We start from the raw sequence: 144,179 nt of genomic DNA on the forward strand, positions 1-144,179 counted from the left end.
ATGACCCAGTTTTTGCCATGAGAGGTGGTTCCCCTGTCATATCTGAGAGAGGAAACACTTCCTGCACCGGGGTCAGTGACCGAGTTTAACAGAGTGGAAATCTGTGTGCTCTGTGTGTGCGGCCAGATCAAAGGCAGGGCAGTACCAAGTAGCTGAAACATGCATTATCACAAGTTGTTTGACTGGTACTCAGGCGGTCTCTTTGAATTTTTTCGTATTTCATACACGGATTAGACGCTTTGTTATACAAGACGCAGGGGTCGAACTCGAGGAAAAAAGTCGCGCCTTATGACCCGGAAAGTACGGTATCCAAGGTGTTCATCTTAAGGTAGATCTGTCGACATACATTTACAGGCAGAACACCATTTAATATTTGTTTTTGTGGCTGTGCAGGAGATAATGAAGGGTATCGGAGAGCTGATCCATGACGTCCATGGCCGCAAGGTGTTGACGTACCTGCTGGTGCGTCGCGATCAGAGATTCTTCTGTCCGGACATCACGCAGGTGTTGCAGCAAGGAGACGTCAATGTTACCAGGTGGGTGCAACACTGAACGCACACATGCTGCCTCAAGTAAGGTTGATTAGACTTAAAAACAATCGAATGTCCGATAGCTTTGACACCTGCGATGTCTTTTAACACAACACTTTTTTTTGTGGCCAGGACATATTGACCCGTATGTATTTTGAATCCAGGTACAAAGACCTATTGTTCCCTGTGCCTGGGAACAACACTGTACAGTTGAACCCCACTTTTAAGACACACACACCACACACACACACCACACACACACAGACACACCACACACACACACACACACACACCACACACACACACCACACACACACCACACACACACACACACCACACACACACCACACACACACCACACACACACCACACACACACACCACACAGACACACACCACACAGACACACACCACACACACACACCACACACACACACCACACAGACACACCACACACACACACCACACACACACCACACACACACACCACACACACACACCACACACACTCACACAGTCACACAGACACACACCACACAGACACACACCACACATACACACACCACACACACCACACAGACACACACCACACACACACACCACACACACACCACACAGACACACCACACACACACACACACCACACAGACACACACCACACAGACACACACACCACACACACACCACACACACACACCACACAGACACACACCACACAGACACACACACCACACACACACCACACACACACACCACACACACACCACACAGACACACACCACACAGACACACACACCACACACACACCACACACACACCACACAGACACCACACACAGACACACACCACACACACACACCACACAGACACACACCACACAGACACACACACCACACACACACCACACACACACCACACAGACACCACACACACACACACACCACACACACACACACCACACACACACACACCACACACACACACCACACACACACCACACACACACCACACAGACACCACACACACACCACACAGACACCACACACCACACACCACACACACACACCACACACACACACCACACACCACACACCACACACACACACACCACACACACACACACCACACACACCACACACACACACACACCACACACACACACCACACACACACACCACACACACACACACCACACACACACACACCACACACACACACACCACTCACACACACCACACACACACACCACACACACACACACACACACACACACACCACACACACACCACACAGACACACCACACAGACACACCACACACACACACACCACACACACACACCACACAGACACACCACACAGACACACCACACACACACACACCACACACACCACACACACACACCACACACACACACACCACACACACACACACACCACACAGACACACCACACACACACACACACACACACCACACACACACACACCACACACACACACACACACACACCACACACACACACCACACAGACACACCACACAGACACACCACACACACACCACACAGACACACCACACAGACACACCACACACACACACACCACACACACACCCACTCACACACACCACACACACACACCACACACACACACACACACACACACACACCACTCACACACACCACACACACACACCACACACACACACACACACACACACACCACACACACACACCACACACACACACCACACAGACACACCACACACACACACACCACACACACACACACACACCACACACACACACACACACCACACACACACACACACACCACACACACACACACCACACACACACACACACCACACACACACACCACACACACACCACACACACACCACACACACACCGCACACACACACACCACACACACACCCCTTATAATACTTCCTCCCTTGTTTTTTTTACATTTTCTGTTCATAACCCCTGTAAATTGACCTCCATTTTAAGATTCCCTCCTTTTGAAGACCTGATTTTTGGAGGTCTTAAAAGGGGGGTTCCACTGTACACATGTTGAAATGTATGTCTTTGAATGCTTGCAGCAAGAAGGACCCGGCCATGAGAGCGCAGGAGCTGCGTGACTACGTGTCGGACGCCCTGCTGAATTACCTGACGGAGAACGCCATCGAGCTTCTGTCCAACAGCCACACCTCCCTCATCATCCCCCTCATCCTCAGCCACGCCTCAGGTAGCTTGCGTCTTCTTCATCTTCTTGCTCACCTGTATGTGCACACTCTGAGACGGTAGCCATGCCACACACCCGTGTCACCACAGTGGCATGTAAAAGAGGTTATTCTGCCATAAATCTTCTTCTTGCTCACCTGTATGTGCAGACTCAGAGACGGTAGCCATGCCACACACCCGTGTCACCACAGTGGCATGTAAAAGATGTCATTCTGCCATAAATCTTCTTTTTGCTCACCTGTATGTGCAGACTCTGAGACGGTAGCCATGCCCCACACCCGTGTCACCACAGTGGCATGTAAAAGAGGTCATTCTGCCATAAATCTTCTTCTTGCTCAACTGTATGTGCAGACTCTGAGACGGTAGCCATGCCACACACCCGTGTCACCACAGTGGCATGTAAAAGAGGTCATTCTGCCATAAATCTTCTTCTTGCTCACCTGTATGTGCAGACTCTGAGACGGTAGCCATGCCACACACCCGTGTCACCACAGTGGCATGTAAAAGAGGTCATTCTGCCATAAATCTTCTTCTTGCTCACCTGTATGTGCAGACTCTGAGACGGTAGCCATGCCACACTCCCGTGTCACCACAGTGGCATGTAAAAAAGGTCATTCTGCCATAAATCTTCTTCTTGCTCACCTGTATGTGCAGACTCTGAGACGGTAGCCATGCCACACACCCGTGTCACCACAGTGGCATGTAAAAGAGGTCATTCTGCCATAAATCTTCTTGCTCAACTGTATGTGCAGACTCTGAGACGGTAGCCATGCCACACACCCGTGTCACCACAGTGGCATGTAAAAGAGGTCATTCTGCCATAAATCTTCTTCTTGCTCAACTGTATGTGCAGACTCTGAGACGGTAGCCATGCCACACACCCGTGTCACCACAGTGGCATGTAAAAGAGGTCATTCTGCCATAAATCTTCTTCTTGCTCAACTGTATGTGCAGACTCTGAGACGGTAGCCATGCCCCACACCCGTGTCACCACAGTGGCATGTAAAAGAGGTCATTCTGCCATAAATCTTCTTCTTGCTCAACTGTATGTGCAGACTCTGAGACGGTAGCCATGCCACACACCCGTGTCACCACAGTGGCATGTAAAAGAGGTCATTCTGCCATAAATCTTCTTGCTCACCTGTATGTGCAGACTATGAGACGGTAGCCATGCCACACACCCGTGTCACCACAGTGGCATGTGAAAGAGGTCATTCTGCCATAAATCTTCTTCTTGCTCACCTGTATGTGCAGACTCTGAGACGGTAGCCATGCCCCACACCCGTGTCACCACAGTGGCATGTAAAAGAGGTCATTCTGCCATAAATCTTCTTCTTGCTCAACTGTATGTGCAGACTGAGAGACGGTAGCCATGCCCCACACCCGTGTCACCACAGTGGCATGTAAAAGAGGTCATTCTGCCATAAATCTTCTTGCTCACCTGTATGTGCAGACTCAGAGACGGTAGCCATGCCACACACCCGTGTCACCACAGTGGCATGTAAAAGAGGTCATTCTGCCATAAATCTTCTTCTTGCTCACCTGTATGTGCAGACTCTGAGACGGTAGCCATGCCACACACCCGTGTCACCACAGTGGCATGTAAAAGAGGTCATTCTGCCATAAATCTTCTTCTTGCTCACCTGTATGTGCAGACTTGTGATCCTAAGGTCACGGGTTCGAATCCAAGCGGGAATAGACACGGGTCAACTTTCTGTGCAGACTCATAGATGGTATCCATGTCCCACCCCTGTGTCACCACAGTGGCATGTAAAAAAAAAACGTGTCACCCTGCCATACGTCATTGTAGCTGACTACACCTAAACACGCACACACCTGGATAGCACAACTCTTGTTGCTGCTAGCTTTCCACTGGGAGGAAACGATAGAATTTCCCAGCAATGAAGTAATAAAATGAAAGTAAGCAAGTAGCCTCCTCTTACTGTGGCTGTTAGATTCATGGTGGTACAGCGAATGAGTGTTTCGGCAGCTGTGAACGAAGGTACTTAAGACCTGCAGTTGCTTTGAACATAACACATTTGTATGAATTGTATGTCTGTTAACACAAGTTGCCAGTTTGAAATGTTATCACGTCTGATGGGATGCCAGGCATGAAGGTTATTGATATATACATCTGTCAGACACCAAAGTTTTATTTTCTTATTTGTTCTTGTGCTTGTATAACATTATCCATTTGGTTAAGTATGAAGAACCTTTATTAGAGTTATTCTTGATCAATTCTTATGAAACCATGACATTCATTTAAACATCAACACTCTCTTACCCTTGCTTTTTGTCAGAAAACTGCATGACAGGTTGAAGCTTTTTGCTCAGATCACACAATGTTGTCATTCAACCTTTTAATGTATTTGACTTATCTTCGTGGCGACAGGGAACACAGCTGCAGCCTTGGACGCTCTGGCCCAGACGGTGGTGTCATCTTCTGACCCCAGCTACACAGGCACGGGGAAGACGGAGGACAGAAAACTGAGTCTGGTGGAGGATCCTGCCGCGCACATCACGCTCAAGAAAATTCTCGCCTGCGATCGCGAACTCATGCACCAGGGCAAAGAAGGTAAGTTGAGAAAAGAGTCCTTTTTTTGCGGTTTGCTTTTTTGCTTTTTTCAGCATGAGTCTTTTCAAATTATTTTGTACGCTGGTAAACCTGATGTATGCGTGTGAAACAGTAAGAAAGAAGAAACAGTCTGGCCGCAACCCGAATGAAACTTTGAAAGAGCATCGGAGATGGGAGCCTTAAGATCGTGTCTCTAGAACAAGGCGGCAAGTTTGCAGACGACAGAAATTTCTGCATTTGCAGTGTTTATTTGGCTTCGAAAAATTAAACTCAACCGAAAGTTGCTTTGCAATTGACCAGAACTTTCACTGGCCAGCTGGGTGAACTGGGCGAGCTGCTAGACGATTTCTACTAGCCTGGCGGGTGTTTTTTGTACCCACCCCTGGTAACCGGCCGGTTGATTTTGCAATCCCTGAGTGAACAACTTCTTTTTATTGTAAAACTTCAGATAATTTGGTATTGCTGCAAAAAAATGTCTTCTGGCAACTTGTTTCATAAGAAATTTCCTTGCTTTACATGTACTTCTTTTATTTATTTTTTTTATTTTTTTATTTAGTCATTTACTAACATATTACTGTGTTTATTGATTTATTTTTGTAGTTGTTGTGGATTCACATCAAAACTTGCTTTTTTTCATTTCAGCACTGTTCTCAGTGGCACTGTTAAATGCTGCCGACGCAACCACATACAAAGCCTGGGTCGCCAGCAACAGAGGTTGCTTCATTCTCATCACGTAAGTACACATCTCTGGAAGAAAACTGTAAGGCATAGGTTTTATCAAACCTTTGTCAGTGTGGTCTTGTTGGTTTAAACAGTGTTTCATTCAACAATTTATTGATATAATATATAATAAGCATGTTTAGGATCAACAACAAGCTATAATAGCTTAAAGTGTGGTCTTGTTAAGGCGAGTGGTGCAAGGAACACCCATGGTAAGACGTCCCAAAATGTGAGAAAATCAGGTCTTAATAAGAAGGGAGTCTTAAAATGGGAGGAAAATGACACAGGTTATGAAGAGAAAGTCTTAAAAAGCAGGGTCTTAAAAGGGGGGAGTCCCCAATGGGAGGTCTTAATAGGGGCGCAAGGGCCCAGTGGTTAAGACACTGCCCTCCCATGCCATGAGTGTTCGAATCCCGGCCGCACCTGGTGGGTAAGGCTGGAGATTTTTATGTACTCCAAGGTTAACTAATGTGCAGACCGGCTAGTGCCTTATCCCCCTTCCTTTTCTCCAAGCAAGCACAAGACCAAGTGGGCACAGAAAAGATCCTGTGATCAACTTCAGAATTCAGTGGGTAATAGAAACACAAAAATACTAAGCATGCATCCCTTTGAAATCGGCGTATGGCTGCCTAAATGGCGAGGTAAAAATTGTCATACACCTAAAATCCGACTCGTGCAAAAAATACAAGCATACATGAGAGTTTCAGCCCATGAACACAAAAGAAAAAGAACAGCCCAATGAACGTTTTCATTTTGTGTTTGCAGGTTATTTGAAGTGGAGAACGCCCAGGTGAACCAGACTCTGATGTGTCAGCTGAAACCGCTGAAAAAATACTTGAATAAAATGACCTTCAAAGGCGCCGAGATTTTGCTGAGGAAGCTGGACGGGGAGCAGGGGTCAAAAGCCAGCAAGAAACCTCTCGAAATCAGCTTGTGAAAGAAAAACTCTAAAACTTCTGGTGTTTAGATTAAAGTGTTTGTGGAATGACAGAACTTGAGAAAACACTATCTGGTCCCTTCTTCAAATAGAGCACTCTCAGCTCTTGGGCCCAAAAGTTGTAATTTCCAGGCAATTAAAAGAACGCAAAGCAAACATACATTGTGCTGGTGTGTTGTACTAAATGAAAAAGCTTGTGCTCATTCGATGTTGGTCTGAACTATGCATTCTGCCTGATAGTGTTTGACTTCTGGTCTTGACAGTAATACTGAAGAGTTTGTTCTGCTGACAGTACATATCCTGACATTCACAAGTCCATGGCAGTAACCTGGGTAGCATCTTTAATTTTGGAAACTTTTAGACTGAGCGGAAGCGTTCTGCTTGTTGAAAGTTGTTATAATGAAATACTTTAGTTTTTGCTTTTAGGACTTGTGAACGATTAAAAACAGCATGTGCACAACTAAAGAAAGGTCACTGTTCACTGTGCATTTCTTCAATCCGGATTTTAGACTCACAGACTTTTGTGGAATATTCAGTTTCCAGTACAAACTCAATTCTGACGTGCTCTTTTCTGCAGTGGAACTGAGCTATCTTTTTTATTGAGGCAGGAATTCCTGACACAGGACTTGAGAGATGATGAATGCTTGGTATGCAGGAGTGAATGTGTTTTGGCATGGACATGTTTACATGTACAGTATACATAGATGACTTGTACATCCTGTATTTATTTTGATTGAATGTGGTGAAATGAGTCGCTTAAAAATGATGAAATAAGGCGTGTTTGAAAATTGAAGAAGTGTGTGAATAGTGTGCGCTGAAGTGTGTTGTATATATCTCTCTCTCTCTCTCTCTTTTCATTCATTTTCTCACAGTTCTATGATGTGGAGCATGGAATCTGTACAACTAAAAGGGAACTCCGTTCTGTATTCCCGAAAAATAGACTGACAAGAGTCAAGGTTTTATTGCAGGAAGTGTATGGTTTTTCATAACCATTTAAACTCCTTTTTTTTTTTGCAGGAGAATATGCAAAAATGTTGAGCAACACTAATCTTTTCCCAGCAAGATTTGACAAAGTAAAAGAACTCCCCATCTACATGATCTAGACAAGCATGGGTTTTAAGGAAGACAATTTGACTGTAGTAGTATTCAAGTATATGTCAACAAATTTGTATTGTAAAACAAAGTGTAAATAGACGTTTTGCCTAAGGTTGCATGAGTCTCGTTGAGGTCACGGCTGTTTTGAAAACACACGTACTCGGTGATCATTGCAGGCCATTGCCAGTGAATTGTGGCTCAGATGTGCAGATCTTCAAAGGCATTTTGAGCAGACACTGCTAAACACACATCGGAGTCCGTTATTCGCTGCCATTGCTGGTTTTAATTGGTTAACCAGGTGTTATTGTTTGATTTACTTAAGTGGGGTGCAACTCTTCCTCGGCGACAAAAAAAAGTGTTTTGCTGATGCAGATTTTAACATTGAAGCAACTACAATTGTGACCCATGGAAGACAAAAATGTGTGTGAATGGGCTGAACATTCTTTTACCACTTTATCAATACATGTACGTGTTTTATACAATGTCATGATTGTTGTCTGGACGACAATTGCTGTGGAAAATGTGATTAAAATGTTTTTCCAAATAAATTTGCAGTGTAGGCTTTGTCTGGTTTGAGGGAGTGGCGGTATATTTTTGTCGTCCTGGAATTTTGCGGTAACTTGATTCATGGCGATTTTGATGTTTTTGAGCTTTACACTAAGTAAATCATTCTCCATGAGAAATATTCTCTAAAATACAAAGGACAATACAGGATTTAACATTCTTTTATCTTTCTATCCGTACCAGGTACAAATATAAACACGATTTCAGAATAAAAGTAATCAGTTTTGGCCTTCTGGTGAAAAACTTTCCAAAATGGGTTACACCAAAATTCCTTGACGACGTCGATATGTTGGTCTGTGCCTGAAAAGAGCTCTAGAGACATAAGAGATCTCTCATAGGAGATAGACAGGTGCAGTGGAACACCCCTTTTAACACTGTCTACCCCACCTATGTATACCCCACCTATGTCGACCAAGGTTTTTTTTTAGCCGAGACCAGCTGTGCTGCAGCAGATCACTCAGATTGGTAGTAACTGTGTAGAAACTGTGTATCAACACGCTGGAATGCAGGCGTTAGATCGACGTTACAGGAAGCCACTGTAGTGGCTGTGTGTACGGATATATCTGTACCAGGTCAGATAGAGCCATATGAATGAGTACGGATATATCCGTACCTGGGTACGGATATATCCGTACCTGGGAGACAATGAGTTAAAAAGGGGGAGTGTGTGTGAGCATGTATCCAAAATGGCTGGTTAGATGGTGTGCATTTAAAGCTGAAGAATACCAATAAAACCAAGTCATTTTGCCATGTAGAAAAGAGGGGAGACAATACAGCTACGATATATCTATAGCGTGGATAATGTCCCCTGGTTTTTGAGTCCCAAATGTCGGCCTTAGATCTACCACTCGATCTTCGCTCCCAAAGTCCCGACTTGTCACCACGGTGCCCCTCAATTCAATGCGCGACTTCCACGACATCCAGCAGGCAGGCATCCATGGGCGCGATATTCCGCTACCATGACAACACTAAGTGTGACACTTGACCACATACTATCACAATGTGTTTAAGGGGGGGTGTGTGGGTGTATGTGTGTGCGTGCACGTGTGTGTATGTTTGAGTGAGCATGGGTGTGTTTGTGTGTATATGGTGTGTGTGTGTGTGTATGGTGTGTGTGTGTGCGCCAGTGGAAAAATGGTCTGTGCCTTTTCATGTTCTTTAACAAACGATAAGCACATACATTTACAAAGACACACAGTCATATCACTAGTTTTACAATTAACAGCCTCCAAAAAACAATCAGCGTATAGCTGCCTAAATGGTAGGGTAAAAACGGTCATGCTCTTAAAAACTCACTGGTTCAAATACATGAGTGTCCATGGGAATTTCAGCCCACAAAAGTAAAAGAAGAAGTAGAAAAAGAACAAGTAACAGCCTCATCACACAGATCTGCACTCAGAACACATCTACCTAGTTTTTTTTATGACCACTGTGTTGTGACCGGTAGTTTATATACTGTTCCTGTGTCACTTTTCAATATTTGTGATCATCTGATTGTTTATTTGTTTACATATCCACGATAGAATCTTAGAAATGTCAGTTGTATACATGGAAAAGTCTGATACCCTACACTCAAGTTTCAGTCGTTATCATGGAAATTAGCATGTTAAGCCCTATTCTATTTGTTATTTCTGGGCTTATCACTCCTCGAACTTTCACAAAAGTTTACTTTAAAAACAAGTTGATCACTTTTATAAGGGGTAAAACAGGCAATCAAATTGATTAATTAACTGAAATGGCAATTTCATGGGTGGGACTGAAAATTGTCATGAATCCTGAACCTCAACCGAACAAAACAAAAACAAAAACAAAACAAGTCGCGTAAGGCGAAAATACAACATTTAGTCAAGCTCAGTCGAACTCACAGAATGAAACTGAACGCACTGCATTTTTTTCACAATGACCGTAGTCCGCCGCTTGTGCAAAATTGAGTGAAACTGACGAGCATGTTCAGCGCTGTAGTGGTTTTGCTGTGCTGCATAGCACGCTTTTCTGTACCTCTCTTCGTTTTAACTTTCTGAGCGTGTTTTTAATCCAAACATATCATATCTATATGTTTTTGGAATCAGGAACCAACAAGGAATAAGACGAAATTGTGTTTACGATTTCGGAAATTTAATTTTGATCATAATTTTTATATGTTTAATTTTCAGAGCTTGTTTTTAATCCAAATATAACATATTTATATGTTTTTGGAATCAGAAAATGACGAAGAATAAGATAAAATTGTTTTTGGATCGTTTAATAAAAAAATAATTTTAATTACAAGTTTCCGATTTTTAATGACCAAACTCACTGATTAGTTTTTAAGCCACCAAGCTGAAATGCAATACCAAACCCCGGCCTTCATCGAAGATTGCTTTGCCAAAATTTCAATCAATTTGATTGAAAAATGAGGGTGTGACAGTGCCGCCTCAACTTTTACAAAAAGCCGGATATGACGTCATATTTATCGAAAAAAGAAAAAAAACGTCCGGGGATATCATTCCCAGGAACTCTCATGTCAAATTTCATAAAGATCGGTCCAGTAGTTTAGTCTGAATCGCTCTACACACACACACGCACAGACACACACACACACACATACACCACGACCCTCGTCTCGATTCCCCCTCTATGTTAAAACATTTAGTCAAAACTTGACTAAATGTAAAAAGACAGAAAAAAAGAGGTCATAATCGAATCCGGATTTCCGGCATATACCAGAAGAATCCCACCCAATTTGTTTTCAAACTCTGTTTTTGTGGGGTTCATTATACATGTAGCAAATACACTCATTTCTTCTTTGGCCTAATGGTAAGGAAGAGAAAACGATCAGGAGAGGAGTTCAAGACTGGCTGAATTCAAGACTGGCTGAGTTCAGGACTGGCTGAGTTCAGGACTGGCTGAGTTCAAGACTGGCTGAGTTCAAGACTGGGTGAGTTCAGGAATGGCTGAGTTCAAGACTGGCTGAGTTCAGGACTGGCTGAGTTCAAGACTGGCTGAGTTCAGGACTGGCTGAGTTCAGGACTGGCTGAGTTCAGGACTGGCTGAGTTCAGGACTGGCTGAGTTCAGGACTGGCTGAGTTCAAGACTGGCTGAGTTCAGGACGTGTCTACTTTTTGTTATCACACAGATCATCACACAAACACATCTTTTCACGCTGGCAATCAGCACACAAAAGAAGAATCAGCGCAAAAGTAGACACACCAAAATATTTTTTTTCTTCTATAAAAACATAACATCCATAGTATCACAGTTGTAAATGTAACTGAGAATGGCACATCACAAATGCAGAAATTATAAACATTTTGCAGCATATTGAAAGAACATTGCAGCATCAACATTTTTAGCAACCATTTTCACAGCAAGTCGAGTTTAAAATAACTTGAGTCATTCTTAAAGTAAAAGACAGGATTTGTGGTCACAAGAACACACAAACAAATTACTATTGTAGAAACAAAAAGTAAATGAAAAGAAAAGAAAGAGAGACACTGCATATTTCAAAAGTGGAGGTATGTAAGATAATAGACCCTATCGGTATTCTAAGCTCTCGTAATCTCTCGCAAGCTTCAGAGCATAGCAAAGCATGCGGTACAGCGATCTCGTGCGAGCTGCACAAGTGAAGGTTCGAAGTTCTCGCGATGTTCAAAGCATAACAAAGAGCGTGTCTCGCGAGAGCTGCTCAGATACCGAAAAGGTCTATGGGCGGACTAACAATGGGATTGGGGAAAAAAAACCAGGCATGAATAACTAGAGACTCATGACAGTACAGTCGAACCTGCCTAATAGCAGCCACCTCTCGATAAAGACCACCTGCCGAATACGATCACCCCAAAGGATCCTGGACAAGGATTTTGGTCATATTATTTTTGGCGGGGATGTAGCTCAGTCGGTAGCGCGCTGGATTTGTATCCAGTTGGCCGCTGTCAGCGCGAGTTCGTCCCCACGTTCGGCGAGAGATTTATTTCTCAGAGTCAACTTTGTGTGCAGACTCTCCTCGGTGTCCGAACACCCCCGTGTGTACACGCAAGCACAAGACCAAGTGCGCACGAAAAGATCCTGTAATCCATGTCGGAGTTCGGTGGATTATAGAAACACGAAAATACCCAGCATCTTTCTTTCTTTATTTGGTGTTTTACGTCGTTTTCAACCACGAAGGTTATATCGCGACGGGGAAAGGGGGGGGAGATGGGATAGAGCCACTTGTTAATTGTTTCTTGTTCACAAAAGCACTAATCAAAAAATTGCTCCAGGGGCTTGCAACGTAGTACAATATATTACCTTACTGGGAGAATGCAAGTTTCCAATACCCAGCATGCTTCCTCAGAAAACTGTCAGAATAATGTGACTGGGTGAGACATGAAGCCTGTGCTGCGACTTCTGTCTTGTGTGTGGCGCACGTTAAAATGTCAAAGCAGCACCGCCCTGATATGGCCCTTCGTGGTCGGCTGGGCGTTAAGCAAACAAACAAACAAACAAATTCCTCCAAAAACGGCGTATGGCTGCCTGAATGGCGGGGTAAAAACCGGTCATACACGTAAAATTCCACTCGTGCAAAAATCCCACGAGTGTTCATGGGAGTTTCAGCCCACGAACGCAGAAGAAGAAGAAGAAGAAGGTCATATAATTTACCTTTCCATAAGCACCTGTCTATAAGGGCCATTTTGTGTTGGTCCCTTGGGTGGTGGTTTGACTGTATATGAAAGAAACTTGGCTAGATAAGATTGTACCCCCCACACCTCTTCCTCTACCCCTCCCCCACCCCCCCAACTTCCCCCCTCAAATCCCCTCCTTCTCTCTGCTGGAGGTACACATGCAGTTGTGCTATTGTCATCCTTCAATGAGTTTTTCTTTTTCTAAATATTTTCAGTGACTTTGTGTGTGAGGTTAATTGTGGGGCATAATTTGATAGTATCCTCTTATACACTTGCACTTGCACCGACTCTACAAAAGTGATACGAGAAAAAGGAAGAAAATAGAGATGAACACAAATCAAAAAACATTATGCATTGCTTATGTGGTCAAACATGTGAGAAGCCCGAGTCTCATCAAAATACATCTTTCTTTATTTGGTGTTTAACGTCGTTTTCAACCACGAAGGTTATATCGCGACGGGGAAAGGGGGAGATGTGATAGAGCCACTTGTCAATTGTTTCTTGTTCACAAAAGCACTAATCAAAAATTTGCTCCAGGGGCTTGCAACGTAGTACAATATATTACCTTACTGGGAGAATGCAAGTTTCCAGTACAAAGGACTTAACATTTCTTACATACTGCTTGACTAAAATCTTTACAAAAATTGACTATATATTCCATACAAGAAACACTTAACAAGGGTAAAAGGAGAAACAGAATCCGTTAGTCGCCTCTTACGACATGCTGGGGAGCATCGGGTAAATTCTTCCCCCTAACCCGCGGGGGGAATCAAAATACATAGATCGACCATTTGTAATTTGTATTTTTCATTTCAAGCACCCTCCTGAACACACACACACACGCCCTCTTTCTCCTTGACCCTTCAAGACAGGTGTGCACAACTGTACACAAAAGCAAACTTGTCTTTCCTTCTTTTAGCCCAATATCATGTCATTATCATACCGCAAGGGTAGCCCGCAGATTGAAATAGGCTACCCCCTGGCTGGCAACTCAGGGCAACAATGTTCCCACTGTCTATCCTTTCTCCTTGTTTCTCATCTTCCGTCTCTTGTCTTGCTTTTTATCTGCACTGTTTTCTGCCTTCAAGCCCTGTAATCTATCTGTATTCATAAAAAATCTCTTAATCACTCCAAGTCGGAGTATGGCTGCCCATGCGGCAGTGTATAACAAACGGCCATACACGCACAATTCTCATCCCCGAAAAGGGATGACCCTGGGAACTCAAGCCCAGGAACAAGAAGAAGAAGAAGATGTCATTATCAAACACAACACATCATATTCTCTCCCCTCCTCAAAGTTGTGACCATACATATGAACAGTTTACAAATCATTCAACTAGTCAGTCTGTCTGTCTGTCTGTCTGTCTGTCTGTCTCTCTCTCTGTCTGTCTGTCTGTCTGTCTGTCTGTCTGTCTGTCTGTCTGTCTGTCTGTCTGTCTGTCTGTCTGTCTGTCTGTCTGTCTGTCTGTCTGTCTGTCTGTCTGTCTGTCTGTCTGTCTGTCTGTCTGTCTGTCTGTCTGTCTGTCTGTCTTTCTGGCTGTCTGTCTGTCTGTATGCATGTATGTCTGTCTGTCTGCCTGTCCGTCCGTCCGTCCGTCCGTCCGTCCATCCGTCCGTCTGTCTGTCTGTCTGTCTGTCTCTCTCTCTCTCTCAATAAATGAAAGACATGAAGTTTTTGTTCACTTGCAAAATGCACATCTATAAGAGGCACAAAAGTTTTGGGGTCAAGAAAAAAAACCAAGCATTAATTATCTGTCATTAAATAAAATGAAAACGCAGATTGTGAGTATGTACCAAGTTTGCCTTGCTTCGTAACCCACACAAGACGATGGGGGAAAAAAGCATTAAATATCTTGCATTAATTAACATGGAAAAGGGAATCAAGAGTATGTACCAAATTTCTTTTGCTTTCACCCAAAATAGCGGATGATTGACACCCAAAAAGAAAGTGAGTGAGATCAACTCCTTGAATAAATATCTTAAAATGTAAATTTCAAGCAATCAAATTCACTTAATTATGACATTTTGTCCTTTCTCAACATTCAAAGTTCAATCTTTAGTCAAAATTTCTTCAGGTGTCTTAAATATACATGAAGCCTTCCGTTATATTTTTCTTTTCAAAGAATAATGTTTTATATGTTACTTTTTTCATCTTGGTATTAATGGTAAATGCAATAAAAGATTTGTCAATGAGATGAAAAGGTTACTATAGCCGAGACTTTTTTGTTGTTGTAATGAGACGGTAAGTTTGCCTACGTTTGACTGAACAGAGGTGCTAATACCGTATTTTCCGGGTTACAAGGCGCTACAGCGCATAAGGCGCACCCCCTTCTTTTTAAACAAAATTGTAATCCAGTCACCCATTGGGCGCAGGGGGCCGATAGGGCGCACCAAAATTAAAAAAGTATACCGGTTTGTTAACGGTCGAAGAATGAAAATAAGCCGCACATCAAAGGAAGAATACAGAGTGGAAATATGTGTGCTCTGTGTGTGCGACGAGATCAAAGGCAGGTCCATTGTGATAGCTGGGTTGCCTTGTTTAGACACTGACCTTCTTCCCAGGGGTCAATGACCCAGTTTTTGCTATGAGAGGTGGTTCCCCTGTCATAGATTTGAGAGAGGAAACACTTCCTGCACCGGGGTCAGTGACCGAGTTTAACCTATGGGGCGGTCTCTTTGATGTCTTGAGAGGAAACTTGGCCAGGGTAGTACCTAGTAGCTGAAACATGCATTATCACAAGTTGTTTGACTGGTACTCAGGCGGTCTCTTTGATTTTTTTCGTATTTCATACACGGATTAGGCGCTTCGTTATACAAGACGCAGGGGTCAAACTCGAGGAAAAAGAAAAAAGTCGCGCCTTATGACCCGGAAAGTACGGTACATGTATCCTGTATCAAAGCAAGAGATCTGTACAAATTCAGGTGCATTCTGAACGAATGATGTCTTGGTTACCATCACAGTATACCACGTCACACATTTTTTTTGTAAAAGGCAGAAAAAATCAATCAGAAAAGAAAAAGAAAATGTGTGTGTTTGCACACACAGCCACACATGCTATTAGTGGTCATGTTAAGACATTTTCACAAAATGTCACAATCTTACGTAGAATGAGAGGGAAAACATTGCTCGGCACATGTGGATGTTTTAAACATTTACTGACCAAACACATCACTCTACTAGCAGGTGGTTTGTAAAGCATTAAGGGCAGGTGGGCCAGTGCAAAATTGACCAAATCGTTCAAAACACTGTTTTGGGTATTTTAGCAGATTATGTTTCCATAACATACCTATCATCCATGTGTGTCGGTGTTTTTGTCAAAAGTGTCCTATTTATCTGTCAATAAAGACAAAATGTGAACATGTGTGGCATTGATTGTCTTCTGTAGTCGATATTCCCCCGCCAAAAAATGTCTCATTTCAAAGGCTAGTTACGGCTTTGTCCTCAGCAAAACAGTGCATTCACGACATACGAAACTGCGCAGCAGCTCTTGACCTATAACATGACCTCAGTGTTTTGATGAATGTTCCATTCACTCAGCCACTTGTCCGTTGCAAAGGCAGCAATCGTAATCGAACGGAAATGTCCTTATTTGGAAGGTACTCGACATCCATTGGTTCGTTTCATAAACCGAAATCGGGAACCAGTTTACTTTGTGAGTGCGCATGCTCAGCTTACGAATGTTGCATACGGAAACTACCGAAGAGACTCTCGGCCATGACGGGAACACCCGAAGTTCACTCGGTTTTACAACATCCTGGTTACACATCAAACGATCGGTGACAACCGAAAGCGAATTTTTCCTTGAGAAACAACCTTTGATACGATAACAATGGCTCGAAATAAGAAAGAGGACAATGTCTTTATTAGTTCGGTTAGCAACAACAAGTAGTTCCGCTGGTACTAAGCCAAAGTTTGGATTCTGTCGGTGTTTCCGATACAGAGGAAAGCTTTGATCTCCACGCAGATTCACAAGTCGCCATTTCCGAACACGCCATGCAGCACACTTTTTACGTCTCGGCTTTGGCTTGCTTTGCGCTGAATTTGAGTCAGTTTCTGTGCAGTATCTCCTCGACAAGCAAGTTGAGCATTTGCTACGCAAAAAAACAAAAACAGGAGAAAGTATCCAACATCAGTCAGATTATCGGTAATGTTTGCTGGGCCTGCCATTTCCCGAACGAAACTGGATCAGCAACAGTTTGTATCAATCTGCACTTTCGTAAATTCCGTCACTGTCTTGACGAACTGTGTCATTTTCTTCACCGCGATACACAGTTCATTGCGAAGAGCTTCCTCAGTAAATCGTTCAGATTCCACGTACGATTTGTTGTCAAAAAACAACTCAAACGAAAGTTTCAAACTCATCATCCTCCATCTTGCTTGTCGAAGCACCAAAGTACTGTATCGATGTAAAAACAAAAGCAGAAAACTTCGAGGAAACCAACAAATCGACGAGATAACGGAAAGAAATAAGTCTCGTTCTGGCTCAAGTAAGTTACCGTTAAAAATACCGTTATTCTCGCATGCAAATACAAACGAGAATCGGGTCATTGATACACGTTTAGCGCTGGGGCAGTATTCCCATGCTGGTTGACAGAGGGAAAGAAGGGATGGACGCATAAATTCTCTGCTGGCGTGCTAAAGGCTAAGTAGTTTGCAATTCAAATAAACTAAGCTGTTCATTCATAACACAGTTTTGTCCTTGTATGTCTGTTTCAATAGTGTTTCTGTGGTGTTCAATCTTCAATGTCGTTTTTCTCAGTTCAGCCATTTTGCCTACGGTTACGTCTTGGGTTACGCGATTTCTCTGGCTGTAATTTAGCTAGAGCAATATTTTCTTTTGTAGTTTGTGCAGAATATAACATTCTGGGGGATTACGAAGGGATTTTGCTGAAATTTTATTATAGTCATATCCAGATTATTTCAAAAAATAATTTCGCAAGCGTTACCCTAAAGTTTGACAGTTGTAACAAAGAAGTGTTCCTAACTCCAAATATAAATATAATAAACAAGATCTGCTTCGTAATCCCCTAGAGCATACCCAGAAGGATAAAATAAAACAATAATTAGAAGTGTGACAATCACATCTGATGAAAATCCGGGTATCTCCTGTACTCCACTTTTGTCTGTATTTTGACTGTTTTTGTCCCGTAAAACAAAAACCAGCAACCGAAAATACAAAAAGTGACTATTCTTTGTCATCATTTGTTCATTTCTTTCATAAAATAACATTCAGACACAATAAAACATTCAAAATTTAAAAAAAGGTAGTGCACTGGCCCACCTCCCCTTAACAAAGATCTCCACCCTGTAGTAGAGTCTTCAAGACATCTGAAAACTTTGTTCTATGACTCAAAATGACCCTGACATACTGCAAAAACAAATAAAAGCAAAGAAGAAGGTGAAGAAACAAGACAACCCTGAATAAAAACTCAATTACTAGCAGACAACAAAGCCACTGATTAACACACCAAGTCAGGACAGTGTCATGAGCCAGAGACAACAAGTTTGTAATAACATGATAACAAAACTTGTGGAATTCTTTCAGTCGTTTTTATCACAGCTGCATGTCTATCTCTCAGCAAAATCTCTTATCACAAACCTTGAGCGTTCTGTCTCACATACTCTTCACCAAAAAAAGTGTTTACACCACAATATATATTAACACAGAAACACACAAATGACCTCAAAGGCTTTGTTTGACATTAAGTCTAAAACACAAATTCCCTTAATCTATGGCACAAGTTGCACATTCGGTAGAAAATATTGTGCAGCAATTCAGCTAAGGCCAAAAAAAAAATAGGTGTGGTTACGGTAACATAGCCAAAAAAAATAGGGTAGGTAGGTAGGCAATCACTTTTTTTTTTTTTAACTTTTTTTTCTAATGTGTACAAATTAAACCTACTTGACAGGGAAATAAGTGTGCGACTCGAGCGTTTTCGCTTTCATTGCGTTTTCTGCACTTTTTTTTGTGTGTGACAAATGTAATAAAAAGTTATAGGGTCGGCCCCTAAAAATAGGGTAGGTCGGGTTACGGTAACCACACCTATTTTTTTTTTAGGCCTAAGCAAGACTGAATTCATTTCCTTCATTGCCACTATAAGGTAAAGGTAAAGGTATTCCCATAACCATCTGGTCGTAGGGGAGAGAGATGTTAGAGATCTCCACTTTTCTGGGGGCCAGCTTTTTATGAGGGCGGTGCCCATCTCCTCTCCCTCGCTGCCTTTGCCTTCCCCGGCCCTGAATAGGGTCAGGTACCCATTTCCAGCTGGGTGGACTGGAGAGCGCTCGGAAAAATCGGGTATTTGTATTTGTCCCCGAGTGGGGGACGAACCACGACCTCCAGCGTGAGAGGCAAGCGCTCTAACCACTGCGCCACTATATATAAGTTTAATACACAAGTGTTAAAACATTATGCTTCACACTAAATCGGTGGTAAAAGAAAACAAAGAAACAAACAAAGAAACTTGTGCATCAATTTAGCAAAGCATGACTTTCCTTTCCTTCGTAGCCTAGCTGCCACGTACAAGGCCAACATCGTTTGCACATAAAAAAACCTCTGCAACACAGATAACTTTCTATATCTTCCAGTAGAAAAGTTCAACCAACAGAATTCTCTCAGCCTCAACAGCACAGAAATCTTTGTCGCTGTCAATTCTTTTTTTACTTTGAATACACGTTTTGTACACATCTCCTGATATAATTTATTATGCAAAAATGACAAATCTTTCCACCAAAACTGGCATCAAACAATTCCTGCTGTCAGTCACAGTCCTGACATCACACTAACAAAACATGTCCCAAGTTGGCCGCCGAGGATGTTAAATCGAAGTTTAATTCACCGCACTTCAAACATGTCTGCCTAAGTAAGTAAGTAAGCGATGCATAAGCGATTCTATTCTCGTCTCCAACAGATCCACAGTGTGATCTACTCACACCTGCAGCAACGTTCACAGTCTGTTTCCGTTTCACCAGACTCTTATCACTGCACAGAGCAGATTGATCACATCATAAATGTGTTGCCTAGGCGATGGACACATCGGCGATACCCCCTCGGGCATTCTGGGACGTTCTGGAGCCTTTGCGGATCAGTTCAATGTTGCTTCCAAAGGCGCTACTGCTCATGCTGACCGAGTCTGCCTCAGATGGTGGGGGAGGGGGTACGTTGCTGTTGTTGGTGACGTCCAGGACCTGAGCGCCGTGTGGACGCCTGACGCTGGATGGTCGCACCAACGCGGCCGTGCTCCCCGCCATGCTCTCTTCATCGCCGTACTCGGACTCGGCTGCTGTGCCTGTGTGGGCTGGTGCTTCTGAAACAACAACAAAATTAACAAATGAGAAAAGTTTCACAGGCAGTTTTTTTCTCTCATGGCTGGCGCTTCGAAAGAAAACAAAAACCATACAATCAAGAAAGAAAATGAGAAAAGTTTCACAAGCAGTTTCTGTCATAATATATACTGTTGAATGTTAAAAATAACCTCGGACAACAAAAAAAGAGAAAAAAGGTGTATTTTGCCAAAAGGGGGAAAACTGTCTTGTCTGCGTGCTGGTGTGTTTATGAGGTGCTGGTGTTTTGCAAAACATAAAGTCTTTGCTTTGTGTCCAAAGAGCCTTTTACTACTACTATCTACAAAGATTTTTTTGGGACAAGTGGCAAGACCTTTGAATTTTAATTTTTACCGTACGACTTTAAAAACTGTTCAAATGGTGCCATTTACTTATAACCTGCAGACTTATGAGTGTGAGTGAGTGAGTAAGAAAGAGAGAGAAAGAGAGAGAGAACAAGAGAGAAATAGAGAGAGGACAAAAAAGAGAGAGAAAGCGGGAGACAGAGAGAGGGCAAGAAACAGAGAGAAAGAGTGAGTGAGAGAATCAAACTTAATTTTACAACGATTAAGTGTGTGTGTGTGTGTGTGTGTGTGTGTGTGTGTGTGTGTGTGTGTGTGTGTGTGTGTGTATGTGTGTGTGTGTGTGTTGTGTGTATGTGTGTGCATGTGCGTGAGTCTGTGCGTGCATGCATGCATGCATGTTTATGTTTGCATGCAGGGTGCATGCCTGTATCTACAAATTAAAACAAGTCAATAACCATCTGAGTTAAAAAATGATTAACAAAATTAATACAACTCATATATATCTGAAATAGACTATAGATTTGAGAGTGTCACCAACACACATGCTGAACACAAGCGTACTAAAAACTTGATAGTAATTCCAACAAGCAAAACTAAACACAAGATTCACAAACATCAAAACATTGCATCTCAAGCATGTTTTTCACTCATGCTGGACATCTTTCAGAAGAGAATACACTCAAACTCAAAGCAACAGTCGGCATACTCTGAAAACAATGCTCTAAGAAGAAAATATCCACAACACAAAACGTCTTACTGTAACACATCTCCCCCTAGCAAAGCAAACATGTGACTGGAGAAGATTGAAGCTCCAATACATGAAACACATCAAAGCTTAAGTTAGGGGAACCAGTCACATTCAAACTAGGCTTGTATTAAAACAAAATTGGGTGTACAAAAGCTAACGTCATCAGTAAACATTTACATACTAAGCGGGTACACGCAAAGCAGAAAAGACGAATGTAAATAAGAGTCAGGTTTTTATGTCTTGTAGAAGAGTTGCTTTTCCTTGGAAACGCTGAGGCAAATAAACCCACGTGACATTGCAGCCAAGGTATCGACTGACATCCCAGTGATTAGCTCCTCTCCAAGTTTTTTCTACTGTCCATTCAATACTACCCTCTTTTTGTTCAAAAGTACATACATCTTCTTCTTCTTCTTCGTTCATGGGCTTAGACTCCCACGTTCACTCATGTTTTTAGTACGAGTGGATTTTTACGTGTATGATCGTTTTTACCCCGCCATTCAGGCAGCATACGCCGATTTCAGGGGATGTACATACATCAAAGCTGACTATTCCGTGAAAGGTGGATGCAGCGCCTATAGGCTGTTGATCTACTGGCCGATGTGAATGCGTGATATATTGTGTAAAAAATTCCATCTCACACGGCATACGCGCTTTGAACTTCGGAAAAGGCGCTATATAAATATCCGTTATTATTATTATTATTATTCGACACTTTCATGATCGCATTTCTTAATTAGTCAACAGATTGCTAACCATGTCAGTGGTCTGAACACTAGCAAGCGGCGTGTCACATGGCTTTACTTGCCTCAGTATTTTGAAGAAAAAGCAACTCTTCCACAACGCATTAAAACCCAAAAGAGTTATTTCCAAACATCGTCTACTGAGAAGGCAGCCAAGGAAACAAAATATAACATGTACATCCACGATTCTCGACCAGCAAGTGAGAGCTGCACAAGTGACATTTCAACAACTTCAGGTACAAACAACAGACCTACAACTGCAGCTATAGTAACAAAAGAGGACACACACAACACGACCACGACAACTCAGTATCACCATCAGAATCTGCTGGCAGTGTCAAGATGTTCAGCTGTATCCTGACTCCTTCTGAAGACAGCAACCCTGCACTCCACTCTCACTATCTACATGCTCAGTTATTTTATTTTTTTAAATTTGCACATGGATGTCACAAGATTCAGTCAATAAAAGCACTGATTTCTGGTTGAAGGCATTCGCAGAAACCAGATAAAGCCAACTATGTGCTTGGAAGCGAACAAAAAGACGAATGCAGCAGAAAACATGAGGAGAAAGTCAGCAGAATTGTAGGAGCCAGGTTAATTTGCAGAAGCAGGTTGCAGGTCAGGGACTTTGCAGCAAACAGCGCTCGCTCTGTCCGTCATGCGTCCTCAGCAAAGCAGGGATGCGATCTGAAATAGACACTGAACGCAGCACGCTACTTTAAATCATGTCTACTGTAGGATTAAAAGGCACACTCCTTCCCGTGTAAAACAGTTCAGCTCACAGTCTCAAGTCTGGCCAGGCTTTTTCATGAGATAATACCATCCCTCTACTTGGTCACATACTAAAATTGAACAGAATTTTAGGAAATTTATTCATCAAAAATTTCCAACTGGCAACAGTAATTAAAGGGACAGGAGTCCGGGTGTTGGTTTTTGGTATGTGTCCAAGTGGAGGGATGGTCTGAGACGCTGAGCTCAACTGTCAGGAAGGAGAGTGCCTTTAAGTTTAGAAATTGTAAAGAAGTGGAGTTGGAATGGGGAGAAAGAGAGGGGAGGTGGCCGAGGAATGATCTTTCTCTTTAATCGAACGAGCAAAGCATAAGACTAGACTAGCGTAAAGAAAGATGCGCTCTTCAAAGCGAAGAAAGACGTGTCTACCTGCTCTCTGAACTCTGTCCTTGAGATCCTCTGGTACATCGTCGATTTCATCATCCAGCAAGTCCGTCTGGTTCTTGGCAAAGTTGATGAACACCTGCGGGAGGAAATTGTGAACTGTTATACATGACATAGAACAGGCTGAAACATTGTTGTGAGGAGCAAAGTGATGTAAGCACTCTTATTGCAAACAACATGTGCAACAAGAGTAAGCGATAGTTGAGCGGAACAAATCTGCTGGCACCTGAGAGAATAACAAGCATTGAAATGAACAATAATTTTTATCATTATGTTTGACTTGTATTGAAATGCTGATGGTATGTTGCTGTGTACCTGAGCTGTGCTTTGTGCCTCTTGTAACTCTAGTGTATACTGTAACTTGCTTGCTTACATGGTCTATGTGTAATTATGACAGATATAAAATTGCTAATTGCTACAGTTACCCTCAAAGGCAAAATGGTTTCCTTTACTGATTGAACAGGCAAAAAGATACAGAAATAGAAACACACAAGAGCTACTCAAAACATACATACAATGTAAATGAGACAGGGACAGACAGACAGACAGACAGACAGACAGACAGAGACATGCAGGCAGGCACACAGACTGTAACACAGACACACACACACACACACAGAGACACTAACAGACACACACACAGACACAGAGACACTAACAGACACACACACACACACACAGAGACACTAACAGACACACACACAGACAAATACAGGGACACAGACACAAATACGCACACACACACACACACACGTTCTTCACCCCTCTCACCCTTCTTCTCTCACAACCACACCCACACCATTCCTCTCCTCACCTGATCCAGCGTGGTCTGTGAGACGGAGTAATCCTCCACGTGGAGCCTTTTCTTGCCTTCTTCCATGGCGGCAAAGAGCTGAGCCAGAGACAGATTGTCAGACGCCATCTGGTACTGAAGCATGTTGTGGTGCTGTTCGCGCAACACGGAGCTGGGGAAGCGTTTGGAGATGAAGTGCTTCACGGGTTCCATGTCAGGATTCTGGCCGCTCACACGCAGGATGATGGTATAGCCGTCACCAAACCTGGAGTCGTACAGAATGAATGTGAAAGACATCGAAAATATTAGGCAAGAAACTGCCTTGAAACTGCATGAAGATAAATCTGTTACAGCAAATGTTTACATGTGTAAATGACGAAGACATGTTTAGGACAGATCTTTTAAAAAGTTGTCCTTTCCTTGAAATCAACTACGCAACAACAGCAAAAACAAGAGCTCCAACAGCTACAATACTCATCCAGAAAGAAAACTCAGACTTCTCATGAGTGACCCCTTACTGTCGGGGCCATCAACACTGCTCATTCATACATTCCAGATGGCATTCCCTCATGCTCTCATCATTCCTCCCCTTACCACATCACCTCCCCCCCCTTCCCCCCCTCACTTCCAGACCGTTCACACACGACTCTGCTAGTCCACTCCTGCATAACATCTAACCTTCCTTCTCCCCGCCCGCTGCCAATCTGTCTTGTTTGAATAGTGTTTATATTACTCTGACCAGTCTCTCTATACTCACTGTCTGATCAACAAAAATATATCCATGTTACACCGTACCTGTTCTTGAGGTGCTGGATGCTGCCGAGGCATTTGAATGTTCCGTTGACCATGATGGCCAGGCGACCGCACAGAGCTTCACACTCCTCCATGCTACACACAGAACAAACAAGAACTTGACATAAGCATTCACAATAACAAGTAAGAAAAATGCTGTTCCAAGAAGCAATAGGTTTCCACCTTCTAGCGAAACACATACATACTCAAACACACACACACTCGCGCGTACCTTTGGTAGTTTCCTAACACACACACACTCGCGCGTACCTTTGGTAGTTTCCTAACTTTGAACACATGCACACCAGGGTGTTCAGACACCAAGGAGAAACGAAACAGAATTGACTCCAGGAAATAAATCCCTCGCCAAACATGAGGGTACAACCCACACCGATAGCAACAAACTGGTTTCAAAGCCAGCGCCGCTACCGACTGGGCTACAGAAAGACGGTATCATTAGGCTCAACGTAGGTCACATACCTGTGGGAGGTGAGAATGACAGAACGTCCAGCCTTGACAATGCTGTTGATACAGTTCCACAGGAAGCGACGCGCTTTAGGATCCATGCCAGTCGTGGGTTCATCCTGCAAGCAATAACACTCTTAACATTATCTCACCTTAAAAGTACCCTTACACAATACAAATTCATTTTCATTCATAACAAGAAGAGCAAACGCTCGATCGAGTCACTTTCGCAGTTCTGAATATTATATGAGGCATCAGATGGACAGGAAGAAATTGCTATTCACAACACAATGAGTCACGTTCACATAAAATTTGAGCCCGGTCACTTTTATAGTTTCCGAGAAAAGCCCAACGTTAAGTTGTGTGTTGCCGAACAGAAAAGGCTAGTTATCTCCCTTGTTTTTCTGATAACGTTCGTAAAAGGCTACAGATGTAAATACTTTGATGTAAAGAATAATCCTACAAAGTTTCAATCACATCCGATGAACTTTGTCAAAGATATAAAATGTCTAATTTTCCTTTGACGCTGACCTGTGACCTTGAAAAAGGTCAAAGGTCAACGAAACCATCGTTAAAGTGTAGAGGTCATTGGAGGTCACGACTAAACAAAATGTGAGCCCGATCGCTTTGATAGTTTCCGAGAAAAGATATAAAATGTCTAATTTTTCCTTTGACGCTGACCTGTGACCTTGAAAAAGGTCAAAGGTCAACGAAACCATCGTTAAAGTGTAGGGGTCATTGGAGGTCACGACTAAACAAAATATGAGCCCGATCGCTTTGATAGTTTCCGAGAAAAGTCCAACGTTAAGGTGGTGTCTACGGACGGCCGGCCGGCCGGCCGGACGGCCGGCCAGACGGCCGGCCGGACAGACTAACACTGACCGATTACATAGAGTCACTTTTTCTCAAGTGACTCAATAATGGGACTGGCAATTAAATAACAAGAAGGGCAAAGCCCATACGACTCACATGCTTGACCTCAAATAACTAAACCTAGCAATGACATCATACACTAAGAACTGCTTTAAACATTTTTCCTACCCAAGGTCAAGGTCATCCAAGGTCATGCAACACAAAGCTGTTAATTCAAGACATAGGAAGTACAATGGTGCTTATTGGCCCTTTCTACCATGAGATATGGTCACTTTTAGTGGTTCACTACCTTATTTTGGTCACATTTCATAAGGGTCAAAGTGACCTTGACCTTGATCATATGTGACCAAATGTGTCTCATGATGAAAGCATAACATGTGCTCCACATAATGTTTAAGTTTGAAACAGTTATCTTCCATAGTTCAGGGTCAAGGTCACTTCAAAATATGTATACAATCCAACTTTGAAGAGCTCCTGTGACCTTGACCTTGAAGCAAGGTAAACCAAACTGGTATCAAAAGATGGGGCTTACTTTGCCCTATATATCATATATAGGTGAGGTATTCAATCTCAAAAACTTCAGAGAAAATGGGGAAAATGTGAAAAATAGCTGGTTTTTAGACAACATTTATGGCCCCTGCGACCTTGACCTTGAAGCAAGGTCAAGATGCTATGTATGTTTTTTGGGGCCTTGTCATCATACACCATCTTGCCAAATTTGGTACTGATAGACTGAATAGTATCCAAGAAATATCCAACGTTAAAGTTTTCCGGACGGCCGGCCGGCCGGCCGGCCGGCCGGCCGGCCGGACGGACGGACGGACGGACGGACGACTCGGGTGAGTACATAGACTCACTTTTGCTTCGCATGTGAGTCAAAAAGCAGACACGCCAGAAACCAGGTTAGGTACTTTTTTTTTAATCAATATTTCGGCAGAGAAACTGCCTTCATCAGGATGGTAAGAAATAAGAAAGTATGGAATCAAATGATAAGAAAGTATGTGACTGGCAATGTAATGCCCCTCTGCTGAGTGGGCATTTCATTTTAACGACTTTATTGTCCCATCTCCCAAGACTCAGAATAAAGAGGGAACTGTTGCATGTTTGTGATTATTTTGTTTGAGCGCAGCAAGTTTTAGCTTGGCTTAACAGCGTAGCAATTTGTTACAGCGACTCTAGCATGCTACGCAGAAGGCGTAACACTTGGCAGCTCTGTATGAATCATTGATTACTCAAACAAACACTGCTGAATACCAATCATTGACTCGCGGATTACTTTGATGAACACGGCTGAATACTATGACTCGCTGATTACTCAAGTCAAAAGGTGATAAAATCCTACCAGGAAGATGATGGGTGGGTTTCCGATGAGAGCAATGGCGGTGGAGAGTTTGCGCTTGTTGCCCCCGGAGTAGCTGCTGGAGATTTTGTCAGCATACATGGTCAGACCCAGCTTCTGTATCGCCCAGTCAGCAACCTGTACACCATTCAATAGTTCATGTTAGTGTTCTCCTGAAAATTGAGTATGGCTGCCTGCATTGTTGGGGAGGGAGGGGGAAACAGCCATACATGTAAAAGCCCACTTGTGCAAAACACAAGTGTATGTAGGAGTTGCAGTCCATGAACACAGAAGAAGAAAAAGAAGAAGTAGAAAAAGATGTTTGTGTAATTTGACACCAGGGTGGCAAGATCAAAGGAAACTGAATAAGATGCAATAAGAACAGGTAAGGCAGCATGAAAAGAAGAAATTTACGTTGATTACTGACAAACATTAAGTTACTGTGTCTGTGATATACAGAAAGACACCATAAAAACGTATCAACCACCCTGCAAACACCATTAAAAACGCACACACACACTGACGACCCCTAACCTCCTAAACCCCCCCCCATTTAAAAAAAAAAAGTTTCTTACAGATTTGATGTCGTCCCAAGGTATGCCCCTGATGCGAGCGTAAAACTCCAGGTGTTCTCGCCCTGTGAGCAGGGGGTCGAGAGCGTCAAACTGGGGGCAGTATCCCATGTACTGCTGGACCTTCACCATGTCAGATTTGATTCTGCAATACAGAGAAGGCAACACAGCAGCCATGAAAACCACAGTCACAATTCATATAGACAAAGGGGTAAGAGTGTTAAGGTGGAAGGGGGGGGGAGGAGGGGGGGGGGGGGCACAGTTATGCAAAAAGAAACAGACATGCAATAAACTAACCATCACAAAAGTATCAGGAGAATCTGCTCAAGAAAGAAGCTCATTTGTTTGCTTTTCTACAAACTAACAAAATGTCACGTGTAACAGATCTACCATCAGCATCATCATCATCATCATCATCATCATCATGAAGAGACAGAAAAGAAGAAAGAAAGAAAGAGAGAGCTCTCAAATCACACATGAAAACCCACATCAAAGTCAGTGACAGTGAATGAGAGGAAACTGACCCGAAGCCATTGATGTGAGCGTCGCCCTGGCTGACCTCCACGTCACCGGTCAGCATCTTGAAGGTGGTTGTCTTGCCCGCACCGTTGACCCCTAGCAGGCCAAAGCACTGACCCTTGGGGACCCCCACACACAGGTGGTCCACCGCCGCCATGCGACCCTTCTTCCCTGGCGCCCAGTACACCTGTAGGGCACAAATAGACTCAAATAAGGATAAGTATAAGATTTCATATAGTCCTGTGTGGTTACCCTCATGACAATTTGGGCTGCTTTTTCACTGAGGAAAGTGAGCTGCCATACAGTACGGCACTACCCACTATTTCTTTTTTTTTAGCATGCGTGTATTCTTGTTTTCAAGCCCCGATACTTTCGCTGTGAACTTGGGTTCTTAATCGTGCGCATGGGGGTGTTTGGACACCGCATAGAATCTGCACAAAGTTGACTCGGGGAAGTAAACCCCTCACCGATCATGGGGATCGAACCCACACCGATAGCGACAACTGGTTTTGAAGCTAGCGCTGCTACCGACTGAGCTATTTCCCCGCCCCCTGAAGATAAATGACAAACCACAGCGACTGAACAAACCAAGACATCTCTTCTTGACCATGAATTCTAAAGGGACATCTCTGATGTCAAAACCAAAAACAAGTAGGCGAAGACATCATAAGCGAAGCTTGACATCACGTAAAACATGAGGTACTGACAATGAATTTCAAAAAAGAAGTCGATCTCTGCAACTTGGTCATATCAGCAGAAGAAAAAGAATGGCAAGGTCATCGCCAGGCTGTGCATGTATCGGTATCGGATGTCATTAAGAGTCCATTTCTTCAAATGCATATCATAATGGCAAGGTCACCGCCAGGGTGTGCATGTATCGGTATCGGATGTCATTAAGAGTCCATTTCTTCAAATGGATATCAGAATGGCAAGGTCATCGCCAGGCTGTGCATGTATCGGTATCGGATGTCATTAAGAGTCCATTTCTTCAAATGCATATCATAATGGCAAGGTCATCGCCAAGCTGTGCAAGTATCGGTATCGGATGTCATTAAGAGTCCATTTCTTCAAATGCATATCATAATGGCAAGGTCATCGCCAAGCTGTGCAAGTATCGGTATCGGATGTCATAAAGAGTCCATTTCTTCAAATGCATATCATAATGGCAGCAAAATAAAGCAAGGCTAGTGGGCTATCTGTGCAAAAGGACATCCATATAGTCTTTAGTTCTTTTTTTCCCAATGATTGTACAATGGAAAATTTCCTGGATAAATTTTCATTTAATTAATATACTTACCCGAATCACATTAGCATTGAGTCACCTGAGATGCTTATCACTGAAAAACGCTTACCCGGCTAAAAATTTTAAAGGGAAGCAACCCCATCACCAAAACGAAAGTGAAAGTAGCTTTGGTAATGGGCCAGCACACCGGGAGTTACCTCCCATACGGGTGTGTGCCACGTCACTTCCTCTAGGAACACGTGCCTATTCTCATACGGCTTTAAAAATCTTAAAACCATACGCGGGGCAGGTGGGAGGGAATACAGTATGTGATTCGGGTAAGTATATTAATTAAATGAAAATTTATCTAGGAAATTTTCCATTAAATAACATATTCTTACTCCGAATCACATTAGCAGATAACATCAACAAGGCGGTGGGCTAGAAATGAATCAAAACTCACCATCAAGTTCTGGACAGGAACTGGCCTGCTGCTATGAGCGCTGGAAGGCTTCTGAAGCCATCCTGTCGAAGAGCCGAGACGTCCCGAAGATAAAAGTTTAAGAAAACATCTTCAGAACGCCAAAACGCAGTTGTCAGCACCTCCTCTAGACATCTGGAGCGCAGTACTGCCAGAGAGGATGCCCACGCCCTCATTTCATGAGCTCGGGCCGAGTCAAGTGGCAAGGAGGGCATGACCCCCCCCCCCCCTCTTTGTGCGAGTCCACTCATAAGCTTGCTTAATGAGCGAGGACACCCACCAGGCCAACGATACCTTCGACAAATCTTACTCGCGCCTAGAAAAGGGCGAGATAAACAGCAACTTCTGAGAACTAGACCGAAACGGCTGAGTCCGGGCTAAGTACAGACGAAGAGCCCTCACAGGGCAATTGACCGAATCAAGGTCATCCGGGACCAACGCGCTGATCAGAGCCTTGACTCTAACCAGCGGAGAGGCCTGCCCCGGAGACTGATTCTTGGCCAGGAAATCGGGACGGAAACGCAAAGATGCGGAACCGTCCGACTCAAAGGAGATATCTCCAGGCTGACCCGACAGGGCGTGGACCTCGCTACCCCGTCGGGCCGTTGCCAACGAAAGAAGAACCAGCGCTTTGCGAGTGACATTGAACAGAATGGCCTCGCTCAAAGGCTCAAAATCCGCAGAACATAGGAATTCCAGGATTAACAAGAAGAGCAAACGCTCGATCGAGTCACTTTCGCAGTTCTGAATATTATATGAGGCATCAGATGGACAGGAAGAAATTGCTATTCACAACACAATACAGATGTAAATAATTTGATGTAAAGAATAATCCTATAAAGTTTGAATCAAATCCGATGAATAGTTTCAGAGATATGATATTTCAATTTTTTTCCTTCAAGACATACCTGTGACCTTGAAAAAGGTCAAAGGTCACCAAAGCAGACGTCAAAGTGTAGAGGTCACTGGGAGTCACGTTCACATAAAATTTGAGCCCGGTCACTTTTATAGTTTCCGAGAAAAGCCCAACGTTAAGTTGTGTGTTGCCGAACAGAAAAGGCTAGTTATCTCCCTTGTTTTTCTGATAACGTTCGTAAAAGGCTACAGATGTAAATACTTTGATGTAAAGAATAATCCTACAAAGTTTCAATCACATCCGATGAACTTTGTCAAAGATATAAAATGTCTAATTTTTCCTTTGACGCTGACCTGTGACCTTGAAAAAGGTCAAAGGTCAACGAAACCATCGTTAAAGTGTAGAGGTCATTGGAGGTCACGACTAAACAAAATATGAGCCGGATCGCTTTGATAGTTTCCGAGAAAAGTCCAACGTTAAGGTGGTGTCTACGGACGGCCGGCCGGACGGCCGGCCGGCCGGACGGCCGGCCGGCCGGCCGGACAGACTAACACTGACCGATTACATAGAGTCACTTTTTCTCAAGTGACTCAAAAACAAGTCCCACTTGGGAGCGGGCAAACGAGCTTTAGCTTCCTAAAGAGCAGCCCCTTTAATGACCGCAGCTATAACGCCCCCGACTCGAACAGACCGACCGATCTGCTTAAGAGTCGCCGAGATAGCGGAGCGCCGGACCCTCAACGAGGAGCCTGAGGCGCCCTGCGAAGACATGAAAGAGAGGTGGTTGGCGACCTGGATGGAGCGCGGAGCCACCGAACTCACCCCTGTAGCTGAACACCAGGCAGTCCATGCCTTCCAGTGGGAAGCATAAACTGACGAGGTGGACGCTCTAAGCGAGCGAGCCACCAAGTCCAGACGGATGGAAGCCATCAGGAGAGGCAAAGTGGAGCGAATCTGAGCTTGGAGCTTGTCCACCCTTCTCTGAGAAGGCTGGACAGTCCACGCGACCGTGTCGAAAAACATCCCCAGATAAGTGAATGTCTGTGACGGGGTCAGCTCCGACTTTGCCCGGTTGATCGAGAACCCCAACAAGTTGGATTCTCGAAGAACCGTCAGGGTATCTTGCGAACAGCCGCTCTGGGACTAGTTCATGATGAGTCAGTCGTCCAGATAAGCCCGCAGGCGGATACCCTAGGACCTCACCAGTGCACAGACCTGTCTCACCACCATGGTGAAAATCCATGGTGCGAGGGACAGCCCGAAAGGGAGTGCGCGAAACTGGTAGATCTGATCTCCCCACCGGAAACGAAGCCATTTCCGGTCGGCCGGATGCATAAGAATGAAAGTATGCGTCCGTGAGATCGATCGAGGTCACCCAGTCTCCTGGGCGGAGAGAGTCTCGGACAGAGGCTGGCGTCTCCATCTTGAATTTAATCTCACTCAAGAAAGTGTTGAGGAGAGATAAATCCAACACGGGACGCCATCCTCCTGACGCTTTGGGAACGGCGAAAAGACGCCCTTAAATCCCAGGGAGCTATGGACCCGAACTCTCTCCACCGCGCCCTTCTGCTCCAGGGAGGCAATTTCCGACTGCAAGACGGAACGTGCTTCCTGCGAGAAGAGGGGCTAGAACCGCGGCGGCACTCGGGTAAGAGGCGCCTTTTCCTCCCGCCAGAGCAGGCGGAAGCCCGATCTCACCACTCCCACAATCCATTGGCTGTCTACTACCGACATCCAACGAGAAAGCGCACGGGAGGGGCCTCCCGCCATCACCAAGGTGGAAGGCGGGAGGGGGGTGAGATCGGGAGCGCTTCATTGGGGGTGTGGCTTACTCCCAGAGCCGCCACACCCCCTCCCCGATGCCGTCCTCTTCTTCCCGCCACGAGCGACCGGCAGAGCCTGCCGTTTCTGAGCTGGCTTGAGGTTCGACAATGTCTGAGCCTGCTTTTGCTTAGAAGGCTTAGACTGTTTCACCCCCTGCAGAGTGAAGTCGAGGAACTGACTGTCCTTGATCGACTGAATCTCCTTCTGTCTGGCATCCATTGCCAGAGAACAGAAGCGAGATTCCTCTGAGACCGGGGAGACTCTCAAGGTCTCCCTAGTAGCCAGCTCCGTGAACTGGGACTGCGAGAGGAAGAGATCCCTCCTACAGAGGACCGCTTGAGTGTACTGTAGGGAGGAAAGACGCAATTGTTCCTCATTGACCTTGGCCAAGGCGGTAAAAAGCGCAGAGACATCGTCCGCATTTTGTTCTTCACTGAGAGTGAAAGGAACCAGCGAATCGGTCAATGCCCGATACAGAGTCCGAACAAGAGTCTCCGCAACGGAGGACAGTTCGATCTGCCGACGTCCAACCTCCTCAGCAGAGAGGAGGGAAGCCTCAGAAACCGGCAGAACCGGATCATGCTTGATCGGTTTAGCCAGAAGAGGCAGCAATTCCCGGGGAACCGGAAGGGTAGCCCTAGGGAGTGCAAAAGACGCCAGCCAGCTCTGGCTCTGAGTGGGCAAGCTAAGCTTCCTATTGCCCGTAGGCACAAAGGAAGAGGCTTGAGAAGCCGACGCCACCCACTGCTGAGCTGATTCCGGAACTGGACCAAAAGAAAGCAGTAACGGAACAGGCACTGGCCGAATACCACTCCCCGCATGTGCTGGACGAACCAGCGAATGCGAAAGTTGGTAAGCCACTGACGGAGACTCGGCGAACCGGAAGGAAGAAACATCTTCCTGTGCCGGCCGGAAGTCCGCCATGGCCGAAGGAACGAACGGAGCGGAAGAGTCCGCAGCCACTACCCCTTCGGGGAAAAAACGAGACGCTACTTCCGCCGCGATGTCAAGAACAGACTTGAGCTTCGACGGAAACACGCCCCGAGACTCCTCGTTGACCACTGATGGAGCATCAGAATAGTCACACATGGAACCATGACCAAAACCACCAGTTCCGGAAGCAGAAGCATGCCCTGGCAAACCGGAAACCGGAATGCCTGTGCACGAACATCATCCTGCAACCCAGAACCTTGTGAAGGTAAGGGTAGGCAGGACGACCATCCGTAAAAAACCGGAGCTGGATGAGCTGACGTCACTCCCCCATCAGAGTGGAGTGATGCCTGCTCAAGCCTAGGCACTAAATGGCCGGAAGGCGTACGCTGGAATCCACCCTCTGGTATCCGGAAGGAAGCACCAGAAGAGGAAGCAGCGTGTCCGGCCGAAACCGGAAGTGTAGCCGTCGGAACCGCGCAATGCGGAATTGAAGGCTGCACTGGTTGACTTCATGATCCGGAAGGACCGGAAGTCAGTGAATACTCCATACTGCCGCAGCCGCCGTAGCGTGCCTGCGTGGACGGATCATCACTTCCGGCGAGTGCCGGTAGTGTAGCCGACAGAACCGCGCAATGCGGAAGCGAAGGCTGCACTGAAACCAAAAACACCAGTTCCGGAAGCAGAAGCATGCCCTGGCAAACCGGAAAACGGAAATGCCTGTGCACGAACATCATCCTGCAGCCCAGAACCTTGTGAAGGTAAAGGGTAGGCAGGACGACCATCCGCAAAAACCGGAGCTGGATGAGCTGACGTCACTCCCCCATCAGAGTGGAGTGATGTCTGCTCAAGCCTAGGCACTAACTGGCCGGAAGGCGTACGCTGGAATCCACCCACTGGTATCCGGAAGGAAGCACCAGAAGAGGAAGCAGCGTGTCCGGCCGAAACCGGAAGTGTAGCCGTCGGAACCGCGCAATGCGGAAGTGAAGGCTGCACTGGTTGACTTCGTGATCCGGAAGGACCGGAAGTCAGTGAATACTCCATCCTGCCGCAGCCGCCGTAGCGTGCCTGCGTGGACGGATCATCACTTCCGGCGAGTGCCGGTAGTGTAGCCGACGGAACCGCGCAATGCGGAAGCGAAGGCTGCACTGGTTGACTTCGCGATCCGGAAGGACCGGAAGTCAGTGAATACTCCATCCTGCCGCGACCGCCGTAGCGTGCCGGAGCGGACGGATCATCACTTCCGGCAAGTGCCGGAAATGCGGCAGCCGAAACCGACTGCCGCCGCTGTTCGATCAAATCCAGGGCCTCGTAGGTTATCGCCGGAAATGAAAGATCAGCATGGTATCGGTCGTGACCCGATGCGAAAGAGCTGTCTCCCGAGAGAGAACGTCCAGGCGCCTCACGAGGGCTATCGGACCAGCTCTGCTTACCAGCCGCAGCTGAAGAGGGAGGACGCTGCTCCAAACCGGAAATGGAAGGCAAAGACACGGAAGCCAACGCCCGGACGTCACTGCCAGATGCCGGAAACGCCAAACAACTGGCGACGGAACGCTGGAACTCTGCCTGCACCAAGCTGCGGATTTCCGGAACCAGTGACTAAAACAGAAAGGAACCAACGCACCCTGCACAGGTGCTAACAACGAGGACGAAGTCTCCGTAGTAGAGAACCGGAGCAGACGTAACAGTAGCGCTAGGCGCCGCAAAAGATAGCAGAAGTAGTAACAGCGCTAGGCGCCGAAATAGGTACAGACAACAAAGTGCTACGTTCTTGGTCTGTACAAGTAAACCTGCTTAAGAAGAAGCCTTAGGCTTAAATTTCCCCTTGGGGACCGACTTGCCACAGCGCTTGTCTGAATCAGACATGCTGTCAAATCCATGTAAACAACACGAAAACATTTTACTGAACGTAAGTCTAAACGACTGAAAACTCAGTAAAAACACACACTTTCGCGTCAACAAATTACGATAGCTACACTTGCCCGACAAAAACAGAGGCACGTAGAGCTACAAACAAAGTCACACGAGCTAGTAAACTAACTCACACAACAAAATGGCGAAACACGCAAGTAACTGACACACAAGTCAACAACGCGAGGCAACGCGAAAAAATTTACTGACACGTAAGTCTAAACGACTGAAAACACAGTAAACACACACTCTTTCGCGTCAACAAAAAACGATAGCTAAACTTGCCCCACAAAAACAGCGGCACGTAGAGCTACAAACAAAGTCACACGAGCTAGAAAACTAACTCACACAACAAAATGGCGAAACACGCAAGTCACTGACACGCCAGTCAACAACACGTGGCAACGCGAAAAAATTTACTGAAACATAAGTCTAAACGACTGAAAACACAGTAAACACACACACTTTCGCGTCAACAAAATACTATAGCTACACTTGCCCAACACAGAAAGGGGCACGCAGAGCTACGAGCAAAGTCACACGAGCTAGCTAACTAACTCACACAACAAAATGGCGAAACACGCAAGTCACTGACACACAAGTCCGCAAAAAACGGACAACGTACAGTAACGAAAACAGCGCAAACAACCAACAACAAACGGGAACGAGCTCACCAAACTGTAGGCAAGGCGAGCAGAAAAGCTGGGTAACGTGGCCGGCGGGTGTCACACAAACACACAAGGTCAGCCACAGAGCGTCAAAAAGTGAACCGTCCTCTCCGAGGTGAAAAAGACGTATGAGAATAGGCACGTGTTCCTAGAGGAAGTGACGTGGCACACACCCGTATGGGAGGTAACTCCCGGTGTGCTGGCCCATTACCAAAGCTACTTTCACTTTCGTTTTGGTGATGGGGTTGCTTCCCTTTAAAATTTTTAGCCGGGTAAGCGTTTTTCAGTGATAAGCATCTCAGGTGACTCAATGCTAATGTGATTCGGAGTAAGAATATGTTATTTAATGCTCCCTGCAGGGTTTAACCCTGGATATATGCACTTTGTAAATATCATACATTATTATTATTGTATCAGTGTAACATCCTTTCTCCTGAATTTGATTTTTGTGATAATGAGCAAATTGTAGTCTTATAAAAGTTTGACACTAAAGTATGAATAAGACTCCAATGGAAGGGCGAGAGGCCTATATAAAGGTAAAATCTTTTCAAAAGCTCTCTGATCCCAATAATTCATTTACAGAAACACTGACAATCAACCTTTTCTGTGCAAATCTTTCACCCCGGAAACACTGAGTGAACAGTAGTGCTGCACTTTCTCTGGCTTGAGCGTAACAGTATAAAATGTCAGGTGTAAAACTGAGCATTACCTTTGTCAGATTCTCCAGTCTCAGCACATCAGAGTCGGCACTGCCAGACAAGACTCTGCGACGCTCCTTGGCTACGTCAATGTCTTCATCCTCCTGAGACCTGAACTTGATGCCCCTTGATGCACATCTGTCAGAAAACAACAAAGCTCAGTGTATACAGTGGACCCCCATTTTAAGACATAAACAAATCTGAGAAAATCAGGTCTTAACACTTTCGCGACAGGACGCTAATAAATCAGTAACAGCGCTGACACGCCCATGGACGGGACGCGCATTTTTCAGTATCAGTCATACAAGGTACAAGACTCGTGATTGCTTCCCGGTTTTTGAAGATTGCAACAAATTGAGTTGTTTCCCTTGATACACGTGGTTTCCTCTTCCGGCTTGATCAAATTAGTGCAGATTTGCGTGGTGTTTTCGAACAAAAAAAATGAATCGAAGGCGAGCCTTGTCACGGGAGGAGATTCTCCGGATGTTGGATCTTGAGGATCCTGTAGATCATGATACATCGTGTCGTTTTCGCCTCAAGAAAGCGATAATAGCAGTGATATTGAGGAAGAAACAGTCCTGTTGTTGCTAGTACGAGTCGGCAAACTACACGTGGTAGGGGGTGATACTGCTAGACGAACATGTATCTCGGAATCGTGTAGGAGCTAGGGGGCGTGGCAGCACTGATAACAATGGATGGCTGGAGCCTCCTAATCCTTTTGGAAATGTTCATAGGTGTACAGTTGGTACTTTGTTGTAAAAATGTGACTTATATTCAATATGGATTACCTAGACATCATTTGGTGAGTGTCACAGTTTTGTTTCATTTGAGTCAGGATGCTGTGAGTGAATGCGTGATTTGCTTGTTTTTTTCTTTGTACTGTCTCCTTATTTCTGTGTACAATGTTAACAATATTTCAGCTAATTCATAGGTTTTACACCTTGTTTGGTTATAACATTATTTATAATACTTTCTGTTAAAAAATAACTTTTAAAAAAAGCAGTGGAAAATAAAACACACACAAAAAAACGTTAAAAAACACAAATTATCCCCCTTTCACCCCCCCTTTGCTAAAACAAATCGCGTGACAAACTTATAAATAGCACGACTGAACTGGGCATCCATTTTTGAATTAGTACACAAAATTTGGTGGTGATTGGACTTAATTCAAGCTTGCTAGACGGATTTCTTTACAGTTACTGTTTTTTGGGAAGTTTCTTGGTGGCAAGCTTGGGCAATACAATACAATACAATACAATACAATACAATAACTTTATTAATCTCTAAAAGAGAAATTGCATTGCTGAGCGTTTGTGTCCGTAATAATAACATACATAAAACATTCAAAATAAACATTTGTTCTTTGTCCTGAGAAAATACAGCACATTGGTTAGGACGTTAACGCCGTGGCAGTGCTAGTCACAATAGTGTTAAACAGTAAAGTCTCAAAATCGGGGTAAATTTACATAGATTACAGATAAAGGCCCTTGGAACAGTGCAGAGAGACAGAGAGAAAGAGAGGAGGGGGGAGAAAGAAAGAGGGAGAGATTAGACAGAGAGTCAGAGAGAGAGAGAGAGGGAGAGATCAGACAGAGTCGGAGAGAGAGAGAGGGAGAGATTAGACAGAGAGTCAGAGAGAGAGAGAGAGGGAGAGATCAGACAGAGTCGGAGAGAGAGAGAGGGAGAGATTAGACAGAGAGTCGGAGAGAGAGAGAGGGAGAGATTAGACAGAGAGTCGGAGAGAGAGAGAGGGAAAGATTAGACAGAGAGTCGGAGAGAGAGAGAGGGAGAGATTAGACAAAGAGTCGGAGAGAGAGAGAGGGAGAGATTAGACAGAGAGTCGGAGAGAGAGAGGGAGAGAGATTAGACAGAGTCGGAGAGAGAGAGAGGGAGAGATTAGACAGAGTCAGAGAGAGAGAGAGAGGGAGAGATTAGACAGAGAGTCAGAGAGAGAGAGAGAGAGAGAGATTAGACAGAGTCGGAGAGAGAGAGAGGGAGAGATTAGACAGAGTCGGAGAGAGAGAGAGGGAGAGATTAGACAGAGTCAGAGAGAGAGAGAGAGGGAGAGATTAGACAGAGTCAGAGAGAGAGAGAGAGAGAGATTAGACAGAGTTGGAGAGAGAGAGAGGGAGAGATTAGACAGAGAGTTGGAGAGAGAGAGAGGGAGAGATTAGACAGAGAGTCGGAGAGAGAGAGAGGGAGAGATTAGACAGAGAGTTAGAGAGAGAGAGAAACTATGTGTTTTTCTATGTCAATGCCTCACCTCCATTTGATGAAGAACTTGTACTCGATGAGAATGTTGAGGGTGAAGAAGAAGATTCCCAGCATGAACATCGAGAAGAGGTTACGGCCAACGATCTTCCACTCAAAGATGTTGTACTCCAGTGTCTCACCTGCCAAACAGCACATCAAAACAAAAGTTAAACACCTGGAAGATCATGAGTCATTTATTTCAGAAAATCTTTCACGGAATGGTATTTATAGGTGTTCTTGCTCAGTATAATATGACTAATCATAGATCAGTAAAGAATGAAAACCATCATCATACAACCGATGTACAACTGCAAATGTTATTCAAGCTTTACCACGCTGTTCTTTAGCTAAAGGTCTACAACTGACTGTGGAACTAATATGACAGATTTCTAAATGATGCCTTTTCCAGTTAGACACTGTTGCTTAGTCTTGATCCCCAAACTATCATGTATGTTTTGGTGTAAAGGGAATCCACAATTTCAACCTGTCTTCTTCTTTTTCCACTCCCACGTACATTTCGGGTTTTGCGCCAGTTGGTTTTCACGTGCATGACTGTTTTTTCCCCTACCATTCAGGCAGCCGTACGCCGATTTCGGAGAATTTATGCTTAATATTTTTAGGTTTCTATAACCCACTGAACTCAGACATGAATTACAGGATCTTTACCGTCCGTACTTGGTCTTGTGCTTGCGTGTACACACGAAGGGGGATAAGACACCATAAATTGACCTGGGAGATTGGAAAAATCTCCAAACCCTGCTAGGCATATCTGGAATTCGAACCCTGAACCTTCCACGTGGAAGTCCGACATCTTAACCACTAGGCCATTGTGCCTGTCCTAGCTGTGTAAAAAGCAGGTAGAACGTACCGTATCTGCTGATGAGATCAGCCTGCAACTGGTAGGACGCCATGTCGATCAGCCCGCGACCCAGGCAGTAGTGAGGCAGCATAAGAAACACCGACTTCAGGATCTTGTTGATTTCTGCCAGGTCCTGAAATACACACAAATACCGAAGGTTATCTGGATGCTGCATCAATAAAGCCACAGTACACTTGCCTGCATGGACCATAGTTTAGACAGTGATGTAAAAAAAAAAACTTTGAAATTCTACCGGTGTTGTTTCTTTGTTTTGTTTTTAATTTCTGCAAGATATGCCCAATTAAGAAACAAGCAAGAACTAACTACAACCTAAAAGTGATATTCCTTTAGAGATGGTTGCATGATTTTCTGTCTTGACAAACGGAGTGATGACGTAAGCGACACCATGAATACGTTAAACAATCCTCCACACAAGCACACACACACACACACACACACACCCACACACACACACACACAAACACACACACCCACACACACACCCACACACACACACACACACAAACACACAGACACACACACACACACACACACACACACACACACACACACACACACCCACACACACACACACACACACACACCCACACACACACACACACACCACCAGTTTAAACCAAACACGCTGGGGGATTATTCAGCTCTTTTCATTGGCGTTTCCCCAGACCTAGACAGATGACACTGCTTCTAAAAACGAACTGGCAAACAGAAAAGTAAACAAAAAACAAAACTACTTCATGAAAGGTAATTAATTCATGCATCTCGCAAACAAATGAAACCTAGCGATATGTTTTATCTTCTCACAAAGTCATTGAGTGCGTGTATCTCTGTTTCGATTCCAGCACAGACGTTTAGAGAAACACGAACCACAGGCGGAAGGTATCGTTCAATGGACCCACACTATCATCATAAGACTACTACATAGTAGTCTTATTATGACAGTGTTGGTGCAGTGAGCGATACCTTCCGCCTGTGCACGAACGCCAAGATATGCTCCCCCTTGGACCGACAAAAAAGCTGGTCTGTCAACAACCCATCAAACATCTTATAATGTCTTATGTCTTATGGCTCTTATCAATCCAGCAGCATGCAGAGGCGGACTCACCGGATCGTCTCTCTCGAGGAGCTCGAGGATGAAGGTGGCGATGGTGGAGACGGTGCCGAGGAAGGTGTTGACGCATGACAGGGCCACGAAGGCTGAGCTGGGCACCGAGAACAGGCGCGAGAATGGGTACATCATCGGGGTGATCGCCCACCTGACAAACACAACAAAACAAAAATTGAAAATTTTCATCTAAATTTTAATTTGATTATATACTTACCCAACTCACATCAAGCAATTTACTTCAGTTTAGTGCTAGGACGCTGAATAGCATCGCCTTGGTAACAAGGGGAGGTCACCCTAAAAAAGAGCTACCTTGACCCCTTAACATGACAAGTCACGCGTGACTTCCTGACCTTGCCGCCATCTTTGAATCATTCAATCGAAAGCGAACATAGAAAAACTTCCCTCTTTTTTAGGAAAAACCCCCATATAACCCCAAAAGCGGGGCAGGCGGGCGGGTATCAACTATGTGAGTTGGGTAAGTATATAATCAAATTAAAATTTAGATGAAAATTTTCAATTAAATTACATTCTTATCCCAACTCACATCAAGCAGAATGCTAATGAAGGAGGTGGGGAAACAAAATTCCACTTACCTCAGACAGAAGGTAAGACTTGTCCAGCCGCGACAATGGCTGGTAGGGAGCTACTGCCATCATGACGAGTGCTGGCCACATCTCGCAGGTAGAAGTTGATGAACACATCCTGCGACTTCCAGTAGGCAGCGTCTAGGACCTCTGCTAGCCTGCCTGAGCGGAGGACTGCCAGAGAAGTAGCCCAGGCCCTGGCTTCGTGCGTCCTTGACGACGTCATAGGTAGGACAGAATACCCAATGCCAGCTTGACTGTGCCACCACGCATACGCTTGTTTAATCAGCGTAGAGACCCATCTTGCCAAAGTGACCCGCGACACGTCCTTGCTCCGTTCTGCGTTAATTGAGATGAAGAGCAGTTTTTGGTCCCTAGACCTAATAGGAGTGGTACGGGATAAGTAGCTGGTGAGAGTACGAACGGGACAATTTACCAAATCAGGGTCACCAGACGCGAGAATCCTACTTAAAGGAGGGATGCGAATAACAGGAGAAGACCGACCAGGTTTTTGATTTTTGGCAAGGAACTCTGGCCTAAATCTTAAAACGACAGAGCCATCGCTCTCAAAAGAAATATCCTTAGCCAGGCCTGAGAGAGCGTGCACCTCACTGCCTCTACGGGCAGAGGCTAACAAAACGAGGAACAATGCTTTACGAGTCAGGTTAGCTAAGCTCGCTGAAGCTAAAGGTTCAAAGTCCGGTGAGGCTAGAAACTTCAATACCAAAAATAAGTCCCACGCGGGAAGAGGAGACTTAGCCTTCGCAAAACCAATCGCTGCCCCCTTAATAACACTAGCAATGACACCTCCCAGGTTAATGCTATGCCCTAATTGCTTCAGAGTAGAAGAAATGGCTGAGCGCCTGACTCTCAAAGAAGAAGGAGCCAAGCCCTGAGCAGCCAAACACGAGAGATGATTTGCTACATGCATAGAGCGAGGAGAAGTAGCAGAAACACCGTTCTCCGAACACCACTTTGTCCAATTTAACCAGTGAGAAGCATAAACGGTGCTGGTCGATTCCCTGTGGGCCTTTTGGACAAACCCTAAAGTAGCCTCTGAGGCGCCAGAACGGCGCAGCGATACCTGGACAGCTTCCAGGCGTGAAGCCGTAGGAACTGGGGGTTCTCGTGAGGAACCCCCGACCTTGGTTGCACGAGATCTCCCTTTTTCACGCCCAGAAAGAAGGGAGGACCGTCTGCGAGACGAAGGAGGTCGGGGAACCAATGTTGGCTGGGCCACCAAGGGGCCACCAACACCAAGCAAGGCTGTTCCAGCTCCGCCTTCCTGAGAACCTTCCCCAAGAGATGAAACGGGGGGAAAGCATAAGCTATCAGGCGCGACCAGTCTACTTCGAGGGCGTTCGTTTCCCACGCTTCCGGATCTGGAAAGGGGGAGACAAAGACCTGGAGCCTGCGGGAGAATCTTGTCGCAAAAAGATCGACTGTGGGCTTGCCGAAATGCAACCACAGACGCTGTAGGATCTGATGAGTCAGAGTCCACTCCGTGTGCAACGTACGCGACGGACGACTGAGGCAGTCCGCGAGAACGTTGAGTTTGCCTGGAATGAACTTCGCCGACAACAGAATCAGGTGCTGGCTGCACCAGGCCAGAATCTGACATGCCCTGACAGAGAGAGTGAGAGACAAAGTGCCTCCCTGTCTGTTGATATAGGCCGCCACGGTCGTGTTGTCTGTGCGAACCCGAATATGTTTGTTCCTGACCAGGGACAGAAATGATTGGAGTCCCAGGAAAACAGCCTCTAGCTCTAGGGCATTGATGTGCCAACGACTCTGCGTCTCGCTCCACAGGCCTGACGCAGTGTGAACAGAAAGATGGGCACCCCAACCCTCCATAGACGCATCTGTGAACAGAAACTCGTCTGGAGGGGACATCGAGATTGGCACCCCCTGTGAAATCCAGGGAAGTAGCCACTGCCTCGTTGTGTGCCGAAACCAGCTTTCGATAGAGACCACAGTCTCCCAGCCCTGAAGAGAAGGCTTCCACAGCGAACTCAGGGCGGCCTGAAATGGCCGCTTGTGGACTCTGCCTAAGGGCACAAGAGTGGCCATTGACTCCATTTGGCCAAGAAGAGAGGTCAGAACACGTACAGACGCTTTGTCTTTCAAGGACAGAGTTCGAATGAGACTTTGCAACTTGTCCACCCTTCTCTGTGAAGGGCGTACCAGCCAATCGACGGTGTTGAACGTCATGCCCAAGTACGTGAACTCCTGAGACGGCGTGAGTTCTGACTTCAGCTGGTTGATTGAAAAGCCCAGCTCCAGCGCTTGTGCGAGCACCCACTGAGTATGTGTCGCGCACAACTCCGAGCTCTGACTGAGAACAAGCCAGTCGTCGAGATACGCTCGAAAACGCACCCCCTTCTGTCTGACCAGAGCGGCAAGCTGGCGGACAACCATCGTGAATATCCATGGTGCAAGGGATAAGCCGAACGGCAGAGCCCGAAACTGATAAATCTTCTTGCCCCAAAGAAATCTCAGCCACTTCCTGTGCGCAGGATGAATGAGAACGTGGAAGTAGGCGTCGGTTAAATCTATTGACGTCACCCAGTCCCCTGGCCTGAGTGCGTCCCGAACCGACGCCGGAGTCTCCATGCGGAACTTCACCACTCTGAGGTATTTGTTCAAAGGAGACAGATCTAAGACTGGGCGCCAGGCGCCCGAGGCTTTTGGCACCACAAAAATTCTGCCGTAGAATCCCGGTGAATTGCGGTCCAACACCTCCTCTATCGCTTGCTTCTCTAGCAACGAGTAGACTTCCCCCTGAATGGCCTCCTGAGCCTCCCTCCTCTTGGGAAAACGAAAAGAGGGAGGAACCCTGGTCAACGGGGCCTTGCCGTCCAACCAGAGGAGCCGGAACCCCGAACGCACGATGCTCACTATCCACTGGCTGTTTACTAGCAGTAACCAAGCCAGTAGGGCCCTGGTGGGGCCGCCCGCCACCAAAGGGGTGGGGGCCAGGTGAGCAGGTGGATCGGGGGGGCATCATTGGGGGGGGGCTTGCGCCCCGACCCCCGCGATTTGCCAAACGATGGAGCACTCTTCGGGTAAGGGGCACCTCCGCCCCTACCCCGAGAAGAAGAACCTCGGCGCTGAGCCTTGCCTCTGAACGAGCCCGAAGACTGGGGCTTAGAAGAGGTCTGGTTCTTGTTTTGGTGCGTGAAACCATGGTGCGCGATCTGAGCTATAGCCAAGTCTCTAGCATCCTGCGTCTCCTTGCGAAGCGCATCCAAGGATGGCTGACCAAGCAACGCACCCTCCACAAACGGAGAGGACTTAAGAGCCTCAATGGTCACCTTGTCCTGAATCCGAGATCCCGTGAGGAAGGCTGACCTCCGAGCAAGAATAGAATGAGCATAAAGGCGAGCCGACAGATTCATCTGTTCAGCCGACACCTTAGCCAGAGAGGCTAGCAGAACAGTGACATCTAACTCCACAGCATCGTCCCGAAACACGAAGGGATCTAAAGACGACGCTATAGACCTTGACAGAGATCTTTGCAGAGTCTCAGAAAGAGACGACAACTCAAGCAGACGCCTGCCAGTCTCCTCCAGAGACAAAAGAGAGGCCTCCGTGCAAGGGACTGCTCTCTCCCTACTGTAACCGTCTTGCCTAAGTGCTGCGAGTTCCGGAGTGACCGGAAGCGTTGAACGCGGCAAGGCATACGAGTCAATGAGATTGACCGGGTTAAAAGACAGCAACCTCTTAGAAGCGCCGTAAGGCAAAGCTGAGGTCACACTCGGTGTAGCCAGATAAGCCTGTACAGACTCAGGAGCTTGAGCATGAGCTGTTAACAGTGGGACAGCTTGGGAAGCACCACCAGACTGACCAGTGGCCAGAAGCCTAGAAAGCTCAAACGCTACTAAAGGGGATTCCCGAAACCGGAACTGCTGTTTCTCGTCCTTGGTCGACCGGAAATCCCCTAAAGCAGAAGAGGGTTGAACAACTGAACCGGAAGGCGTCGTCACACCCTCCTCAAAATACCGAGAAGCCACTTCCGCCGCTAACGCCAGAGCTTGCGGAAGCTTATTCGGTATGCGGAAGTTGACCTCCTCGTCACCCTGGACGGAAGTGCCAAAATCCGACTGGTAGTCCCTCACTTCCGTGAATCCGGGAACGACACTTCCGCCGTGACTACCATAGTCCGACAAAGCGTCGCCCGGAAGAGACGCCACACGAGGGATTTTATACCCAAGCGGTACGTCTCTATGGACTGCTTCCTGCCTGAAAGGCGGAAGCGGGGAAAGCTGTGATAGCTGTGCTGCCGCACCCACTGTTCCTCTAGGGAGTGTAGGAGGACGCACTTCCCCTGTTCGGTCAGAGACCGAACGCGTGTCTGGGCTTCTCCCTCGATCTAGACGTTCACTCAAACGGAACGACGTAGACCGAGGGCGTAAGCTTTCGCGCACACGAACCGGTGTGGCTACTCTCTCCAAACCACGCACTTCGTTTTGGCCGGAGAACCCGGTTACTGGCGAAGTATAAATACCTTGATCGTCGTCAGTCCACGAAGCCGCTGAACGCAGCAGGGAAACACCACGGCTATCATCAAAAGAGGCGTGTACGTCGGCAGACGTAACAGTGGAGGAGGGCGGAACACGCACCCTGGCCAGGGAACGCACACCCCCCACGCCGGAGGGCAAAGACAACATCTCAGCCTTGGTAGATGATAACTCCGCTGAAAGAGAGGATATCTGAGCACTCAAGGAGTGCAAAATAGCAGAAACATCCTGCTTCTCGCCGACCGGACCTGAACCGGACAAGACCGGTGAAGCAGACAACGGCAAACTAGGCATAGCCGGAGAATCTGGCAAGTCTATGTCAACATCAAACGAGGATTTAGACAAAGGGTCAGTGACTCTAATCGAAGCTTGACTTGACGAGTTCTTAGATTTACGAGAAGACTTCCTCGTGGGAGAAGGCTCGGCCGCCGACTTAGCGTTATTCTTCTTTTCCTTATCCGACATGACGAACAGAAAAAAGTGTAAACAATGCTAAGTACTCGACAAAACCTAAGTCACAAACAACAAAAACGCTCACCCAAACACACAGTAGGAGCAGAGGGACCGTGTGCAAGTACCAAGGCAGGGTCTGACAAAGGCAGAAGTCAGACAAACCGGCTGAAAGCCGGAGCAAAATCAAAACACGTCTGTAGACACAGACCGCTGGAGAGTGAATGATTCAAAGATGGCGGCAAGGTCAGGAAGTCACGCGTGACTTGTCATGTTAAGGGGTCAAGGTAGCTCTTTTTTAGGGTGACCTCCCCTTGTTACCAAGGCGATGCTATTCAGCGTCCTAGCACTAAACTGGAGTAAATTGCTTGATGTGAGTTGGGATAAGAATGTAATTTAATGGTAATTAATAAACAAATTTGGCAGGGTACAAACGGTCATACACGTAAAAACCCACTCGTGCAAAAACAAGCACGAGTGAACGTGGGAGTTTCAGCCCATGAAGGAAGAAGAAGAAGAATAAACAAATATTTAATGCTAACCTTTTATGAACAGTTGGTTAAGCCTGATATTAATCGGGCCAAGCTGACTTCACGAAGTTTGCTGCAAGAAGCCTTCGCATTGAATTTTTGGTAAAAAGACTTTATGAAGTCTACGAGAAGTCAACTAAGGGCTCAATTAAGTACAGCCTTAGGGTTTACTGTAGGTAGATCAGCTACCACTTTGAGCAAACACTGCTTTTATGCTCTTTGAAAACCACCCCCCTTATCAACTCTCACATCAACCGAGAAAACTAGGATGACAATAAACAATTGAATATTAATGCAAACCTTTATTAACTGGTTGTTTGAGTTTTGCACCAGGTGCATGAAAGACATACATGAGACAACACTGCTTGCATGAAGTTTTAATACTGTTCCCTGCACACACTCCCCTGTGGACTTACCATTTCATTGTTTACGATAGTGGTTTTATTTAGCCAACACTTCCTATAGAAAATCCCCAATATGTTCACATACAGGACAACAAACATAGTTTGCCAGCGACTCCTTCTTCTTCTTCTTCTCCTGCGTTCGTGGGCTGAAACTCCCACGTACACTCGTGTTTTTGCACAAGTGGACTTTTACGTGTATGACCGTTTTTACAATGCCATTTAGGCACCTGCGACTATTAAATAAGGCAGTGTTATGCATCCTCAAAGTCATTCAAACATGTAAGCTGTATCCCAAAAACAAACCTACAAGACAGTAACTATAATGCAATGTCTTACCCGTAAAGGAATAGCAGGGCAACCAGACATGGCGCGTTTGTCGTTGACACGTAGGCATCCTTCCCAAACGCCAGGAAAATGAAGATACACAGGGCAGCTGGGATAATGTAGTTGATCTGAAACCATAAGACTCAGCTATAGATATGAAGGTATGTGGCTGCACTGGGGGGGGTTCTGTTTTATATATCAATTTTCAGCTAAAGTGACGGGGAGGGGCACAGTAATGGAGCTCAAAAGAGAGAGAGAGAGAGAGAGAGAGAGAGAGAGAGAGAGAGAGAGAGAGAGAGAGAGAGAGAGAGAGAGAGAGAGAGAGAGAGAGAGAGAGAGAGAGCGAGAGGGGTTGTGAGGATGATGATGATGATGACGATGATGATGATGATGATGATGATGATGATGAGGAGGAGGAGGAGGAGGCGACAAGGTAGAGAGCGGGAATGATATGATACTTGTTGAGAGGGTGCTGATGATGATGATGATGATGATGATGATGAAACCTTTTTCTTGCAAGGATGTAGGTATAAGGCCGTGTATTTCCTTGCAACCTGTCTGTAAGTCAAGTACATGCAGAACTCAACAGACATTCATAAAGTGATTAAAAAAGTGATTCAAACAAACAAGCAAGAGCGAAAAAAAGACAGAAAAAGAGAGAGGGAGAGAAAGAGATATAGAGACCGAGGGCAGAGAAACATGGCTCACAAATCACAAAAACAGATGAAAAGAAATATGACAAAGAACAAGAGAGAGTAACATACTTTGTTTGTTATTGTAAATATAAAGGATATTGAGCAACTTCTTTGAATTTCCCTGGAAATATGGCCCGATGATCGAAATAGGGCTGTGTGAGACTATCCAATCACAACCCCCGAATTCCCCCATGTGTCTATCAAAATAGCAATATTGGAAGGCTAAAAGCAAAACACAAATCAGAGGCCACACATAGACTGCCAAAAAGTCCAGCGTTGTATATACCATGTCCCAGAAGAAGTTTGTGATCCAGTAGATGGCGGGGTTGATGCCGCTGACAAACTGCAGGTGCTTGCTGTTGGACACGCGCTCCTCGATCAGGAACAGCACGAAGCTGGCCGGCACGAAGGACATGGCGAAGATCACGCAGATCGCCACCACCACGTCCACTGCACTGTTGTAACTGCAAACACACAGAAAAACATATGAAGCCCATTATTTACACAGTGGAAACTTCCGTTTAAGATCTCAACAAATCTGCGAAGGAGGTACAGTGGAACCAGCTTTTGAGACCTCCAACAAATCTGCGAAAATTCTTTCTTTATTTGGTGTTTAACGTCGTTTTCAACCACGAAGGTTATATCGCGACGGGGAAAGGGGGGAGATGGAATAGAGCCACTTGTCAATTGTTTCTTGTTCACAAAAGCACTAATCAAAAATTTGCTCCAGGGGCTTGCAACGTAGTACAATGTATGACCTTACTGGGAGAATGCAAGTTTCCAGTACAAAGGACTTAACATTTCTTACATACTGCTTGACTAAAATCTTTACAAAAATTGACTATATTCTAAACAAGAAACACTTAACAAGGGTAAAAGGAGAAACAGAATCCGTTAGTCGCCTCTTACGACATGCTGGGGAGCATCGTTTAAATTCTTCCCCCTAACCCGCGGGGGGTGGGGGAGTATTAAAAGGCGGGTTCCACTGGAGTTATACATACTGCTTCATGCTAATTTCTTTTCATAACAGCATTCATAACAATTCTGAATATTTTCAGTAGAATTATGCCCTCACAGCGATTCCTCGTCCAGCTGTTGTTGTGTGAAGTTCATGGGGTGGTTGACGGTGGCGATGCCGTACCGCGACTGCTGCGCAGCGGGGATGTAGCTACGCAGGATCACGTTGTTCAGCGAGTTCATGTAGGCCACGATGGATATCCAGCCTTTGTTGTTGAACCACACCTTGAAACAGAAATATCATTCAAATCACACAATGCTTGTATATTCGTGCAGGAAAATTGTGACAAAGCTCAGTTTCTTTTCTACACGAGTGCTAGCTAATCTGTTTCAATAGACTCCGAAAATAACTCAGTTTTATTGTGAAAGAGTCAATACCCTTGATTTTTACTCGGACAAAACACTAGCGAGGGGTGTACCGAAAACAAAGTGGACAGGAGCACGTTTGAAGTTATTTGTCAGAGGAAAAGCAAGGGTAGTTATTCACTCTTTCACAACCCATACAAACCCGCCAACTTATTTAAGAATTCGTCAATTGCTCCTTTGCTGCCCACACAGAATCACGCTGTCTTCCATGCAGTTTTTAGTTTACAAAAGATCTAATGAATTAAAGCTCACTCTCATCTGCTCAAGCCATGTCGTTTCTACGCATGAAAGCGATTTAACAGATGATTGATTCCATCGTTACAAGATCTGCATGTGGATAACCTAGCAGGCAATATTGGGTGCTCTGGACTGATTTGCATGAGTAAGTTACCAACCGAGTGTTGAATAGGTTAAAATTGAGATTTGTAGTGGTTTTAACCCTTTCACTGCCACAGTGGTAGTAACTTATCCGAATGGTCTATGGGAAAGAACTGTGTTTAGAACCCCTACAAGTACTTGGACAGTGGTTACCTCCCATTTAGTTTTCAGAAATGTCCTGAAATGTTGTTGACACAAATCCCACGTATGAGATACGGTTATGGGCGTACGATAAACAGAAAATGACCACGTATTACATACGGGGTGGGCAGTGAAGGGGTTAACCAATCCGACTTTGCGGTTTGTTCTCACCCGTTTGGGTTTCACCCACTTTTGTGACTTGCACCCGAGCCCTGGTGTTTGGGGTAAAAACACAGTTTCAATACTACTGTAGAGCAGCAGCTAAGTACTAATTCTACGGGCAAGCCAGGAAACCTACCCTAGCATTGTCCTCGGTGATGGCATACTCCAGGAGTTCCTTGAAGTCATTTGTGAATCGCTCTGGAATGACAGACGTGCCGTTGTTGAAAGCAGACGTCAGGTCATCGATGGCGTCCGCGATCTGTGAGGAGTTTACCACGGACAGAATGTTTTCCTCTCCGAACGAGAAACCGCCAAACCTTTCAAGGACAGACAATGCAGTAACAGGTTAGGTAAGTCAGTTCATATAGAGTTGTTTTGAACGCTGTCAACCTCATTGGATGGACAGAAAATCTGCAGTAAAATTACAGCTCCTGCAAGAAAAAGCTAGGCTAAAAAGAAGTGTGTTACTGTAAAATACTTCACAGAAATACAGTATTTGGAAGGGGAAAAGGGTTTTGGCCAATGGACAAAAATTGAGGTCCATCAGGTTACTGTAAACAGAAATTGGGTCGATTAAGTCTACCATGAACAGAGACGCTGACGTAATTAGTTGCATCAAGTATACATCTTCCACCTTTCAAACACTTGGCTATTTTCCAAAGCAAATATAATTTGATGGAACACTGTGCCTCATTGCCTATGCAGTAATTCCTGTAGCAAAATCTCCCAAACTACAATTTACATGACTAACTACAAAATAATGTTGTCCAATTTAGATGAGCAGTGTTGTTCCCAGTTACAGAAGACAATAGATCAGTTGGACCTGGGTTCAAAATACAGTGGAGTCCAGCTATAACAAACCTGGGTATAACGAAATCCCGCTTTTAACGAACTGCTATTGATTTCCCGGCAGACAGCCTTCTATTTCTTACTTGTTACTTTCCGCCTACAACGAACCTTTTGAACTCATTTGCATAACGAACCCCTCTGATAACAAACACGTTTTCATCGCCCCAGAGCCGTTTTGTCTCTAAAAGTCACAAGGCTACAACGAACTGATGTCAATAATTGTCTCCAAAGACAAAAATACACAAAAATACACAAACACAAGTGCACATCGCGTGATGAGCGAACTCTGAACAAACAGCGGGAGGTGCACGGAACAGCCACTGCCACTGTGTTTTCACTATTCCGATCAGCTGCTAAGCTATGACTGTGCTCTAAAAAGTCACAAGGCTACAACGATCTGCGTGTGAGGCGAGATCAAAGGCAGGTCCATTGTGATAGCTGGGTGGCCTTGTTTATGAGACACTGACCTTTTTCCCAGGGGTCATTGACCCAGTTTTAGCTATGAGGTGGTTCCCCTTTCATATTGAGAGAGGAAATACTTCCTGCACCCGGGTCAGTGACCGAGTTTAACCTATGGGGAGTTTAACCTATGGGGCAATCTCTTTGATGTCTTGAGAGGAAACTTGGCCAGGGTAGTACATGCACCAGAACTGGTGGACACCATGAAATCGGAGATTGATCAGAATGTACATGTACATGCTTTTACACGACTTTTTAAATTTTACTTCTAAAATTGTGACAGTAAAGTGAACATGTGAACTATGCCTCTATGGATTATATTATGAAGCTGTTGAAAACATGCAGAGATTGTACTCTCCAAGGAAAGATCGATGGGACGATCATTTGAAGGTGAGTGGGAAAACTTGTCTTAAGGCCATTTAGGGTTGAAAACTCTACAGCGAATTACTGATATAACGAACTAAAATGTATCTCCCTTGAGATTCGTTGTACCCGGACTCCACTGTATATATATATCGGTTAAAATATCATGGCCGCAAAAAGATTGTTGTGTCAAAAGACATCGCGTGTTTCAAAACTTTGGACATTCAGGCGGCCTGGGGTCCAAACAAATGTGTCAGATAAAAAAAATGATTCCTAAATGACGGAAGACTGAGGCCTGGGAACAAGAGTGGATGAGTGCTATGCCAAACTGACCAGACCTTCTCATCATGTACGTTTCCATGGTTTTGACCAGCCAGTCACTGATGTTGCGTCCAGTCACGTTGTACAAATTGTCGTTGACAGGGATGTAGCGCTGAGCTGGTTCCGGCCCACCCGCGCCTACAGGGACACACAACAAAAGAAATGTACAGAGAACAATGACAATTTAAGTTCAGATGTAGAAAGTTTGCAATTTTTGATCATAAATTCTTCGTCTTCTTTTGCATTAATAGGCTGCAACTCCTACATATGGGTGAAAAACAATGTTGTTTTTTTTTACTTTGAAACAGCACAAATAGAAATCTGGTTCAGCATTCCTTACAACACATCTTTTCAAAACAACAGCTTTTGCCTATCTCGTCTATCACCTGACAGTTGTTTTAAATGTAGCTTGTCATTAAAGTCGCAGTTTTGAAAGAATGTCTGCTATGTGCTACAGCCACTCGTTCCTCCAAGTCTGTTATCATTAGTTATCAACACCCAGCTTCCCTATGCCAACAGGCTAATTTACAGGCCGTCTCCAATTTCACACGAAGACACGAAAGTGAACTTCCCCTTTTTTCTCGGTCCAGTAATCAGAGATACCACCATACTACTGCTTATCTAAACAGTTCCAGACACTTGTTGGATAGAGGGTGTGGGTGTCAGTTGCGCGTCTGGAGGTCATTAATCAAATCTTCGTACTCGCAGAAAAATTCCTCCCGAACTTCGCCTTTAAGTAACACATTCACAGCACAATAACATTCAAAATCGTACCTGCGGGGCATCGCTGGAAGCCTGAATCACAGGAACAGGCAGGAGAGTCGATGGAGGTGTTGCCAGTTGTGTAGGGCTGAGCTGAGAAACCTGGGGCGCCACTTCCTAGACATGGGTGGTCACTGCAACCAACACAGTATTGTATGTTAATCCTGGGTAGTACACAATATGGATTAGTTTTAGGTGGAATATTGTGAAAAGGAACAAGTCAATGCGTGCGTGTGTGTGTGTGTGTGTGTGTGTGTGTGTGTGTGTGTGTGTGTGTGTGTGTGTGTGTGTGTGTGTGTGTGTGTGTGTGTGTGTGTGTGTGTGTGTGTGTGTCATTTAGTTAAAATACCATTGTGTGGGTTTATTATCATCTTAAGATCACTTCTGAGGAAAACCTTATTGAGAAGAAAAAGATATCCAGCTCTCTCTCTCTTTCTCTCTCTCTCCCACAAGTACACTATCACAAAGAAACACACATCGAAATCCACAATTAAATAAGTAAGATAAACCAGACCTTATGTTGTAGACAGATGGGTCCAGACATCTTGCTCCATGGAAAGTTCCGGATTGCAGCAACGTCTGTTCAAGCACAGTGGCACGACCTTTCATGGGATTGTCATTGCTGAAACAAGAATGACGCATTCAATGTTTGTGTTTTCACTACACTTTTCATTGAAAATCAAATTAAAGCAGTTTATACATCTGTGCTTGCTCAAAGCAGGCGAGTCCCATGCAGGATATACTAAAATATCGTTTCGTGGTGGTACACAAATATGGAGGTCACAGGCTTAAGTAGTGAAAGCTGTACTCACTATACTCACTTTACCTGAAACATCCCCTCCTTGTGTTTTATTGCCATAAGGGTATGCGACGGTTTGCAATATCAGCTCGAAAGCGTTCATAGACTTTATAATCCTGATATTCATATCCCTCAACTGTTACTCTACAGTAATTGAGGTATAGCCCTCAACTGTCCTCTGACACGATTAGGTGAACTGGCAGGTGATTGTTATCAAGAGATGGTCGCTGTCATGGTGTTTTTAAAAAAGATGCCAATGTCAGTGTTTGTGTAAACCCCATCAAAGACGTTTATGACATGCGCACTGTACTGTAATGATTACCATGGACCCTGGACCTAATACGTCCGTTAGTTGTTAGCTTGATGTAAATATCAACACATGGTGGAGGTTGAACTGTACCTGTAGAAAGAGTAGAGACTGCTGTCGCCCTTGGAGGGTTCGTAGTGCCAGGGGTGAAGCTCCAGGGGCGGCATGTCCACCAGAGCCGGCTGAATCAGGGCGAACACCATGGCCAGGCACACAAACCCTGCCGGCAGGAGGAACTGCAAAGCGACAAAAACGGCTGTGTTGAATCCATGAGAAAAAATCATGCGTACATTCTGTGTAAAGTATCTGCATCAGGGTAATGAATGCATAGTGACAGTAAAAAGAACTCAAGACTCACAGAAACACACACAGGCATACACATATGCACAGACAGACACAGACACACATAGGCGTACACTTAGACACAGACACACACACACACACAAACACACATATTTCACACTCAAGACAAACAGACACAGGCACACACAGACAAATGTTTCACACACACACACAAATGTTTCACACACACACACACACACACACACACACACACACACACACACACACACACACACAAAAACACAGAAACACACACACACAAACACACGTACACACTCACTCACCTTTCACACTCAGACACATACAGACACACTTCTTCTTCTGAGTTCCCTGCCATGCTAAAATGTCAACGAGGTTTATGGGGATAAGTCCGCGGTCCTCTGCAGATAAACACACACACAGGCCTACACACAGAAACACACCCACACATATTTTCACTCACCTCACTGATGAATCCTTTCTTGCTGCGTCGGACATGGTGCAGTCGCTTCAGAAGAAGGGAGATAATTTGACGAGGAATCAGTTTCTTCCCTTGCAAATGTGCTGTGCCGGCACCGCTGAAGTTCAGATCATCTCTTGATCCTGTCACACTGGATCCCATAGAAACTGGTAAAACAGAAGAAAAAAAACAATTTAATAATAAGATACAACAGTTCAAATTATTTACCTTCCATCTTCCTCAGGTACACTAGATTAAAAACACGCAAAACCCACCAAAGGGAAAAGAAGATGACAAAAGTTCAACATCAGGTACTGCTGCTTGTCCTTTTCAAAAGTATGGTAATCTTATATGAACCAGTAGGACCCAAGAGGACAATAATTCCAATAAATGAACATATCAGTATTGTTGTTAAAACATCTGCCAAAAATGCAGAGAAGCTGACTTCTTTTCCTTTGTCGCTGCCCTACACGCCACCAGGCGTGAAAGGCAGTAAGTAAGTAAGTGACTTCTTTTCTATTACATTCAATGCCGTTACATTTTTTTTTACAATCTTGTCGGTAAACATCAATTTAGAAAATATCAATTGAAGCAGTCTTCAGTATCTACATACAACTGTACAAAATATGTCAACTCTAAAAAAAACGACACCTGGTATGTATCTGTATTTGTTTTTTATCTCAAGTATTCATCAGAGAGACAGTCATTTACACAAACACGCCCATCTACTGCAACAAACAAACAAACAAAAAATGTACACATATATACAAACAACCTAAGAACGCAGGCAAGCAACCCAAAGCAAAGTATAAAACAAGTCGCGTAAGGCGAAAATACAATATTTAGTCAAGTAGCTGTCGAACTCACAGAATGAAACTGAACGCAATGCCATTTTTCAGCAAGACCGTATACTCGTAGCATCGTCAGTCCACCGCTCATGGCAAAGGCAGTGAAATTGACAAGAAGAGCGGGGTAGTACTTGCGCTAAGAAGGATAGCACGCTTTTCTGTACCTCTCTTTGTTTTAACTTTCTGAGCGTGTTTATAATCCAAACATATCATATCTATATGTTTTTGGAATCAGGAACCGACAAGGAATAAGATGAAAGTGTTTTTAAATTGATTTCGACAATTTAATTTTGATAATAATTTTTATATATTTAATTTTCAGAGCTTGTTTTTAATCCAAATATAACATATTTATATGTTTTTGGAATCAGAAAATGATGGAGAATAAGATGAACGTAAATTTGGATCATTTTATAAATTTTTATTTTTTTTTACAATTTTCAGATTTTTAATGACCAAAGTCATTAATTAATTTTTAAGCCACCAAGCTGAAATGCAATACCGAAGTCCGGGCTTCGTCGAAGATTACTTGACCAAAATTTCAACCAATTTGGTTGAAAAATGAGGGCGTGACAGTGCCGCCTCAACTTTCACGAAAAGCCGGATATGACGTCATCAAAGACATTTGTCAAAAAAATGAAAAAAACGTTCGGGGATTTCATACCCAGGAACTCTCATGTCAAATTTCATAAAGATCGGTCCAGTAGTTTAGTCTGAATCGCTCTACACACACACACAGACACACACACACACACACACGCACGCACGCACGCACATACACCACGACCCTCGTTTCGATTCCCCCTCGATGTTAAAATAGTTAGTCAAAACTTGACTAAATATAAAAACAAACACAACTACTAAAAAGACAAAGATGAAACTTAAAAATCAACAATATCAAAACAAACTAACCATAACAAAAAAATACAACCAAATGATCCATTTAATTTGAAGACCAAACATGCAAAATATCAACATCTAAACTTTCCATCTGAAACCAACACGAATAAAAATCAGCCTCTCAAAATCAAACTGTAAAATTGTGAAAACAAAACAAAATGTGAATGTCAAAAGATCGATGAACACCAATATCAGGATCGTCTTACACTTAATACAGCTGCACGGAGACTTGCAAACACAGAGGACCCTATGGAACGTGCAATCTGAGGGGGGGGGGGGGGGGGGGGGGGGAGGGGGGGGGGGTGGTGTGATGAGGAAGAAAGTCAAAGTTTTAAATGTTATGCAGTACCATTTCTGTAAATAGCAGACTCGTACCCCTTCACCTTTAATCTTGATCATCCACACAAATGTGGGAAACTGGGCCTTTAAAATTAGGTTTGTAAGCGTTCCCTTCCCATAACTTTTAAAATGTTAACGAATTTTAGACCCACCTGTTAAAATAACAAACAACATAAAATTGTAAAATACACTGCCTTGTGGGCACTTTAGAATATATATATACATTTGTACACATTGGTCGCAGCTGCCGGACATGCAACTGGCAACAAAAGAAAGGTGTCTTAACTGACAGCAAAAGCTTGATGCAGAGCACATTTTGTGCTTTTATTAATGGGCAACTAGCTTGAAAGGAGAAACAAAGTTTAAGATCTGACCTGGGTTCACTAAAGGCAGAGTATCTGTGAAAATGAAAAGACGTAAAAACACATTTTCTATCTGAGTGCCAATCAAAATGGTGCACACACAACATCAACAGCATAATAGTAATACCGATCACAGGATGGAAAAAAAGATTGAGGGGACCTAGTTGATTGAAACTAGGGATTGTGCCGGAGCAGGGGTGTGAGTGGGAAGTGGGTGTCACAATACCTACCTCTAACTCACAACGAATAAACAAAGGCACTACACAATGACGGATGCACAGATCTGTTCTCGAAGATCCAAGTGACGGGTGGTGCAATCATCAAGACTGACAATTAAGCCACTGACCTTAAGAGGTCGGTCGCACTAAAATTCACAGCTGCTGGAAAAACAGTGCAGGACATAAAACCAATAAGAGCTGGAAGAAGGTTTCTCTGGAACAAGGATTTTCTTGACACTGAGAATGAAACAGCACAGGATTACAACGTCAAGGTTACCTGTCCTAGCGTGAGGTCGGGGGGTCACTGACTTTGCAACACCTGTTTAGATCAGGCAAGAAGCACTCTTAAAGAAGCATGTCCATGCTGCAAAATAATGTTGGTTTACATGGAAATGTGTCCCCAATACCACTGATGCACACATATCCTTTCACCCATAAACCTTTGCTGTTAACTCCAATTCTATGCCAAAGGACAAAGTGTAATCACTACCTTCTAAATTTCAATTTTAAACACAAACAACAACAAAAAACACAATTAAAGCTTACCGCTATCGTCATTATCTGTCAGCAGCTCCTGAGTATCGACACGGGGACGGTTCTTACTGCGGAAGCTCAGGCGAGACACGGGGCGAGGGTAGCGGCCATCTGCAAAGAAATGGATGGGATGGTTTATTCAATCGACAAATCCCTGCACACGCAAAACCTGTAACATGCATTCTACATTTATGTTTATATTTCTTTTCTCCTTCACACTCCTTCACATGGGGCTTTAATAGATGATGTTCTGAAATAACTCTGTTGGGTTTGTAAGGGTTGTGAACGAGTGAACACTCTTGCTTTTGTTGAGGCAAACTTATTCACAGGACATTAAACGCCAGTCATTCGTGAGGGGTGTGTCTCCACACGAGCTCCTTGTCCATGTGGTTCTGACACACCTCTCGCTAATGATTGGCCTATAATGTCACCAGTGAAAGTTTGCCTCAATAAAAGCAAGAGTTTCAAGCCATTACAAAGAAACAATGCCAAAGGTTTCAAAAAGATTGTCGGTTTTTTCACTGTTGAAACAACAAATGTTGAAAATTGCTGTGTCCGTTTGTTAGTGGGTGGGAGGAATGGGTGTACGTACATGGGCCTACATGTGTTTGTGTGTGTTTGGGATGGGTGTGTGGTTTTCTTTTCATTGATGTTTGTGTTTCTTATGAGACCATGTGTACTAGTAAAAATCTACTTTACCACCAAGAAAACTTACTCTCTGAAATTTCTTCCAGTTTGTTTCGCTTTTTCTCTTCGTCTTCAGTTATGTCGTTGTCCTCTGTGACCCTCAGGAACACCTGAAGAGAACAATCAGAATAAACCATGTAAAGTCAAACCTAGACCTAGATAGAACAATCAGAATAATCGATGTAAAGTCAAACCTAGACCTAGAGAGAACAATCAAAATAAACCATGTAAAGTCAAACTTAGAACAAGAGAGAACAATCAAAATAAACCATGTAAAGTCAAACCTAGACCTAGATAGAACAATCAGAATAATCGATGTAAAGTCAAACCTAGACCTGGAGAGAACAATCAAAATAAACCATGTAAAGTCAAACTTAGAACAAGAGAGAACAATCAAAATAAACCATGTAAAGTCAAACTTAGAACAAGAGAGAACAATCATAATAAACCATGTAAAGTCAAACCTAGACCTGGAGAGAACAATCAAAATAAACCATGTAAAGTCAAACCTAGACCAAGAGAGAAGAATCAAAATAAACCATGTAAAGTCAAACCTAGACCTGGAGAGAACAATCAAAATAAACCATGTAAAGTCAAACCTAGACCAAGAGAGAACAATCAAAATAAACCATGTAAAGTCAAACTTAGAACAAGAGAGAACAATCATAATAAACCATGTAAAGTCAAACCTAGACCTGGAGAGAACAATCAAAATAAACCATGTAAAGTCAAACTTAGAACAAGAGAGAACAATCATAATAAACCATGTAAAGTCAAACCTAGACCTGGAGAGAACAATCAAAATAAACCATGTAAAGTCAAACCTAGACCAAGAGAGAACAATCAAAATAAACCATGTTATGTCAAACCTAGACCTGGAGAGAACAATCAAAATAAACCATGTAAAGTCAAACCTAGACCAAGAGAGAACAATCAAAATAAACCATGTAAAGTCAAACCTAGACCAAGAGAGAACAATCAAAATAAACCATGTTATGTCAAACCTAGACCAAGAGAGAACAATCATAATAAACCATGTAAAGTCAAACCTAGACCAATTTTTGTTTGTTTGTTTGTTTGCTTAACGCCCAGCCGACCACAAAGGGCCATATCAGGGCGGTGCTGCTTTGACATATAACGTGCGCCACACACAAGACAGAAGTCGCAGCACAGGCTTCATGTCTCACCCAGTCACATTATTCTGACACCGGACCAACCAGTCCTAGCACTAACCCCATAATGCCAGACGCCAGGCGGAGCAGCCACTAGATTGCCAATTTTAAAGTCTTAGGTATGACCTGGCCGGGGTTCGAACCCACGACCTCCCGATCACGGGGCGGACGCCTTACCACTAGGCCAACCGTGCCGGTCCCTTTTGGGTCGGTCCCTTGGGAGGTCATTATAGACAGGAACAAGAAGAGCAAACGCTCGATCGAGTCACTTTCGCAGTTCTGAATATTATATGAGGCATCAGATGGACAGGAAGAAATTGCTATTCACAACACAATGAGTCACGTTCACATAAAATTTGAGCCCGGTCACTTTTATAGTTTCCGAGAAAAGCCCAACGTTAAGTTGTGTGTTGCCGAACAGAAAAGGCTAGTTATCTCCCTTGTTTTTCTGATAACGTTCGTAAAAGGCTACAGATGTAAATACTTTGATGTAAAGAATAATCCTACAAAGTTTCAATCACATCCGATGAACTTTGTCAAAGATATAAAATGTCTAATTTTTCCTTTGACGCTGACCTGTGACCTTGAAAAAGGTCAAAGGTCAACGAAACCATCGTTAAAGTGTAGAGGTCATTGGAGGTCACGACTAAACAAAATATGAGCCCGATCGCTTTGATAGTTTCCGAGAAAAGTCCAACGTTAAGGTGGTGTCTACGGACGGCCGGCCGGCCGGACAGACTAACACTGACCGATTACATAGAGTCACTTTTTCTCAAGTGACTCAAAAAAGCTCACCTCTTCCAGACTGGTATCAGAAACGCCATAACTGGAGATGCCGAGAATGTCGTGGACTTTTTCTAGCTCGGCAAACATGGCGGTCATCTGTCCCGACTTGGCTGCGGCCTCTGGCATCTGGAAACACACCTCCATACTGTTGTCTTCCACCAGGCGGGCTTCCGGTACGAACTTGTCGATGAATGCCTTCAGGCGGGTTATGGAGAAGCCTGGGCAGAAAGCAGTGAATGATGTGTACATTTTGTGTTGAATAACTAGTGTTGTACAGAGGAACCTCCCCTTTAAGACCACTAACATTCTAAGAAAATCAGGGCTGAGAGAGAGATATTCTTAAAAGCGAGGTAAATGCAGCAAAGTTATGGGCAGAAATATTTGTAACAAGAAGGGCAAAGCCCATACGACTCACATGCTTGACCTTTACATGACCTTGACCTTCAGCTAAACCTAGCAATGACATCATACACTAAGAACTGCTTTACACATTTTTCCTACCAAAATACATGTGACCTTGACCCAAGGTCAAGGTCATCCAAGGTCATGCAACACAAAGCTGTTAATTCAAGACATAGGAAGTACAATGGTGCTTATTGGCTCTTTCTACCATGAGATATGGTCACTTTTAGTGGTTCACTACCTTATTTTGGTCACATTTCATAAGGGTCAAAGTGACCTTGACCTTGATCATATGTGACCAAATGTGTCTCATGATGAAAGCATAACATGTGCCCCACATAATTTTTAAGTTTGAAACAGTTATCTTCCACAGTTCAGGGTCAAGGTCACTTCAAAATATGTATACAATCCAACTTTGAAGAGCTCCTGTGACCTTGACCTTGAAGCAAGGTAAACCAAACTGGTATCAAAAGATGGGGCTTACTTTGCCCTATATATCATATATAGTTGAGGTATTAAATCTCAAAAACTTCAGAGAAAATGGGAAAAATAGCTGTTTTTTAGACAACATTTATGGCCCCTGCGACCTTGACCTTGAAGCAAGGTCAAGATGCTATGTATGTTTTTTGGGGCCTTGTCATCATACACCATCTTGCCAAATTTGGTACTGATAGACTGAATAGTGTCCAAGAAATATCCAACGTTAAGTTTTCCGGACGGACGGACGGACGCCGGGACGGACGGACGGACGGACGGACGACTCGGGTGAGTACATAGACTCACTTTTGCTTCGCATGTGAGTCAAAAAAGGGGGAAGTCTTAGAGCGGGGATTCTTGTTGCAAATGTATTGCTGCTGCGTTGTGGTTAATGACACATTTTGTCCAATGAGAAAAGGGTCATCAATGGTGTTGTGCTCTTGAGAACATGACTGCAAAATTCTGTCAAGGCCCAGACCTTTGATAAAAAAAAATGATTGCAGTGTAAAAACTTTGACCTATGAAAGCAAAATGTAATCGGACTCTGTCTTCCCTCCACAACGTATGATAGAAAATCTGACCATATGAATCAGCCATTTGCGGCAGTTAATCGGACTATGACCGATGTCCGACGCCAAACGACATCCCCGAGACCTTGCTTGTTCAGCGTTTCTGTTTATAACGTCTGTAATTTTATCCCAATTTTAATACTCCCTCCCTTTTGAGACCTGAATTTTTCCAAACTTTAGAGTTTTTAAATGGGGGGTTCTAGTCTGTACTTTTGTGTTGTTGATGCGAGTGGTAGAGAAATAAAACCTTACCAGGTATCATGTTCTCGGCAGTGAGTGGGGGAGAATCGGATCCATTGCTGCAGTCCTCATAGCCCTCATCGTCAAAGGCCGGCTGTACAACACAATTATAAGTCATACGGTTAGTGGATATCCATGTCCTGTACAGCATGTGCTAAACATGATACTATAGCATTACTAAACATACATCCATTATAAGGATGTTAAAAAGGACCTGAGCGCTTTATTTTCACAAAATGAGTCTAACTGTGAAGAAACTATGCACTCTATTCCACCTTATCATGCATCAGTGCACCCACCATCAAAAAGTAAGTATGCACAAAAGCTTAACCCCTGCATCAGTGAAGCCACAAATACCCTTGTTTTAGTAAAACCAACAGTTTAATCTCACGTACTGTGCCATATTTCACCAATATAACATCCCAGGAGTCGGCTGGGATCAACACCCACAATTTCCTTTTTCATTGTTTGATCTGGATCCCAACCAATGACACTCAATTGCTCAGTTTTCACAGCCTGAACAAAACTCTGACCCTGCGATCATCACTAACTAATTCAACATCTTATTGGCAAGTAACAATACATTTACACGAAAATCATAGGAGAAAACGCAGTGTGCGACTGGCATTGCAACTTATTCTGAGAAAACAATCCAAATGCAACTCACATGTTTACTGAACAATTTCTCAACAATGAACACCGTTTTACTTTTCCAGGCATGGGAATTGAAAATTGTAAAAAAGGCTGAACATTTATAACTGAAGACGCGAAGCGTCAATTCGACGGCGCGAAGCGCCTAGTCTTACTAGGGGGGTCCGGGGGCACGCCCCCCCCCCCCCCCCCCGGACAAAAATGTCTCCAAAGAACCCAGATGGTGCAATCTGGTGTCATCTGAGCTCCAAGTTTGCCATTAAATTCTGTTTTTAGAATCAGAGTTTTTAGTACCAATTTATGCTTTTTTGAAGAAAAAAAATATATACATGTATTATATGGTTTAAATTTATTTAAAAAATTGATCTGTTGAGACAAACAGGAAAATGTTACTTGTAACACAATCGGTGCAATCTGGTTTACTTTCAAACATAAAAGTTCAAGTAACTGAGGCGGGCGATAGCAGTGCATGAACAAAGTACAGAAAGTTTTCGCGGGCTTTTGCGCAAAGGCAAAAATAACCAGTGCTTTTTGTGTGTGCCTCCCCCCTTTATTTTTTCGGCGGACACTTTTGCTTTTTCGGCGGAACAAAAAACAAATTCGGCGGAAATCCGCCGTTCGGCGGACAATTCCCATGCCTGTTTTCTTTTAAGGGGGGGGGGGGGGGGGGGGGGGTGGGGGGGAGTGAGAACTAATCAAAATCAGCTCTCAACTCGCATCAACATATATTACAGAGTTAAATACCAAAAACAAAACAATTAACAAAATGTCAAACAACAGACTCACTGTAAGTAGACTTCAGGGGTGAGGTGCACAGAGTGCAAGTAGGTACCACCCAAACAGTTGAGATTCGTTGAAAACACAAAAACTCTAAATTTCAACCAACCCAACACCTGAGATGGATCCCACCGGGTTGGTAACTTTTTTGTGCACCTCAGCCCAGCTGACAAGCTTATTTCATGTCGGTTTGCATGGATACACACTCACCATCAATCACACAAACAAACATGTCTATCAACCACAGTTTCTTAATACCTTCACGTCCACAGTGGTACGAGTGCTTCCAGCAGTGCTGGGGCGATCTCCGAGCAGCGTCTCATCATAAAGCTCCGACAACAAGAACGGCTTCTTGGTTTCCTTCTCGTTCAAGTCCACAGCAGACGCGGAGGCGCCACCAGTCTCGCTGCGAACCAAGGTAAGGTAGTAACCACTGCCGAAGCGATTCTTCAGATACAGGCCGGATCCGATAGAGCACAGTCGGCCGTGGGAGATGATGGCTATGCGGTCGCCCAGAACGTCGGCTTCATCCATGTGGTGGGTCGACAGAATGATGGTGCGTCCTGGAGGATAGACAGTTGTGTGAGTGTCAGAGTACAAATTAAAGTAAAAAAAGAAAAGCATGTGCGCACACGTGTGTGTATGCACACACATGCACGCAGGCACACACTAACACAACTTACACACAAGAAAACACACACACATCTATACAGTGTGCACAAGAGATATTAAACTCTGTACCTGCCCTTGCTCCCACAGCCCACAAAAACATCCAATTTTGCCCCCGAAGAAACACACACCTGGAAACAAATTATATATCAAGCGCATGTTTACAAATCAGAAGTAAAACATCAAACAAATAAACTTCAAAATACTGAACAACTTTACTTCGAATACCAATCGCCTGAATAAGAAACTCTCACCTTTTCTCAGTTTGAGCAGCAGTTCCCAGATGGAGCGTCGTGCGTAGGGGTCGACTCCAGCGGTCGGCTCATCCAGAATGACCGTGCGAGAGCCGCCCACAAAAGCGATCGCCACGGACAGCTTGCGCTTCATGCCACCTGAGGAATGACAACATGCATGTAAAACAGACATCCACAATGGCAGTGCCAGACCCACCCATAAAGGTCATACACACACACACGCATGCACACACTACACCAAGGTCACAAACAAATAACAGGACTAGCATGTTTCAATGCATTCAGATTCAGATTAAAATTCCAGCCCACAAGCACAACTGGACACTTTTCCAACCAGATCTTCGTAGAAAATAAAGCAAATTCCACTAACAGGTAGGGCTACTAACCAGAAAGGTTGCGTGACTGCTCCTTGCGTTTGTGCGGCAGACCAACATCCTTGATCATCTTGTTCATCTCTTCCTTCACCTCCTTCTTGGTCATGCCCTTCAGGCTGGCATAGAACCAGATGTGTTCTTCCACCGTCAACCTGCACGCAGACATACCTCATGTTTTAAAACCATTTCACTGCTGGGAAAACACAAACGAGTAAACCAGATTTAAAAGAAAATGAGTTCATTGCAAAACTTGATGAATAGAACTTTCTTGGGTAAGTAAAGTCCGATTGCTATTTAGTTGATTTTTTCCCCACCTTATGCTGTTTTGTGAAAGATGACCCTCGCACTTCGCACTCCCTTCGCTTCATACAACACACCCCCCCCCCCCCCCCCAATCCATCTCAACCCGTATCATATTGCTCTTCTCAATTCTCAAACACGAACCCCTTTCACAGAAGTAAATTCTGTAAGCTGCAATATAAGATTATCGTTTCATCTTTTCTCTCTTCCCCCTCAAGAAGACACACACACACACACACACACACACACACACACACTACAACATGCACTCACAGATCAAAGAGAACGTTATGCTGAGGACACATGCCGAGTGAGCGGCGGATCTCGTCAGTGTCGGTCTGAATGTCCTTGCCATAGATGTAGGCTGTGCCACTGGTAGGCGGGAACAGGCCTGTGAGGATCGACCTGTTGACACATACATGTAAAATGGAATGGCTGTGCTACAGTAGAACACTGGAACCCCCTGTTTAAGACCTCCCGATTTAAGACTTAAGACCTGATTTTCTCAGATTTGTGGGGATTTTCCACCTTCAAGGCCTAAACAAATCTGAGAAAATCACGTCTTACACGTGAGGAGTCTTAAAAAGGGAGGTAAATTTGCAGACGCTATGAACAGAACATTTGACAAAATAAGGTCTAATAGAGGGATCGATGGTTGGTTTAATGCTGAGGTTTCTTGTCTCAAGAACCTGAAGGGTCGTATGAGACCAAGTCAGCATCAACCTTATTATCTGTTTTGTTCTCGGCCAACAATTAACAAGTTTCACCTCAAGGAGAAGAAGTCTTAAGTACGGGGGATAAAGAAGGGTTCCACTGTAATAGAACTACAAAACAAAAAGAGAAAGGAGGAAGCATAAAAACACCCAAGGGGTGTATCATGTAAAATGGATACAGGGCAAGACATACATTACAGGAATGAAGAAGGACAGACACAGACCAGTCATCAATGAAAACAAAACAAGAAGGGCAAAGCCCATACGACTCACATGCTTGACCTTGACCTTTACATGACCTTGACCTTCAGGGCCAAGGTCAAATAACTAAACCTAGCAATGACATCATACACTAAGAACTGCTTTACACATTTTCCTACCAAAATACCAAGGTCAAGGTCATCCAAGGTCATGCAACACAAAGCTGTTAATTCAAGACATAGGAAGTACAATGGTGCTTATTGGCTCTTTCTACCATGAGATATGGTCACTTTTAGTGGTTCACTACCTTATTTTGGTCACATTTCATAAGGGTCAAAGTGACCTTGACCTTGATCATATGTGACCAAATGTGTCTCATGATGAAAGCATAACATGTGCCCCACATAATTTTTAAGTTTGAAACAGTTATCTTCCATAGTTCAGGGTCAAGGTCACTTCAAAATATGTATACAATCCAACTTTAAAGGACCCTTGCGACCTTGACCATGAAGCAAGGTCAACCAAACTGGTGTCCAAAGATAGGGCTTACATTGCCCTGTATAGCATACATAGCTAAGGTTGCCATTCTCGATAACTTCAGAAAAAAATGCGAAAATGTGAAAAATGGTCGTTTTTAAGACAACAATTACGGCCCCTGTGACCTTGAACTTGAAGTGAGGTCAAGTTGCCGCACATGTTTTTTGAGATCTTGTAACCATACACCATCAGGCCACATCAGGTGTTGATAGACTTAATAGTGTCCAAGAAATATCCAACGTTAAAGTTTTCCGGACGGACGGACGGACGGACGGACGGACGGGCGGACGACTCGGGTGAGTACATAGACTCACTTTTGCTTCGCATGTGAGTCAAAAACTTGGAGAGAAAAAAGTAAGTGTGTGTGTGTGTGTGTGTGTGTGTGTGTGTGTGTGTGTGTGTGTTTGTGTATGTGCGTGCCTGCATGCGTCCAGGCGTGTGTATGCAAACATTTTTGCTTATGTGGCTACATGCACCGGACATTGACATGTCAGTGTAATTGATCTGTTTGTGAGTGCAAGCACGCCCATCCTAAAAACAAATACAAAACAAAGCAACTGATCACATACACACACACACACAGCAGAAATATCAAGACAAGCACACTTCACTCACATGGTGGTGGTTTTGCCAGCACCGTTGTGCCCCAGGAAGGAAGTTATCTGCCCCTCATAGAAGTTGATGGTCAGCCCATCGACTGCCAGCTTCTTTCCCGTATTGTACACCTTACGCAGGTTACGCACAGCCACCCCCACGGTGTGATCCTTGGGTTCATCTTCCATGTTTTGATTGTCCTCTGGCAGATACAAACATAAGAGGCATGTCAACCGGAAAGAACGAGAGGATCGGAATTCAATAAAGAAACAGCTCAAAGCAAATTGTAGCTGCTGTGAAACCTCCTACTTGTAGCTACTAGATTCTCTGTGGTGTTTTGGGATAGAACCACATTTTGAGGAAACAAAGATGACGGTTTTGTACTTTGGACTTCAACCATTTACCCCCATGGCATGAAAAGTAACTCTGTCAATTTCAAACTTGAAACATTTGTTGAAAAGTAACTACTGCAAGTTTTCCAAAAATATAAATGCTTAACCATCGCAGGAAACCAGTAGAAATGGAAACAGATATGCGACATAAGTATCATTGTGTATGGCAGATGTTTCAGGAATCTGCATTTTGGAGCTCGAACAGCGTGGTATTGGGCACTGAGGGGAAAAAATGAAACGATGTTGATGTTTTTTTCTCCATTTTCCAAAGAAATATGACATGTTCTTTGCTTAAAAAGCAGACCCAGAACAACAAGAAAGCACATACTGTAGATCTCATTGAGGTCACACTCCATGTCGACCCTGTTGCCAGAGGAACCGTCAGCCTTGTAACCGCACCAGTAGGCTTTCTGGATGGGGAAGTACCACTTGCGCGGCATTCCGTACTGGCCTGCAATCACACATCACATTCGCTTATTTACATGATTCAGAACTCGGCAAAATACTGTCAGAGCTCTATTTTAAGACCCCACAATGTAAGACTTCCTTCTTTTTCAGACCCTGCTTTCTCAGATGATTTGTTAATAGCCTCTGTAATATTACCTTCATTTCAAAACTCCCTTTTACAGAGCTGATTTTTTCCGATTTTTGAATGACCTAAAAGGGGCTTCCACTGGTTTTTCATACCTTATCTATAAAACATACAATTACTTGTCCCAAATCCTGTTCAGCTCTAGAGAATGAGTCCACAAGATAAATCCTTCTAAAAACATCACCTTGCATATGACACAAAGATTTATAGGTCCACGTTTTCTGGCTTTGTCCGCTCAGTGGAAAAATTGATGGTCAGAAGACCTCCACATGTTAAAACTATCAAAAAGTCGCCTAGCCAGTGATCAGACCAATGTGTCAGATAAAAAAAACTGCGTCAGTGGCCAAAGACTGAGCGAAGCTGATAACAATACTGGTGGATAGATCCATGCGAATGAATTGGACCCGCACACTATTCCTTTAATCTACAGGCAACCGTCAAATTCTCACCTGGGAAGACAGCCTCAATGTACCAGGTGAAGCTCAGGTAGATGATGGCGTCAATGATCATCATGCCAATGCATTTTAGCAGGCTGAAGGTGTCTTCAGGCACAGGGCTATCTGCTATGTTGCTCCACTGGGCCCCGATGGCCTGCTCTTCGTAGCGAGACAGGTACGAACAGCCAAACCCAAAGGCTATGTTGGATGACAGGCACTGAAAATGTAAGACATGTTATCAATGAAAAATGGAATAAAAGGTGTTAATGAGAGTGAGCAAACACCTCAAAATACAGAAATGTGCACACACACACACACACACACACACACACACACACACACACAAATACTCGCTCTCACACACATAGACACACACACAGACAGAAGAAACAAAACCCCAAAATTACATTAGTCTAAATCTGAAAACTTCAACTTTCCCAAACCTCTTGTATACATAGAGAATACTACATGGCTTGCTGTGTCGTACCAGATTTACACGAGTTGTTTTTTTAAATATTGAACTGCGAGCGAAAGCGAGCTGTTCACTATTTGAAAAAGCAACGAGTGTAAATCTGGTACGACACAGCAAGCCATGTAGTATTCTGTTTATCCTACATACTGTACTTACGTGTATTTTACTGAAAATGTCTTGCAGACGAGGCAACTAAATTGAAGACGCTTGTTTTGGAACCTCGATCTCTTCTAAAGCCTCGTGCAATCTATTACGTCAAAGCAAAGAAACGTCACTCTGAAAGTGTGGCGTGACGTGTTAGTTCTAAAGATTCATCGAGGGTAATTAGCGAGCGCAATTTTTGTTTCTATAATGACGTTTGTCTCGGTGACTTTGGCATCAGAAGCAGTGGAAAAACAGGTCCCTGCCAGACTTGCTTGACATGACCTCATTTACATGATATACACACGTGTGATTTGAACGATAATTATCTCACGTGTGTCTCTCTCACGTATGTAGGATAAACACAAATAAATTTGACATTGCCTTCTCAACAACACAGGTATAAGCACACCATACAGTGGAACCTGTCTATAACGACCCCCCCAAGGGACCGACCAAAAGTGGTCGTTATAGAATGGTGGTCGTTATGAGAAGGTAAATCACAGAGAAAAATAGACCTATCAGGTATCCTTTGGGGTTTTCAATTTAGACAGGTGATTGTTTTCAAGTGGTGGTCGCCGAGGCAAGTTGGACTGTAATTAACAAAACAGCAAATACACATCGACAGCAATAAACTCCTCACAGAGAGCATCTTGAGGGAGGTGGAGGTGTACTCCTCAAACTGCACGAGCTGTGTGTAGGGCAGGTAGAGGATGAAGTAGATGAATCCTCCGCACACGGCCGCCAGATTCGCTCTGCTGAAGAAGACGCTGATGAGGAAGCACTGGGAGATGGTGGAGACAGTGAACGCCAGCATGAAGACAAATATCACTGACGGATCCGAGTATTCCAGCACTTTTCCACCCTGTGCACAAAAGAAAAGGAGAATAGATTTCACACAAACCCAAGTATACACAAACATAGATGTGACACAAGATCTCTCTCACACACACACACACACACACACACACACACACACACACACACACACACACACACACACACACACAAACACACACACAAACACATGCACGCCCACACACACCCACAAAACCACAAATATAAACATATTCTACATACATAAAAAGCAAATAAGCCTACAAAACCGCTCCAGTCCAACCATATTCCGCGTACACAATCATTACTTCCATCCCCATTTTGAAATATCGCAACAACAGACTTCCAGATATATAACACGATCATATGTGTTCTCTGTTTGCATGTTTGTCCAGTGTCTTGTCCCCACATAAAGCATATTAACTCTACCTGTCCCAAGATAGGCCAAATGGTTCTAAGAGGACGTTAAAACTAATTATCATCATCATCAACTCACAAAACCTCCAGCCTTGCCCACCTTGAGTATGATGCAGAAGAGGATGATGGTGATGACCATCAGGATGAGGGCGTTGATGAACCAGGCCAGCCAGTGCACCCCGTTGCCCAGCCCCATGATCTTCATCACCTCCTTCAGACGCATCTCCTTCTCGTACACAATGCCCTTCACGATCATCGCCACCGAGTAGATCCACGAGATCACCATGAACAGCGGCAAGCTTCGCGAGATGGCAAACACAAACCTGCAAGGCAAAGGATGGAATTTATAGGTCTTGTGATGTCAAAGGCCTTTGTCGCTACACTGTCACTACAAGGCAATGAACAGCTACAGAATCATATTGTTATTGTTGAATGTACCTCTGTTAAGACTTGAAGGGCCTGAGTTGGTACAGTCGAGAAGGTGACTGTCATCGAAATGGGAAGGTTATGTGTTCGACAATTTTCAATCATCCCTCCATATAGGCAGCCATACTGTGTCTTTGGAGGAGTTACCGAGTCATTGTATCAGGTTTCCCTGTGTGGATTTTCTAAGTGAAGACTCATTATAGTGTCTCTCCTACCTTCATATGCACAGCACGCACCAAGATCAATATGCACGTAAAAGATCAAACACTTGCTTATCCATGCTCAAAGGTATGCATGACAACCAGGAGGACAAATGCACGTAAAATACAGTGCTTTCACAATCCCTTTAAGACAGCAAGCTCACAGGGAAAAAACAATCGCATCCAATAATTACAGTTGAACTTGCCCCAGGGACCGCCTCTCGGTCACGACCACCTGACAATTAAGACCACCCCAAAAGATCCCAGACGACATTCCCCACCCCCCCCCCTATTTGTTGGCCATTATGACCACCCCAAAAGATCCCAGACAACATTTTCCCCCCTATTTGTTGCCCATTATGACCACCCCAAAAGATCCCAGACAACATATTTGTTGCCCATTATGACCACCCCAAAAGATCCCAGACAACATATTTGTTGCCCATTATGACCACCCCAAAAGATCTCAGACAACATTTCCCCCCCTATTTGTTTCCCATTATGACCACCCCAAAAGATCCCAGACAACATTTTCCCCCCCTATTTGTTGCCCATTATGACCACCCACAAGGATCCCCAAAGAGATTTTCCCCATATAATGCACCTTTCCATAGCAACCGATTGTCTATAATGACCACTTTTGGGCGGTCTCTTGGGTGGTGGTTAAAGACAGGAAACACGGAAATGGTAGGGACGCAAGAAGGGTTCATGAACCAACCTGTCATAGATCCAGCAGGGGTAGGGGAACTGCTGCACCACCACCCCCTCCTCCTGCGTGATGTTGGCCTGAAGGCGGATGATGGAATGGTCGACCATGTCCTGCAGGTAAGCGAAGCCGTACGTGGTGTACTTGGTGTCAATCACCGAGCGACCGCGCGGACCAGGCCTCCAGTATCTGCAAGTTGACACACATTTCTCTCAGACAGTATTCAGAGTGCATCCAGAGGACAGAAACAAGATACGAATACAACATGATAACAATGAAAGTGTGCTCACCAGAAGCTAACAGCAACAAGAACAATAAATGGAACGGTTTTGACTAGCGTTTTCATCAACAAAATAAGAAGAAGAAAAAACACAATAAAGTAAAAAGAAGAGTACCGTACTTTCCGGGTGACAAGGCGCTTCGTTATCTAAGACGCACCCCCTTCTTTTTAAAAAAAATTGTAATCCAGTCACCCATTGGACGCAGGGGGCCGATAGGGCGCACCAAAATTGAAAAAGTATACCGGTAGTCGAAGAATGAAAATAAGCCGGCGAGATCAAAGCCAGGTCCATTGTTTATAGACACTTTGCCATGAGAGGTGGTTCCTGTCATATCTGAGAGAGGAAACACTTCCTGCTTCGGGGTCAGTGACCGGTCAGTGACCGAGTTTAACAGAGTCGAACTCTGTGTGTGCGGCGAGATCAAAGACATTGTGATAGCTGGGTGGCCTTGTTTATAGACACGACCTTCTTCCCAGGGGTCAATGACCCAGTTTTTGCCATGAGAGGTGGTTCCCCTGTCATATGTGAGAGAGGAAATACTTCCTGCACCGGGTCAGTGACCGGTCAGTGACCGAGTTTAACAGAGTGGAAATAATTATGTGTGCTCTGTGTGTGCGGCCAGATCAAAGGCAGGCATTGTGATAGCAGGGTGGCTTGAGAGCTCGAGGAAACTTGGCCAGGGCAGTACCTAGTAGCTGAAACATGCATTATCACAAGTTGTTTGACTGGTACTCAGGCGGTCTCTTTGATTTTTTTCGTATTTCATACACGGATTAGACGCTTCGTTATACAAGACGCAGGGGTCGAACTCGAGGAAAAAAGTCGCGCCTTATGACCCGGAAAGTACGGTAGATAGAGAAAGAAAATGAAGAGAATATACACCGAAGAGTAATGAAATGAAGAACACAGACAGAGTCTAATGTAAACCAATCCGTTTATTTTTCTTGTTGCTGTGAGTACATTTTTCATTGTTATCTTGTTCTTTAGAAGATAAAAATGGTTACATCTACATGAGAGAAATTAGAACAAGAAACACCTGAACTGCAAAAAAAAAAAAATACAGCGATCGATTGATTGATTGATCTTTAAAACATAAGAATAGGCTTTATAGGAACACTAGATGATTACCCGCTTCGCCGGGTACCGGCTTCGCCGGGAAGAAGTAGAGCCGAATACCACGAAAGAAAGGAGATAAACGTGCAAAACACTGGAGACCTTCTAAAAATAGTAACGTGCAGTGACCTTCTAAAAATAGTAACGTAGTAACGGGAATATGGATTGACGCCACACGGAGGAAGGGAGATAATCGCGGCTGAAAACACTGGAGAAGATAAGGAAGAGTTACTAGTAGTGGATCCCGACAAAAACAAAAACAAAAAACAAAAAAAAATCGGTTCAGCGCGCACAGCGCTGCGCGCTGAGAGCACGTGTTGAAATATCTCATCGATGAGGTTGTGTCCGGGGTGTAGCTGAATACGGTGTCCAAATTTGAAATAGATCCACCGAGAACTTTGGCCGTGCATCGCGAACAGACAGACAGACAGACAGACAGACAGACAGACACTAGTCGTATATATATCTAGAAGCCTAGTCACTCAAGACTAGGGGTGAGGAAACAAAAAGTATCCATAACCATCTGCAAAAATAGAGGCGTGAAAAGAACACTGACTTGCTGCGGAGTTTCTTTGTGCTGTCCACATAGTCAGGATTCATGCGGATCTTGTATTTGATGAAGTTCGGCAGATCACTGCTTTGACTTGTTGGATCCATATCCTCAAAGACAATACCTGCACAAAAGAAAAGAAATATCAAATAGCTAGTAGTGTCGCACACTAAAAAAAAGTCAAAATGCTAGTATTCTTGTTGTTCTTGTATTTGTTTCTCTCAAAATACAATGCATTGTGGGGGTCCAATCCTTTAGAATTAAATGACAAAAAGAAATAAGTAGCTTAAAGTGATACAAAAATGGTCCCAGTAAGTTCAGGTTTGTAAACCATATTCTCTTCTTAGACTTTTTAACATTCAGTAAATCTGGCAGGAAACATAATTTTTCATATAAGGGATATCTGACTTGCTGACAATTACTTTCATCTTCATTACTGGCTGAGTGAGCCCTCACCTGAATTGATTTTTTTAAATAAGTTAGTATTACTGTATTGTATTGTATTGTACTGTACTGTATTGTAATGTTTTGTAATATATTTTATTGTATAGTACATCTAGTGTATTGTGTTTTATTGTCCAGTAAAATTGTATTCTATTGTGTTTACATTTTTTTTTATTGCATTGTATTGCATTGTCCGGTATTGTATTGTACTGTACTGTAAAGCAATCAACTAGCTACCATGCAACAATTAAGATAGACAATGTCCTCACCAGCCCAGAAGGTGTTGTTCTGAATGAGAGGTAAACTCTTGCCAAGCAGATCAGCCTCTGTGGCGTACGGCTGGAACTTGTTGAACCGGAAACACTGAAAAGCAAACAGTGGTGTGTTTAGATGCTTGAAGTTAACATCAGACTCTGGGTTTTAAAAGAGGAGCAAAATAGATTATTTTGGAAAATGACTGTCATGATCTTCAAGTGGTGTGACAGAGAAAGCGCCCCAGACATCCAGTCACACGTCAACACGGGGCCGAACGACAAACTCACTGCTTGCCAGCTTAGAAATACAATTGCCATGAGAAACTAACTCGGCTGTGTATGTTATGCAGTGTGCGCTCGATATGATACCCTTTTCTTTCTAAAATATGCACATCAGAGCCACGATTCGCTGTCGATTGCTCGCAGTGATCGCTAAGCCACGTGTGTTTTCTTAAACTCAGGTGACAGGTCTAGCCAAACCCATGTGACCTCAAGTCAAAACACATCAGTGAACACTGCGGGCCAGCGATAATTGCCGCAACGAATCGTGAAGTCACATGTGTATATTTTTTAAAGGAAAAAGTGACATATTAAGGGCAAACTGCATAACATACAGATCAGAGTTAGTTGTTCGTCACAATAGCATTTTAAAGCCGGCTAGCAGTGAGTTCGTCGCTTGACAACATGGTTGCGCTTGCCTCCATGTTTGGGGCGCTAACTCTGCCACAACGCTTGACAATCCTAACAAAGTTATTTCTGGAAAACATCTATTTACAGACTACATGAAGAGAGAGAAATGGTGCAAAACAAGCTCTTAAAACAGAGTGGCTTTTAAGCTCATAATTCTTCTTCTTCTGCATTCAATGTAGTTGAACCGGAAACACTGAAAAGCAAACAGTGGTGTGTTTAGATGCTCATCATTAAACACAGGTTTCACTGTACTGACAGAAAGAAAATATTAGACTTTCAAGAATTATTTCAATTAAAAGGGGGATTTCACTGCACACCTTTTCTGCATAGATGAACAAGCCAACTGACCATAACTCGATCCACTTACCCCAGAGTACTCCCTGGTCAGATTAGCTACGTAGTTGACGTTTTTGATGGCATCCTTCCAGTCGTAGCTGGCCGTTTCATTGTTGGACAAGAATCCTGACAAAAAGTCGCAGAACGAAGCGTTGATCTGGGGAATGTTGGGAATATTTGGCAAGCCCAGGATTTGCAGAAACCCTGTGTCCTGTCTGTATCTGTTGATGAGTTCCACTACATACTTGCAGTTCCCTCCTGATGTAAACGTCTGGAGAAAAAAGAACAAGAGAAATAAGAATAAAAGAATAAGAAGGGTATAAATCTAAAAGTACATACTACCATGAACAATTTACAGATCCGATTTCGAATAGAGAAACAAACAGATCAAATTTACTCTTTTGCCTTAACCTACCAAAAGTACCAGTTATAATGTCATGATTTCAAACAGAAAAATAAACAAATCAAACATACATTTTGCCTTAACCTACCAAAAGTACCAGTTATAATGTCATGATTTCAAACAGAAAAATAAACAAATCAAACATACATTTTGCCTTAACCTACCAAAAGTACCAGTTATAATGTCATGATTTCAAACAGAAAAATAAACAAATCAAACATACATTTTGCCTTAACCTACCAAAAGTACCAGTTATAATGTCATGAGTTCAAACAGAAAAATAAACAATCAAACAAGCAAGTCAAGCATTTGCTACGCAGTCAGATTATCGGTAATGTTTGCTGGTCCTGTCATTTCACTAAACTGGAGCAGCCACTGTTTGTATCCATCTGCACTTTCGTAAATTCCGTTTCGTAACCGTCACTGTGACTTGACGAACTGTCATTTTTTTCACCGCAATACACAGTTCATTGCGAAGATCTTCCTCGGTAATTCGTTCCAATTCCGCATACTTTTTGTTGTCAAGAAACAACTCGAAAGAAAGTTTCAAACTCATCATCCTCCATCTTGCTTGTCGAAGCGCTAAAGTACTTTATCGATGCAAAAACAAAAGCAGAAAACTTCGACGAAACCGACTCAAATGCAGCGCAGACGACACGACGAGATAACGGAAGGAAGTGAGCCTCGCTTTGGCTCAAGTGCCGTTAAAAATACCGTTATTCTCGTATGCAAATACGAACGAGAAGTTGGTCATACGAACAAGCCTTGTGCTGGCAACGCAAATCGCCGCTGGCTGGCAAAGGGAGGGGGGGGAATGGCTGGGCGAAGAAAATCGCCGCTGGCGTGCTAAAGGTTAATCTTTTCTTTCTTTCTTATTTTTGTTAAATTCCATGACTTTCCATGGCTTAAATTGAAATTCCATGACTTTCCAGGCCTGGAAAATTAAAAATCAAATTCCATTACTTTCCAGGTTTTCCATGACCTGTACGAACCCTGCTGCAAGCGTTAGGACGCGTGAGTTTTGGGCGGTTTGAAATAAGTTTTGGTGTTTTGCCGACTGCCATTAATGCCATCTCTGCAAGCGTTAAGACACATGAATACTGACCCTGAGGAATTCAATGTTGGGACTGGTCTCCAGGTAGTTATACAGCGCGGGTGACAGGACATTCAGCCACTGGTCAGTCAGGTCCACCACAGCACCAAGACTCTCAAAGGTGCGGTTAGCCTGAAGCAGAGAGGTAGCTGTTACCATTGGTCACGTTTTGCACGTTATCATTAACTGGAGACTAGTATACAGTGTAAACTGTTGATTCTTGAGCAAGTTCTGAGAGGCAAAATACACAGTGTAAACTGTTGATTCTTGAGAAAGTTCTGAGAAACAAAATACACAGTGTACACTAGCTGTTGATTCTTGAGCAAGTTCTGAGAAACAAAATACAAAGTGTAAACAGTTGATTCTTGAGCAAGTTCTGAGAAACAAAATACACAGTGTAAACAGTTGATTCTTGAGCAAGTTCTGAGAAACAAAATACAAAGTGTAAACAGTTGATTCTTGAGCAAGTTCTGAGAGAGAAAATACACAGTGTAAACAGTTGATTCTTGAGCAAGTTCTGAGAAACAAAATACAAAGTGTAAACAGTTGATTCTTGAGCAAGTTCTGAGAAACAAAATACACAGTGTAAACTGTTGATTCTTGAGCAAGTTCTGAGAGAGAAAATACACAGTGTAAACAGTTGATTCTTGAGCAAGTTCTGAGAAACAAAATACACAGTGTAAACTGTTGATTCTTGAGCAAGTTCTGAGAAACAAAATACACAATGTAAACAGTTGATTCTTGAGCAAGTTCTGAGAAACAAAATACACAGTGTAAACAGTTGATTCTTGAGCAATTTCTGAGAAACAAAATACACAGTGTAAACACTTGATTCTTGAGCAATTTCTGAGAAACAAAATACACAGTGTAAACAGTTGATTCTTGAGCAATTTCTGAGAAACAAAATACACAGTGTAAACACTTGATTCTTGAGCAAGTTCTGAGAAACAAATAGAAAGTGTAAACTGTTGATTCTTGAGCAAGTTCTGAGAAACAAAATACACAGTGTAACCTGTTGATTCTTGAGCAAGTTCTGAGAAACAAAATACAAAGTGTAAACAGTTGATTCTTGAGCAAGTTCTGAGAAACAAAATACACAGTGTAAACTGTTGATTCTTGAGCAAGTTCTGAGAAACAAAATACACAGTGTAAACTGTTGATTCTTGAGCAAGTTCTGAGAAACAAAATACACAGTGTAAACTGTTGATTCTTGAGCAAGTTCTGAGAAACAAAATACACAGTGTAACCTGTTGATTCTTGAGCAAGTTCTGAGAAACAAAATACAAAGTGTAAACTGTTGATTCTTGAGCAAGTTCTGAGAGGCAAAATACACAGTGTAAACTGTTGATTCTTGAGCAAGTTCTGAGAGGCAAAATACACAGTGTAAACTGTTGATTCTTGAGAAAGTTCTGAGAAACAAAATACACAGTGTAAACAGTTGATTCTTGAGCAAGTTCTGAGAAACAAAATACACAGTGTAAACTGTTGATTCTTGAGCAAGTTCTGAGAAACAAAATACACAGTGTAAACTGTTGATTCTTGAGCAAGTTCTGAGAAACAAAATACACAGTGTAACCTGTTGATTCTTGAGCAAGTTCTGAGAAACAAAATACAAAGTGTAAACAGTTGATTCTTGAGCAAGTTCTGAGAAACAAAATACACAGTGTAAACTGTTGATTCTTGAGCAAGTTCTGAGAAACAAAATACACAGTGTAAACTGTTGATTCTTGAGCAAGTTCTGAGAAACAAAATACACAGTGTAAACAGTTGATTCTTGAGCAAGTTCTGAGAGAGAAAATACACAGTGTAAACAGTGATTCTTGAGCAAGTTCTCAAAACTTGACTAAATGTAAAAATGAAGTCGGCGCTCTAAATGCAGACAACATGTGCAAAGGAGTAAGTGCCAGTTATGCAGAACCAATCGCCTGGCACCTGAGAGAATAACAAGCATTGAAATGAACAAAAAGATTTTCATCCTCTCTTGAGCAAGTTATAATGAAGAAGGAACTCTGTCACACAAGAACAATGAACCATAAACATACAAAGTCCTCCATAAGATGCCCTTCCCACACCAAACCAGAAACTAAAACAATGTGCACTACGGAGAAATTTTAGATAGCAACGAAAGTGAATGAAGCATGTGTCATTCAAGAAAAAAATTCTCAGAAGACGGAGTTCTGATGCCTATATTGCAGGATGATTGAAAACGGTTGACAGTCACCTGCTCTGTACAAAGTGGACCCGTGAGTGCTAAGTGTCAGTACCTTCAACAACAACAACAACAACAACAACAACAACAACAACAACAACAACAACAACAACAACAACAACAACAACAACAACAACAGCAACAGCTACAACAACAACTTAAAATTCCACAAAAGATACACTAAACTGTGAACACCAAATACCAAACGAATACTGGCACTGACCTCTTTGATAATCCTGCGAGTGGCCGGGGTGTCAGGGGCATAGGGAATGACTCCCAGCACGATGGGTTTGATCTGTCGCCATATGATGCGTGTGTACGGCGTTCTGTCCAAAGCCCCGAATATGTCCTGGCATGTGCCAGCTGCAACACAAAAAAGAGCAAATCAAAAACCTCAGTAGCTCCACAGTTATTTCTGAAGCAAGAAAAGTGAGGACAGATTGGAAAGGTAGGTGGACAGAGGTAAATACAAAATACACTGTCCACTCCAAATTATTAGTGAACAATAATTGTAAGTTGGTCTATAATGTCATTGATTGTGCATCTAGTGCGAAACTGGACCAAACTGATGACATCTATATATATATACGGCTTGTGTGTGTGTGTGTGTGTGTGTGTGTGTTTGCGATGCACGGCCAAAGTTCTCGATGGATCTGCTTCTTCTTCTGCGTTCGTGGGCTGAAACTCCCACGTACACTCGTGTTTTTTGCACGAGTGGAATTTTACGTGTATGACCGTTTTTACCCCGCCATTAAGGCAGCCATACGCCGCTTTCGGAGGAAGCATGCTGGATATTTTCGTGTTTCTATAACCCACCGAACTCTGACATGGATTACAGGATATTTTCCGTGCGCACTTGGTCTTGTGCTTGCGTGTACACACGAAGGGGGATAAGCCACTAGCAGGTCTGCACATAATTGACCTGGGAAATCGAAAAAATCTCCACTTTTAACCCACCAGGCGGCCGCGGCCGGGATTCGAACCCTCGAATCTTCCGATTAAGACTGAGGCCGACGTCTTACCACCCCGCCACAGCGCCCGTCCTGGATCTGCTTCAAATTTGGTGGGCATATTCAGGTAGACCCCGGACACAACCTGGTCGATGAGAATTTTCAACACGTGCTCTCAGCGCGCAGCGCTGAACCGATTTTGGTTTTTCTGTTCATCTTCCCAGATCCATTCCCAGTAACTCTTCCTTATCTTCTCCAGTGTTTTGCGTTTATCTCCCTTCCTTCGTGTGGCGTCAATCCATATTCCCGTTACTATTTTTAGTCCACAACGCTCAATCCATATTCCCGTTACTATTTTTAGAAGGTCACTGTCCACAACTCTTCCTTATCTTCTCCAGTGTTTTGCGCGTTTATCTCCCTTCCTTCGTGCGCCGGCAAAGCCGGCGTACACCCGGCAAAGCCGGGTCCCCGACACAGCCGGGTATTCGGCTCTACTTCTTCCCGGCGAAGCCGGCTACCCGGCAAAGCGGGTATTCATCTAGTATATATATATATTAGCTCTCAGTTATAGTCTAAAAAAAATATTTAAAAAAATATGAAGAAATCAAATGGAAAAAAAATAAGTAAAAATGTTCTTAATTCAGCGTACCAAAACCATGTTTTGGCAATGGGCAAGAACTGCTAAGGTGGATGCCCACACACAACAACTACCCCCCCCACCCCAACCACCACTAATAAGAAACTCACAGACGCCGTCCAGCTGGTCCTCACTCTTGCGTGACTCCAGGCGGCCCTGGTTCTGATCTTCCTCCTGCTTCTCCAGGGTGTCCGCCTCCCCCAGGCCCAGGTTCAGGATGCTCTTGTCCCGCCCGCAGAACAACCGCCCCAGGTCGTTGCTGGAGTTGCGCTGGCCCGTCACGTTGTTGTAGTAGTTCATCAGCTCTTGGAATTGGTCAGACAGCTCTCCGTTCAGGAGCCGCACGCTTTGCAGCTGATTGATCTGATGTTCAAAGTACATGATATTTTATGATTGTTTGTCTAACAGCTTTCCGTTCAGCAGCTGCACGCTTTCCAGCTGGTTGATCTGATGTTCAAAGTACATGATATTTTATGATTGTTTGTCTAACAGCTTTCCGTTCAGCAGCTGCACGCTTTCCAGCTGGTTGATCTGGTGTTGTACATAGTTTGAGTACAGGTAAAGTGCGCATTTCGTTCTTGTTACTCAGGCGTAAGCTTTCTAGCTGATTGATCTGATGTTCAAAGTATGTACATACTGTTTTTTATTATTTGTCTGACAGCTCTCTGTTCAGCACCTGCACGCTTTTCAGCTGATTGATTTGGTGGTGTACATATAGTGTGCGTACAGGTAAAGTGCGCATTTCATTCCTCTTACTCTGTTCAACAGCCGTATGCTTTCCAGCTGATTGATCTGATGTTCAAAGTATATGATATTTTATGATTGTTTGTCCGACAGCTCCCAGTTCAAGTTGATTGATGAGGTGGTGAACATACAGTTTGGGTATAGTTCAAGTACGTGCAGTGTTTTTCATTCTTATTGATCTGTTCAGCAGTCCTTCACTTTGGTATTCAAGTAAATCATAGTATAGTAGCAATAGGAATGAAAAGTAGGGACACGAACTCAAGCAAAAGCTTCTATTACGTGACGCACATATATTTAATATGATACGAATAGTATGACAAAACAGCCAGTACTGATATTCTATAGGAAGCGATAGAAAACTTAAAATATATAAGACATTCATTTTCCAGCTGATTGATTTGTTGGTGAATAAACAGTTTGTGTACAGGATATTGATGGAAGAGCATTTTGATTATTTCTTTAATGAGGCGTAGCACCTTTTACTCAGTTTCTTGCAATTGCTTTAACATAATGCTTATGTTGACACTTACATCACTTGCTATGCGGCCAATCGTCTCTATCAGTTGCAAATCAACGTTTGGAGTTGTCCCTGTGTTGGAGAACACGTAGTCTTGTAACTGAAAACAAAAAAGGTCGTAATTGTTATCGGTAGCACAAAAAGACTGTTTACAACGATATTTCTCAAACAGCTGCTATAAATATCACTTGCCATTTTACTGAGGCAGAGCCACTAGATGATACTCACAGTGATATTTGAATCTATTTGAAAGACGCATGGGCCATATCTGTGTTTAGCTTATATTTATGCATCTTTATCATAATACACAATTCTTGTAACTCTGTCTAACTTTTCTGAGGAAGTGCACAGTTTCTGAAATGCATGTGCAGTGGTCATGTGCTGGTGTACTCAAATGTCTACCAGCACTTGCACCCACAACCATGCTAAGTAAAACAAACGTCATACTATCCTTTTGCCCAAAATACCAAATGGCCTCAATTCAACATATTTTGGCCAAATCAAGCACCATGATGACTCAAGAAATGGTATCCACTGGGTAATACAAATCTTGTTGCTGCTAGCTGTCCACAGGGAGGAAGAGACCAGAGGATACAGTGAAACCTCTGTTTTAATGCTAGCTGTCCCCAGGGAGGAAGAGACCAGAGGATACAGTGAAACCTGTTTTAATGCTAGCTGTCCCCAGGGAGGAAGAGACCAGAGGATACAGTGAAACCTCTGTTTTAATGCTAGCTCTCCACAGGGAGGAAGAGACCAGAGGATACAGTGAAACCTCTGTTTTAATGCTAGCTGTCCACACGGAGGAAGAGACCAGAGGATACAGTGAAACCTCTGTTTTAATGCTAGCTGTCCACACGGAGGAAGAGACCAGAGGATACAGTGAAACCTCTGTTTTAATGCTAGCTGTCCACAGGGAGGAAGAGACCAGAGGATACAGTGAAACCTCTGTTTTAATGCTAGCTCTCCACAGGGAGGAAGAGACCAGAGGATACAGTGAAACCTCTGTTTTAATGCTAGCTGTCCACAGGGAGGAAAAGACCAGAGGATACAGTGAAACCTCTGTTTTAATGCTAGCTATCCACAGGGAGGAAGAGACCAGAGGATACAGTGAAACCTCTGTTTTAATGCTAGCTGTCCACAGGGAGGAAGAGACCAGAGGATACAGTGAAACCTCTGTTTTAATGCTAGCTCTCCACAGGGAGGAAGAGACCAGAGGATACAGTGAAACCTCTGTTTTAATGCTAGCTGTCCACAGGGAGGAAGAGACCAGAGGATACAGTGAAACCTCTGTTTTAATGCTAGCTCTCCACAGGGAGGAAGAGACCAGAGGATACAGTGAAACCTCTGTTTTAAGATCTTTCATTGTGAGACTCCCTCTACTGTACAACCTCTTTTCACACACTTTTTGTCATATTGTCACTAAATTTCCCTCCCTCTTTCTCATACCCCAAATTCCTCAGATTTTAGGCGGTCTCAGAAAAGAGGTATGTGCAGTGGAACCCCCAATTTAAGACCCCCCAATTTAAGACTTTCTCCTTTTTAAGACCTTGTTTTCTCAGACTTTCTGTTCTTAACCTCTGTAAAAATGACACCCATTTTAGGACTCCCTCGTTTCTAAGACCCGATTTTCTCAGATTTGTGGAGATTGTAAAAGGGGGGTTCCACTGTAGCACTGTTGAACACAACCCTCTCCCCTGAAAGCGGTGTATGGCTGCCTAAATGGCGGGGCAAAAATGGTCATACACATAAAGGTCGTGGGACTTTCAGCCCATGAACGAAAACAAATACAACCCTCACCTCCTTCAAGGCAGCAGCCTGGTCAAAGTTGGTCCTGAAGTCGTCATACAACTCCAGTCCTTGCTGCACAGTCAGGTTACACAGCTGGGCCTGCAGATCTTGGGCCTGCGTAGCATTGGGAAAGTTGAAGAAACGCAGCAGGTCATCTTCATCGCACACACGCTCGCGTAGGTCGGTCAGAGTGCGATTTGTGAAGGTCAAATTCCCCGCTGTAGTGTTGATAAATTCCAGGACAAACTCAGTGGCATTTCTCCAGTTGTTTCCCAGGAATATCTGTGGATGAATAATTAGATGGGTTAACTATAAAAATGTGTCAATGCAACTTAGGCTAACAACTCTTGTTTTAAGGTGAAGTTAATCATACATCACACATATAATCAAACAGAGTGAGGTATAAAACCTAACAGAACAGCAAACCTCAAAGCCAAACCAATCTAACAGAGGATGTAATTGCTACTGTCGTTTCATGCTTTGTCCAAGCATTTTGTTTGAAGAAATCTGCCTGACCGAGAAAGGAGCTGAGGCATAGTGAGGATATGGGGTTGAGAAGTAATAGGTCATACGTTTTGACCACTAGGCCATAGACCCCATTAGGTTGATGGTCAACAGAGGCTGGGGAGTGGACACCATGCAAAAGAAACTGAAACTCCTCACTACAAGACTGGATGAAGAAAAAAACCTCCAAAGCAATAATTATGTAACACAGAGATAACCAAATTGAGACAGATATCAGTAACAATTGATAACCTGAAGACCAGCGCTTAACCTACAAGTCCAGCCAGTATTCCTGGGTAAGCGAAGAACATGGTTGAATTTCTAGCAAACATAACATAACCTCCCCTTCTCGTTTACTCGACCCAAACTCTCTGCTTCGATCATTAAAAAAAAGAAGAGCAAACGCTCGATCGAGTCACTTTCGCAGTTCTGAATATTATATGAGGCATCAGATGGACAGGAAGAAATTGCTATTCACAACACAATGAGTCACGTTCAGATAAAATTTGAGCCCGGTCACTTTTATAGTTTCCGAGAAAAGCCCAACGTTAAGTTGTGTGTTGCCGAACAGAAAAGGCTAGTTATCTCCCTTGTTTTTCTGATAACGTTCGTAAAAGGCTACAGATGTAAATACTTTGATGTAAAGAATAATCCTACAAAGTTTCAATCACATCCGATGAACTTTGTCAAAGATATAAAATGTCTAATTTTTCCTTTGACGCTGACCTGTGACCTTGAAAAAGGTCAAAGGTCAACGAAACCATCGTTAAAGTGTAGAGGTCATTGGAGGTCACGACTAAACAAAATATGAGCCCGATCGCTTTGATAGTTTCCGAGAAAAGTCCAACGTTAAGGTGGTGTCTACGGACGGCCGGCCGGACAGACTAACACTGACCGATTACATAGAGTCACTTTTTCTCAAGTGACTCAAAAAGAAAGTAAAAGACATCAGGGGCAGCCACACATACCTTGTTGACAGCAAGGGAGGCATTAAAAAGTGTGTCCAATGCCTCCGGAGTCAGGCTGATGTTCTGACTCACAATCTGACCTCGGATCCCCTCTGGATCCACAAAAAATCCCGAGATGTTGAGACCACCTGAAAAAAATGAAAAAAGTAGGTAGTAAGACCACATAGATGCAAGAGAAACAGTGCAATGGAAAGGAGGGTGAAGCTGATGTAGATGTAGCTATCCCTGGCTAGGTTAATGGTCTAAATGGCACAGGTTGGTACTGAACAACCAATCAGTCCAGGGCTTCTTTGCTTTCTCCGAAATCTTCGTTACTCATACAAAAGTTTGCAACAACAAAAACAAATAGAGCAGAATTAAGCTCTCTAAAACAGAAATGCTTGTCGTTCACTAAAAACACTAAAACTCCAACTTGTGTAAAAAGAAGTTAATTATTCCAATCACTGATATCCTAAATCAATTTATCCAAGAGAACCTTAAGAAAACATGAATAGCAGAAAAAGAAAACTTTAGACAACCTACCGACAGAGGACCCATTGGCAATGATGTTGTACAACCGTTGGAAGTTCTCAAAGTCTTCAATCAGTCGAGTTAGTTCTTGCCTGTCGGTATTGTTGCCCAGTATGGTCTGCAAGTCACTGATAGCCAGAGATAATCTGACGATCAGAAAATAAAAAACAAAATTTAACAAAAAAATCAGATTCTGTGGGTATTTGTGTACTGGGTTGTTGCAATAGCATGTAACAAGAGCATGTGTGGAGGAGTAGAGGTGAGAGGGGGAAAAGACAGTATCCGTTCATCCATAATGACATGAACATTCTGACAAAAAAATCCCAAAAGGTACGAAACTTAACTTTACATTTCATTTCAGAATATCCTATACAGTCACACCTGGCTACAACAACCACAAAAGGCACCAACCAAAAGTGGTCCATTTAGACAGGTGGTCATTATGGAAAAGGAGAATTATAGGGAAAAAAACAACTCGGCAGAGTTTCTTTAGGGTGGTCACAATGGGCTAGCGGTTGTTATCAAAATTTGGTCACCAGGACAGGTTCAACTGTGTGTAACTACTCAAGCAAAGCTGAAGAGAAATAAGGACTGACAAGGATCCATTAAATGTTGGCACTTGTCCTGGTAGCTCGTCCTCCGTGACCTTCTGGTTGCAGTCATTGTTGAAGGTACACATGTAGGTCTGCACAAACGACAGCGTCCCCGCGGATGGCATAGCTTTCCCATCGTAGTGGCCTGAAAAACACAGGTGTTGAAGATAGAACTCAGATCCAACAATACAAATGGCAGTGTAAGGGCTTGTATGAAGGTTAAGAGAAAGATATAACCGAGGTCTAACAATACAAATGGCAGTGTAAGGGCTTGTATGAAGGTTAAGAGAAAGATATAACCGAGGTCCAACAATACAAATGGCAGTGTAAGGGCTTGTATGAAGGTTAAGAGATTTAGATATAACTGAGGTCCAACAATACAAATGGCAGTGTAAGGGCTTGTATGAAGGTTAAGAGAAAGGTATAACCGAGGTCCAACAATACAAATGGTAGTGTAAGGGCTTGTATGAAGGTTAAGAGAAAGATATAACCGAGGTCCAACAATAAAATACAAACGGTAGTGTAAGGGCTTGTATGAAGGTTAAGAGAAAGATATAACCGAGGTCCAACAATACAAATGGTAGTGTAAGGGCTTGTATGAAGGTTAAGAGAAAGATATAACCGAGGTCCAACAATACAAATGGCAGTGTAAGGGCTTGTATGAAGGTTAAGAGAAAGATATAACCGAGGTCCAACAATACAAATGGCAGTGTAAGGGCTTGTATGAAGGTTAAGAGATTTAGATATAACCGAGGTCCACCAATACAAATGGCAGTGTAAGGGCTTGTATGAAGGTTAAGAGAAAGATATAACCGAGGTCCAACAATACAAATGGCAGTGTAAGGGCTTGTATGAAGGTTAAGAGAAAGATATAACCGAGGTCTAACAATACAAATGGTAGTGTAGGGTCTAAGATGAATATTAAGAGATTTGGAGTCTTCTCTCTTCTTCTTCTTTGTTCATGGGCTGAAACTCCCACATTCACTCATGTTTTTGCACGAGTGGATCTTTAAGTGCATGACCGTTTTTACCACGCCATACGCCAATTCCGGGGCAGGCATGCTCTGTATTTTCGTGTTTCTATAACCCATTGAACTCTGACATGGATTATAGGATCTTTTCCGTGCGCACTTGGTCTTGTGCTTGCGTGTACACACGAAGGGGGATAAGGCACTAGCTAGCAGGCCTGCACATAAGTTGACCCGGGAGATAGAAAAAATCTCCACCCTTAAACCCACCAGGCGGCCGTGGCCAGGATTTGAACTCACGACCTTCCGAGTAGGAGGCCTTCTTCTTCTTCTTCTTCGGCGTTCCAGGATTTTTGGCCTCAGGTCAGACTTCAAGTTTTGTAGCTTGAATAAAGCTAGTGGTCAGGATCAGGGAGTCTTTGGTGCCCCAGAGTTGCTCCTGCAGTGTGGCACCTTGTGGCCAGTGATCTGTTCTGGCTTCCTGGTGGAGCGGGCAGGTCTGCAGGATGTGCTCCGGGGTCTGTGGGCCTGTTTCGCACGGGCAGTTCGGTGTGTGCGACAGACCAAGGCGGTGCATGTGGGCACGCAGTCGACAGTGTCCAGTCCGTAGGCGGAAGAGGATGGTCTGCTGATGGCGCTGTAAGTTGGGCATCTGATCATCAGATGGCAGGCTGTGTTGGGCATTCCAGGTGGTTTGGTAGTGTCTTTTCACCAGGGTTTTGGCTTCACTGTAAGAGACTGTTGGTCTTGTCTGCTCCAGATGGCTGCCAGTCTTGGCCAGTCTGTCCGCTTCCTCGTTCCCTGAGAGGCCACAGTGAGCAGGGATCCACTGGACAGCGACGTTTGTGCTCTGGGAGAGAGTACAAAGAAGACGCTGGGTGTCTCGTTCCAGCTGCTCTTTGGGCGACTGCAGGCTTTGGACGGCGGATCTGCAGTCGGTCAGGAAGACGGCGTGAGAGGGTGGGTGTTCGCTGACCAGGCTAACTGCTTCTCTGAGAGCGGTGAGTTCTGCCCGGTAGTTGGATGACAGCTCTCCGGCAGGCAGGGATCTTGAAAGGGTGTGTCCGTCTGGGTAGCGTACCAGGATCCCGCTTCCTCCGTTTTTGATGGCACCATCTGAGGACCCGTCAGTGTAGATGTGAGTCCATACTGAGGCGTTGTAGTCCTGGTGCATCATCTCCAGCGTGAGGTTCTTGAGGACTGCGTCCTGCTGCTCTCTCTTGCTGGTCACTCCTGGTATGTCAGTAACAAAGAGCACCTTGCTGAGCTGGCTGTTCCACTCTTCAGCGTCTTGGAGGGGCTCTTGTTCTTCAGGGGTGCGTGGTAGGAAGCTGGTTTGGGTTCTCTCTAGCTGCTTGGCCAGATGGTTGAAACTGCTTCTTTTCAGCCTGTTCTTCGTCATCTGTTGGGTGTGCTGGTGTGCTGGGTGAGAGGGGAGTCGTTGCAGCTTCTCGTACTGCACGATGACCTTCTCTTCTCGTCGGTGGTCCAGGGAAGGGAGTCTGGTGGTGGCTTCAAGGGCGTGTATGGGCGTAGTTTTCAGTCCCCCTGTGATGATGCGCATGCTTGCGTTCTGCACTTTGTTGAGCCGGCTGGTGTTGCTCTTCGCAGCTGTGGCCCAGGCTGCAGCTCCATACTCCATCACAGGGCGGACGTGTCCCGTATACACCTGTCTGAGGATGTTGCTGCTGGCTCCCCACTTTGTGCCAGTCAGTTTCTTCATGAGAGTAGGAGGCCGATGTCTTATCCACTACGCCACTGCCCCCGTCTATTTGGAGTCTGAAGCACTTTACCAAAGGTTGTTGCTCTTGCCAGTGCATTAGGTGTTTCTAGTTTTCTTAGGCACACAGAGACAGAAAGAAAAATGTGGTTTTTTTGCAAGGTCTTGTTATTCAAGAAGCCTGAGGATTAAAAAAATAAATTAATAAATGCTAAACTGAAAAAAAAGAAGATATACAGTGATGCCTGTACTGTGATGACACCCTTGTGATAACCCAAAGTGTCTCTACATAGCAGGTGGCCTGCCATGACATGTACATTGTAGTCAAGTTAATGGACAAAGCGACAACATAAGATGTCCTTTTCTGGGAGGTGCCCTCTCATTGGAGGGACCTCACACGGTAGGTACCACTGTATATTGAACCTAAAGCCGTCTAGAGTGAATTAAAACTCTTACGTTTAGCTAGCAGTCTACAAGTCAACTACGAGATTATGCATCCAGTTTGTATGACCTCCTGTGATAAACCTTACCACAACAGTATGTGAAAACACACACAAAAATTCATTCATTATCTACCTAACCTACATGTACAAGTAAAATCACAACAATAAATACACACATACAAATTACATGTACAAATCACATGTTCACACATACAGTGGAATGCCCTTTTAAGACCCTGGATTTAAGACTTCCTCCCTTTCATGACCGTTTTCTCAGATGTTTTGTTCATAACCTCAGTAAATTTACCGCCATTTTAAGACTCCCTCCTTTTGAGACCTGGGGCAGAGAAATAGCTCAGTGGGAAGCGGCGCTGGCTTCAAAACCAGTTGTCGCTAACAGCGTGGGTTCGATACCCACGTTCGGCGAGGGATTTATTTCCCAGAGTCAACTATTGTGCAGTCACTCTCCTCGGTGTCCGAACACCCCTATGTGCATTCATGCGCACGATAAAAAACCCAAGTTCACAGCGAAAGTCTCAGGGCTTTGAAACATGAATACACACATGCAGGGGGAAAAAAAGAGAAACAAGAAGAGCAAACGCTCGATCGAGTCACTTTCGCAGTTCTGAATATTATATGAGGCATCAGATGGACAGGAAGAAATTGCTATTCACAACACAATGAGTCACGTTCACATAAAATTTGAGCCCGGTCACTTTTATAGTTTCCGAGAAAAGCCCAACGTTAAGTTGTGTGTTGCCGAACAGAAAAGGCTAGTTATCTCCCTTGTTTTTCTGATAACGTTCGTAAAAGGCTACAGATGTAAATACTTTGATGTAAAGAATAATCCTACAAAGTTTCAATCACATCCGATGAACTTTGTCAAAGATATAAAATGTCTAATTTTTCCTTTGACGCTGACCTGTGACCTTGAAAAAGGTCAAAGGTCAACGAAACCATCGTTAAAGTGTAGAGGTCATTGGAGGTCACGACTAAACAAAATATGAGCCCGATCGCTTTGATAGTTTCCGAGAAAAGTCCAACGTTAAGGTGGTGTCTACGGACGGACGGCCGGACGGCCGGCCGGCCGGCCGGACAGACTAACACTGACCGATTACATAGAGTCACTTTTTCTCAAGTGACTCAAAAAAGGGTAGCGCTGTATACTGTAAGTCAGCTCGCTTTCCCCAGTGAGAAAGCAGCCCGAATTTCCATTAGGGCAACTTCAAAGGACTATATGAAATCTTATCCTTATCCTTTCTCAAATTTGTGGAGGTCTTAAAATGGGGGTCTCACTGTATTCTAGCTGACAGTCACAACTCTTACATTCTGGTCTGTTCTGTTTGAGGTCAGGTCGCATTCGCACCGCCACCAAAATCAAGAAGAGGCAGAGTGGCCACACTATCTCCACCACAACACGCAACTGAAATCAAAAATGTTTTCTTCATACACTGACATTTTGTGAATTCGTCCAGACTTTAACTGTACATATTTTAGGTGCAGTTACTAAATAGTAAATGTTTGTGAATTAAGTAATCAACTTCAACATTTCTAATGCAGAACAACTTTCCCGTGATGACATTATACCCATTGAAAAGTACACACAACTGATCATCATTAATAGTACCACAGACCTGAAAGCCCAGCAGATAATTATAACATCAGTCAGATCAGATTCAGGTAACCATGCCAGGAAAAATCTTTCAAACAAAAGATGTTATTTTCAAACTTGTGTCCCCAACCTCCTCCCTTTAAAAAAAAAAAAGCGACCACTCTCAATGACAAAAGAATCTAATATTTTGTTCACTTTTTCTTTCTTTTCTGTTCAACCTGCCTTATCCCCTCTACCTTTATCCTTGGATACAAAAAAACTACCATCATGACTGGGTTTTTTTATATACTGAACACGGTACAGTTAGAAAACAGGTATTGAGTGCAATACTAACAGGCTGCCTGCGCCGAAGCGTGAAGTTTTTCCACAGCAACAGACGGAGTTGGTTCCAGAAGCCCATGGTTGACTGATTATGGCAGGCACAGTCTGCCTGACAGCTTCTGCTCACTTATTCTCTCTGCCACTGTCAGCAGTCTTTTGGCTGTCAACCTGAAAGAATACCTGTCAGTGGCACTGCAGAATGAACAGAACAGCAATTTCTTCTTTCTGCAAATCAGGATCAATAACTCATGCGATGAAATGATTGGCTGTCTGAGCTGATATAATTCAATAGATTAATAGACTTCTGCTTCCAAGTGGAAATGTTCTGGTGAACAGCTAAGGTTTCAATTATAAGAGGTTGGCATTTTTCATAAGCTTCTTAAGAATAAGAGGTGGATATTTCTTATGCAAGGCTCTATGGCGAATGGGAGTTGATCATGTTCAAGTAAACTAAACTCAAAAGCAGGAAAGGATAATTTACAGAAAAACATATGACGGCTTACTACCTCATAATTGTGATATTGTTTTGTCAGTTAACGAGGTAAAAGATGTAGGTAATTAAAAATCTTGATAAAAGAAAAGCCATTGGTCCCGATTTGATCCACAACAGACTTCTCATTGCAGCTATAGATGTTATTTCGGAGCCACTCACCCATATATGTTTATATACAGAAGTTTGAGGGAAGGGGTATATCCTAAAATTTGGAAAACTGCGAATGTTACGCCTATTTATAAGTCAGGTTCAGCGTCATAGGGCTTACTAGTGCCAAAACCGCATAATTGTAATTATCAGGGGAAAATTAGTAATTTTCCCTTGATAATTACCATTTTCACGTGTTGATTACGAATTTTCCCGGGGAAAATTACTAACTTTCACCTGTTAATTACTAATTTTTAGTTTTGGCTCACTTCCTGACGGATTGCTAGTGCCAAAACTAAAATCAACAAGAAGAGCAAACGCTCGATCGAGTCACTTTCGCAGTTCTGAATATTATATGAGGCATCAGATGGACAGGAAGAAATTGCTATTCACAACACAATGAGTCACGTTCACATAAAATTTGAGCCCGGTCACTTTTATAGTTTCCGAGAAAAGCCCAACGTTAAGTTGTGTGTTGCCGAACAGAAAAGGCTAGTTATCTCCCTTGTTTTTCTGATAACGTTCGTAAAAGGCTACAGATGTAAATACTTTGATGTAAAGAATAATCCTACAAAGTTTCAATCACATCCGATGAACTTTGTCAAAGATATAAAATGTCTAATTTTTCCTTTGACGCTGACCTGTGACCTTGAAAAAGGTCAAAGGTCAACGAAACCATCGTTAAAGTGTAGAGGTCATTGGAGGTCACGACTAAACAAAATATGAGCCCGATCGCTTTGATAGTTTCCGAGAAAAGTCCAACGTTAAGGTGGTGTCTACGGACGGCCGGCCGGACAGACTAACACTGACCGATTACATAGAGTCACTTTTTCTCAAGTGACTCAAAAATTAGTCATTTTCCTGTGAAAATTACTAATTATCCCGTGAAAATGAGTAACTAACGAGTGAAAACAGTAACTTACAGCGTTAATTAGTAATTATCACGTGATAATGGGTAACCCCAGGTTTTGGCACTAGTAAGCCGTCATAAAAACAGTCACAAATTAGCGTTTTCTCCATGCAGAATTCTGCTTCAATGAGCCCCTTGTTTTCACCACAGAACCACATCAGCAAATCACATCATTTAAACTGCATGTGCTAAATCATACTGATGTCTCTTCCTGAAAAAAGATCAAGTTTTGTTGTGTAGCCCTACATTAGAGTACATGTACAAGAAAGTGGTGACATTCAAACATTATATATATATAGTACAAGAAGACAGACACATTACAGTATACACGAAGACAGACACATTACAGTATGTAAATGGTGACATTTAAACATTACAGTACACAAAGGCAGATACATTACAGTATGTAAATGGTGACATTTAAACATTACAGCACACAAAGGCAGATAGATACATTACATGATACAGTATGTAGGTACACTATACGCTTTATCTTTCAGTTTCACTCTAGGGAAATTAGGCGCACCAACCGAATTGAGGATAGTGCCCTGTACAGGGATTTCCTCACTAAATTGAAGAAGAAGAAGAAGAAGAAGAAGAAGAAGAAGAAGAAGAAGAAGAAAAAGTGGTGACATATAAATATTAAAACATATGTATGCAAGAGCGGTGACATAAAATTTAAAAGTTTCATTCAACTAGGTCTCTTATCCACCGAGTCAGACGTCATGAAAGATTAAAACTCTGTGTAAACCTACTGCTAATACATATTTTATTTCAGTGTTAGCATGGTTAAAGGGAGGATTCGGGGTGAGGTACAATCTTGCTTTCACAATAAACAAACAAAAAATGAGGTAGTGTTCTAAGAAATTTATTTTGGATAAAGCATTTCCTTTAAATCAGTTTTCAGATTACAATCATATGTTCAACCGACAAAATATAAAAGTTCTTCTGTTTAAATTACTTAGTTTCAAAAATACAAAATCTCCTCTCTAAAAATCTAAAACTCTCTCATCAAAAACCAGACACAACCAGGGGTCCACTAGACCAAAAAATATCCATCGTGAATCAAACGCTTGCTGATCGATGATCAACAACAAAAAGGTTACCCCTGGAAAATAAAACAACACAGCATAAGTATAATTCAACAATCATCAAGATAAAATTTCAGTTTCACTAGAACACTTTTTTATACACCATAGAACAAAACAAAAAGAACATAACACATGATACAACACAATACGTAAACAATACAATGTTATTGTCATGACTGAAGAATGGAATACACTAGGAATATCATATCATGTAATACATGATATATGGAATCCAACCCAATCAGAAATATTGTCTAAACCACAGCCCCACTTGTCTGTGATAACAATGATTCCTCCATAATAGATAGAAGTTATGTTAAGACTATATCAGACACAGCTACAAGCAGAGTCAATCAAAACTATACTTCATCCATTTAGTGATTAGCTATAAGCATAATCACCCTTACAGAAAACCTAAGACATTCACTTGATGTCTCAAATTATTCTTGATGTAACCAGTTGCAGTGCACACTCGAAATTACATCTCTCATAAAGCCGACAGTTAACAAAACAACTGTGCAGACTTAATCTCAGTTCGCGTGGTGATTCCTCTTATCTCAATACAGTGCCTATGTTCCATTTCTTACAACCATGAACAATCCACACAAAACAAATACTTCAGTCTTCCTGTGCTCCGCACAACAACAGTTATGCAATACCCAAATTAATGACAAATCAACTTGAATTAATTGCAGAAATGAATAAGTTGTTAACACTTATCATTTCTATGCCTCAAAACAAGAACAAACAACATCTTGAAACTTTTAGGAAAACCACATGGCCAGGCACCATGTAAGTAAATCATGCAACAAAGGAAAATCAAGTTTTATCAAATATAGTCCTAAAATAATAATCAACTATTACTCACAACTGATACATAAAAAGACATCTTGTATAATCAAAACATTATAGTAAAAACACTAACCTATCATGTCACAATTCATTTCTTCTACAACTTCATACCATCACTTTGCTCAGACACCACATGGTCTTTCTGGCATCTTTCCCAGAATCTCATAATTAATTTCAATCCCAAGAATCCTTCAAGAATAAAAAGTGCCACCTCATATAACTTTTCAAAACAGTACACAATACATATTAGAAACAAACTAACTTAATATTTAAGCCATTTCTTACCTGGTTTAGGAATAAAACGTTTTATAATTCAGGACAAATTTGGGCTGGATCAGCTGGTTCAGTCAGATTCTCAAGGAAAGGAAGATTCAAGTCTTGTAGAAACCCAAAGGTAATTATTAATTTAGAACAGTTTACCTCTTAACAAATAAAACAACATTTCCAAATATTCACTAAAATTACCAAGCTTCAATTAAGCATCTTTCAAATAATTTCTAAACACTAAATATATTTTTAAAGTTCCCAAAAACTATAAACTATAACATTCCTGGTTATTAAAAACTGGGATCCAAGACATGTCTATACTCTTAAACTAAAACAAATTTTCTAATAATAATATTCTAAAACATCATTAAATCATTACTAAATAGTACAAGTAAAGCATAACTAAACAATAATACAACTTTAGACCTTACAAAACAAAATGGTAAAAAACGAATTGGAACCAAACAAGGGAAGTAATTCAAATCATCAAATATTTTAGAACAGCCACAGTTCTTCCCCTTGAGTTGATATAGAAGTTTCTCAGAGCAGCTAACTAGTAAACTGTGAAAGAACTACTAATCTTTCACTGGTTTACATACACCCCTCCAAAGAAAATGTTTCCTTATTTTCTCAAAAAATTGGAACATTTCCCAAAAAATTAAATAACATTTTAACAAAAATGTTCACAAAACCATAATTGTTCCCAACAACTGAACACAGTACAAAACACAACATAAATGCAAGTCATTAGCTATACTTTCCTTCCTGAGTATATATTCAAAACGTCTGGAGAAAACAAAATCTTTTGTCAACTCTTCATAGCACCAAAACACTGTTGCAACTAGCAGTCACAACAATAGGTTACTCTCCACAATTCCACTTAATTGTAGCACCGTCAAAATCATATCATCATCAAAAGGAACAATTCTTTTGAAATAAAAAATGACCAATCTCAGTAAATCTCACTGTTCAACAAACTTACAATAGCAAGTAAAGTTAAGTAAGACTGCAAAAATCTCAACATCAAAATCATCAACACATATGCTTATGACCGAAAAACCGAAAATGCACAAGCATAACATGTAGATTTATCCTCTTTAAAAATACAAACACTATCAAAGAACTTAATACAGTTCTCTAAAAACTCAAAACCCAAATATTCACAATAATCACATGAATATTTGTTCACATCAGCACCAAAATATCCTGTTTTGACTTCAACAAGGCAAACAATCCTCAGAACCAAATTCTGAACTTCAAAAGAAACAAGATCAGACAAAAAAATAACAAAGCATCAAATGACAACTCAGAACATGATCATGAACACAAATGTATGATTGTCCGAAGAGCATCCTCTATGTCCCTAGCCATACCATCTGACATGGGTATGTCCTGCAGTGTTACCAAGGACTGAGTCACTACCTCGGATAGTCGACAATTTACCAGACGTTCCAGACCCACACGATGACACAGGTTAAGCCTTTCTACAGGTCGTCTTATTCGAGTCGATCGCCTGCCTGGGGGTGATCTAGCAGAAGTTTCTCCCTCAGTCTCAGAAGTTTCTTTCTCATTCCCAGAAGTTTCTTCCTCATTCCCAGAAGTTTCTTCCTCATTCCCAGAAGTTTCTTCCTCAGTCTCGGTCTCTTCTGACGATGCATCTGCTTGCTCTCCTGATGAACTGTCTTCTGACTCAGACTTAGCCTTTTCACTGTCATCTCGGGTAGAGGGGACAAAGGCTGGAGCATTAACATTCAACCCATCTCTCTCAAGTTTGATTAAAACTTGAAAAGGTTCCATATCAGTCTCCTCCTGTTCATCATCTGACTCGATGACTGGGATGTTCTTCTTGGGAATGTTGCGTCTGGGTGCAGGTGTAGGTCGTACTGCCATTGTGTCACCTCCTAGCATACCGATCGGAAGGAGAAGATTTCTGTGCAGCGTTCGCTTGGGACCACTGCCCGTCTCCTCTTGAACCGTGTATACTGGAACGTTAGACGACTTTGACACAACAATGTAGACTCCCTTCTCCCACCTGTCTGTCACCTTGGAGACAATCCTGGGTCCCAGTCGTCGAACCAAGACCCGGTCTCCACATTCCAACTCAGCTGCATGAGCAGCAGAATCGTATCTGGCCTTGTTTCTGTTTGCTGACTTGGTCATATTTGCTGTGGCCAAGTCGTACGATTTCTTCAGCTGCTCTTTCAGTGTTCTGACGTACTGCCGTGGGGTTCTTTTGTCTTTACTCAGATCTATACCAAACGCTAGATCAATCGGCAGCCGTGGTTGTCTCCCGAAAAACAAGAAATACGGACTAAAAGAAGTGCTTTGGTGAATACAGCAGTTGTACGCGTGGACTGCTGCGGGTAAGCTTTTCCTCCAGTCAACCTTTTGCTCATCTTCCAGACTTCGCAACATGTGGATTAGTGTTCTGTTCCACCTCTCCACCGGATTCCCAGAAGGGTGGTAAGGTGTCGTCCTACACTTCTTTATGCCTGCCAGATCGCATACTTCCTTCAGAAGTTGTGACTCAAAATCACGTCCCTGATCTGACAGAATGCGTTTAGGAAACCCATAGATCATGAAGAAATTGTTCCACAGAGCCTTAGCCACAGTCTTAGCAGTCTGGTCTTTAGTACAAATGGCAGTACCAAACTTGGTAAAATGATCCATTACCACTAAGATATTCTGCTTCTGTCCCTTCACATCAATAGTAAGATAATCGATGGAGAGTAGCTCAAGAGGGAATGATGTCTCTATGCTGTTCATAGGAGCTTTCTGTTGACGCGCCCCCCTTCGAATACAGCGACTGCATTTCTTGATCTTAGTTTCAATGTCTCGAGCCATGTACGGCCAAAAGAAACGGAGTCTGGCTTGTCGGATTGCGTCTTCAGCATGTGTATGGAACAAATCCTCATGGACTCCCCTCATGGCTTCAGCCCTATGGGAGGAAGGAACAACTAGCTGCCACCTAATGTTGTCTTCTTCCAGCACTCTTCTGTATAAGACACCGTCCTTCACCTCTAATTTTCCCTGTTCTTTGGCAAGCATCTTCAACTCGGGGGTACAGTGTTCTGTTTTGCTGGCATCCAACTTCACTCTCTGTTCCAAGTGTTTTATCACTATCGCTAAGTTTTTGTCTTCCAGCTGAAGTTTTCGCCAGCAGCGCTCAGATCTCGGTGTTGGTTCTTCAGGCGGGCCTAGAATGTCATCACTAATCAGTTCCGGGTTCTTGACTAAATGTTCAACTGCTGGGTACCACTCTGACTCAGAATCCTGAAATTCTGTGTCGTCTTGAAACTGTTCGCGATGCTGGACTGACTGGCGACAAAAAGTAGCAGTACGACGGACTCCCTTAGCGGTGAGGATGGCACACACAGTTTCCCGGTTCAATTCTACGGTTGCCTGGGCCTCTTCCTCAAACCTTTTTGCCTTATCGCGCAGGAACTCAGTCTCCTCCATCATTTTCTGGTACTCTAGGTCTTCTTCAGGCGGCTCCTGCGGACGTCGGGATAGAGCATCGGCATCGACGTGAGTTGTCCCCTTCTTATACCTCAGTTGAAAGTCAAAGATTGATAGTGATGAAAGCCAACGGTGACTGGTCGCGTCAAGTTTTGCATTTTTTAGAATGTAGCAGAGCGGATTGTTGTCCGTCACGACGGTCACTGGCGAGCCCAGAAGATAGTCGCTGAACTTGTCGCTCATGGCCCACTTCAGTGCAAGAAATTCCCGTTTGTGTGCCGGATAATTCTGCTCAGACTTGTTCAATCCCCGGCTTGCGTAGGCTATCACCTTCAACTGTTTGTCCTGTTCCTGGTACAGTACGGCGCCTAGACCTGTGCCACTGGCGTCGCAATGAAGAGTAAAAGGTTTTCTCTTGTCGGCAATCCCCAGAACAGGTGAATTTGTGAGCGCTTGAATGATCGACTGGAATGCTTTTTGTTGTTTCTCACCCCACAGATGGGAAATATCTGACGAGAGACTCAGAGTGGGCTTCTTTGATCCTGTCTTCTTCTTGCACTTAGCTGGAACATATCCTATCGTCAAGTCATTCAGGGGTTTTGCCAGACTGGCGAAGTCTTCGATAAAACGGCGATAAAACCCTGCAAAACCAAGGAAAGACTTGACCTCTTTCACGGTGGAGGGTCTTGGCCATGAAGTGACAGCCGCAAGTTTCTCTGGGTCAGGGCGTATGGTCCCTTCTGATATCATGTAACCCAGATGACGGATCTCGGTGGCTCCGAAAATACATTTGGACGGATCAAGCTTCAAATTGAATTTTCTCAGTCTTTCGAGCACTTTCACTGTTCTTTCCTCCAGTTCTTCAAGCGACTGTGCATGAATCAAAATATCGTCCAGAAATATTATCAGCTCAACAAGATTCATGTCACTAAAAACAGTCTCCATGAGTCTCTGAAAACAAGCGGGAGCATTCACTAGTCCTTGGGATAACCTATCCCACTCAAACAAACCAAAAGGAGTAATAAATGCTGACACTTTGCTGGCATGATCAGACATGGGAACCTGATAATAAGCTTTACACAGATCCATGCTGGAAAAATACTTAGCTCCGCTTAGTGTCAAAAACAGATCCTCAACCTTTGGGATGGAGTAGCTATCTCTCACTGTACGTGCATTAACTTTTCTGTAATCAACACACATTCTGAGCGCACCAGTCTTCTTTCTCACAAGGACTATGGGACTTGCAAAAGAAGAGTTTGATGGTCGTATGACCTTTGAATCCAACAACCCCTGAATATGTTGTCGGCATTCCTCAAAGTCTCTTGGAGAAAGAGGTCTTGCTCTTTCTCTGATGTCAGGTCCAGGCTGCAGCTCAATGTCAAAAAGTCCTGTCTCAGCCCGACCAATGTCAAACTCACTTTTAATAAAAACATCACTAAAACTGTCCAGTCGTTTTCCAAAACGATCACACCACTCAGGCGGAGCTTTCTCACCAAACTGAAACTTTAGTCCTGAGGGTTCTGAGGATGTGGTAGTAGTTGCACTGCAAGCATGTACAGTATTGCTGTCACTGTCACTGTCAGTACTCTCACTGGATGACAACGTACTCAATAGTTTGTGAAGGTCATACTCAGCATGTACAACAAACAAATCTGCAACAATCTGACGTTTTCTAACAACAATGTTACAATCAGAACTGTTACATAAAAAGACTTTAAGACGGGGTAGAGCACTGGTAGGCACCTTGCAACTGATCACCCTCAGACCTTCAGGTAGGGTATGAAAAACTGGCTCTTGAACAAGAACTGAACTTCGCGTACTTGGTACGTGAGCTCCGCTGAAACCCTTGACCTCAACGGTCTCACCGGCCGGGACAGTGACATCCTTTTCAAGTAGTCTCACTGAACCAAGCCGTCCGGTCTCATTTCTGGCTAAGTCTTTGTATGCAAAAGCTACTTCACTTCTGAGAGGTAACACAGTTGCGAAATGCCCCCCGACTCTCTGCTCACCCTTCTTCGCGAACAGATTAAGGGTGTTTGTGCCGATAATGAATGGTACTTTAGAAGAATACTCAGTATCGGGGCAAACAAGAACCATAGTGGACACACTCTCACTCACACCAACAACATCCAATGGCAAACACACACTCATCACAACATAGCCCAAATATGGTACAATACTTCCACCCGCCCCTCTCACAGTGAGTTCAGTCTCCAGATCACGCAGTTCCAAATGCTGGAAATGTTTTCGATAGAAAGATTCACCGACTGTAGACACCTGTGACCCTGTGTCGATGAGACACGTACTACGCACATCACCTATCTGGATAGGTGTCTCACAGGCTGGTCCCACTAAAGAGTCAATGTTACTGTCACAATCATCTGTATTAAGTTCGGCAATAATATCTGTGCTGCTTAAATTAACCGACGTCCTGGAGGTGTTCTTCACTACTACTCTCACAGTCAGATCAGTGCACTGTGCACTGAGCACTATCAACCCTGGTGGAAGTAGATCAGGATCTCGGGGAAAAATGTTAATATCCTTGGTCGTTTCATCAGGTATTTTCCCCCGTAGTTCTAATGTCTTCCCAGGATTGATACTGACTGTGAGAGGACTTTGCAGCCTAACTGCATTGAGACTCAACAAACCGCTGTCGATGATGTCGGCGGCCTTGTTGAGTCTCCGGGCTCTCTCCGTGGTAGGAAGCTCAGTCAACGGCGGCCCGTTGCCATTGACTGACGACCGTTTAACGGGCTGCCCATCTTGGACCGCTCCTCCGCGACTCTCCTGGGATTTGGAGGACTCCTGCAATCCCTCGCGATGTGTGCCCCAAACACCCCGCAATTGAAACACAGTCTCTTGCCCCCCCTCGGTGCAGGTCTCACGCCCTCTGTTGGGGCAGGCCGAAGGCGCTCTGCCACTTTGTCGGCCAGCTTGTCGTAGTCAATGGCAGGGGCCTCCACCTGGTGGGCGTGTGCCTGTGTTGTGGCCTTCGTTGCCGATGCTGGGGCCATCTCCGCCGTCCGGCGGACCATCAGCAGTAAGTCGTCCAGGGCTGGTGCTGCTGTCCCTGGAAAACCAAATTTGTTGCGCATCTCCAGGGCCAGCAGAGGCAGGGTCGACTGTAAACCCGTACAGAAGGTTCTGTAGAGTTTCGTCTGGAGTTCTTCTTTTCCGAGCTTGGCCATCGTGTTGATCTCCAGCAGCTCCCCCCAAAGCTGAAGCAGAAAATCAGCTGCCTTCTCTTTTGGTTTGAGCCTTCTGCTGGCAAAGGCAAGGAGCTGGGCCTCAGTGTCCTCCACACACCCAAAAAGACTACGGATTTTAGAAATAATGTCCGCGTTGGTGGTCAGTTCCTTCACGGCGTTGAAGGCCACTCCCCTCAAGCTGGCCAAGATGCGGGAGTCGCAAGGCTTGAGGTCGGGTGTCAGCAGAAATGATTCCATCTGCTGAGCCCAAGCCCTAAAATCACACTCGTTCCCTCCAGCGGGGGCAAGGCCGGTGAAAGTCTTCAACCTCTGAGGCTGGGGAGGGTTGTCCACTTGGACCGTGATGGGTTGCTGGCGTTGACGACCCAGTTCCTCTGTGACGCCAGCCAGTCGCTCTCGCAGGTCGTTCAGCTCGGCTGTGGCGGCGTCAGTCGCCTCTTGCTTCTGCTTGATGGCCTCCTCCTTCTGACGCCCCAGCTCATTGGCCATCTCCTTGACCTGGTCCCGCAACTCCGCCATCTCGTCAGCGGTTGGGGCCGTCTCACGAGCCATCTTTTTAAATCTGTATCACCCTGGTTGTGTACCGCGTGTTACAAATTAAAAAAAAAATATGTCCTACAAAAAATCCAAAAATTTTCCTTCTTCTTACTACTGTATAACTTCTTTTTCCTTTCTCTATTTTTTTATGTACTAAGTTGAAAATTTTCTGTGAAACAAAAAAACCTCAGTCCCTTATTGGGCGCCAAAATGTAAACCTACTGCTAATACATATTTTATTTCAGTGTTAGCATGGTTAAAGGGAGGATTCGGGGTGAGGTACAATCTTGCTTTCACAATAAACAAACAAAAAATGAGGTAGTGTTCTAAGAAATTTATTTTGGATAAAGCATTTCCTTTAAATCAGTTTTCAGATTACAATCATATGTTCAACCGACAAAATATAAAAGTTCTTCTGTTTAAATTACTTAGTTTCAAAAATACAAAATCTCCTCTCTAAAAATCTAAAACTCTCTCATCAAAAACCAGACACAACCAGGGGTCCACTAGACCAAAAAATATCCATCGTGAATCAAACGCTTGCTGATCGATGATCAACAACAAAAAGGTTACCCCTGGAAAATAAAACAACACAGCATAAGTATAATTCAACAATCATCAAGATAAAATTTCAGTTTCACTAGAACACTTTTTTATACACCATAGAACAAAACAAAAAGAACATAACACATGATACAACACAATACGTAAACAATACAATGTTATTGTCATGACTGAAGAATGGAATACACTAGGAATATCATATCATGTAATACATGATATATGGAATCCAACCCAATCAGAAATATTGTCTAAACCACAGCCCCACTTGTCTGTGATAACAATGATTCCTCCATAATAGATAGAAGTTATGTTAAGACTATATCAGACACAGCTACAAGCAGAGTCAATCAAAACTATACTTCATCCATTTAGTGATTAGCTATAAGCATAATCACCCTTACAGAAAACCTAAGACATTCACTTGATGTCTCAAATTATTCTTGATGTAACCAGTTGCAGTGCACACTCGAAATTACATCTCTCATAAAGCCGACAGTTAACAAAACAACTGTGCAGACTTAATCTCAGTTCGCGTGGTGATTCCTCTTATCTCAATACAGTGCCTATGTTCCATTTCTTACAACCATGAACAATCCACACAAAACAAATACTTCAGTCTTCCTGTGCTCCGCACAACAACAGTTATGCAATACCCAAATTAATGACAAATCAACTTGAATTAATTGCAGAAATGAATAAGTTGTTAACACTTATCATTTCTATGCCTCAAAACAAGAACAAACAACATCTTGAAACTTTTAGGAAAACCACATGGCCAGGCACCATGTAAGTAAATCATGCAACAAAGGAAAATCAAGTTTTATCAAATATAGTCCTAAAATAATAATCAACTATTACTCACAACTGATACATAAAAAGACATCTTGTATAATCAAAACATTATAGTAAAAACACTAACCTATCATGTCACAATTCATTTCTTCTACAACTTCATACCATCACTTTGCTCAGACACCACATGGTCTTTCTGGCATCTTTCCCAGAATCTCATAATTAATTTCAATCCCAAGAATCCTTCAAGAATAAAAAGTGCCACCTCATATAACTTTTCAAAACAGTACACAATACATATTAGAAACAAACTAACTTAATATTTAAGCCATTTCTTACCTGGTTTAGGAATAAAACGTTTTATAATTCAGGACAAATTTGGGCTGGATCAGCTGGTTCAGTCAGATTCTCAAGGAAAGGAAGATTCAAGTCTTGTAGAAACCCAAAGGTAATTATTAATTTAGAACAGTTTACCTCTTAACAAATAAAACAACATTTCCAAATATTCACTAAAATTACCAAGCTTCAATTAAGCATCTTTCAAATAATTTCTAAACACTAAATATATTTTTAAAGTTCCCAAAAACTATAAACTATAACATTCCTGGTTATTAAAAACTGGGATCCAAGACATGTCTATACTCTTAAACTAAAACAAATTTTCTAATAATAATATTCTAAAACATCATTAAATCATTACTAAATAGTACAAGTAAAGCATAACTAAACAATAATACAACTTTAGACCTTACAAAACAAAATGGTAAAAAACGAATTGGAACCAAACAAGGGAAGTAATTCAAATCATCAAATATTTTAGAACAGCCACAGTTCTTCCCCTTGAGTTGATATAGAAGTTTCTCAGAGCAGCTAACTAGTAAACTGTGAAAGAACTACTAATCTTTCACTGGTTTACATCTGATTCTCTACTCAACAAGCATTCCAGTATGGATTTCCAGTGTCTAGAAAAAAGTGAGGGACCTAATAAACCTGTCACAACCCACTACACATGCTTACAGAGATAACAACACTGCCACGAAAACATCAATCAGGTTGTTGAAACACTCTCCCAGATTGAAATTCAACACCTTTTCACAACCCCAACAAAAACTGATCAGACCTTGGTGTCCTATTCCTATTGTGTGATAAAGTCGTGCTCTGTTAATATTCACTCTATTCGGTGGGAATAACCCAAATTTATTTCGTCAGAAAACGTCTATGTGTCAATGGCATTGATAAACATTGATTTAGTCATTGTTTGCCTTTGACTGGTTGCCTTGGCAGGTTGACCGATTTTCGTGAGAGCATTGTGGTCAGCTCATGATGTCATACCGGTTTGAAAGATATCTAGCGCGATCACTGTATAGGTATCTTGAATAATGCTGGACTGACCCGTTCTAGATGCCAGCCATGGCAGCTAATATCAGCAGCCGGAATGTCTTTTTTGGCACAGCAGTATATTTAGCTAAGACAAATACAGTACAGGCCATATATAATTGAGGAAAGTATATTATATAAACGTGGTGATTTATGTTTGTTATTATATTTTACCACCGTGAGATTTGTTCAGTCCGTTGTTGTTTGTGTATGCTTTACGGCCTTGCAGGTGGCAGGCCTGACCTCAGGGGTAGTTCAAGACCAACGGTAAACGTTCAACACCCTTCTTCAAGGACTTTCTCAGTCAGGCAAATGTTGAATTTGGAACTGCACCTTTTGGGGATTTGGTAATTTTATGATTTTGGGCTTGTCAGCTTCTCACTACATTTGGCTTCAACACAGCATTTTCCTGGCCTGTGGCAACACACATTCACCTTCTCCCTTCAAACCCATATCACACACACACACACACACACCAGTGTTAACCATGCAATCCTACAACGGTACAAATCACAAATCAATTTTTATTTTACGAGGGTTGTGGCATACAAAGACATATGATACCCAGCAATATATAGATATCTTCTGAGAAGACACCCAAGAAAACCACACCCTTTTCAAGACAACTGCAGATACTTGTCTGAGAGTATTTAAAGTCTGCTTTACTTAGGCCTAAAAAAAAAATAGGTGTGGTTACGGTAACCCGACCTACCCTATTTTTAGGGGCCGATCCTATAACTTGTTATTACATTTGTCAAAAAAAAAAAAAAAAAAAAAAAAACCGAGTGCAAAAAACGCAATGAAAGCGAAAGCGCCTGAGTCGCACACTTATTTCCCTGTCAAGTAGGTTTAATTTGTACACATTAGAAAAAAAAGTTTAAAAAAAAAAAGTGATTGCCTACCTACCTACCCTATTTTTTTTGGCTATGTTACCGTAATCACACCTATTTTTTTTTGGCCTTAAGATAGATTTTCTTTGAGTATATTATTTCAGCTTCAGTGACACTGCACATTTTCAATACATGTAGCAAGACTGGCACATAAGATTACTGTTGCTCACTGTAATTAACCCTCAGTGAAGAACACTAGACATCTCCACAATTTACCCTAACACTGCCCAACAGGATCCTGTCCCATCCTTTGTCTATTTAGCATCCTGTTCCTGTGTACAATTTACATGATAAATTACCTAGGTCCCCTGTGAATACTTGCTCTTAGTCCTACTGTTTACATACCTAGTCAAGACTCAAGATCAGTAGGTATAGTTTGAAACCCAAAAATAATTCCTTTAACTTTTTTCTTAATTTCTCTTTCCCCCCAATTGCTCTTCTTAGCAGCCCCTTGAATTTGAAATGCCAATTTATAAATAGTTTTTTTTATACTCTTTGGATCGATTCCAAACTGCATAACGTTGCACAAAGTGTGAGCTTAGGGTCATAAAAATAGTCTTACACAGGGTTTATAAAAAAAACGGCAGTATATGTGGGGACACTTTGCACAAGAATCGTCTTACATACTTGCTAACAACCTTACTTAGAAGGAGATGCATGTAAAAGAAAATTAAAATGAGAAAGGATTATGTGCATAATGCCAATCATTGGTGTTTATACTTCTTAAAACTGTGTTCATGCAAGGCTGAGCTTGTGGTCTTGGTTGTATGCCAAACTCTAGCCAGGTACATGTGAACTTGAGGCCTGGCAAGAAAACTTGTATCCAGTAATTGTACTCAGCCAGTTTATGACCCCTTCAAGTGTTCCCTAAAGAGCAGTATGGTGAAAGGTGTTGCAAAACTGACACACGAAAACTGGGTCCATTCCCTGTACCATGCATTAAAACCTACCCCATGACTCATACTCATAGTCAGGCATAGTGAGTCAATTCTGTATTTGTATTGAAATTACTAACAGTGAGCTTAATTAGCTATTCTTTTTATTGCTGCTTTCGACCCCCCCCCCCCCACCCCCACCCCCTCACGCAAAAAATTCAAACACCCTACCCCCCCCCCCCCTACCCCACCAACAAAAAACACCCCACAACAACAGAGAGACATGCTTTAAAAATGTACAATCATAATTCTATGCCAAAATCTCACGTCTGAATGACTGCTAGGCATAAGTGTAGGCTATACAAAGAAGCCTAAATTGGTAACTTGAATTCCTCCAAACATCACCCCCCCTCCCCCCCCCCCCCCATCGCTGAACTGGGTTCCACAACACCGTCCTAGGTTTTGACCCGTGCACGGCCTCCCCGATGACTATTCATCGGCGACACAGCTTGGCAATCAAATTGACTCTTCATGCAAGTCATCGCAATGTACTCCGCTCAGAAGCTTCAAGCAGAAACTGGGTCTCTTTTCCGTGCGCTTTACCAACACAGGCCAAGCAGTCCCACAGGCCAAACACGTGACGTTATGCTCCACTGATCAACAGTAAAGCTCAGTGCGTACGAACCGGATACCGAACGGTTGCCTGTACCGATCGCGTACATTTTTGGTGCCCTCTGCAAACCTCATTTGAGATCAAACGTTCAGTGAATTGTATATTTTACAGATGCCTTGTCAGTGTCTTACATGTCAGATTCTGTCTTAAGTTGTATTTGCCTTTTCTCAATTCTTTTCTTTTTGCCAACGGTTATCTATCCTCTAAGTGCACACAGCACAGCCGTGACGATGCATCATCTTGCCTCACCCTGTCATTTACCAGGACATTGAAAAAATACCGCGAGGAGACAAAATTAGGTCGACTATAGATTATCCGTAAACACGTAATTTCGTTCAAAACCACCCCTTAACACACACTGCCCGAAGACAGCAACTGACTGAACAGTACGTATAGTATGTATCAACACCGATGTACTATTTCAAATTCACACCAAAATCAAAATGAAAGTAAACATCAAAACGGAACGGAAACACAAGCTTTCAACGCAGAATATGTGCCCAACAATCAGGTACGATCCCATTTCGTGTCATCAGCATGAGCCTGAGAATAACAAGCTTTGAAAAAAAACCGTATAAGTATCTACCCACAAGGCATGTCGCAGACGTTAAAAACACTTTGCAGAATTTCTAAGCAGGGTGTCGGCAAATGGCAATGGCCCGTGTTTTGATCTTTCAGTTTCAGCTGGCACATCACTGCGTTGTCATCAGAGATCTCGTTGTCATACACACTTTCACGATAAATTGTAGCATTATTTGAAGAACAACTGCAATGCAAACATTCGCTTAAGTTTGATTTGCTAAATGTGCCAGAAATTATGTACTTACTAATCACCAGTGGTGTTTTGTCGAACGGTGGTAAAGCGTGCGTTGTGTAAGAGCAGACGACCTTCACTGTGGGATCCATGCGTGGTCATGCTGCGCGAACGCACTGTAGGCAAAACAGCCAATGAGAGAGTTCGTGACGTCATATACTTATTAGATGGCTTTACGTCTCCCTCTACTGGTTACTATAACAACGATTACAAAACTTTCTTTGTCTTTACTTTGCAATACATTTGGTTAATGAGACTAGATTCTATCCTTGAGATTACGAAGTAAAATATCCCAAAGCAAAAAACATTTATGAAGAAAGTATGAACAATCTTTTTTTCTTTCAATTTTACTAATTTACTCAGTGGTGAATTTTGTGCAAATGTCTGATATCGATATACCCCATATTCAAGTTGCATACATTTTCTTATCAAAAAGGCTTAATGCCTACTTTTTCAAATTTAAATGTCTCTCATGAACTACATAAAAGCCAGCAGATCTTGTAACAAGTCGCGTAAGGCAAAATTACTACATTTAGTCAAGCTGTGGAACTCACAGAATGAAATTGAACGTAGTCCGCCGCTAGTGCAAAAGCAAAAGGCAGTGAAAGTGACGAGCTGTTTGGCGCGGTAGCGGTTGCGCTGTGCTTCATAGCACGCTTTACTGTACCTCTCTTCGTTTTAACTTTCTGAGCGTGTTTGTAATCCAAACATATCATATCTATATGTTTTTGGAATCAGGAACCGACAAGGAATAAGATGAAAGTGTCTTTAAATTGATTTCGAAAATTTAATTTGATCATAATTTTTAATTTTTTTAATTTTGAGAGCTTGTTTTTAATCCAAATATAACATATTTATATGTTTTTGGAATCAGAAAATGATGAAGAATAAGATGAACGTAAATGTGGATCGTTTTATAAAAAATTTTTTTTTTTACAATTTTCAGATTTTTAATGACCAAAGTCATTGATTAATTTTTAAGCCACCAAGCTGAAATGCAATACCGAAGTCCAGCCTTCGTCGAAGATTGCTTGGCCAAAATTTCAATCAATTTGATTGAAAAATGAGGGTGTGACAGTGCCGCCTCAACTTTGACAAAAAGCCGGATATGACGTCATCAAAGACATTTATCGAAAAAATGAAAAGAAATCCGGGGGATATCATACCCAGGAACTCTCATGTCAAATTTCATAAAGATCGGTCCAGTAGTTTACTCTGAATCGCTCTACACACACACACACACACACACACACACACACACACACACACACACACACACACACACACACACACATACACATACACACATACACCATGACCCTCGTCTCGATTCCCCCTCTATGTTAAAACATTTAGTCAAAACTTGACTAAATGTAAAAATGTCGGGGGTAGACTAAAACTGAGCACATGTTCTACCTAAATGGGTTAGGGTTATAGTCCAGGCATCTTAGCCACTTTAGTGAAGGGAACGTTGAAGTGACAATGACTAGGTTTAAAATGTCCCTTATCAGAAAGTTCAACCTCAGTCCTTTGATGTTTATTAAACACATTTTCATATAAAGTTGGCGCTTCATATGAAAAAGTGGCTTTGAAATTGACCCTAATCCTTCTTTGGGCTCTGTAAATGTCGTTTGGGGCTATGGTTGTAAAACGGTATCTACTGGTCACCCCAATGTATAAACTGAAAACTCTTTCTGCACCAGAACACGCAGAAAGGATTGTATCTGCCTGATGTCTGATGCTTTTCAAAATCCCCAACCACTAACACCTTCAAAACGGACATTAACTGACACTGTTGTTTTTCCCTATATAATCCTTACTATTTTTCCGAGACGTCGTCCTGTTGTGTATTTAGCTTGCCACAACCTCATACATGGTCCTAAAAGTTAAAGTTGAAGAAAATACTAAAGATAAATAAACAAGCTGACGCAGTGTCATTCGCACCGTGAATCCCCCCATGGGAACATACTAAAGTCTGGTTCCAAATAGGCTCAATTTCCTTCTATTTCTTTGTATTTCTGCCTCGTAGGGGTAGGGGTGTTCAAACCAAAGGCACCTTTAAACCAAAATTCAAATCACACATCTTACAATACTAAGACACTCAGCAGTGAAAGGGTGTCTGCTGGTAAAATATTCCAAACAATCCTAAAAGTACTTCACTACTAAACGTGCTTTTAAAAAGAGCCGTTATTTTTCCCTCTATAATCAGTATTGTGTTTTCTGCGAACATGTAGTCTATTTAGATGGTTGTCATGTGCACATGAGTTGCTAAAGCGTTTTCAGTTGGGCATATGTCGAAAAGCAAAGAATTAGCCCTTTGAAAACCATCAGAACTGTCACACAAAAATAACATTTACCTATCTCACCAACTGACCAAACATAGGGCTTTTCCTTATGTATTATGTATTGTCGTGTTTTTTGTAGCATACTTGTGAAAACAGCCACCACTGTTGTAAATGATACTTTAAAGAGCATTATTTCATTTTTACAGTTGAAGGACAACCTGGACTGCCGTATATTACAGCTGTTTTACAATCAGCCAAAATTTTCTTAACAAACGTATGTTAAGAACAACTCCCATAGTGAAATTGAAGGAAAACAAAGTGAAAATCCCCCTGCCATAGAGGAGCTAAAGAATCAACAATAAACGACTGCATGGATAGCTTGATGCACGAATGCATTGCGGACATGTTTGTCTCCAACCAAGAGAAAGTTCCAAAAAATCCCTTTTGTGCTTCTTATTATACAGTGACGTCAAAGACAGCCTTTCCTGCTGTTCATACATTCAGGGGTTATGGTTACACTAAACGACGTAGTTGTAGCCATACTGCCATCCAGATTTATTTTTTCCTTGCGAGCAGTCACAGGGTGTTTGTGCTGTCTGCCAACCGTTAGATGACCCCGCCCAAGTCTGTTAAGGGACCGTTTGACCGTTATAGAACGCGTCTTTTTGATTTTTTGGCACAGTTGGAAACGGTTGATTTTTATCCCTACCATTGTTTCCAAACATTATATAGGAATGTTTTGTGAACAACGGATAATAGCCGCTACTCGCATGTGTAGCAAAAGTGAGCGTACATACTCACCCTGGTCGTCCAGCCGTTGTCCGTTGCCCGTCTTTATCTGTCTGTACTGAACATTACCTTTGGATTTTTCTCGAACGCTATGAAGTGAAGAAACACCAAATGTTGCAAAATGTTGTATGACCCCAAGAGCTCAAAAAAGATACTTGAGAACCTTGACCTTACCTTAAGGTCAAGGTCACAGGGAGAATGAATGTGGTCTAAAAACTGCAAAATTTCACATTGTGCCAGTTTTCTGGAAAACAAATTAAAAACAGCGGGCTTAGTTTTGTATGGTATACAAGAAAAAGAAAGCCTTATCTTCTGATACCATTTTGGTTGACCTCGCTTCAATGTCAAGGTCAGAGGAGCCCTTCAAAGTTGAATTGTAGACATATTTTGATGTGAGCTTGCCCCTTTAACTTTACTATGGACGATATCTCTTACAAACTTAAACACTGTTAGAATTTCATAGTGAGCCACATCTGGTCACATATCGTTAGGGTCAAGGTCACATTGACCCCTATGAAAAATGTGACCAAGCCGGGTAAAGAAATCCATGTGTCTTGGTAAAAAATCTTAACAAAGCAAAGCCCATGCGACTCTCATGCTTGACCTTTGTCTTAAAGTGACCTTGACCTTCAGGTGACCTTGAAGGTGAATGTCTAACAACTGAAGCTGGCAAGGACATTGTACACTATTAGAACTGGTTTACAGATTTTTCCTACCAAATTACACATGACCTTTGGCCAAGGTCAAGATCATCAAAGGTCACACATCACAAGGCTATCAATTCAAGACATAGGAAGCATAAACATACTTATTGGCACTTTCTACAAAGAGACATTGTCACTTTTAGTGATTCAATTGCCCGTTTCAGTCACATTTCATAAGGGGCAAAGTGACCTTGACCTTGATGATATGTGACTAAATGTGGCTCAATATCAGTATATAACATGTGCCCCACACAATTATGAAGTTTGAAAGATTTTTTTCATAGTTCAGGGTCAAGGTCACTTCAAAACATGTATACAATTCAACTTTGAAGGACTCCTGTGACCTTGACATTGAAGCGAGGTCAACCAAAATGGTATCAGAAGATAAGGCTTTCTTTTTCTTGTATACCATACAAAACTAAGCCCGCTGTTTTTAATTTGTTTTCCAGAAAACTGGCACAATGTGAAATTTTGCAGTTTTTAGACCACATTCATTCTCCCTGTGACCTTGACCTTAAGGTAAGGTCAAGGTTCTCAAGTATCTTTTTTGAGCTCTTGGGGTCATACAACATTTTGCAACATTTGGTGTTTCTTCACTTCATAGCGTTCGAGAAAAATCCAAAGGTAATGATTTGTACAGACAGATGAAGACGGGCAACGGACAACGGCTGTACGACCAGGGTGAGTATGTACGCTCACTTTTGCTACACATGCGAGTAGCGGCTATTATCCGTTGTTCACAAAACATTCCTATATAATGTTTGGAAACAATGGTAGGGATAAAAATCAACCGTTTCCAAATGTGCTAAAAAATCAAAAAGACGCGTTCTATTAACGGTCAAACGGTCCCTTAACAGACTTGGGCGGGGTCGTCTGACGGTTGGCAGACAGCACAAACACCCTGTGACTGCTCGCAAGGAAAAAATAAATCTGGATGGCAGTATGGCTACAACTACGTCGTTTAGTGTAACCATAACCCCTGAATGTATGAACAGCAGAAAAGGCTGTCTTTGACGTCACTGTATAATAAGAAGCACAAAAGGGATTTTTTGGAACTTTCTCTTGGTTGGAGACAAACATGTCCGCAATGCATTCGTGCATCAAGCTATCCATGCAGTCGTTTATTGTTGATTCTTTAGCTCCTCTATGGCAGGGGGGTTTTCACTTTGTTTTCCTTCAATTTCACTATGGGAGTTGTTCTTAACATACGTTTGTTAAGAAAATTTTGGCTGATTGTAAAACAGCTGTAATATACAGCAGTCCAGGTTGTCCTTCAACTGTAAAAATGAAATAATGCTCTTTAAAGTATCATTTACAACAGTGGTGGCTGTTTTCACAAGTATGCTACAAAAAACACGACAATACATAATACATAAGGAAAAGCCCTATGTTTGGTCAGTTGGTGAGATAGGTAAATGTTATTTTTGTGTGACAGTTCTGATGGTTTTCAAAGGGCTAATTCTTTGCTTTTCGACATATGCCCAACTGAAAACGCTTTAGCAACTCATGTGCACATGACAACCATCTAAATAGACTACATGTTCGCAGAAAACACAATACTGATTATAGAGGGAAAAATAACGGCTCTTTTTAAAAGCACGTTTAGTAGTGAAGTACTTTTAGGATTGTTTGGAATATTTTACCAGCAGACACCCTTTCACTGCTGAGTGTCTTAGTATTGTAAGATGTGTGATTTGAATTTTGGTTTAAAGGTGCCTTTGGTTTGAACACCCCTACCCCTACGAGGCAGAAATACAAAGAAATAGAAGGAAATTGAGCCTATTTGGAACCAGACTTTAGTATGTTCCCATGGGGGGATTCACGGTGCGAATGACACTGCGTCAGCTTGTTTATTTATCTTTAGTATTTTCTTCAACTTTAACTTTTAGGACCATGTATGAGGTTGTGGCAAGCTAAATACACAACAGGACGACGTCTCGGAAAAATAGTAAGGATTATATAGGGAAAAACAACAGTGTCAGTTAATGTCCGTTTTGAAGGTGTTAGTGGTTGGGGATTTTGAAAAGCATCAGACATCAGGCAGATACAATCCTTTCTGCGTGTTCTGGTGCAGAAAGAGTTTTCAGTTTATACATTGGGGTGACCAGTAGATACCGTTTTACAACCATAGCCCCAAACGACATTTACAGAGCCCAAAGAAGGATTAGGGTCAATTTCAAAGCCACTTTTCCATATGAAGCGCCAACTTTATATGAAAATGTGTTTAATAAACATCAAAGGACTGAGGTTGAACTTTCTGATAAGGGACATTTTAAACCTAGTCATTGTCACTTCAACGTTGTTCTCTAATATGCTTGGACTATTAGGGCTTTGGTTATATAAAGAAATACCTCACCTTACTCAATAACTTATACTAGTTTAGGCCTGTTGACAACGTCACAATTTTTCCATCATCGCACTCTTATCTGCTCTGGGCTGTTCTTGCTGCCTTGGTCCATCTGTTGCCCTCACTCAGCTGCAGCTCAGTGTTTCTTGGCTTTCCCCACTTTCTTTTCCCCTGTGTATTCCATACTCGTATGCTGGATATCCACCGAAAACATAGTAAATACTGAAATGAGAATAAATAAAACAGAAAACCAATACGAGAACAAGTAGCCCAGTTCATTGCAGAGATGCCATGCCCGCTGATCGAATGCCAACTGACCGAATGCCTACTGATCGAAAAACTATCTTTGCAGGGAAAATGTATAACTGTGTGTGTGTGTGTACGTCACTGCGTGCGTGCGTGTGTCAATTTTTGTTTAAATGGTTATTATTATTTTTATTTGCGATTATTGGTGGTGTAACGTTGATATCACACACACACACACACTGGTATGTAACCGGCAAGTGCATAACTGGCTACTAATTCGTTTTTATGTTTTTCTGTCATTTCGGTGTCTTGTGCAATTTTGGCCGATCGCTTTATGTTTTTTGTGTAATGTCATTATCTGTTCTAAGACGGTCAACTTTTGAGATGCACATGTCCAGCCACCTGTTGAACCTAAACGCGCCTAGACGTCTCTGTCCATTCACTTCAGGCGAGTTTTTTTTTTATCCTTTGAACTTAGCCGCCTTTCCCACTGAGGAACGGTTAGCGCTGATCACAGAACTTATAATATAAGTTCTGTGGCGCTGATAGCGCTGGCTTGCAGGTGGTCGTTACTGCGCAACTTTTATGACCGAACCGGGGGAAGCTCTCCCCGGGCCGTAGGATGTTCTTGTGTTGTTAAGTTCAGTGTTTGAAGCTCTCAGATCAATCCGCTCATTAAGAGGGTGTTGGAATGTCGCTTTCCTCTTTCAGGTTGCGTGTTCAGACGGGTGTGTTTGTAAGATTGTGATTTGTAGACTTACCTTAACCAATGTTAGCTAACTTTTGATAAGTTGGTGGCTTTGACCCCAACCCGGCATTTCTATGTTCCTCATAGCATCAGTTTAAGAATTTTGGGAACACCTAATTCGGCTTACTCTTGGCAGGCAGAGACTTCAGTTAGTAAGGAATGCCTGGCCGGCACCTTAATATCAGGTACCCGGCCCATAATGCAACTGAAGTTTCAAACATTTTCTTATCAAAAAGACTTAATGCCTGCATTTTTTCTTTGAACTTATGTGACAGGGAGACTACCGTGGCCCTTCACAGCAGACTCTGCAGAGTTGTTCGCCTTAGAAGTTGCGAGCTATTAGCTCGCCAAGGCAACACCTGTGGATTGTAGAGTTCTGTTTGTGATGGGGTCTGGCGGCTTTTGTCTCTCTGTATTACACGTGGACATGCATTATAGTGTTCATCTGTTTTGATGGGGCTTCCCGAGAGCCAGCCAAAAGGATTAACCGCCTAAGGGCAGAAGCTGGGAACTACCAATATCTAGAGCTTAAATGCACCTGTGGCAATCCGACCTCAGCATTGCTCATTTGACTTTGGAGTGTGATTTGAACTCATGCCACTTTCAACCCCTGACTCAGTTTATAAACTCGAATAGAAATATCCTGTCAAATACCCCAAATGAAAAATTAAGCTATCTTTTAAGTTTTAATAAAGACCTTGGGTGGCAAGGTCCCAAACTTATCGCTGGACTTGTGCACAGGCACCCACTTGGTCCCTGGATATGAAGAGACATTGCTGCGGCCAGTGACCTAAATATAGGTCTATGCTGCGGCTGACGCCATTGCTTCTCATATAGCTACTTTATATTTTTATCAGAACCTTTAAGAATACCATTTTTTATCCAAGTATCTCTTATTACCATTTTTAATTAGATGAGCGAGAGTGTGCGGGGGGTGGGAGGGTGGTGAACCACTGTACATAAAGGGAAAGTTTATGTGCGCGCCTGTGTGTGTTTTTAATCTAAGACAAATGTCGCGAATGTTTTTACAGAGTGACGTTAAATAAACGATGTTATCATCATCTCTCTGTATGTTCATGGATTCCTTTGCGAATGCATAACAGTTTTTATAGGGCTTAGAAATAAGCTCTAAAATTCTCAATCCTGTTTGATTGGACTTCGCCTCCAAAGGTGATTGTTGTGTTTCGGCACTCGGTTACACTTGCATAAAAAATCTTTAAACAATTTCAGTGGAAGACTAAACGCACATGTTCTACCTAATTGTGTAGGGGGTCGGGTATGTAGTAGGAGCATCTTAATTAGTTTAATAATAACACATTAAGGGGTATTCATATTATTACTTTGGTTATAAATAAATAAATACCTTACTTAGTAGTAGTAGTAGTAGTAGTATGTAGGGGCGGCTATATTTGTTAGCCGAAGGCCGCGAGGCCTTATTGGTGCCCCTTCTTTGTCAGATACTTTGCATGCCTAAATCCCTATTCTTTCAATGCTTTCAATCAAAGTCGTAAAAAAGGTTAAGAAATTTTGGAGAATTGTCCAAGAAGTTTTTGAAGGCGTCTACTGTGGGTGCGAATTTTATATTAGCGGGTAGTGCATTCCAATTGTTAGCAACTCTATGAGAAAACGAAAACTTGCGCTTGTTAGTCTTACAGTGTTGAACAAAGATTTTTACTTAAATATTACTTACTTAATTACTTACAAGTTTAGGCCTGTTGACAATGTCACAGTTTTTCCATCGCACTCTGCTCTGGGCTGTTCTTTGCGTCTCTGTTGCCACCACCCCCCTCTGTGTCACGCCTCTGCAGCTGTTCAGTGAGAGCCTGGATGTTGGTGTGTCCAATCCAGACCCACTTTCTCCTCAGATTCTGGCTGTCAACAGCTAGGCTCCTGGCCCGTCCTTTGCTACAGCTTTCATTGCAGATTTTGTCTGTCCACCTGATCTTTAAAGATGTAAATCACACAGGTGTTGATAAAAGTCTGACTCTTCTGCTGGACGTGTCACCTTGACCTTTGTTCATCCTCCATGACCTATTCTATACCTTATTTTTGATGGAACAAAATTTTAGACATTTGGTGTAACTTTTTCAATGTGATTATTTGTCTGTTTGTCTTTCATGCTTAAAAATGTACTTTCAAAAGCGGGTACTAAATTTTTTCTTCAAGTACTCTTGCAGTGCATGTTTTCCACCTTCCTTAAAACAAAGAGGACGTATATAACACAATATGCCAGATAAGAAGCAAAGCAAAGAGAGACATAATTCTAACCGGTATTTGTTCATTTATTCCCCCGGAAACAGAGTATGACTGTCTAAGTGGTGGTGGGGATGGTCATATACATAAAAACCCATTTGTGCAATTGTGCGAACAAAAAGAAAAGAAGAGTTTTATGTGTGAGTTGCGGCCAATGAATGCAGGAGAAAAAGAAGTTCATTTATTTCTTGTTAATTTTCAGGAAATGGGTAAGGGTCTGTGTGTGTGGATGACAAATATAACATTCAGGTTGTTCATTTCAAGCAAACAATTGAGGATCAGTCACCTTATTCATGAAACAACCAACAGACAAGCTTACAGAATATGTAGGTTCTTTTTGTTTAACATTGATTTATTCAAGCTTTCTTCACATCGTTGTGTAGTTCAATAGCATCGCATAAACAAAGGAACATCATGAAGTATGAATCAAAAATCAAGTGAATACACAGCAGATAAATACTGTATTCTGGACTAGTACTTAAGGTATATCGCATACCGTATATATATATGCAAGACTTAGCCCATAACATTACAACCGCACACAATCAATTTCTCCTTTTTTTTCTACAGCAGAATTACAGAACAGTAGTTTAAATCATAAATGCAAATATGGAATTAAATTCATGATTAAAAACTTATAACAATCATTCAATTTTGTAAAATACATGTACTCAAGTCACCCTTTAAACTCAGCAGACCTAGACCACATCAGCTGTTCTGTTCCTATCCATACAACACTTTCATGCTAAAAGAAACATATTTCCTCAATGTCTTTTCGCATACACACACATGCATAACCACTCACTCTTCGGGAATTCATTTTTCTACATCTGACATCCAGAAATAAACAAAAACAGCAATAAAGTCTTCTGGAAAGTACCCCTCTTGAGGCCCAATTTTCATATTCAGTTATATTATTCTTTTGGGCATAAACTAACAGACTTTTCTTTAGACTGGATTACTTCTAGTGGCCCTAGGCTTTTTGCTCTATTCCAGAAACAAATAAGGGTAAGGATAAGATTTCATAAAGTCCTGTGAGGGTACCCTCATGGAAATTGAGGCTGCTGCCAAACAGTATACGGCACTACCCATTTTTTTCCCTGCATGCGTGTATTCATGTTTACAAGCCCTGAGACTTTCACTGTGAACTTGGGTTCTTTATCCTTCGCATGCGTGCACACGGGGGTGTTCGGCCACCGAAGAGAGTCTGCACAAAGTTGACTCTGGGAAATAACAGGCGCAGTGGCGTGGTGGTAAGACGTCGGCCTCCTAATCGGGAGGTCGTGAGTTCGAATCCCGGTCGCTGCCGCCTGGTGGGTTAAGAATGGAGATTTTTCCGATCTCCCAGGTCAACTTATGTGCAGACCTGCTAGTGACTTAACCCCCTTCGTGTCTACACGCAAGCACAAGACCAAGTGCGCACAGAAAAGATCTTTCTTTATTTGGTGTTTTACGTCATTTTCAACCACGAAGGTTATATCGCGACGGGGGAAGGGGGGAGATGGGATAGAGCCACTTGTCAATTGTTTCTTGTTCACAAAAGCACTAATCAAAAATTTGCTCCAGGGGCTTGCAACGTAGTACAATATATTACCTTACTGGGAGAATGCAAGTTTCCATTACAAAGGACTTAACATTTCTAACATACTGCTTGACTAAAATCTTTACAAAAATTGACTATATTCTATACAAGAAACACTTAACAAGGGTAAAAGGAGAAACAGAATCCGTTAGTCGCCTCTTACGACATGCTGGGGAGCATCGGGTAAATTCTTTCTCGTCCCAACCAATATGGGACTCCCACTAACCCGCGGGGGGTACGGAAAAGATCCTGTAATCCATGTCAGAGTTCGGTTGGTTATAGGAACACGAAAATACCCAGCATGCCTCCCCCGAAATCGGCGTATGCAGCCTGAATGGCGGGGTAAAAACGGTCATGCACGTAAAAATCCACTCGTGCTAAAAACATGAGTGAACGTGGAAGTCTAAGCCCATGAACAAAGAAGAAGAAGGAGAAGAAGACTCTGGGAAATAAATCCCTCGCCAAACATGGGGATCGAACCTATGCCGATAACTGGTTTTGAAGCCAGCGCCGCTACCAACAGAGCTATTTCCCCGCCACATGAGATTGACATATATGTAGTGAGTTTTTTCTCTCTTAAATTTGGGTATAATTTGAAGTTTCTTTTATAAAACTTGAAAGATGAAGGTAATTTTTGGTTCGGGGTAGTGTGAAGATCTGTTCATTAAAATTGTTTCTGCTGGGATCTGATAGGGATATCTATAGCTGCTTTGTAACATTGCAGTTTGAATAACATGTGGGGTGAATTCAGCAGCAGGATTATGAGCATGACTGGGGTGTCTGACTTCCTCATCATTTTGAGCTTTACCTGTTTTTGCAGTTTGAAATCAACTACAGCATTACAGAACCATGCAGACCTCTCACTGATTCCCAGAATTAAGTCCACAACCAAAACAAGACTGAATTCGACCAAAAGATCAAATAATTATCCAACATAAAATACAGAAGTAATAACTCCCATTTTGATCAAAAGTTAAGGGGAAAATATTCATACCAAAAAGAAAATAAATGGTGCATGCTTTAACTGATGAAAATAACACACAACCACACTAGCAAGAACATTATACTACTCTGATTAAATAAAACATAAATTAAGTTTGTAAAGTGTAACATTCTTTACTTTCTTTATTTGGTGTTTAACGTCGTTTTCAACCATTCAAGGTTATATCGCGACGTGGAAAGGGGGGAGATGGGATAGGGGAAAGGGGGGAGATGGGATAGAGCCACTTGTTAATTGTTTCTTGTTCACAAAAGCACTAATAAAAAAATTGCTCCAGGGGCTTGCAACGTAGTACAATATATTACCTTACTGGGAGAATGCAAGTTTCCAGTACAAAGGACTTAACATTTCTTACATACTGCTTGACTAAAATCTTTACAAACATTGACTATATTCTATACAAGAAACACTTAACAAGGGTAAAAGGAGAAACAGAACCGTTAGTCGCCTCTTACGACATGCTGGGTAGCATCGGGTAAATTCTTTCTCGTCCCAACCAATATGGGACTCCCCCTAACCCGCGGGGGGTAATGAGCGAAGTGGTAAGAGACAGCGGTATACTGCAAGACATAAGCTCTTCTTCATTCAGGCCTGTGTTTCCTAATACATGTCCTGCAAATCACTTGCACTCAAACAACTCACAATAACACCCCAAAAAATCTAAAAAACAAAGCAAGCGAAAACCAAACAAAAACAAAAAACAAGCAAAAAGCACACAACCTTTGTTCATTATAGCACAGTAAGTAACTGATAGGTCTCTTAACATACAAATGCGACGTAAGGTGAGTTTACTCCTATGTTTAGCTAAGGGATCTAAACAAAACATCAATTTAATGCACCTGCTTTGACTGAAATGTTTCCAAGTCCAGATGTGCTAACCGGAAATCAATGATGAAATCATCAAGGTGAAAGGTTCAGACAAAAATACTCAATGAAAACTAAATCAAAATACTAGCATGAAAGGTACGTTTCATGAAAAATCGTTAATGGTTTAAAAGTAATGGTAGCTTGAAGTAAAACAGCTTACCATGCATATAATGAGGATTATAAAGTGGTCCTTCATGGAAAAAAAACCATGTCTAAAATCTGTAACATTTTCTCAAACACACTCGCACATTCCCAGTTTTACTTCATCCAGAGAATTTTGCACGCTACACTCTTAACAAGAGCACCTGAAACATCTAAACGCATTATTTGAACACAAATATTTGCTCATGATCACCTTATTATTGCACTCTATAATATTGAATACATCATTGATGAAATAATAAGAAACAAAAGATCATTGAAAGAAAGATTATATGTATTCACATATACAGGGTATTGCTAAGAACAGGGGCGGATCAGTTGCTTTGTAAGGGGGGGTGCACTTTGAAGCGAAAGTGAATGTGATGGGCGCGAAGCGCCCGAATTTGCTAGGGGAGTCCAGGGGCATGCCCCATCGGAAAATTGTTTGGCCCAAAGAAGCAAAATGGTGCCATCTGGTGCCATTTGAACTTAGAAATGGTCATAGAATCAGCTCTCCAAATTTTTTTTAAATTTTTTTGCTGGAGGGGGGGTGCACCTGCACCCTGTGCACCCCCCCTCGTCCGCCCCGCAAATTTCCTGAAATTGCCACAAAAATGTTCTAAATTTTCCAAAGTTTAAGGCAATATTTGAAGTCGCCTTTCCCCTGCTGTGAACAAAGTTAGGCGGATCTGGTGAAATGATGGCAAAGTTTTTGACACTTTTTAAAGTGTCGGCATTTGTATTGACGACCAGCGCTAAATGGTCTGATGTGACACTGTGGATGTGTTTTAATTATCAGGTGCCTCTGATAAACCAAAATGTAAACCTCACAGACATCCCAACCTGACTCATCCAAATCAGCATGACGTCAGAGAGAAGTGCACGCAGCTGCTAAAAGCCTCGACTTAAAAAAATATCTGAGAGGTCACTGAAGGAGAGAGCGCCAAGGCGATGATGTAACATCTGATCTATATATTAGCGAGAAACAAAATGCCCACATAATTCAAACTGTATTCTAAATTAGTGGGAAAAACTCTCAGCAAAAAAGATAGTACTGTAGCGAAAAAAAATCTACAAATAAAAAGTTGAAATAAAAATTAAACAGATTTTGGCTTTTTGGCGTAATTTGCAAGGCAGCATAAGCATAACATTTCAAGTTTTCATGTACATATGACATAACAAATCCAGCAATATTTCAAGATACTCTATACACTACTGTGAAAGAAGTTATCAGCTATAAAAATTCAGGCTTTTCACAGCTAACACCAATGTGACAGAATAAACAGATTCTGAAAATAACTCTGTCGGTTTTGTATGGGTTGTGAAAGAGTGAATACCCTTGCTTTTAGTGAGGCAAACTTTCTACACATGCTCCTTGTCCACGTGTTTCAGACACACCCCTCACTAGTGACTGGCCGATAAAGTCACATGGGAAAGTTTGACTCACTAAAAGCAAGAGTGTTCACTCTTTTAAAACCCATACAAACGTGACTAAAGTTATTTCTGAACATCGTCTATTGAACAACCTTTAGTTTGTGACAGTACGTAAAAAGCTAGGTACTCCCGAGGCAGTTTAAAACATAAGAACCAAATCTGAAAATAGATAAAGAACCCAACAAATAGAGTATTAAAGCTGGCGTTAAATGCTTCTATTTATCAATCTGTCAGTGGTTTCACCTGACACTCCACAGCATGTGATCCATATGTATGTTGCCGTCAGATACAATGCACAAATTATGGTTTGGCTAACAAACACACTCAAAAATCACACCATGGTATAAATTGTCAGAGTATTCGCCTATGTTAGTTCCATTTTACTTGCTTTTTTATGTGTATGTGTGTGTTTGTGTGTGTGCTAATGCGTGTTCCCATGATTATCGAGACATGATTTGCAAGACTTGATTCCCGAGTGAGACTTTTCACACATTCTCTAAAACTGTATCAATACCGGTATATAATATATGCATGCACTTTCCTAGCATTGACCAATTAATTTACAAAAGGATTATTCTATAAGGATTTACAATATATTGATCTCTTTAAATAAGTTAATATCAATGTTACTCGGTTATGCCATTTCAAACTTGTTTTTATTAATTTAAAACAATCTTTCTCCACACAGTTTTTCATCAGAGAATCATCAATATATTTGTTGAGACTCGCCATGATGATTGATGCCTGGTAAACAATATCAGATCGTGTTTTCATCAATACGTAAATATACAGATCAGTAAGTTACTCACATCACAAACTTCTCTTTCTTTCATTTGTTTTATCAAAATAAATAATTTAAAGGATACACATGACTAATAAATGCAAACATTCAAAAAAGCTCATCAAGCACATAATCAGAGCAACTCCTCACAGCGTCACAAAACCATTCTCCCACATGAAGCACATGTATACACAAGAAATAGACAATGAGACGTGTACAGAAAAAAGGACATTACAAGGAGTCAAAAAAGGGAATAAAATAGCATACAGACCAGTTGATGCCTATGATATGACAATGCGCAGGAATAGTATCAAGCATGTAGTTTAAAAATACCGTACCTGTGTACACGATCATTTTCACCATCACAGATCTGTCCAGGCTTTCACTTCTTCTTCTTCTTCTTCTGCGTTCGTGGGCTGAAACTCCCACGTACACTCGTGTTATTGCACGAGTGGGATTTTACGTGTATGACCGGTTTTACCCCGCCATTTAGGCAGCAATACGCCGCTTTCGGAGGAAGCATGCTGGGTATTTTCGTGTTTCTATAACACACCGAACTCTGACATGGATTACAGGATCTTTTCCGTGCGCACTTGGTCTTGTGCTTGCATGTACACACGAAGGGGGATAAGCCACTAGCAGGTCTGCACATAAGTTGACCTGGAAGATCGGAAAAAATCTCCACACTTAACCCACCAGGCGGCCGCGGCCGGGATTCGAACCCTCGACCTTCCGATTAAGAGGCCGACGTCTTACCACCCCGCCACAGCGCCCGTCAACTCTTTCACATCAATATGAGCACACCTGCCAACCCTTGTGAAGCCTCAAGTGTAACAATTAAGAATTTGTTTTGAATTTTCAGCATAGCAAATAGTGTTTAAGTGTTGTTTTGTCTTTCAGCATAGCAAATAGTGTTTAAGTGTTGTTTTGTCTTTCAGCATAGCAAATAGTGTTTTAAGTGTTGTATTGTCTAACATTTATTTGCACATCGACATTCATGCTTTTTCGTGGAGAAATATATAAAAAAAATTTTAAAGTTTATCCAGAAACTAGGAACATAATTCCTAATAGAGAGTGCCTGCACTGCCACTTTTCAGTGTGGAAAATGTTTAATGACCCATATTCTGACCGCTACATGGCGTGAGATTTACTGAGATTAAGAAATGAATACCAGCGCTCACAAGAAAGAGCGAACTGTAGCATGCTTGTGACTATTTATTTGAGTGTAGCAGTTTTAAGCTTGGCGTAACAGCGTAGCAAAAGGTCTTAAAGCGAAGCGGCGTAGGGCTGCCTAAATGGCGGGGTAAAAACAGTCATCGAAAGCGTAGCAGTTGGCAGCCCTGAAAGAGCAGCCTTTCCCCTGGACACACACCTTCTTCTTCTTCATGGGCTGATAATCCCAGGTACAATCGTCTTTTATGCACAAGTGGGTTTTTACGTGTATGACCGTTTTTACCCTGCCATTTTGGCAGCCATACGCCGATTTCGGCGGATGCATGTTTTGTCTTTTTTTGCTTCTATGACCCACAGAACGCTGACATAGATTACAGGATCTTTTTCGTGCAGACTTTGCCTGTGCTTGCGTGTACACACGAAGGGGAATAAGCCACTGACAGGTCTGCACATAAGTTGACCCGGTAGATCGGACAAATCTGCACCCTTAACCCACTATGGATTCGAACACGCAACCTTCCACATGGGAGTCCGGCGTTTTCTCCACTAGGCTATTGTGCCCATCATCAAGGAAGCTCTCTTATCTTGTACAAAGTCCTGAACAGATCTTTTGTGGTGAATATGATCTCTTACTCTGGAAGGAATGTGCCTTTTAAAAAAAGCCAACAGTGCAGACTGGCATATTTACAGAAATTACCTTTCATCAGCAGTTTTGTATGTAACAATGTCAATGGTGTGTGACAGTTTACACAGCAGTCACCATCAATCTGAAACTCTCACAACACTTTGGACAGATTTCAATCCTATGGCTGCATGAACATATATCACAAAGCAATACTATCATCAATGGAGAGAAAAAAAATTGACTATCTCTCCCAAAATGAGCCTCTAGCTGACAGCAGATACAGAGTTCTTGGCAAGTGAAGCTCCACACTGAAGGTATTCATGCATAACAACACTCCTCTCTCATTAACACCTGAACACACGCTTATCATCCAAACATAAGACTATTTACAGTAAAGCACACATACTTCTGCTGCAAACAGACAGACTAATGAGCGCTTCTGGAGCGATGACGCGAGACAACTCCTGTTATCTTGCCGCGAGGTTCCGCCTGTTACCATTGTCTTATTACTGTATAAAATGCGCGACTTACACACGAACTGTTACCAAAGCGACATGCTATTTTGGACCAATGCACGTTTTTTTCCTTTCTTGTGTGATCTTGCCGCGAGGTGGCGCCAGTTACCAGCCGAAAGAAAGAAGGGGCATAACCTCACCAAAACCGCCCATTGTGACACAGAAGTAAGAACTATCCACATTGGTACCTGCGATGTCAGGCCCCTCTGATGTGAGGTCACCTCCCCAGGAAAGGACACTTTCCGTTTTCCCAGTGTCTTCTATCTCGGTCACATTATACCTGTCATGACAGGCCACCTGCAATGTAGGGACACTGTTGGCTGGTCCCAAGGGTGTCCTTTCATGGCAGGTACCACTGTACTCTCAGATCAATTTTTCCCATATGAAGCAAGAAGAGAAGTGGCCGGTGCTAGCTCTTGACTGGCCGAGTGGTGTTGACGCTGATGGGCTGTAGGTCAGCTGGCTTGAATGACCTGAAACAAGGACCAGAGGAAATGTCAGCGCTAACAGCTATTCTGAGTTATCCAAAAAAAGAAGCAAACCTAATAAAGTTTATCACGTTCATGACAAAAATGAAACAAAATGTGCAATAAAAGCTTTTAAACAATGGTGTGAGAGAATGTGTGTGATTGGATGGGTCTTGGTCAGTAGCAGACACAATTTTGCCACACTAGCATTGCGCTTTTTAGTGCGGAGTACAAAGTGCTTAAATCAGATATGTCAATTTTTTGGGGTACAGGACTGCGCATGCCCTGCCATCCAATATATGCCAAAAAAATATTGTTCAAGGGATTTCATCAATGTTCATGGTTTTATGTATAGTTTCTAGGCTAGCCAATACTTTCAATTTCAGACAATGAAAATATTGATCTGAGAGAGAGAGAGAGAGAGAGAGAGAGAGAGAGAGAGAGAGAGAGAGAGAGAGAGAGAGAGAGAGAGGAAGTCAGAACGTTTAATCGCCAAAAACATGATAGTTCATTGCGATGGGGAGGTTGGGGGAAAAGGAAACAATTTCGATGGCAAGAAAAGCGTTATAATGTACACAGAGAGAGAGAGAGAGAGAGAGAGAGAGAGAGAGAGAGAGAGAGAGAGAGAGAGAGAGAGAGAGAGAGAGAGAGAGAGAGAGAGAGTGGTTGTGCGTCTGTCTTTATAAGAGAAAGAAGGACAGAAAGGGAGAAAAAAAAGGCAAAGAAATAAGGAGTAAGAGGCAGTGCTTACGAGTACGCTGAAGCCGGCGAGCCAATTAGTAAGAGATGGCTTCCCTTTAAGTACAGCCTCCACATGCTCTGGAAAAAATAGAACAAACCAATTTTGACCAATGTACAGATATGACAAGTGATGATGATTCAGTTGAACCTGTCTGTAGCAACTACCCACGGGACCAAGCAAAACGGGTCCTCACAGACAGGTGCTCATTAAGAAAAGGTGAGAAAAAAAGTCAGTTTCTTTGGGGTGATGTAAATGGGCAGGTGGTCATTATTAAGAGGTTGTCGCTAGGGCACATTCCACTGCAAGAACAGATTCATACTTATGATCCTACCTCCTACTGATGAATGATAAAACCCATTCCTTATTATCCATTTGATGGTGTCTGATATCTGAATCTGTAAAAAAAAAAATTTAAAAATGTCTCTCCTGCCTCTCATTAAAAACCTGATATGTTAAAAACTAGCAAATACCAGACCTTATTGTTTTGCAAAGACATAAAACAGCTTTTAGTCTGAGTTTGTAGATCTAAATGTATACACCCACACATACACATCCACTGTGAGAATTCATGAATGCTCATACACACACACACACACACACACACACACACACACACACACACACACACACACACACCAGACAACCAGACTTACTTTATGAAAACCTCGGACATCAAGGTCCCAAATATGATAACACTGTCAAAATGAGACACATGAAAAAAATTAAGGCGCATATTTATGAAATGAAAAAATCATTTAACATACAAATGTATAATCACTGCAAAATCATGTGCAACTTAGTCTTTTATCATCAATTCCATCTATAAATAAGTTTCAACAAAAGTGCAAATCTCCGGAATTTTTGGTGACATGACACAGAAAGAATCACCTAGGACAGATCATTGGAGGACAGACAGGCAGACAAGACAGACAGTGAGCGAGAGGGAAAGAGTGCGAACAAGAGAAAGAGAGAGACAGACAAAGAAACAGAGAGAGAAAAAGAGAGCCAGACACACTCACACTTGGACATTACCAGCTTCTTCAAACTGACCTGCATCAATATAGACGAAATAAAACTTACATTTCTGCATCATTTTGCATAATACACACATGACAGCTTACATTTTTGCTGACAGGTTCCAAGACATCTTGTTAATTACCTTAGCTATATGCTTCCACACTTTAAAGTCACTGGCACTGTCCATCTTCATGAACATCAAATACACCTGTTCCTGCAAAACAACACACAAAACATACTGTAAGAAAACAACAGAGAACAGCTCAAGGCAAACTCCTCATGAAATTCACCGTCTCAGATCTGACCAGGCTTTGACATGGGATTCTTCTTCTTCTTCTGCGTTCGATGACGGCCATATTATCGTGGAAGCGTAGACAGCCGATTTTCTCCCCACGCCAAGTTGGCTGCTGTCTTCCGTCTTCGGTGGTTGAGGTTCTTACTCAGGGTTGCCTCCTCCCCAAGAGTAGCTGCCTTGCTGGGCTGTCGAGTCCACTCTACCCGGGTTTGTTGTCGAAGTTTTCCTTCTCGTAGCCTTTGCCTTTCCCAAGGCGCACACAAGGCAGTGCGGGTTTTGAAATCGGAGTTGTCCTTCTCCTAGATGAGCGACAATCCAAGGTTGACGAGCCCCATCTGCCCGAAGCAGCTGGTTTTAAGGCGCCAGGGACCCGCCTGCATCCCTTCTCCTGTTAGTCGAAGACAGGGCCCGCCACGTGAAGGCCAGGAGCTGGATTTGACTGTCAGAGGTGTTTGGAGACACGAAGCCATATGGAGCATTTCTTGGGAAGTAGGCGCTTATCTCTACTTCCACCCCGGCATAACAGTCCTTGGGCCCCTGACATGGGATAAGATCCACACACTTGGTCACATACCAAAAATGAACAGCCTGTATGCTCTATGCACAGTGGGATACATTTTTTTTATGATCTTGCTTGAAGCATACAAATACCTGAGAGTGGTTTTAAAAGAAGCATGTTTTATTCCATTCCTACACAAGGACCATGATACAAGGGAAAGCACTCTTACACAGAATAGTTACTCATCCAGAGCAGTCACTCAAAACAATGTCAATACACTGCAGGTACTACTGTACCACCCCAAACTCTCATATTCCAGCCATACATCAAATGTGCTGTACCTTATTTATTTATTTATTAAGGAGATTTCTATAGCGCATAACTAAAAGCACTATGCGCTTTAAAAGCACTATACCTTATCACTCGTTTCATCCTTGGGAGGAATAAAGTTGTCGTCACAGGGGTCAAGACTGTGGTCAACCAGCTTGGCCGACTTGATGAGTCCCTTGACCACTTCTTCATACGGCTCCTTCTTCATTCTTTGGGGTACAAAATGTTCACACATCAACATGCTGTCAAACCAGAATACAGAAAATTGTACAAAATACTTAATTGCCCGTAGTACCAGAAATGTGCCTTAATGTTGTGGTAAAAAAAAGTGAAAAGACTAAGCCACTCATTCACACTAAAAGTATAAACAAATTAGCCAAATTTAGTTGTTGCATGCTGCACTGCCAAACAAAATTCAATGACAAAAATCTAAAGGAGGGAAAAATCAAGATACTTTAGCCAAAGGGTAACAATCTCCATATAAAAGAAAAACTACTCACTAAATGAAATCAGGTGTCTATTGAATGGCTTTCAAAAATATATCTGTAAGGTGAATATAGACCAATGAAAACAAAGATAGGAAGAGAAAGAGGTGGGATAGAGCGGGGTGTGGGGTGGTAGGCGGGTGGTCATTTTGGGGAAGACGGGTAGCTTGGAAAGCAAGAGAGGTGACAGAGGTGCTTTCTTAGATTTTCCTTTTGGTAACATCTGTAAATTCATCTCCATTTTAAGACTCCCTCTCTTTTAAGATCTGATTATGGAGGTCTGAAAGAGGGGGGGGGGGGGGGGGAGGGGGACCACTGTAGCACCACTATCATAAAAGGCAATAGTGGTAATCAGTAAAACTAAAATGCACTCACTTGTCTACATCCTTCAGCTGAACCCCAGCCTGAGCAACAATGGAATGTTTCTTGAAGTAGAGGTCCTGAAAGTAGGGGTTCATGTTGAGGCCCTTGGAGCCGAAGTGGAACGTGCGACTGATGTCGGGGATGATGCACTCGCGCTCTTTACGCACGTAGCTTGTCCTCATCCACATGTCCCAGTCCCATTGCTGCACAACACACACATGAACATAAGACTGTTTAATGAAAATAAAATACACACAAAGCATGGAGTAATGTGCTTGAGTGCTCTTAAAATTGATATATTAACAATGCACACAGGCATGCACGCACACACGCACGCACACACACACACTTTCTTCACATATTACATTCAAGAATTCACTTGTAGATAAAGATAAGACAACAAATTCTAAATTAAACAAGATCACCTGCAACATCAAAACAAGGAGTTACAGTTTGAATACTATCACAACAAACCTTTTCAGGGCTAGGCCACTGCTGTTCTAACTCTTCCTTGTAGAGCGACCTCTTCAGCATCCAGCCCAGGCCTGGCATGGTCTCCACCCGGTACAGCAAGCTAGGGTCCTTGCATGAGTGTTCATATCCCTGGAAAGACAACAAACACTTTACCGACATTCACTGCAAGCCTGGCATTGTCTCCACGCGGTACAGCAAGCTAGGGTCCTTGCACGAGTGTTCATAACCCTGGAAAGACAACATACACTTTACTGACTGCAAGCCTGGCATGGTCTCTGCTTTGTACAGCAAGCTTGGGTCCTTGCACGAGTGTTCATAACCCTGCACACAAGGCGCACGCAGACACTAGATCCAACAACAGTGACTTCATTATCTGTGTCATGCCTGGCACAGTCTCCAGCATATCAAAGATCTTGTGAAGGTTTCTTTTTGTCTATAATGAAATATTCCATCAACTTAACCTTTCTTGCTTTATTTTTATTCTTCGTTTTAAAACCTCAGCTTTTGACCTAGATTTGTACTCACTAACATCCGTTTGTTACTGAAGTTGAGACTAAAAGTGTCAAACAATGGATACGGAGGGCAGAAGGAGATTGGAGAGTGGGGGTGAAGGGGAGTAAAATAAACATGACTGACTGTTCAATTTTTTGTTTTACAAACCTGATCATTCCATGCTGATATACAGTACAGGCTGGGATCCTCTTCAAGCAGCTCTCTTGTTTGGCTGAAGTAACTGCACACGGAAGAATCACATTATAAACACATTCAATTACTTATTTGAGCATTAACTATTTTAATGATGCAAAGTTCCATCTTGTTCTGTTTGTTTGATTTGTTGTTTGTATTTGTTTCATTTTGTTTTTTAATGTGTAAAAGATTCCATGTCTTGTGAAACTGTCTGAAAATAACAAGACAGGTACAAGTTAACCACAGAGGGAATACATGTATATTTTTCCCCATGTTGCTTTTGTTTTCAAAAAGTTGATACAGACAAACTGTGATATGTACTGAGTGAAACTTACTTGAAAAAATCTGGAGAAACATCCAAGTCCTCTTCAATGACTATTGCAAACTGCGCTTCCTGTAACAAATACGAACATGAGTCTTTCCTGTGCAAAATGTATCACCAGCATAACATTTTTGTGTGTGTTAATCTGACATCACTAAATAGACAGATCTTGATGATAGCATATGAAAGGAATGAATGCCCAAATGCCTCCAACCCCCCCCCCCCCCCCCCCCATATCTTCTTATCTTTCCCTTTGTACCCACAGGCATTTCTTATACATCTCCCCGCTTTTCCTGACTTCACCATCCCCATTCCCCTCCCCCCATCCCATGTTGTGCCCACTGCACTTCTCTTTCACATGTTCTTGTACATTGATGGGCATTGTGTTCATTCATGCAAAAATCCTACCCAAAAGAGATAAGAAGAACCAGATGAATGCACACACACAAACACACACACAAACACACACATGTAGTCTGACAAAGAAACAGTGGCATTCATGCACACACACACACCCCCCCCCCCCCCCCCCCCCGCACACATACACACACAGATTACTCACTGGATAAAGGTTGAAGGTGGCAGTGAGACTAGCTTTGTAATGCTGCGAGATTCTTGCATTCTTTACACCCAGCGGAGTGTGCTGGATTCCTCGCAGACCAAACAGCTTGGTCACAGCCAATGGCTCCTGATAAAGCCGTACAAAAACATTGAAGAAACAACAACAAAGCCAATGGCTCCTAATAAGCCGTACAAAACATTGAGAGAAACAAATTGCACAGCAGTCTGTTGCTTTTTCACTCAAATGCAATCTTGTTGATAACCTTATCGCACAAGCCCTGGTTTTAATGTTAAATATTCTGATCCAAACATTGCACAAAACATGAAATACAATTTCATTTCAAACAAATGAAAAATGGACAACTATCAAACAAACATTCTTTTTTTTAACTGCCTTTGTTCTCCAAGGTCTCCTTCCCTCAAAAACAAACACACAGAAACAGAAAAATGCACGAGTGCATGCACACACAGACACAGACACATACAGAAGCGCACACACACACACATACCCACCCACACATAAAGACACAGACACACATACAGAGTGTCCATGCTACACCCACCTCAAAGTACCCATCAATGAAGACGGTGACCATCTTGGGGTTTGCTCCTGGTGTTGACAGCAGTGTACGCAGCATTCTGAAAACATCCACTAGTGTTACCACCCACCTGTATTTTAGTGGAAGCCCCTTTTAACACCCTCCAATTAAAGACTTATTACCTTTTAACACCTTGCTTTTTAAGATTTCCTGTTTATAACCTCTTTAAACTTACCTCCACTTCAAGACTACCTCCTTTTCAAGACCTGATTTTCTTACCATTTTAAGATGCCTTAAAAGAGGGGTTGCACTGTATTCGTAACTGTCATATTAGATACCCCCCCTCCCTCAAAAGCAATCACCAACATCACAACCAACACACACACACAAAACAACAAAATTCTGGCAAACATTCACCCTAAGAGTCATCAGAACGTTCCCCGGCAACACACAGACTTGTGGTTGTGTTTTTACAAACTAAACAAGTCGCGTGAAGCGATATAAAAACATTTAGTCAAGCTGCCGGCATCAAAGTAAAAGAATAACACCAAAAACAGTCATCGCCGAGGCTATATGTAGATAGTCTTGACTAACCGGGCCACACCAAAAGACCGAGACGGGCCACGCTCGTCTCCGCCCGTAGCTTGCGAACGCAGTACTTACTTAACCTATTTTATGTAATTCTGAGCAAAATGTTAGAGTAAACATAACATATGTATATGTTTTTGAATTCAGGAGCAATTGAGGAATACGATGCAATCATTTTTAAATTTGTTAGTGAAAATTCGATTTTAATGACAACTTTAATGAGCAAACTAATGAACTAATTTTTAAGCTGCCAAGCTGAAATTCAATCCCATAGTCTGGGCTTCGTCGAAGATTGCTTGACCTAAATTTCAATCAATTTGATTGAAAAATGAGGGCGTGACAGTGCTGCCTCAACTTTCACAAAAAGACGGATATGACGTCATCAAATAAATTGATTGAATAAATGATAAAAACGTCTGGGGATATTATACCCACGAACTCTCATGTGAAATTTCCTGAAGATCGGTCCAGTAGTTTTCTCTGAATCGCTCCACACACACACACACACACACACACACACACACACACACACACACACACACACACACATACACACACACAAACACCATGACCCTCGTCTCGATTCCCCGTCTATGTTAAAACATTTAGTCAAAACTTGACTAAATGTAACAAAAGGATGAAAAAAAAGAGCTGAATGTTCACAGCCTTTGTCTAAACTTGACTTCAATATTGTTTTCCATAAAACTACTTCACAGTTAAACCACAAAATCCAGATTGAGCCCCAAGCTGTGTGCTTCATCGTCACACCACTTGAATCAATCTCAAAATTGTTAGTCTTCTTTCAGTAAATGATGTCACTTCCACGGGGCTATATCTGGAGTACACCAGTTAATCAAAAATTTTATTGTAAATTTTCATTTAATAAATATACCTACCCGAATCACATGTAGCATTGACACAATCGGAGATGCCAGGTTCTGAAAAGGCTAACCGTCTAAGGGAAGCAACCCCAACCACAAAAAGTGTAAACGTAGCCATGGTAATGACCATACACCCGGGGAGTTACCTCCCATCGTGCATGCCACGTCACTACTGCTACTGAACACGTGGTTCATATCATTCGACCTAAAGAATAAAATTCTCCAAATCAAAAGCGGGGTTGGCGGGAGGGAATATACCATGTGATTCGGGTAGGTATATTTATTAAATGAAAATTTACAATAAAATTTTTGATTAAATTACATATTCCTACTCCGAATCACATGTAGCAGATTACAACAACAAGGCGGTGGGAAAGAAAATCTAACTCACTCAAAAAACCTTGCCAAAAAACTGGACCGCTGCCAAAGAGTCAGGACGGTCCCAGTGGGAAAGAAAATCTAACCAACTCAAAAGCCCTTACCAGGGCTGGCCCACTGCCAAAAGGCAGTGAGGGAACCGAGGAAAGTCCTGATTGACAGCCGAGATGAATCTCAGGCAAAAAGCGTAAGAGACAACCTCAGAGATCCAGTAAGCTGTGCTCAGCACTTCTTCCAATCTCCTAGCCGTAAAAAACAGCACAGGAATAGACCCAAGCCTTGGATTAATGACCCTGGCGAGCCAAGGGAAAGACAAGCTCCCCCCCCCCTTTTTTCTTGGAAGGAAATGCTAATGTCCTGAAAAGATCCGTGCGTAAGGTTGTCCCCTCAAAGCTGAGAAGGACAAACCCTCGCGGTGACCTTAAGACAACCATGCCAAAGTCTGCAAACCTTGGAATGTAGTAAAGCCCGAAAGGCCTGTGAGAAAGAAGTCAGCTCAAAATAAGAGTGACCAATCCCCACAAAAGAGCGAGAGAGAGACATCCGAGCACTAAGTACCAGAGTCCAACTCGAAGAGAAAACTCTCAAATAGAAGGTCGCCAGTCTTCCTCTGCCAGTCTCTGCGAACGCAGAGAGAGAGATAGCACACGACAGCAGCCACTTACGACAGTGCGTAAGCCACCGGAAGTGTGGACCCCCGGTGGTCAAAGACCGCTGTGACTGGCAACCATAAACAAAATGGCTAAAAGCCAGAGTGTTCCCAAAACAGTCTGCTTGAAGATAATTGAGAGTGAATCAAAAACCGAAAGCAGAAAACGAAGACTGGTAAACGTAAACCGTGAAGCCAGCCAGCCGTAAGACTCTCGAAACAAGAGTTCTCAGGGAACCATTAGCTAAACCTCTGCCCGAAGGAGAAGAGCAGCCAAAACCTGAGAGAGGGGAGGAATGCCACAAAGAACTACTCCTCAAACGTCCATTGTCCAAGACAATGCCCCCTCAGGAAAATCTGAATGTTACCTCCGAGGCCAACTCAAGCGAACCTTAAGTTTGGACGAAACACCAGAACGTGTCTGTTCACTAGAGAAAGACAGAGTCCGACTCGGTGAAAGATAACAAGGACCAAAGTCCAAGTGTTTGTGGCCAAAAAAGGGGTAACCTGAAGCCAGAGAACCCCGCCCAAACGGAAATCGTCCTATCCAATCTCCTTAAAAGTGAGAACAAAGGAAAGAAAAGACGAAGTCCGAAGCCACAAGAAACAGGAAGGCAACAACCACCATCGCCAAAACGCGGAAAGGCTGTTGCCCGGCCAAGGCTAAAAGCCCTGACTCCCTGAGGTCGGCCGTTGTTCCATCCCCCCCGACGTACCAAGAAACGTCGGTGAGAAAAAACCAACCTCGCCGGTAAACCCGGAAATAAAACAGCAGCAGCCCATGGCTGAAACAACTGTTACCCCAACCGAAGAAGGAAGAAGTATTCCGACGGAGGCTGCCTATTGGCTGCCAGCTTAGCTTAACCAGAGGATTGAGCATGCTTCGAGAAGCATGCTTCACCTGAGGATGCTAGCTTTACCTTACTTCAACCCTTGTAAAGCAGTCAGAGACCTGGTGATCTCTACTCGACTGAATCTCTACTGCGGGCAAAGCTTAAGTGACTCTCTTTGACTGTCCAGGGAACAGAGAATGCGAAAGAAACAAGTCCCTCCGACACCCGCCATACGAGCGTAGTGAAGGAAGGGCAGCCTCATCTGCTCTTCGCTCACCCTAGCAAGGGCTGGCCAACAGAGTAGAGAAAGGAGGCAAGTTCCAAAAGCTGAATTAAGCAAGAAGGAACAAAAGATGAAGCCCGTGTAGCCGAAGCCAGCCAGGGCTGAGCGTGTTCCGGAACTGAACCAAGGTAGAAACAGCGGCAGAACCAAAACGCTAGAGATACCACTTCCAGGAGGAGATGGCATAGCCAAAACCTGCAAACCGTGGTACCCACCAAAGATGACTAAGGCACCGGAAGTAGGAAAGCATCCTACCTTCGCGGAACGAAAATCCGACATCGACAACCAAGACAACCAGCAAGGAAGCCACCAAAGTCGATGCACCCAACAGGAAATCCTGAGTCGCAGCTTCGAGCTTCGACGGAAATCCCGAACGTGTCCGATTGCTGACTAAAGACTGAGAACCAGAATAGTTCAGCCACGAACGCAACCGAAGTCACAGTTGCTGGTGGTAAACTGATGAATGAGATGACCGGAAACCGGAAACCCATCCAACCGGAAAAGACCTGACTCATCCCCCTAATGACGGTCGTGAATAGGGGAAACGTCTAGAGCCACCCGAACTGAATAGGCAGTAACCGCAACACCCAACAGGTAGAGTGAAGACTGCCCCGGCTGAGGCTGAAAGCCTAAATGCCCGTAGGCCAGCCTCTGTTCCTCACCCGCCGACCTCCAAGAATGAGTGTCAGGAAGAGGAGTAGTGTATCCGAACAGCGCCGGACATGCAGCAGACAAAACCGCAAAAAACGGAAGCGAAAGTTGCATAGAGTAGACTGAGGCCGGAAGCCCGAACGCCCGTAGGCCAGTCCTCTGTCAACTCCAGTCAAAACAGCAACATGTACTTGAAATGGAGGACTTATGCTTCCAGTAAAACCGGAAACACAGCGCCGAAAACGGCTGCCGCACTTGCTGTGAAACACAAATGTGCACGACGGAACAAGAGTGAGACAGAACAGAGGAGGACTGGGGCCGGAACCCGAACGCCCGTAGGCCAGTCCTCAATCAACCCCAGACAAGCCACTACGTGCGCTTGAGATGGGGGACCTATGCTTCCAACAGGAAGTGTAGGAGGCCGAAGCCCCGTCCGGAAAATACCTCGACGTGACCTCTGCCGCAGCCTAGAGGACAGCGTTAAGCCTTTTTCCGGATAACCAGCACGTGTGAAATCGCTGACGACAGACTGAATGTCCGAAACATCGGGCGAAAAACCGAAGTCCACGTTACCGGTGGAAGGCAGGTGAAACGACATAACCGAAAACCGGAAATCCGTCCCCCCCAACGTCTTCAAACTCATGCCCTGACCAGGATAAGAGTGAGAAGACGGCAAGCCTGCAGCCGCAGGAACCGGAACGGCAGTCGAAGCGACAACCGAAGGTTGAAACGTTGACTGCCGCGGCCAGGGCTGAGACAACACCTGCCCGAAGGGCTGGCGTTGCTCCTCAGCTACCGACATCCGGGAGGAAGTGGAAGCGGAAGGAGCAGTAAATCCGGGCGGAGCCGGAAAAGCATGAGACGAGACCGCGAAAAGCGGAAGCGCCGTATGCGAGGACGGGGGCCGGAAGCCCGAATGCCCGGTAGGCAACGTCCGGTCAACCCCCGAAACGACCACAGCGGGTGCGTACGTCAGGGAACCTATGCTTCCGGCAAATGCCGGAAGCGCAGCAGCCGGAAACGACTGCCGCCATTGCTCAGCCACACAATGGTCTTCAACGAAGCCAGGGTGCGACTGAACAGAGGACGGGGGCCGGAAGCCCGAATGCCCGGAAGGCAACGTCCGGTCAACCCCGGAACCACCACAGCGGGTGCGCACATTGGGGGACCTATGCTTCCGGCGAGTGCCGGAAGCGCAGCAGCCGGAAACGGCTACCGCCATTGCTCAGCCACACAATGGTCTTCGACGAAGCCAGGGTGCGACTGAACAGAGTTTTGCGGGTCGTGAACCCGCCGAAAAGAGCTGTGTCCCAGCAGGGAGCGTCCGACGGTCTCACGAGGACCTGTGGACCAGCTCGACTTACTTGAGTCGCCAACCACAGCGGTAGAAGACGAAGAAGCAAAACATCCGCCCTAGACAACGTCTCGGCCGGAAGCGTCAAGGAAGCCAACAAGCTGACGTCACCCACAGACAGCGGGACCAACGGAAGTCGCAGGCTTGGCACGCAAAATTTCTTCTCGTACCGAAGTACGAATCTCCGGAACCAACGTAGATAACGAAGACACCTGTGACACCTGATCCGCTAACGGCAGAGAAGGTGAGCGAGAAGAAACAGTACATACAAGAGTAGTTGACTGCCCCCAAAGTGTTTGTTCGGGGCATAAAGAGTAACGGACACAACAGAAAAACATGTTAATCCGAAACCACAACAAGTCCTACGGACTGGTAGATACCTGCTAAAGCCTAGCCATGTAAACCACTGTCAGCAACGCTGATACACAAAATGGCGGCCAAGCGATAAGTTACTGGACAAAACTTAGAAGTCCAAAACGGACGAAAATTAAGCAATAACGAAAATTCCTGTCAGTACTAATGACGAAATAGGAAATGGCTTACCAACTAACAAGCAGAAGGCAATAAAGCAGGTAAAGTAAGGAGAACCTCACTATAACATAGGCCTAGCCACAAACAGAAGCTGTCAGGAAAGCTGAGCAACCGAAAATGGCGGCCACACAATAAGTTACTGAAACGCATTTAGGAGTCCAAGCGGACGAACAGTCAGCAACTACAGATAAATTCCTGTCAACTAATGACAGAAAAGGAACAAGCTTAACAACTAATCAAAGCAGAAAGCAAGTAAGAAGGTAAAAATACGTTTACCTCCAGCATACATCGGCCTAGCCACATATTAAAGCTGTCAATCCATGTTGACAACAAAAATGGCTGCCAACGATAGTTACTGAAATTATAACAAGTCCAAACACGGACGAAAATCAGCAACTACAACAACATTCCTGTCAAAATAATGACCAAAATGGAAAGAGCTCACCAACTACGAAGCAGGAGGCAAGATAGACGGTAAAGTGGCCAGTGGGTGTCAAAAACAACACCAAACAGCACAGCCACTGGGGAGCCAAAAATTCACAACCTGTTCCTCGGAAAGCTGAAAGGTCGAATGATATGAACCACGTGTTCAGTAGCAGTAGTGACGTGGCATGCACGATGGGAGGTAACTCCCCGGGTGTATGGTCATTACCATGGCTACGTTTACACTTTTTGTGGTTGGGGTTGCTTCCCTTAGACGGTTAGCCTTTTCAGAACCTGGCATCTCCGATTGTGTCAATGCTACATGTGATTCGGAGTAGGAATATGTAATTTAATATCTTTTCAACGGCTTACCTGTAAAGGTAATGTGGACGGTCACTGGCTATCACTGCTACCGGTACATCACTGACTTTGTTGTCCCTTAACTGGTCAAGAAAGTAAAATAAAGACATCAACAAACATGATATAAAACTGCTCTGCTAGAAACACTTTCCCAACATTTTCCCTCAAAACACACTTAACTGACCCCTCTTCTGGTAACCCCCCCCCCCCCCTCCCATTTTCTGGGACTGCTACCCCCCCCCCCCTCCCCCCACTTTTTAAAAAAAATCTGGAAACTAGCTCCCTTATCCCAAGTAACACCAATCAAGTCACTGATCATAGAAACAAAATTTGAAAAATGTATTATTATTTTTTAGCTTTGAACAAGAACAGCAGCTGTCCTGGCTGTTAGCATGGAACATCTGTTACAATTGATGAATTGGTCAATAATCTCGTATTTGTAATACAATCCGTTTCATTTTACCCCATGTGAATCAAAATGTAAAATCTGGTATGATTTGCACTAAGCTAAATTCAGTCAGTGATCCAAAATCTTGCAGTGTTGTGTGTGTGTGTGTGTTTGTGTGTGTGTCCGTGTGTGACGGTGACTATTAGGGTTTAACGTCCTCTTAGACCAACTGGTCTATATTGGGACAGGTATTGGTAATACGCTGAGGATATGGTGTGATGCTTTGATTCGAACAAGCCCGCTGTGGCTGTCTTCTTCGACACACCAGCATTGGGTTTGTCTCGTCAAAGTATCGAAATACGGTCATAATAATCAGAGACGAGAGATGATGCATGCGTGTCTTCGTGTTTTCCAAGCCCTGAGACTTTCGCTGTGAACGTGAGATCTTTTTCGTGTGCATGTGTGCACACGGGGGTGTTCGGACACCGAAGAGTCTGCACAAAGTTGACTCCGAGAAATAAATATCTCGCCGAACGTGGGGATCGAACCCACACTGATAGCGACCAACTGGCTACAAAGCCAGCGCGCTACCAACTGAGCTACGTCCCCGTGTGTGTGTGCATACGTGCGTGCATGTGAGTGTGTACATGCATGAGTGCGTGCGTGCGTCCATGTGTGTCCGTGTATGTGAGTGTGCTTGTGTTTTATGTGTGTTGTGGGAGTGTGCAAGTACACACCTGAAGGTATAAGGGAGGACATGTTCTCAAAGAGAAGAATCTGTGCAATAACTAATTCAAACATACTCAGAAACTATAAAACCATATACAAAAAATGTGACCTTTATCTCACCCACATGCACCCTACACACAAAATGATCTTAACAGCCTCGTCAAGCCGAGCACACTCACAGCGTCAGGTGTCAAATTGATGGGAGCTGCATCGTCACAGGTGCACACACTTCCATAGCCTTCCACCTTGCTGCAAAATGTCCGCCGCCGCTTTCCAACTTCATCGTTTGGCCACTTACACTCTGCCTCTGTCACAGAACAACACGCTTAGCATAGAGAAACCTGTCTGGATTGTTCTATGAAGCTGAACAGTGGAACCCCCCTTTTAAGACCTACCCCCCCCCCCCCCCCCCCCCATTTTAAAACGTCCCGGTTTTAAGACCTTTTTTTTCCAGGTGTTCTGTTCATTACCTCTGAGAGTTTACCTAGATTTTAAGACTGCCTACTTTTAAGACCTGATTTTCTCAGATTTATTTGTAGGTCTTTGTGAGTTCCACTGTATACTATTTATTTTTACATGCATTTTTATTCCTTGTAATGCATGTTAAAGGGTGAATATAATGCATTCTAGAGATTTTGTTTTATCAATGACACTCCAGTCAATGAAGTATACTAAAAGTAAAGAAATACATGTGATGATCGCCGTCTTCTCAAATAATGTCTTAAAATTCATATCACAACCATTCGGTTTCCATGTTATGTAAGAAAGCACAAGTAGTACTGCATGCTCATACACATATAATGAAAACAAAGTGAATCACATTAAGGTATGTACCTGAGCGATCAGAGAGGGGGATTTGTGCTTCAAGCGCTACTTTTTCCCCCCAGGTGGACAGGTTAGGGGCCTTGCTGTGACCCTCTGCTATCTTGCTACCTGCACATTCACAGACAGATTTGATACAGAATATATGTGTCACAATTCACAGTAGATTAAAATCAGCATAATTCCACAAAAGAATATGTACAGTACAGCAATAAACCCTTTAAAACCACCAAAAATGTCCAAAAATTAGCTCAAAAGGGAATAAATTCACAGATAGTAACAATATCCATTTCTTCATCGTCCCTTTCTGCGTAGAGCTTACGGCTATTTACAATAACATGCATCTACATACAAACACTGAAAATGGGATAAAAAGTTTAGTTAAACCTGTCTATAACAACTACCCAAGGGACCAACCAAGAATAGCCCGAGCGTAAACCAAAACACGTCCTCAACCAACGTCGCTGAAGAGTAGAATGAATACAATATGGCGGCGACAGCACGCGTGCGCAGAGCATGCTGGGAGGTAACCTTGTCCTGACGTTGTCATGTGACCGTCAAGGCTGTTCTATTTTTAGGGTTACTTTCCCCCTTACCAGGGTGAGCGTAGTTTTCAGCGTCCTAGCACTAAACTGAAGTAAATTGCTACATGTGAATTGGGATAAGATATGTAATTTAATGGTCCTTATATACAGGTGATTGTCATGAATAGGTAAATTTTATAGGAAAGAACCTCTTCAGGGATCTTTTGGGCTGGTGGTAATGGACAGGGGGTTGTTATCAAGAGCCGGTCGCCAAGGTAGGCTTGACTGTACTAGTCTGAATGGCAGCCAAGGAAGATGAATATGAACTGACCTCCCTTCTTGGTGACCAAGGCCCATGTATCTCGCCAGCCCAGTTTGTCTATTTCTTCACTGCCCAGCTTCTTGAGAAAACCTCTGGCTGCCTGTTTCAGCTGGAATGACGCTTCATCCTGCACGCAAAACCACTGGATGTTCACACATATAAACACACACAAACATACCAGATGTACTGATTCAACAATAGATTCCCTTCTTTGAGCTGTGTGATGTCTGACGCCGTCTAAAACTCATATCTAGGCAGCTGGCCCAGACTACGAAAGTGTGTGGATTTAATCTATTAAAATAAGAAGAATTCTACCAACCATTTGTAGAATAAGCTATAATACTGTTTGGACTATAAGGCAATACTTCAACTTGCTTGGTGAT

The 144,179-nt window shown here is 43.1% G+C and overlaps 3 protein-coding genes across 5 annotated transcripts in view; 1 reads left to right on the forward strand and 2 right to left on the reverse strand.

Moving 5' to 3' along the window:
• Positions 1-8,648, forward strand: part of LOC138967372 (pumilio homolog 3-like) — a 20,059-nt gene extending 11,411 nt beyond the window's left edge. For both annotated transcript variants that reach the window (XM_070339904.1, XM_070339905.1), the window contains exons 13-17: positions 394-536; positions 2,632-2,777; positions 5,166-5,348; positions 5,991-6,081; positions 6,834-8,648. In XM_070339904.1, the coding sequence (XP_070196005.1) occupies positions 394-536; positions 2,632-2,777; positions 5,166-5,348; positions 5,991-6,081; positions 6,834-7,005 (735 nt within the window). In that variant the 3' untranslated portion in view covers positions 7,006-8,648. The remainder of the gene's footprint in view (positions 1-393; positions 537-2,631; positions 2,778-5,165; positions 5,349-5,990; positions 6,082-6,833) is intronic.
• A 10,190-nt stretch (positions 8,649-18,838) lies between these two features.
• LOC138967373 (phospholipid-transporting ATPase ABCA1-like) lies at positions 18,839-109,909 on the reverse strand. 2 transcript variants are annotated; one of them, XM_070339906.1, is made up of 49 exons: positions 109,823-109,909; positions 92,873-93,039; positions 92,253-92,349; positions 87,799-87,940; positions 87,215-87,348; positions 86,693-86,820; positions 85,230-85,502; positions 83,446-83,532; positions 82,282-82,534; positions 80,808-80,947; positions 78,388-78,507; positions 76,911-77,150; positions 75,869-75,962; positions 75,162-75,279; positions 73,224-73,400; positions 71,980-72,202; positions 71,269-71,490; positions 70,025-70,229; positions 69,312-69,434; positions 68,613-68,793; positions 66,820-66,951; positions 66,259-66,398; positions 65,873-66,010; positions 65,208-65,512; positions 63,534-63,615; positions 61,843-62,051; positions 59,904-59,985; positions 59,201-59,299; positions 55,991-56,154; positions 55,300-55,442; positions 54,615-54,722; positions 54,113-54,234; positions 53,356-53,476; positions 51,483-51,663; positions 50,358-50,524; positions 49,569-49,746; positions 48,600-48,715; positions 41,773-41,923; positions 40,656-40,779; positions 39,798-39,927; positions 37,546-37,672; positions 28,950-29,131; positions 28,429-28,570; positions 27,857-27,991; positions 25,657-25,760; positions 25,180-25,272; positions 24,406-24,649; positions 23,577-23,670; positions 18,839-20,609 (listed from the first exon to the last, which is right to left on the reverse strand). In XM_070339906.1, exons 2-49 carry the CDS (start codon positions 92,936-92,938, stop codon positions 20,323-20,325), a joined length of 7,323 nt encoding a protein of 2,440 aa, XP_070196007.1. In that variant the 5' UTR covers positions 92,939-93,039; positions 109,823-109,909; the 3' UTR covers positions 18,839-20,322. The 2 variants fall into 2 exon arrangements, with proteins under 2 accessions (XP_070196007.1, XP_070196008.1); XM_070339907.1 differs by having other exon boundaries at positions 92,873-93,027; positions 109,823-109,903.
• A 9,603-nt stretch (positions 109,910-119,512) lies between these two features.
• The window catches only part of LOC138967375 (protein O-linked-mannose beta-1,2-N-acetylglucosaminyltransferase 1-like), a 39,076-nt gene continuing 14,409 nt past the window's right edge, over positions 119,513-144,179 (reverse strand). Inside the window, exons 7-21 of the mRNA XM_070339908.1 lie at positions 143,806-143,923; positions 142,963-143,061; positions 142,308-142,435; positions 141,024-141,094; positions 134,105-134,180; positions 133,543-133,668; positions 132,994-133,052; positions 132,632-132,704; positions 131,972-132,100; positions 131,510-131,700; positions 130,735-130,858; positions 129,668-129,739; positions 129,162-129,203; positions 128,518-128,585; positions 119,513-127,772 (exon numbers count right to left, since the gene is read on the reverse strand). Coding sequence (XP_070196009.1) covers positions 127,709-127,772; positions 128,518-128,585; positions 129,162-129,203; positions 129,668-129,739; positions 130,735-130,858; positions 131,510-131,700; positions 131,972-132,100; positions 132,632-132,704; positions 132,994-133,052; positions 133,543-133,668; positions 134,105-134,180; positions 141,024-141,094; positions 142,308-142,435; positions 142,963-143,061; positions 143,806-143,923 — 1,440 coding nt within the window. The 3' untranslated portion in view covers positions 119,513-127,708. The remainder of the gene's footprint in view (positions 127,773-128,517; positions 128,586-129,161; positions 129,204-129,667; positions 129,740-130,734; positions 130,859-131,509; positions 131,701-131,971; positions 132,101-132,631; positions 132,705-132,993; positions 133,053-133,542; positions 133,669-134,104; positions 134,181-141,023; positions 141,095-142,307; positions 142,436-142,962; positions 143,062-143,805; positions 143,924-144,179) is intronic.

The sequence above is a fragment of the Littorina saxatilis genome, linkage group LG5 (genome assembly GCF_037325665.1).
Source record: "Littorina saxatilis isolate snail1 linkage group LG5, US_GU_Lsax_2.0, whole genome shotgun sequence".
NCBI lineage: Eukaryota > Metazoa > Mollusca > Gastropoda > Littorinimorpha > Littorinidae > Littorina > Littorina saxatilis.

Excerpts from the sequence above, each read along its gene's own strand:
- LOC138967373 (XM_070339906.1), bottom strand. The coding sequence starts at position 92,938 with ATGGGCTTCTGGAACCAACTCCGTCTGTTGCTGTGGAAAAACTTCACG. Across the intron at positions 69,435-70,024 it reads CATTGAGGCTGTCTTCCCAG|GCCAGTACGGAATGCCGCGC; the intron begins GTGAGAATTTGA and ends GTGTGATTGCAG. Across the intron at positions 55,443-55,990 it reads AGAAAGGATTCATCAGTGAG|TTCCTCCTGCCGGCAGGGTT; the intron begins GTGAGTGAAAAT and ends GTCGCTTTGCAG.